This window comes from Camelus dromedarius, chromosome 29 (assembly GCF_036321535.1).
Source record: "Camelus dromedarius isolate mCamDro1 chromosome 29, mCamDro1.pat, whole genome shotgun sequence".
Lineage (NCBI taxonomy): Eukaryota > Metazoa > Chordata > Mammalia > Artiodactyla > Camelidae > Camelus > Camelus dromedarius.
The window spans coordinates 23,345,704-23,485,990 of record NC_087464.1 but is presented as its reverse complement, the minus strand read 5'-3'; the positions used below and the strand labels follow the sequence as shown (position 1 = coordinate 23,485,990).

The 140,287-nt window shown below is 48.6% G+C and overlaps 5 protein-coding genes and 2 non-coding genes across 15 annotated transcripts in view; 4 read left to right on the top strand and 3 right to left on the bottom strand.

Moving 5' to 3' along the window:
- The window catches only part of ARID3B (AT-rich interaction domain 3B), a 48,036-nt gene extending 11,194 nt beyond the window's left edge, over positions 1-36,842 (top strand). The window contains exons 3-9 of one of the 4 annotated variants that reach the window (XM_031440839.2): positions 16,381-16,452; positions 16,659-16,731; positions 28,653-28,836; positions 30,059-30,336; positions 30,454-30,708; positions 32,176-32,274; positions 34,294-36,842. In XM_031440839.2, coding sequence (XP_031296699.2) covers positions 16,381-16,452; positions 16,659-16,731; positions 28,653-28,836; positions 30,059-30,336; positions 30,454-30,708; positions 32,176-32,274; positions 34,294-34,457 — 1,125 coding nt within the window. In that variant the 3' untranslated portion in view covers positions 34,458-36,842. Of the gene's footprint in view, positions 1-16,380; positions 16,453-16,658; positions 16,732-28,652; positions 28,837-30,058; positions 30,709-32,172; positions 32,275-34,293 lie in introns of all 4 variants that reach the window. The other 3 variants (XM_031440838.2, XM_064480703.1, XM_064480702.1) reach the window with 3 other exon arrangements.
- Positions 36,843-49,843: 13,001 nt separating this feature from the next.
- CLK3 (CDC like kinase 3) lies at positions 49,844-63,960 on the top strand. Of its 2 annotated transcripts, none has more exons than XM_031440836.1 (13): positions 49,844-50,116; positions 53,535-53,686; positions 54,347-54,563; positions 56,415-56,511; positions 56,784-56,850; positions 59,148-59,264; positions 59,912-60,078; positions 61,320-61,414; positions 61,507-61,636; positions 61,888-61,970; positions 62,477-62,556; positions 62,813-62,903; positions 63,548-63,960. In XM_031440836.1, the coding sequence occupies exons 2-13, from the start codon at positions 53,535-53,537 to the stop codon at positions 63,722-63,724; spliced, it is 1,473 nt and encodes a 490-aa protein (XP_031296696.1). In that variant the 5' UTR covers positions 49,844-50,116; the 3' UTR covers positions 63,725-63,960. The 2 variants fall into 2 exon arrangements, with proteins under 2 accessions (XP_031296696.1, XP_031296695.2); XM_031440835.2 differs by having other exon boundaries at positions 50,092-50,163.
- A 467-nt stretch (positions 63,961-64,427) lies between these two features.
- Positions 64,428-103,838, bottom strand: EDC3 (enhancer of mRNA decapping 3). Of its 3 annotated transcripts, none has more exons than XM_031440837.2 (7): positions 103,819-103,838; positions 99,475-99,685; positions 95,576-95,895; positions 86,396-86,731; positions 73,270-73,423; positions 69,397-69,614; positions 64,428-66,842 (listed from the first exon to the last, which is right to left on the bottom strand). In XM_031440837.2, exons 2-7 carry the CDS (start codon positions 99,636-99,638, stop codon positions 66,508-66,510), a joined length of 1,527 nt encoding a protein of 508 aa, XP_031296697.1. In that variant the 5' UTR covers positions 99,639-99,685; positions 103,819-103,838; the 3' UTR covers positions 64,428-66,507. The 3 variants fall into 3 exon arrangements, with proteins under 3 accessions (XP_031296697.1, XP_010976187.2, XP_064336771.1); XM_010977885.3 differs by having other exon boundaries at positions 103,718-103,837; XM_064480701.1 differs by lacking the exon at positions 103,819-103,838 and adding an exon at positions 103,197-103,216.
- On the bottom strand, positions 68,676-68,747 carry TRNAA-GGC (transfer RNA alanine (anticodon GGC)). Its single transcript has one exon. It is a non-coding gene; the product is annotated as a tRNA-Ala (tRNA).
- On the top strand, positions 97,316-97,403 carry LOC116149446 (small nucleolar RNA SNORD35). Its single transcript, XR_004133058.1, has one exon. It is a non-coding gene; the product is annotated as a small nucleolar RNA SNORD35 (small nucleolar RNA).
- A 6,003-nt stretch (positions 103,839-109,841) lies between the features above and the next one.
- LOC105087262 (cytochrome P450 1A1) lies at positions 109,842-116,717 on the bottom strand. 2 transcript variants are annotated; one of them, XM_010977884.3, is made up of 7 exons: positions 116,606-116,717; positions 113,343-114,207; positions 112,658-112,784; positions 112,480-112,569; positions 112,258-112,381; positions 112,022-112,108; positions 109,842-111,855 (listed from the first exon to the last, which is right to left on the bottom strand). In XM_010977884.3, the coding sequence occupies exons 2-7, from the start codon at positions 114,177-114,179 to the stop codon at positions 111,570-111,572; spliced, it is 1,551 nt and encodes a 516-aa protein (XP_010976186.1). In that variant the 5' UTR covers positions 114,180-114,207; positions 116,606-116,717; the 3' UTR covers positions 109,842-111,569. The 2 variants fall into 2 exon arrangements, with proteins under 2 accessions (XP_010976186.1, XP_031296692.1); XM_031440832.2 differs by having other exon boundaries at positions 113,343-114,204; positions 116,606-116,665.
- A 14,203-nt stretch (positions 116,718-130,920) lies between these two features.
- Positions 130,921-136,685, top strand: LOC105087261 (cytochrome P450 1A2). Of its 2 annotated transcripts, none has more exons than XM_031440830.2 (7): positions 130,921-130,998; positions 131,929-132,768; positions 133,351-133,471; positions 133,939-134,028; positions 134,299-134,422; positions 135,251-135,337; positions 136,027-136,685. In XM_031440830.2, the coding sequence occupies exons 2-7, from the start codon at positions 131,938-131,940 to the stop codon at positions 136,322-136,324; spliced, it is 1,551 nt and encodes a 516-aa protein (XP_031296690.2). In that variant the 5' UTR covers positions 130,921-130,998; positions 131,929-131,937; the 3' UTR covers positions 136,325-136,685. The 2 variants fall into 2 exon arrangements, with proteins under 2 accessions (XP_031296690.2, XP_031296691.2); XM_031440831.2 differs by having other exon boundaries at positions 130,940-130,998; positions 131,901-132,768; positions 136,027-136,324.
- Positions 136,686-140,287: the final 3,602 nt, after the last annotated feature.

The window sequence follows — 140,287 nt, the reverse complement described above, 5'->3', positions numbered from 1 at the left end:
ATTAGTAGCTTATAATTAAGCTCTAACCATTGCTAGAGAACAGGTATGCTGTCAGTTTTCTGGAATTTGTTGTGATATCCTGTGTTGGCCTTGTGGACAACCAGTTTCTATAAATTCTCCATGTGTGCTTGGAAAGAATGTATATTCTCTATTTGATAGAAATGGGATTGCTTAGCTGTCTGTTGGGTCAAGCTTATTGTGTTATTCAGGTCTTCCTTATCCTTACTAAGTTTGGTTTGTGTGATCACTTTCAGAGAGAGGTGAATTAAAATATTCCAGGGTAAGACTGGCTTTCTTTTGATTAATATTAGTGCATTTTTTCCCCTTATACATTCCAATCTTTATATCTTGAGGCCACATATAAAAGACCTATAATCTCTCTTTTTTATTAGGTTAATTTAATCCATGTCGTTATTAGGACTGATGATACACTTGGACCTATTTCTGCCCTCTAGCTTTGGGTTTCGGTTTAACCCTACTTTTTCTTTGCTTCTTGTTTTCTCTTTTCCTGTATTTTGTTAGTTTGATTGAATTTTCTTTAGTCAATCTTTTTCTCCTTTACTGGTTTAAAAGTTACGCTTTCTGTTTATATTCTTTTATTGGTTACTTTAAGATTTTAACTTTCAGTCTTGACTTTTTACACTACTTTCAAAGAATGTTAGGACCTTAGAGAGTCTAGTTTTAGCTTCTACCTCTCCACTTCCATCTTCTAGTTTATTGTGGCCAGTATTCTAATTTGTTTTAACTCCACGCCCAAATTAGATGGGTTTTTTTTTTCCTTCCAGTCAATATTTATTTAAATTTCTCAACAGGTTTATCCATTTCTTTCCTCACCATTCCTTCTTATATCCCATTCTTTCCCTTTGGGCCCAATCTTCCTTCCTTAGTAACCCTTTTAGCAGAGAACTCATTCTTGGCATGTCTGGGAAAAAAAATTTAACGTATGTCTTTATCTTGCCTTATTCTTGTTCATGGCTTTAGATTCTAGATTGACCATTATTTGCCTTGACACTGGCGGATGTGATTCCATTGTCTCCTAGCAACTGTTTAGCTGTTGAGAAGTCTTTTGTCAGTCTAATTGTCATCATTATGAACCTTTTTCCTCTCTTACAGCTTTAAAATTTTTCTGATTCTGCTATTTTGCACTTGCGTTAGTGTTCTAGGTTTGCACTTACTGTATTTATCCCGCTTAGTCTTCAGTCTGCTCCTTCAACCTGATTTTTGTCTTTTTTGCTTTTTTCTTTGCTGCTATTTTTTACTACTTAATTGTTCTAATAGATGTATTTGAACCTTCTCATTTAGTCTTCTATGTATCTTTTCTTTTATAATGTTATCCCTTTATGTTATTCCCCTGCATTCTGGAATATTTTTACATTCTATTTTCCAATTTCTAATTCTTCAGCTCTGTTTATTCTACTTAATAACTTTTTAAAATGTTTATCTTAATATTGTCTTTAATTTCTATACTTTTTTGACTTTTGAAGTTACAAACTTTTGGGTGTAAGATAGGCTACAAGAATGTTTTGTACAACATGGGGAATATAGCCAATATTTTATAAAAATTGTAAATGGAGTGTAACCTTTAAAAATTGTATAAAATTTTTTTATAAAAAAATGAGATCTTCCTAAACTGCTTAAAAAAAAAAACCTGACTCTTCTTACCATATGGTTTCTATTTCTTCCTTTAGCTCTTTGAACATCTTTAACTTTTTAAAAATCTTGTATTATGGAATTGTTAACATTTTTATTATGGACATCTCATACATACAAAAGAGAGAATGGTAATGAACCACCTGTGTCATTCACCCAGCTTTTAGCAATTACCAACATTCTGCCTTTCTTTAAGCATACTTATTTTAAAGATGCCTTTAGATTATTCTGTTATTACCTCTAATTCTTGGGATGCCAGTTCTCTTGTCCTGTTACACTACCATATGATGGTTTATTTCCTCTTGCAGTGGTTTGTTTTTATTTTTCAATATACACTCATTTTGAGTTGGGGTTTGTTTCCATGGGAGTCCCACGTGCTTTGGATTATGTAAACATTCCTAAGGGGAGTTTTGTTTTCTCCTCTGCTAGGATTCTACAAGTTTAGCTAGTTGCCATTGGTTTAGGGTATGCGAATTTGGAGTCTGCATCTGTGCCTAGTGAGAGCCTGGGTTTCCATTTCTTATGGACCCTCTTTTTCCATGAGGCCCGTAACAGATGGCAAGGTTCCTTGCTACTTCTCCGGGTTGGTGGGCAGTTTTTTAACCCCCAGTTCATAGAGGGTGGAAGCCTAGTCCTTCCTGGCGTCTGGCTTTACACATTTATCTCAGCTCCGGTTCCTGGCACCCTTCTCCCTTGGGGTGTTTAAGTCTCCAGTCCTCAGCCCTCAGCTGTTAAGAACTATATGCAAGTCCCTTCTTCCTTGAGTCCTTCAGCTTCGGTACCTGCTCACTGCTCTCTGATTCCTTCCTGTTTGTTTCTGGCACTGTGGACACTGCTTTCTTTCTTGGTTTCAAGCTTAGCTGTATGTGTAAGGGGGGTAGAGTGTTACATTTTATCTAGTGTATCTAGTGTTTCTAGTGAGGTTTTCTTTGGGCAGGGAGGGAGGTGGTAGAGTTGCTCCATTTCAGAGTATCCCCACTCGTGATTCTGTTTGCTGCTTTGTTTGTGTGTGTATGTTTGTGATTTATAATAGCTTGGACTTTTTTGCCTCTCCTATGCCAGGTATTTGCCATATTTCAGTGTGTGAAGCAGGCCCTGATATTAACCCCTTTACGTGTTTGTTTTAGTTTATCGATGAGGAAAGAAGGGAGAAGCAGGCTGCCTGTAGGCTCACAGCTAGGAAGCTGTGCTGTGAACATGGGCGGTCTGCCTTCGCCGCCCTGTGTCTCTTCCTGGGCTCCCTCTGTTCCAGAGAGAGCAGAGCAAAGATAATCTTTCCTCAGTGCTTTCATTTCTCTAAAAGTAACTTTATTTCTTCTGATTGTCAAATTCTGACTCACTTTAGAAAATGTAAAAATCTGTAAAGGTGAAAATGTAATCACCACAACCACGTAACTTAGATGTAATTAAACATTTTCTTATATTTCCTTTGTGTGTTTTTTAATGCCCATTACAGGCATATTTTTTGATTTGTATACAATTTTATGCCTACCTTCTATCACCTAACAAACCATGAGCAAGTTTTATCATTAAAATTTATTTTAAAGTGTTGTTTTAAAATAGTTTAATTTTTAAAAAACATATTGCAGAAGTTATATTGACTCAAATGATTTTACAAATGCAGAAATACATGAACTAAAAGTCAGACTGGCTTTCCAGGTCATTGTTGTTAACAGTTTGCTCTTTACCTTTTCAGAGCTTGTTTTCTTCACAAATACGTTTGCTTGTTTGTAACAAAAATAGGAGTTCTATAGCTTACTTTTTTACCCAGTATTATGGCTGTCTTCTCATGTGTGTTTATAAAGATCTATTTATTAATGTTTTTAACATCACATCTCAAAATTATGTAAGTAATGTGAATAGATGCTCATGAAAAGTTGAAACAATATAGGAAAATACAGAGAAAAAATTAACAGTTTAAAAAAGCGTGTCTTGTTGCCTACCCTTCCGGCTCCCATCCCAGAGGAGGCCACAGTTAGGCAGGAATCAGCTTCTACGGCTGTTTCTGTGTATTTAGCCACTTAGCGCATAGTCACAGAGTAGACGAGAGTGTGTGTGCTCAGGATAAATACAGGCTGTCTTTGCAGATGCTGTTCAGCCCTTTACCACTGTGTCTGTATTTTCGTGGTAGATTGTTCTAGAAGTTGAATTTGCTGTATCAGAGGGTATAGGTATGTTACTATCTTTTCATATGTTTATTTGCCTTTTGCGTTTGTTCTGTGACTTACTCTGCCTGTACGCTTTGCCTGTTTTTCTTTCTTTTTTTAACTGTAAAAAACAGTTGAGATTTACTGTCCTGACCAATTTTTAAGTGTATAGTACATATTATTAACTGTAAGCACCATGTCGTACAGAAGATCTTTAGAGCTTTTTCATTTTACGTGACCAAGACTTACTGCACCCACTGAACAGCAGCTCATTTCCCCTCCCCCCGACCCCTGGCAACCACCATTCTACTTTTTGCTTCAATGAGTTTAACTACTCTAGTTACGGCATATAAATGGAATCATGCAGTATTTGTCCTTCCGTGAGTGGTTTATTTATTTTATTTACATTTATTTAAATTTTTATTGCAGTGTTTCCATTATTTAGCATGGTACCCTCCAGGTACATCTGTGTTATCACATGTTGCAGGATTTCCTTTTTTTAATGACTGAATAATATTGCACAGAGTGTGTTAACCACATCTTCTTTATCCATCCATCCACTGATAGACACTTAGGTTGATTCTATATCTTGGTTATTGTGAATAATGCTGCAGTGAATGTGAGATTACAGATGTCTTTTCAAGATCTTGACTCCAGTTCTTTTGATTCAATACCCAGAATGGGACTACATCAAAGTAAAGAGTTTCTGCACAGTAAAGGAAACAATTAACAGAGTAAAAATGGCAACCTAGAGAATGGGAGAATACACTTGCAAACCATACATTTGATGAGGGATTCATATCCAAAAGACATAAGGAACTCCTACAACTTGACAGCTAAATAAATAAATAAATAAATAAATAAATAAATAAATAAATAAAAAAAAAATAGCCGAATTAAAAAATGGGCAAAAGATTTGAATAGCTGCTTCTCCAGAGAAGACGTAAATGGCCAGTACTTACATGAAAAGATGCTGAACATCACTAGTCATCAGGGAAATGTTGCCTGTGCTTTTGATGTCATATCGAAGAAATCATTGCCAAGACTGATGCCATGAAACACTCATCCTGTATTTTCTTCCAGGAGCTTTACAGTTTCAGGTCTTATGTCTGTAAGTCTTTAATCATTTTGACTTGATTTGTATGTATGGTGAAATGGGATCCATTTTCATTCTTCGTATGTGGATATCCAGTTTTCCCAACACCATTTGTTGAAGAGACTGTCCTTTCCCCAGTATGTATTTTTGGCATTCTGTCAAAGATGAGTTAACCATATGTGTGTGGGTTTATTTCTAGGCTTTGTATTCTGTTCCATTGGTCTATATGTCTGTCTTTATGCCAGTACCTTACTGTTTTGATTACTGTAGCTTTGTAATATTTTGAAATTAGGAGGTCTGAGGCCTCAGCTTTGTTCTTCTTTCTCAAGATTGTTTTAACTATTTGGGGGTCCTTTGTGGTTCCATATGAATTTTAGAGTTTGTTTTGTTTTGTTTTTTTTCTATTTCGGTTAAAAAATGCTGTTGGGATTTTGATAGGGATTGTATTGAATCTGTAGATCACTTTGGGTAGCATGGACATTCTAACCGTGTTAAGTCTTCCAGTCCATGAACATGAGATGTCTTTCCATTTATCTCTGTCTTCTCTGTTTTCTCTCAGTAGTGGTTTATGGTTTTTAGTCTCCATATGGTTTTTATCTCCTTGGTTAGATTTATTCCTGAGTATTTTATTCTATTTGATGCTATTGTAAATGGGATTGTTTTTCTTAATTTCCTTCTCATATTGTTTTTTGTTAATGTACGGAAACAACTGATTTTCGTATGTTGAGTTTGTATCCTGCAACTTTCTGGAATTCATGTATTAGTTCTAATGGTTTTGTGTGTCTGTGTGTATAATCTTTAGAGTTTTCTACATACAAGAGCATATCATCTGCAAACAGATAATTTTCCTTTTCTCTTTCCAGTTTGGATGTCTTTTCTTTTTCTTGCCTGATTGCTCTAGCTAGGGATTCCAGTATTGTATTAAATAGAAGTGATAGGAGTAGGCATCCTTGCCTTTTTCCTATCTTAGAGGAAGAGCTTTTAGTTTTTCACTGTTAAGTATGTTAGCTGCAGACTTTTCATATATGACCTTTAAAATGTTGAAGTAGTTTTCTTCTATTGCTAGTTTGCTGAGTATTTTTATCATGGGAGGATGTTAAATTTTGTCAAATGCATTTTCTGCATCTGTTGAGATAATCATGTGATTTTTATCCTTTGCTCTGTTGAATGTAGTGTAGCGCTTTGATTGATTTTTGTGTGTTGAATCATCCTTGCATCCCAGGGATCAGTCCTACTTGTCATGGTATATGATCCTTTTAATCTGCTCTTGAATGTGGTTTGCTAGTAGTTTATTAAGGATTTTACGTATATATTCATCAGGTAGTTTTCTTGAAATGGCTTTTTCTGGGTTTGGTATCAGGATAATGCTGGCTTCATAAGATGAATTTAGAAATATTTCCTCCTCTTCAATTTTTGGGAAGAGTTTGGGAAGGGTTGGTGTTAATTTGTCTTTAAATGTTTGGTAGAATTCACTTGTAAAGCATCTAGTCCTGGGCTTTTCTTTGTTGTGAGGGTTTTGATTACTGATTCAGTCTCCTTATTAGTTATAAATCTGTTCAGATTTTCTGTTTCTTCATGATTCAGTCTTGGTAGGTTGTAAGTTTCTAGGAATTTATCCATTTTTTCTAGGTTATCCAGTTAGCTTGCATGTAACTAGTCAGAGCTGTCTCTTATAACCCTTTTTGTTTCTGTGGCATTGTTGTAATGTTTTCTCTTTCACTTCTGAATTATTTTTCTCTTTTTTTCCTTCTTTGTTTAGCTAAAGGTTTTTCAATTTTGTGAATCTTTTCAAAAAACCAACTTAGTTTCGTTGATGCTTTTCTATTCTCTTTTTTGTTTATTTTTGCTCTAATCTTTATTATTTCCTTCTTTCTGCTAACTTTAGGCTTAGTTTGTTCTTCTTTTTCTAGTGCCTTGACGTATAGAGTTAAGTTGTTTATTTGACATCTTTTTTCTTTTTTAATGTATATGTGTTTATTACCAGTATAAACCTCTCTCCTGATACTGCCTTTGCTGCATCCCACGGGTTTTGGTGTGTTGTGTTTTTGTTGCCTTTACCTGTTTTTCTATGCTGTTGTCTTTCTTATTGATCTGTAGTAGCTCTTGTGCATAGCTCTTTGTCTTTATGTTTCAAATATTGTTTAAGTTGTTGGTCTTTCATCTTAATTTGTAGCTCTTTCATCAGGCAGTATAAAATTTTGATGTGGCTAAATCTATTGATCTTTCCCTTTATGGTTTCAGTCATACTTAAAAAGGCCATCCCCTCTGCAGGATTACAAAAAATGTATATTGTTATTATTATTTTATGGTTGTATTTTTATATGTAGATCGTTACTCCATCTAGAATTAATGGGAAGGATGTGAAGTAGGGATCAAACTCTTAAAAAGCAGTGTTAAATGGCTGCACGATGTTCTGTCACATGGATGGCACATTCATATGTTGCCTGTTCCCTTATGGTCACACATATAGGCTGTTTCTAATTTTTTGCTTTTATAAATAAAATTGTACTGTATTTCTAGTTGCTTCCTTAGGGTAGATTCATAGAACAGAATTACAAGATCAGAAGGAAACTAAGAAAGTAAGGCTGTCACAAGCAGGGACTTGAAGGTGCACTGTCTGCATCTGATTGTCAACTCCACTCTTGGGTCACTTTGCAGCTTCTTCAAGTCACTTCCTTATGCCTTAATTTTTCTCATCTGAAAAAATGAGGGTAATAATAGTACCCACCTCAGAGCATTGTGCTGAGGTTTAAATGTTTAATACACATAAAACACTGGAACTGGGCACATAGTAAATGCCCGATTATTATGTTACTGCTGCTGCTGCTGTTTTTATTGTGATGGGCATTTTAAGGCAGGTGACTTTCAGAAAAGGTCATGCCATTTTTATATTTCGCTATGGGAATATAGGAGATCCCATTGCCCCAACCCTTGTTATCATTGAATATTATCATTTTTTTAAAGCTTTGCTAAGTTTAGGTACGAATAACAGGCTCCTTTTTTGCTGAATCGTGGGGTGGGGGTGGGAGGATGCGCACTCTTTTATCCTCTTGAACCTTAAAATTAAACTGCTTTCTTTAGAAAATGGCTTATATTGCCTTCTAGGTTCCTTTTATGGAGTTGTATTTTAGCACTCAAAGCCCACCTCTGCTTTTAAGTATGTGATTTTCCTCCCAAATTCATCACTTAGGCTGCAGTGACTCTCAGAAGTTTGTTCTTGTAGCTTATTCTTCAGGTGCTGACATTCATTTGAGCCCTTACCATCTGCCAGGCCCTGTGCCAGGTACACAGGCCTCACAGAGGAGTAAGTTGCTGTCCACATTCAAGACACTCAGCCTGGGGCACGGGGACAGGGCGGGGCAGCTGGCATCAGAGTTGGAGCGTGTACAGCATAGTGCCACCCCCAGGCTGGGGGTGTGGGGTTGGAAGCAGGCCTAGAGAAGCTCTCAAAACTGTAAACAGGGCTGGCTTTTAATACGAAGTGCAACTGTGTTCTGCCTGAGGGGACTTGCTCTGTGGAACCTCAAACTTGACTTTTTTCTTTTTCACTTTATAAAATAATTCATCATGGCATTTTTTAATGCATTCTTCCTATGCATTTAAAATATGTAGTTTGAAGAAAAGAAATTTTATGAAACTTTCCTGAAGCACTGACGTTGGGCGGGCTTCCCAACCTCGGGTCTTGGTCTCCCCTCCTGTCAGAGAGGGTCGGGTGAGAGCTTCTTGCGTTCGGCTCTCCAGCGCTGAGCCCCCCGAGCTGTGTGCTGTGAAGGGCTGTCAGCAGCCATTACGGAGGTTCAGGTGGTAGGTAGCTCACGGCGGAATACGCAGTACTATCAGCTCAAATTCCGGAGGGACAGGGGGCTGGGCCTTTCCTCAGTGGCGCTGAGGCTTAGACTTGGCCGGGCCAGTTCACTCTGTGGCATAGAGGTGTCCTCATCACCAACAGTGCGTTTTAGTTTTTCTTCCTCCTTTTGTAGGAACACCTCATTTCTGGGCAGTCTTCTTGGTTATTTCTTGAAGTGACTGTGTGCCTAGATGGAAAAGTAGGATTGCCACCTCTTCCTCCACCCCCACCCCCACCCTTTCTCCGTTCCTGCTTTATCAGAAAAGGGCCCCTTGGCTCTTTTTCCAAGCCACCGAGTTTGAATTGATCTTTGTTGCCAGTAAGAGATAGGGAGGTGCTTTCGGGTTCCTGCTAAAGTTACCTGACAGCGGAAGGTGTGCATCTGATAATTATAACTCTAGTGCTTCCAAGGCCTGAGCGGTTGAGCTAAGAGCAGTAATCCTGATCTTATCAGGAGGGTTTTGTAGTCCAACAGTGTTGGTTATAACAGTATCTGTTTTACTTCCTGGGGCTCCTCTCTCCTCTTAGGATTTGCTTATAATCCTGCCCATTACCCCCTTGTGCATGTCTCATTACCTCCTGGGATCAGTTAAAACTGGTGGGAAGGCAATGATGTTTTTCTTTTCTTCCTCCCAGGATCTGGGATTTGGACTTTTAACGTCACAGCATCATCAGCCCGTCCAGCAGTAGTCACAAGCGTGGCACAGGTAGCACCTACGGAGCCACAGGGCTGACTCAGGAAAAGATAGTTTACAGCTTATTTAAAAAATAGCAACAATACTAACAACAGCAAGATTCATCCTGAAGACTTTTGTTACATTTTGTATTTCAGAGTTATTAACTAGGATCCATGAGCTTGGGATCAGCCCTTTGAAGTTTAGTGATTTAACTAATGACTACTTTTGAGGTCAGGTCCTAGGAATTTGCCCAGATATGAGCCTTAGGTGGAATTCAGAATCTATTAGGTTATGGAGCATAGACAGAAGGAAAACATGACTGTTCTGTGTCTTCAGAGAACACTCAAGAATCTCTATAAAAGTTGTAGCGTCTGTGATGGTGTTCTAAGGACGGTAGTTTCTTAGAGGTTTCAGAATATGGGGAGCTCAAGTGAAGAGTCAGTAGCTTAGCTTCTGTGCTTTAAATCTGAAGGAAAGGGTTAACTCTTGCCTTGGGGAGGAGTGAGGAATGGGAACTAAAATTGCTTTGGACATCTGAGCTGTGCTTTAATAAGATATTCCAGGTGGTCAAGGAGTAATCCTAAAATAGCCTAGATACTTAATTGCTTTTAAAGTCAGGCGCTTCTGTCTCTGGGGAGGTACAGCTCTAAGGAATGCAGTGCTGGCTCCTAAGATCTTAGAGGCGTGGTCTGGCTTGGCCTTTTTTTTTTCCCCCAAATCCCAGTAAAAAGAGAGGCCCAAGGTAGCTTTCTTGGGTCAGGAGACGCTGGTTAGATGTCTCCCTTTCTCCTCACTACAAGTTTGGCGATGAGCCTCTGGCTCCTGCTGCTGCCAGCTGCCATACCTGGCTTCCTCCAGGGCTGTGGGATTGGTCTTGGCAACCACCCATACACCCCAGAGACAGTGATCTCTCTTCATTAGTGCTCAAAGGCTTCCTGCTTGATCCCCTACCTAATGTCTCTCCATTTCCATCAGAACCTACCTTTCTCACTATAAGATTCAGATTCATCCTTCTCTCTCTTTCATCCCCTCATTCCAGATCCAGTTGATTCTCTGACTTAGGAGCTCTGACATTTCTCCCTGGTTCTACTGCTTCTCCCCCGCCCCCACCCGCCGCACCCCCGCCTCTACCCAGATTCTCAGTGTGAGCTACTGCATAGCTGGCCAGCCCCAGTGCTGGCTTTCCCTCTCAAGTCTTCACTACTGTTTACAGAAGTAATATATTGACATTGTAAATCATTACTGAGGAACATGAACAATGTATTTTATTAGAAGAATAGTCATACTCCTCTCTTACTTGAAAGACTAAATATTGTGACAGTGTCAGTTCACTAAATTATTCTATAATTTCGGTGCAATCTCAATTTTCTTTGTTGATGGAGAGAGAGGTGGGGAGAGCAAGTGATCCATCTTGACAAGTGATTCAAATGTTAATTTAGAAAAAAATAAACAGTTTTTTATGATTGTCTCCCTCCCCGTTAGACTGTAACCTCCAGGAAGTCAGAGGCTCTTACCTCTCTTCTTTTTTCCTTGGAACGTTTCGCAGTATCAGTATCAGGTATATCCTAGTGATCAAATACCTGTATGTGAATCAATAAAATGAAAACATTGAAAAGTGAAAATCCTCTGTAATTCCAGTCTGATTAGGTGTCTACATACATTTGTGTGTGTATGTTATATTTTTTCAACAAAAAAGGGCCATTAAAATCATCCAAAATACTGATTTAATCACTTTTTTTTTTGGTTCACAGAACACCCACTGCCTCCCCCCTTCACGGTTCAGAGTTTAAATTTCCTTCTGGTATTCAAGGCATTTCACAGCCTGTTTCCACCTTAACTATTCAGACTTGCATCCTCCCTGCCAAAACATGCCTTGTTTATCCCCCACTTCATGCTCATTGAGACTGTAAATCTCTCAGCCCATTCTTCTAGGCCCCCTTCATCTCCACCTGTGAGCTGCCTCCTTTCTTCCACCTCCTGGGCACTTTGTGTTTTGGTACTTTGGCTTGCTCTGCTTGTTAAATGCAGTTTGTGTCTACCACGGAGTTGTGGTAGTGGGCACCACGTCTCTTGTCCCTCTCAGCATTCTCAGCAAGTTGCTTAGTGCTCTGCCTGGGGTGGTTCTCAGGAAGTCAGCGCTGGATGAATTTGTCATAGGCTCTTTGCTTCTCAGGACAGAATTGGCCCCCGGGGGCCCTCTCATCCGGGCCTCTGTCATGTTGGATTCCACACTGTGACATCCCAGATAGATGGTCTTCTACGAGCGAGAAGATGCCAGCCTCCTGAGAAGGCCCACTCCATTGTTGGGCAGTTCTGATGGTTAGGAAAGTCCTAATCGACCTGAAATCCCCCTGCTGATTTCTGCCCAGTGAAGACTTCTGTCTTCTGGGGCTTTAGAGAGAAAAGGAGAGGAAATAAAAAGACAGCACTGCTTCCTCTTCTGCAAGGCAGCCTTGTAGATTTTCAAGGATAATGAATCCATTTCCCCTTTTCGATCTTCCACGGTTGAGGTGTTGAGGAAGCACTACTTACACTTTGAGTAACAGTCAAATTAGACTTTGGTTGTTTTTTTGAAGGCCTTTTATGTGCATGTTGGGGTGCTAGGGCCGTATTCTTCTGGTCCCCTCAGAGACATAACCCACCTGTATCTTTCTCTACTGAGAGGAAGGCAGGGGCTCCTCTTACCCAAGGTGCTCTGTTTTGGAGGTAGTGGAAAAGGTTAGCAATTCTTGCTCCAGAGGCCCCAGATAAGTCTCCTGGGCTGGCACTGTGTGAGGGCTGGTTTTCTGTTTGCCTGCACCTCCTGGATGAGTCGAAGCCAATGAGAAGAATCAGGGAGGAGGAGAAGCTCCCATTCACAGGCGCCTCCTGAGGCCAAGACGTGGCCTTGTGGGCACTCTGTGCACACAGGGCTTTCTTCTGCTTTCCTTCCCTCTCCCCCTTCGTGATGCCCCCACCCAGACCACTTTGTACTGTTCTTTCAATCCACGAGGCAGCATGGTGTGACAGAGCCAGGCAGGCCCAGGTTTCAGCACTGGTGCTGCCACTTAGAAGCTCTGAGACCATGGGCAGATAAGTAACTTGCTCTTTGAGCCATTGTTTTCCCGTCTCCAAATAACCACCTCAACATTGTACAATTAAGTGAGAAATGCGTGGGGAGCTCTGGCCCGGTCCTTGCTACGCAGATGCATAAACACTAGCTTCCTGCGCCCCTTTCTCCTTCCCCTGACCTTCTTTCACTACCAATTTTGAGAGATTTAAAGGCAAAATACTCTGTGGCCCCCTTGGGGAGAATGAGCTGACTGTGGATATAGTAGCCAAAGCTAATCTTGGGTGGGTATTTGGGAGCAAACTGTCAGTTTCCTGTGAGCTCCTGGTGAGATCAAAGTGGTTAAAGGGGCTTCTCAAGTAGGAGAGGCTGAGAAGGTTGTAAATGGCAGTTAGTGGCCGCTCTGCCTACTGTCTCTCGTGCACATTTCTGGGCTGTTGAGCACTGCTGCCTGCTACCCGCAGGGAACAAAGCCCGTAGACTTGTATGTGGCAACCCTTCAACTGAAATGCTTTTCTCGGGGACCCCTCTTGACCCCTGAACTGTTGAGTTGGCTCTTTTGGGGTGTGTTTTCCCCATACCTGCCACTACTGCTCCCTACTTTTCTCCATCACTACAGTCTCAGTCAGCCACACTCAACATTCAAGAAAAAAATCATTTCTGGGCTGGTAACTCTCCAGCAGTCATGCCCACACCCTGTTGATAGGCCAAGAAACTTCCTGCACAGAAACTTGAAGTGCGTAAGTGAGCTGTAGTTTTACAGCAGTTGATTCGAGTTAAGAACCAAGAGAATAATTGCTGAAGCCTATAATCTTCCCAGTGAAAGGAGGAGGGGAGAACAGAGGCGTCATGGGGCTGGGGGTCCCATGGGGAAGCCCATCCCTGTCTTTCAGCAGACATGTCAGTGCTTTTTATGTGCTGGGGGCTGGGGATACCCTGTCATGATGCTTACAGACTGGGGACAGAGACAGAACACAAGGTGACACAGCCCAGAGGAGAAAGACGCTGGTGGGCATAGGCAGGAGGCTTCCTGGAGGAAACGGCATTCCAGCTGGACTGTGGTTCAGGGCGGGCAGGGCTCCGGAATTACTCTCACCTCAGCCAGAAAATCCTGTGAAGCTGGGTCGAAGTTTAACTGCCCCGAGACAAAGTAATGCAAAGAGAGTGGACATTTCCCCGTCAGCCCCAGTGAATGTTTTAAACTAAGTAATGACCCAATCTTGCCTTGAACAGAAGAAAACACCTTCATTCACGGACAACTCTTTTCCTGTGTTTTCTTTAAGTCATAACTGACATTCTTATCTGTGGAATGGGTCCAACAGTGGGATTACTGAAAAACTGTAGTGTCTTGTTTGCATCCTGTTCTGACAAGTGTCCTGTCTTGTGTGGTCACTGAGCTAGGGCCATTCCAGGCTAAAATCCCATCTTTAAGCAGATTTTTAATCTGAGTGTTTCAAACTTAGTGGGCTGTGGCGAGTGCACTATCTGACCACTGTCCCTGTGCTGTAGTTTGTAGCTGGTGAGAGCAAAGGGGTCATGACAGCCCCCACTCCCATCCTACGAGGAGGCGTTCTCCTCTGTTCCCCTCTGTTCCCGGAGCCTCGCACCCAGGTGTTTATTTTCACACGTAGTCACACCCTGGTGGCACTGGCCTGCTTGTTTTTACACTTCTCTCCTGCTGTGGAAAGCCCTGTCTGAGATTCTAGGTTGTGGATTCTGTCCTCCCCACCCAACTGAGTGTTAAATAGTTTCTGAGTGAGCATTCAGAGCGCCTGGATGTTACCGTGATTTGTAAAACACAGTGTTTTCATCTCTCTTGGCGACCAATAGAGAAAAAAATCGAGTTGGGAACTGAGCTGCCTCAGTAAACAGCTGACATAACAGAAGCAGCAATGATCCCCCGTTAAATGTCTTTCAGCCAATAGGGGCTCCTGGGTAATTGACTTTCCAGCAGGAATTACTGGCTCAAATGAAATCACTGGGCATTAGGGTGACCTGCTACAGCCTTTGAAAGGGGACTGTAACTCTGTCTGGTTTTGCTGACCTGACAGGCATAATTCATCTTGATTATTCATTGTGCTAGTTGCCACCAGATTTCTGTTGACTGTAATTACAACATGGGGATGGGTTTTAGCTTTTTTTTTTTTTTTTTTTAAAGATAGTGTTCCTTCTGCTTGGCTGTTGGCCTCCCTGAGCTGAAGGTGCTGTGGGAAGATTTCTGCAGCATCTGCCTGGGGAGACGATGAGCACACAGTCAGATAGCATTTCCTGAGCACTTCCTTACACAAGTCTCTTACTAGATAAGCAGGGAAACAACTTGATGTAGCCTGTTTCATGTCAACTGACAGGGTGCCACTTCTTAGTTATACTTCCGTGTGTGCTAAATCGCTGCTCTCAGAAAGTGGGTCTATATCTCAGAGCCAGCTTTGTGTGGGGGAAGCAAAGTGTGGTCCCAAAATATAACTGAATAATACCTCCTGCTTTCAGGCAAACTTTAACTAAAAGGGGCAGTGGGAGAGAATGGAATTAGCCCAGGCTTTCATTTTATTGACACAGTTTTACGAGATCCCTGTGCAGTCCAAAGAATGTCCTCCCGAGAAACCTCTGCTCCCTAACCCCTGATATTCCTCCCCAGCCACTTACACACCCCAGCCAGCTGGGAGGCACATGCGTGTGCTCGTGCATGTGGGTGCGCCTGTGGTCCTGGGGGAGAAATGAGAGAGTGATCGGCTCAGTGTGTCCAGTCCATCCACTGGGTCCTCCCCTGACCGGTGGGGCAGGGTGAACGGGTGACGTCTGCTCTGGCATGTCATCCTCCCCACTAGCAGAGGGCTTTGTGGGCTGTCCTGTATGACACATGTTTCTGTATGTTTTCGGAAGAGGTGCTTCACTGGTTCACATAACTAGTTCATGCCTTTTCACAATGATTATAGTTCATTAAGCATTCACTGGGGCCTGGTAAGTATCAGGCAGTGTGCTTGCACTGGAGGTACAGAGATGAATGATACACTTGGCTCCCGAGGAGCTTACGGTACATGGGGATGACAGATAATTCTATGAGATTGTAAGCTTGAGATGTGCAGAGAGTACTTCCAGAGTACTTATGCAGCCAGGTGTGAAGGGAAGGCTTCCCACAGAAGATGGTGCCTGATATGAGGAGTAAGAGTTACCCGACTGAATGAAGGTAGGAAGTAGATTTCAAGAACATAACACAGAAGCGTATTTGCACTTCCTCCAGTTCAGTTGAATGGTGTTAGTTTAACCTAATCAATTAAATTAGATTTTTATTATTTCTCTAATGAAAAGGAACTCCACCCTAGTGGCAGAGTCTCTGTACCTTGGGAATAATCTCAGGCCCTGGTGCCCTCGTATCACTAGGTAGTTCTGATCACTAGAGGTGGAGCTTCTAGTGGTGAAGCTTGGCTGGGACAGCACAAGATCTTTGAGATCTTTGAGGTGTTTTTCCTGCTCCCTCTATCTTCCACTTAGAATGCCGTGTGGGAAGCCAGGCGAGGTATCTTCACAACATACCGTATAATATACAACAAACACACCATAAAACATACGAACATATGCCATACAGAATCTGAAGAAAAACGGTACATCTCAGAGTGATGGCTTCCGGAAGATCAGCTAGGGATGAGCAGTTCTCAGAAAACTGGGCCTTTGTGTCCTCCTCCTCCTCCAGGATCAGGTATAAGTACCACCCACCCACCTCCAGCAGACAGAGATGATTCTTCCACCTGACTCGCTCTGGTTCTGGAACCATAATTGAAAGAATAAAAGCAAGATGTGGCAGAGGGAGCCAGGAGAGCATGGTTGCTAAGGATCTTCATCTGCACCCTGAATGACTGCCTTGCCCGCTTTCACTCTGTCCTACTCTCTTCTGAACTCTGTGCTTTGTTCCCCTTTAGAATGGTGGTTTGGCCTGGAGTGATGATGCGGATGGAGGCCGGGGAAGAGAGATCTCTCGAGATTTTGCCAAGGTCTGTAACGTTCCCTTTGTGATAATGAAAGGGGCAGTTCTGCAGTGGGTTGTTGTATCTGATCCCCAAGGAATAAGGAGAGGAGTGGCCTATGAGACTCATTTGTAGTCACTCCGATGGCTGTGTATCTCTGGTATAGGACTTCCTGCATAAGATGTAATTTTTCACTGTGCTTTTTTTTTCCCCTGGGGGGATCGGGATTGCAGCTATATGAACTGGATGGTGATCCGGAAAGGAAAGAGTTCCTGGACGACCTCTTCGTCTTTATGCAGAAGAGGGGTGAGTGTGCAGTCTAGTCATCATTTCAATTCAGTGAATGTTTATTGAGTGCCTCCTGTGTGCCGACCACTGTTAGCCACCTTCCCTACAGAGTACCAGCATCTTAGCCCAGGAGGACAAGAGCCTTCTGGTCCGGGACTTAGCCAAGTAACTGACAACCAGATTGAAGAGGGCGGAGAGGGCCTGGGTAGACAATGAATGGAGTGATCATCCAGATTTGGTCCTGCTTTATTTTTGTCACTCTTCTTCTGATTAATTGCTCTCTGGAGTCATTTCAAATTCAAATCTACTTTTTTCTTAGCCTTATAGCAGCCCTGGACATCACCTAAACTAGTATGTGGGGCTTCCTGTTGGTGCACCCAGCCTTATAAAGGCTTAGAATGAAAGAATCGAAGACTTCAGGATTTGTTGGGAGGGTCTGAAACGATCCATGGAAAGGAAAGGCTAACTCTCTTTTTCTTACCCATTGGCTCTTTGATTTTGGCATCCGCTGGCTTGGTTGGTGTGCTCTGCAGTGTAAATGTAGGGTACATGGACACCTGCTTTACAGTGCACTTTCTCACTTCTCTGTCCCTCTCTCCTTCTCACTCCCCATTCCACCCACCCCCAACCATCTCCACTTTGGACCATGGAGTGTCTTGAGCCCAGTGACTCAACTTCCTGACTCTATGTCCTGTCATAGCAGTGGGTTTACCAACCGGGTCAGCCCTCAGAAAGCACAGCCAGAACCCCAGCCTCTCTAGGAGATGATCCTCAGCAACCTGTGTAGCTCCTCCTCCATCACCCTCAGGACCAGCAGCCTCCCTGGGACCCTGCCTGATCATGCATCCCTTAGATTTTGTGTTAGCTCCTTTATTTGAGACCTGGGAATGAAATCCTCCTTTTTTACCTAGTCTGAGCTATAATGACAGCCCCCAACAACTAAATATTGAGTTAACTCCTCTCCCTCCCCTCCGCTCCCCACATCGGTCTGATCCATCCCTCCATCCCCCTCCTTCCCCTTCGTTTACCTGCCAAAGCCTTATTGCCTTCTTAGTAGCATGCCTGTTACTGCTGGTTTGCTTACAAAGGCAGTCGAAAGTTTTGAGTCTCAATTTCCCCCATCTCCAAGCCTATCAAAGCAGTCTGAGCAGCTCTAATTAGTTTACTCCTCCAACTGTTATCTGGAGCTGCATGCGTCAGTAAAAAACCAGAATATAATCCTGAAAGATAATGTGACTGGCAGCAACGAAACTCCCTGGTTACCCTGAGAGAGAGAAATCCACTTAATGCTTCGGTCTCCCCTTCCAATTACCTTTTAATTATTTACAAGCTCCGCAAGCCCAGCTGGTGCAGCCCGGGAGCCAGACTCGTCTCAGAGGGGCTGCCCTAGCAATGCGGATTGTAATCCGAGGTGTGGCTCTGCTGCTTCCTTTCTGCTTTATTGCTTTTCTCCTTTCCCAGAAGGATTTTTAAAGGAAAATAAGAGTTATATCCGCCTATCCAAGAGTGAAGGTCGGTAATTGTTTGTTTACTACTGTATGTCCCCACTAGACTAGGAGCTCCTTGAGGACAGCCACTTTGTCATTTCTCCATGTCCCCAGTACTAACACGGGGCCAGGCAGGGAGGGGCTCAGGACGCGTTTGCTGTATGAGCACTCCTGTTGGTTTTCCTGCCTCAGCTGCCTGACACGGGGAGGCAAGCTGCCCCCACCCCCACCCCCACCGCCTCCCCAGCTGCCCTGGAACTGGAGGTCAGCAGTGGGGAGCGTTGTGTGCTAAGTGTCTTGCTGCTCTGCAGCACTGGGGGCCCGCCAGGCTGCCATCCAGTCTGTTCCGGGGTGAACCCAGAGCAGGAGTAAGTGACTTTCTTTGATCATGTCAGTTTATGATTATTCAGGCCTTGGATCCATCTTTTTTCTGTCTCCAGCACTTATGTTAGGTATTTCACTATTTGCTGGCATCGCCAAACAGAAGGGCAACAGTCAAGTCAGTTTTGCTCCTTGTTAATTGCTCTAACAGGCTTCTCAGCCTCAGCATATTGACTTTTGGGACTGGATAGTCCTTTGTTGAGGTGGGGGGTGCGCCCCCCTGTCTTAACAACCAAAAATGTCTTCAGATATTATGAATGTTTCCTGGGGGACAAAATTGCCCCCCATTGAGAACCGCTGCCACAGAAGGATGGGAAAGATGAAAATCAAAACTTTCCTCTGCGGAGAAACTCTTCAGGAAAATCATCTTACCTCCACTCAGGTAGCAGTGCCTGAGGGCAGCAGGGCCTGTGTCAGATAATAGGGTGAGTGCCCCGTCTGTGGCTGAGTGCCAAAGGAGTGGGTGCTGGGGCCCCACCATGGGCCAGAGTGCAGGTAAGGCCTCAGAGGAGCCGTACACACAGCCGAGCACAGTGGAGGTGATGGGAGTGGGGGCGGAAATGCGGTGGCCTGCGTGGTGTGCGTGGCCCAGGCAGGGCTAGAAGAACCCTTGTCTGTGGCCTGGATGAATCAGCTGGCACCAGACTGTGAAGAGTGGTACTTGGCCAGGCATTAGCACTCCAGTCTATGACATAGCCAGGTTGTTGAAGTTAACACATAGGAGTATCATCAGAGCCAGGCTTATTTGTCACTCCCAAATTGAAGTGTCTGGGGCACTCAGGAGCCCGATCCTGTTAGCTAGCTGGGTCCAAGCAGAGGCCTCATGGACCCCAGCGGCACGTCAGTGACTCATCTTCCAGAGCTATTATGAAGGATAAGCAGTAGATTTCAAAGGAGCCACTGAAAGTGGCCTGAGTCTGAAAGGCCCGGTGACGCCCACCTGGGCCGTGAGTGGTCGGGCAGCTCTGACGCAGCAGGCCACAGTGCAGAGGAAGTGGGCCAGGCTCCGGGGAGGCAGCGCGCAGCAGGCGGCCCCAAGTGACCACAGCTGCAGGTGATAAAACGGCTGTCCGGTGGGAGAGGGGCCAGGCCTAACTGCTTTGTGCTGGGTCTCTCTGGCTGTTAACATGTTTAGGTGAATTGACTGCAGCAGATGGGCCTTTCAGCTCCGGCACCTTGATTTCTAGGCCAGACCGGGTGCCTTGCACCCTCGTGACCCCTCCCCCACCAGCAGAGCAACTACCCCCAGAAGGCGCCTGAGCAGAGGCCAGGCAGTGCCCGGTCTGGCTCCCTGTGTCCTGCCTGCCTTGGAAACGGCCACTGCAGCCTGTCAGGAGGCATGCAGAGGGGGAAGAGCCCTGGACGGAGGACGGTGAAGCCAGGGCTAACATCTCCCCCTTCACAATCCTGAGCAAATCCTTCCTCTTCCGGGGACTGTAGTTTCCTTATCTATAAAATGAGAGGGTTCAGTTAGGTTAGAGTCAATCTGGAAGGTTCTTCCCAGTTCTCTGTTCTGTATTAAGCGTCCACCATTGTGTCTGTTGAGCTACTGACAGATAATGAGTCTCCCTTGACCAAATATAGAAGGAAAGGCCCTTGAGCAATTTTCTATCAAAATAGTTGTATAAAAACTACACCAAGGACCCCCCAAAACCAAATGCTTCTCTCCTTTCCTTGATGTATTTCCTCTTTTGCTGGCTGAAGCCAAATTGAATTAAACAAGTTGCCTTTGATTCTGCTTCCTCCCCAAATGTTTCCCTAGGAAAGATGGGTTAGATTTCAGGGCTCTGAGACCCTTTCTGCTCACTTTTTGCCACGTGCACCCACGTGTGTGGGTGTGTATATAACACACACATTTATTTCCAAAAATAAATCCAAATAGTTGTAAATAAAATTCTCTGGCTAATTTAACTCACTGTGGGTGGTTTCTGAGGTATCTTTCTCTGGTAGATTTTCCAGGCAGAGAGGTTGGGGTGGGGAAATCTCCTAAGGGAAGGCTTATAAACCATTCCATTCTTCCTTCATCAGGGAGGAAGAGAGCTTGTTCTCTTGTTCCCCAGGCGGTGAAACAGAAGTGTGGTTTCATCAAAGAGAAGGAAGATGATTTTGCTGTTAATTTTATTATTATTATCTCGTGTACTTTATAGAACCTTTCAGTCCATTATCTGATCTGCTGCTCCCCAAGGCTCCAGCGCTGTGAGGTAGAGAGGGCAGAGGTTATCATGTTAGCGGGGAAGAATCAGCCTCCAGGCTAAGTGACTCACCGGAGGCCTCTGGCAGAGCTGATTTAGCACTTGGTCTCCTAAGCCCCAGGCCAGGGCTCTTTCCCTCTCCTGCACTGACTGCCCTTGAGAGGCTTGGCTCCATCACTTCCCGTTGGGGAGCGGACAAACCTCGTCTCTCCTCCAGCCTTCTGAGTCCCACGGCGTGTGTGGCCCACCTCCACAGGCCAGTGTCCTGTAGGGTCTTGACAACTCTAGCTGAGTAACATGGGGTAGAACTCTTCATGCAGGAAGTCTTCGTCTCAGGGAAGGGCAGATGGGACAGTTCACAGAGGCTGCCATCTGTCGAGGCAAGATGGGTGGGAGTGGGGACACAGGAGACAGAAGCCCTCACAGCAGCATCTTAGTAGCACGCACCCAGAGCGCCCACGAGCAAGGCTGTCCCCTCCAGCCCCTGCCCCAGCTCTGCACACTAGGCTAAGGACCTGCTTGGTGCCTTGAAGACAAGTTTGTCAAGATCTCGCTGGAGAACTCCCCTCCCTCCCCCACTGGTTCTGTTCAAGGCTGCAAACTGACCTTGGTTTTCCCAAATGGATTGTTGGATCTGTTTTTGATGTGTATATACAAAGAATTTACTGTGGGAAAAAGGCTTGGTCTGCCTCAAAGTGCAGTTTGAGTGTTTTTCCTTCTGTTGTGTGCTTATCTATCCATCTCAGGGAAGGAAATGTTCCTGACATATATTGCTTTGCCTTTTGGTGGAGGGTGTTTCTTGTATATTATTTGTATCTGTACCTTGGACACTCTTCCTGATAAACTGAAATATGTTTGTCAGATAAAATAGGCTTTGGGGTTTCATTTTCTAACTTTATCCCCAAATGAAAGTCCAAAATGCAAATCTTTGTCTTGGGATTATCCCTTTGTTTTTGGCTAGATCTTTTTTTCTCCCCAGGTGATCTAACCACTGTTCAAATACGGGGGGTTTTCCCCCCAACTTTTAATAGTCATTTAAATACTCTATAACTACCCATTTATCCATAATAATGGAAAGGGATCCTGGTTTTTGAAAGCCATGATTAATTTGAATAGCTCACTTTTGTCTTTAAATTCAGCCTCTTCCTCTTCAAAATCCTTTATTGGTACTTCCAGCACTTGGTAAAATTGGTTTGATAGTTTTGCATCCTTTGTTCTAAAGTGAGCCAGTATTCAGTAAATCGGCCAAGGCTTGCTGTAGGAAAAGTTGGAAGGGAGAGTTTGACCCACTTACCCTGTGTGGAAATCTGTTGGGTCTGGAGAGGCTAGGGACATGGATCGGCAGTGGAAGCTCAAGACAGGCGTGCAGTGCCCAGGCCGGAAGGCCCTTGAGTTGTTGCATCTCTCCCCAGCCAGCCTTCCACCCCCATTCCTGGAGACACCAGACAGGTGTGTTGATCAGCAGCAGGTGAAGCAGAGAAGACCTGACAACCCACATCCTAACTCCTTGGCCAGCTTCTCTGAATACAGTTTTTATGGAAGGAGATAGCACAGCTATAACCATAATTTTATTGTTGGCCACAGGAGAATACAGCACTGCACGTACTGTTGAACTTCACCTAAAGCAATTCATCTGAGCTAGAGTGTCAAGAAGGTAATGGGTTTAAGATCAGCCTCTCTGGCTGTGGTGCCTACAGAGCTCGCACGCATTGCTGAGGGGAATATAAATGGGCATAACCACTGGGAATCTGTTTGGCAGTGTTTACTCAAGCTAAACATAGGCCAAGCCCATTACCCAGCAGTTCCACTGCTGGTGGAGCCCCCAGAGAAATGAGAGCTTATGTTCCTGAGGGGCACAAGTGAGAACAGTTACAGCAGCGCCGTTCATTATAGCCAAAAGCTGGAACGAACTCCCGTGCCCGTCAGCTCTAGAATGGATAGCCCAGTGGTGGTGTAGTCCTGCACTGGATACCACCCAGCAGCGGCAGAGCTGAGTTCCTGCTGGACGCAGCTGGGGTGACTCTCCCAGACCTAATGTCGAACAAAAGAAGCCAGAAACAGAAGAATATATACTATGTGCTTCCACGGATGTCAGGTTCAAGAAAGTCACCTTGGTGGTACGTGTCAGGAGAATGCGTACCTTCTGGGAGGGGAGGGATGGGGGATGGATACTGATGGGGAAGAGGCACAGGAGGGTTCTCTGGGGTGCTGGAAATGTTCTGTGTTTTGATCTGAGAAATAGTTACACTCGAGTATAGAGAAGTAAAGCTCTGGAGGGCTGTATATTTAAGATGAGTGCGCTAGACTCCACGTCAGTTGGACCCCTCAGTGGGAAATGGGGCAGAGGGCTGGGGGATATGTGGCAGCGCAGTGCAGCGCAGTGCTAGGGGGTTTGTGCGTCCTTGCCTCTGTCCTGTCTTGGGGAGCAGTCGACCGCACTCCGCCAGACCCAGCTGCTCAGTTTCCCGGTGGGAGGCGTTTTCTCCGTGAACAAGTCGGGGGTGGGGGGTGGGAATCATGAGTCGTTTCTCTGCTTGTTGCTGGGGAGCAGGACTAGAGCAGGACAAGCATTAATGTGCAGAGGAGTGAGCAGGAGTCTTCCCTGCCTGTCTGCTTGCACTTAGCATGGGTCTTCACTCTCCTCGGCGTCCTGGTCGGCTGCCCAGCTCTCTTGACAGGCTATGGAAATGATTAATGATCTTTTCAAAGCCAGGAAAAAGCAGTGAGGGTCCCTGGCAGGGCCACACCCTGGGTCCTGGGCCCCCACTCCTGACCAGTAGGCAGGAAGGCAGCCATGCATCTCTGTCTGGGGTCCCTGCCCCCGATTGCTTCTGGTCTTCACTGGAATGTGCCCGCTCTCTGTGGTGGGAAGGAAATGGCCCTGCCCCCAGCACTCCTGCCATCTCCCATCTTTGTCTCTAGTGCCAGAGGAGACTCCTCACTCTGCCTCCCCCCCAACTCTGCCCTGTCTCCGCAGTCTCAGGAGCGCCAGGTGCTAGGGAGCAGTTTTTGTTTGGCTCCATCTGCATTGCCAGCTCCTGCTCACAGCTTGGCCTGCTAGTGTCGGTGCGCAGTGGCAGCCCCACCACCAAGGGTTAAAGCCCCAGGAGCCCTCGCAGCTTCACTGAGTCCAGGGCCCTCATAAAAGCCTTTTCCGCATCGTCCCTTGGGCTGCCTCAGGCTCCCTGGCTGAAATCTGATAAGGGGCCTCTTTGTTGGAACTGTCAGTCTCCTTTATTGAGGAGGGAACTGGAGACCAGCGGCATTTCTTGGGGTACAGATAAGGCCCTGGATTCCTGTCAGAGGGAGCATGATTAATTACTCTCAATCCTAGCTCCTGCTTTGATAGCAGTGACTGACAGTCCACAGGCTTCCCCATCAGGTGCCCCTGTCCCCTCTGGGAGGCATGATGGAGGCAGAGATTCAGCCTCCTGCAGGGCCAGCACTGGTGACCCACAAAGAGCTCCCTGCAGTGGTTGCTGGCCTCCTTCCTGGTTCTCTGCAGGTTGCTTTTGCCGTTATTGTGGGCAGAGGACTGTCCCCTCTCAGGTGAAGAACCTTTTTAGAGGAGATGTAATCCAGCCCAGAGAGCAGGTCAGAGTCTCCCCCCTTTCCCACAGTTGCTTATGGACTTGAATTTAATTCACACACGGGTCCTTCATAGAAGATCCCAAACCATCCATCTCAGGGTCACTTAGCACCTTTATTCTGTAATTCAAGCAAGCTTCTATAACCAGGTCGCCTCCCTTTGGTAATAATCATGACTATCAACTTTTAAGTTTTTATTCACAGATTCATAGGGCTTTAGAACTGGAAGTCATCGAGTCCAAATTCCTCGTTTCAGACAGACAGGAAAACTGGGGCCTGAGTATGTTGTTCCCCACCCCCCAGTATAATGTGCTGGTTCTCTTACTTGTTCAGGCAAGGAGACTCAGTGAAAAGGCCTTCTCCTCTTCTCTTCGTAGTTGAGTCTCCTTGGGACAAGGGAGATGGCCACCAGGCCACTAAGCGCAGAGCGGACTGCAGAGACAGACCAGCCTGAGCACCCTGCCTCTCTCTCAGTTGTTGAAAGAATACAAAGCCAGGGCAGGTTTTGCATCTAGATTGTCTGGATACCGTGAGAAAACCATCTAGAACTGGCTCACAGAGCGGCCTGGGCTTTGTTTCTGTTGGTACTGAGGGAGCTTCTTTTAGCAGTTTCATGGAGGGCCAGCCTCGTCCCCCTAACCCACTGACCCCTGGAACCACGCCCCAGGGGCCTGGGTGAAGGGAAGCATGACCCCACGTGCCCAGAGTGGGGCTGGGCCACAGAGCAGGACCACGGGAGCCACCACTGGAGTTCCAGTGCACCGCTAGCCTGAGGTTTCTCTCCAGAGGTGCTGGGAAGAGGTCACTTTTGGGACTTGAAATGCCGCTTTGCTCCTTCCTTATCTTCTCAGGTCCTCCGTCTACCTGTTTCCTTCTGCCCTGAGCAGTTCTCAGCATAACAGTCACTCCGTGTGACTGTAAAAAGGAGAATTTTTGATGAAATTTCTACCTCTGATATTGTAGTCTTTCAAATAAGCCATCTCAAATGACCAGACCTTTAGTCCAGTGACTACCCAGAGTGCATCTGTAATTCCTCTCTGGGGCAGTTTGAGCCACACTAGAGAATCTGTCATGGTTTATGGCCACGCCTCATCTTCACACAGAGTCAGTGTGAACAGCCTGGTCACTTCATCCTGTTCTCCTGGCTTGCCTCCATCAGTGACCATTTCTAAAAGTACATGCACCCTTTACATTTGAAGATTTACAACCCTTGGAGAGATTCAGATGAAAATAGGGCAAACTCTGAAGGCTGTTCACAAATGGAGGCTTAAAACCATGTGGCAGCTGCTTTCTGAGGTGACTGTTCTGAGGGACAGCACTGCCTCGGCCGGGCCAGCCCTGCTTGGTGGTCACTCAGCCGGCCTGCTCTGTGCATGTCACACACTCAGCCGCCTTCCCCTCTCTAACACCCGTTTCCCCTTCTCTTTGGCCGCACTGAATGAAGTCATGGCTTCTTTACCTGCTCAAAATCCCCAGCTCTCCATCCGTTCTTGTGCTGCTGGCCCTCTTATTGGACTTACAGGACTCAGACCCAAAGGGCTTGACCATATTGGGCCTCAGCTCCCCAGTCTGTTTAACAAGACCGTGACCCTAATGAGCCTGCTGGGGCCTGAGAGAAGAGGGTGACTTCAGTTCGGGGCTGTCAGCGTTAGACACGTAGAGCTAGCGGTGGACCCGGCAGGCGCACCGCAGGCCTGAGGGAAGTGCGTCTAATATTGCCAGTTGGGTTACCACAGAGTTGGTTGCTTTGAAGCAACTCTGAGAAGCAGGGTTTTTTAAAGTCTGCTTGGTAATTTAATTCAATAAACACTGCAATATTCAAGACATGGTGAAGGAAAAACAATCCCTGCCTTCATGGCGCTTCCAGTCTCCCCGGGATCCCAGACGAACACACGTGAAGCAAGTAGGTTGTAATTATTTGCCAGACTTGTGGGGTTATAGTAGGAATTCTGAGAGAGAAGAATCCACATGAACTGAGGTACTTGGGAAATCCTCCATGGAGGGAGTGACCTTTGAAGGCCAGTGTGGCGAGGATTTGGGCACAAAGCAGAAAGTGGAGAAAGGAGCTTGGTTGGGGTGAGGGTGGGAAGACCCAGCTCACTGGAGTGAGGGTGAGCTTTTGGTACATGCTTGAAGCACGTCACGTGCCCTTCTAGGGAGGGTTCTGGAACCCGAGTCATGGGATTGAACGTGCCCGGTAGGATGGGCCGGTGCTGACCCTTTGCAGGTCTTTAAACAAGGAAGCGAGTAATGTGGTGAAGTAGTGTTTTCATCAGGTTGTCTGGCAGCGGCGTGAGGGTTGAGCGCATGGATGCGAGGCTGCTGCAGGCATCGATCGGGGAGCCAGCGAGAGCCTGGCCCGGGGTGGTGGCTGCGGGCCAGAGAGAAGGATAGCTTTGAGAGTCCTCAGAGGAGGAATCTGTGAGCCTCCTGATAGCCTAAAGGTTGGGGAGAGAGGAGAGAGGAGGAGCCAGTGCTGACCTCAGAGAATGATGGTGTTGGGGGAAGAAGAGGAAGTGATGGAATGAGGGAGCTCACCTAAGGGATGAGGTGAGCTCGTGTCTGCATCTCACCTGGGAGGGAACAGGTCACCTGTGCAAAGATCTCCTGGAAGCTTCAGGAAATGAGAGCTTCAGGGTCCTGTGTGAGGGGACCTTGGGAGTGGTCCTCCCAGAATCTCCAGGTGATGCCATGAGGGTGTGACCTCGCCAAGGCCAGGAGTGTGCTCGGGCAGACAGGCCTCCAGAAGGAGGTAGGCCTTAGCTAGGAGACCAGTTCTGCCCCATGAGACTCATCTCTGACAGGAGTAGTCTGCCGTCCAGAACCGCACCGGGAGAAAATTGATCGGCACGCAGGCTCTGTGTCTGGGAGCACACCAGAAGTCCTCTGATATTTTGCCTATGAGTCTTTCAGTCTAACTCTATGGCCCCTCTATCCTTGACCGTCCAAAGACCAACCAGTTAAGACAAAGGTCTTCAAGACCTCTCGCTCCCTCCACGCTTAGAAAAGAGGTCCCGCCACAGCAGTGCCATGTGTTCAGGGCTCATAAACGGGGACCCTTCACTGCACTCTGGCTTGAATTATCCTCTAAAAGAGTTGGTGTGGCCAGCATTCCAGGGCTGAGAAGAAAATGCCATTCCTTGAGGGGAAAGAAGCAGGAGGACCTGAAACAAACAGCCGTTCTCTAGTCAAGCTGGCCCAGCGTCCACCAGGCAGTCAGCGAGACCTCAGTGAGACCGGGGCGGGGGGCGGGGGCAGGGGGCAAGGCAGAGGAGGAGCAGCTTGTGTACAGTAAAAGGACTTGCCATCAAAAGGCAACAAGTCTCATACCCTGCCCCGGACGGTGACCCTTCCCACTGGAATTCTCCCCTCTGACCTCCAGATCATTAATCCCGAGGCTGCCAAATGACAGTCATCCATCACGCCTCCTGACGAGCATTCCGGCTGCCTGTGAAAGGAGCCCGGCCCCGCCCTCTCTGCCGTCCCCTGGTGCTCATTAGTGGGCCTTCCTGCTCGGTGCCAGGTTTCCTAATCAAGCCCCTGGCTCCTCTCACTTCCCTTTGGGGCCAGTGAGCGGAAGCGGCTCTGACCCTCCCTCTTTCAGAGGCCAGGGAGGGGGTGGAGTGATTAGTGGGGAGAGAATTGTTGAGTGGCTTTTCATCCCCCGGGAGACCTGTGTATCCAGCAGATCCTTTGACACAGCGGGGACACAGCAGAGAAAAAACCATTTCTCCATCCTGCAGCAGGAGAGGAGACAAGGAGAAAGCAGTATGCAAATAAAAAGACAGTTACAAACTGCACCGAGAGCTGCAAAAGAGTAGCCCAGAGATCTATCCAGGTGGATGATGGGGCAGGACCTCCCTTGTCTAGGGAGTCAGGGAAGGACTTCCCTGAGGAGGCAGCTGAATAGCTTCTAAAGGCTCCAGAGGACTGCCAGCCACCAGATCATTAGGAAAGAATCTGGAATCGTACTGCCAGCAAAACAATTGTAATAATCATAATCTCTGAAGTAATCTAGTCTGGCCCTCTTATTTACAGATGGGAAAAAGACCCAGAGAGGCTATATGTTTTACCCAAGGCCACACAGCCTGTGATTGGACCTGTTCATCCCAAAGAAAACTGGCAACTAGTCTGAAAGGTCCCAGGCTTTGGGATTTCAAGTCAAATTATACTGCTAAGCAGATTTATGAACATATTTCCAGCTCAGCAAAGGTGGGCATCCACAGATGTCTTTTCTTCTCTGCTTGATGATGACACAACCCTCTGTTTTTCTCTCTCTGCACAATCACAGGGACCCCCATCAACCGAATCCCCATCATGGCCAAGCAGATCCTGGACCTGTATATGCTGTATAAGTTGGTGACAGAGAAGGGGGGCCTCGTAGAGATCATCAACAAAAAGATATGGAGGGAGATCACCAAAGGCCTGAACCTGCCCACGTCCATCACCAGTGCCGCCTTCACCCTGAGGACCCAGTGAGTGGCTAGGGCCCTGGGGAAAGGAAGCCGAGGCTGGAGAAAGGGGATGTTTTAACCTAGAGGAGAGGAAGGAAGGAAATTCCACTGTACAGTGAGCAAGATGGGCGGAATTCCCGGAAGAGCCAGGAGCTTTCTCAGACGAATCCCTCACTGGACCTAAATAATCCTGAGAGCTGCCCTTTCCTGAGCATCTCCTATGTGCTGCTGCTTCACATCCTGTTTCATTCAAACCTCACCATCAACTCCATAAAGTAGGCATTATCCTTGCTTTCCAGATAACAAAAACGAAGTCTCAGACGTTAAATCGTCTGGTCAAAGCCATGCCAGCTAGTAAGTGGTCGAGCTGAGATCCACACTTGGGCTTCTGTCTCTGAAATCCACACTCTTACCAGGACATCGTCTCCCACACAGTACCCCCACCCTAAGCCTGGCCCTTCCCACCCACCACTCAGCTTGCCCAGCAACCACGGACCCGGAGGAAGGCAGGCAGTCAGGCCCCTCTGGGACTGGTAACCTATTCTTGTAACCATTTGAGTTAATTACCAGGGTGAGAGAAGCAGTGAGAGCAAGAGTGACATTGGAGGATGAGGACAGAGGGGAAGATGTTCTTTCGGAACTGTGGGCATCACTCTGTGAAGAGTGCGGCAGGAGCAGCTCCCTGTGGGTTAGGTGGCAGGTTCAGGCTTGTTGAAAAGTAGAGGGTTTTATCTGTTGGAGCAGAAACTGGAGACAGAGGGACAGCCAGCATAGCAGTTCTTCTCCCAAGGTTCTTGGGTCGAGAGTTGCTTTGTGGGGCATCTGACGCAAAGAGGAGCAGCTCTCCGAAGTGCGCAGAGTGGGAAGAAGAGCTCCTGTGAGACAGCCTGACTCCGAACCATGAGGAGATTGAGGAGCCAGAAAGACATCGTAAAACGGGCCTCCTTTCTCGCAGGGTCCTGGGGCGCCGTGCAAACATGAAACATTAGCGAAGATGTTTATTCCTCTTCACGAACGATGCCTCCAGTTTGAGCCATGTTTAGAACTGGGCCACAGTCAGAGGGCCTGGCAAGGTGTCCAGCCTTGCAGAGTTTCCTCTTCGGCCAAGTGCACCAGGCTGTGATCCGACAGGACAGAGCCTGCTCCGCACAGGCCGCTTCTAGAGACCTACTGACTTAAGCTGGGCCGTCCTGGTGCCGTGATTTAGATGGCTCTCCTTACCTCCTTCCTCCCTTCCCTTCAGGTACATGAAGTATCTCTATGCCTACGAGTGCGAGAAGAAGGCCTTGAGCTCCCCGGCTGAGCTCCAGGCAGCCATCGACGGCAACCGGAGGGAGGGCCGGAGGCCCAGCTACAGCTCCTCCCTCTTCGGCTACTCGCCCGCTGCTGCCTCTGCTGCTGCCGGGGCCCCTGCTCTCCTCTCTCCACCCAAGATCCGCTTCCCTATCCTTGGGCTGGGCTCCGGCAGTGGCACCAATGCCAGCGGCCCTCGGATATCCCCAGCAGCCACTCTCAGGAAAGGTCTGCAGGGCCCTTGGGAGGAGGGAGGGCAGGGAGGAAGGGCACCAAGTTCCCCAGGTCGAAGACACAAGTGGGAGGATGGATTATGGTTGGGTCCAGCCCTGGTGCCTTTGTCAGGTGATGGAGTCCCAGTGACAACCGTGCCCGTGCCAAATCGCCTGGCTGTGCCCGTTACCTTGGCTGGCCAGCAGGCCGGTACCCGGACGGCCACACTGGAGCATCTGCGGGAGCGGCTGGAGTCAGGGGAGCCCCCTGAGAAGAAGGCGTCCAGGCTGTCGGAGGAGGAGCAGCGCCTGGTGCAGCAGGCCTTCCAGCGCAACCTCCTCAGCATGGCGCGCCAGCTGCCCATGAAGATCAGGATCAACGGCAGGGGTGAGCGCCAGCCCCGCACCAGCCCCCAGCTCTGTTTGAGGGCCTGTTCACATTCCGGGGGCATCCAGGTCCCTAGAAGGGTCTAGAGAGCCACCTGGGGCTTCAGTAACCACAGAGATCTCAGTTCACCAAGCAAGGGCCATTTTCCAGGGGACCAGAAGTGGCCTCAGGTGGTGCCCTGTTCTCTAGCAGAAAGGAAAGGCAGTTGTTCAAGGAGGAGGAGCCAGGGACCTCCAGGGACAGCTGCAGTGTCTTCCCTGTCCCTTCTGTCTTTTGACCCATCTCAGTTAAAGGGGTCGCCCTTCAACCCAGGAGCTCACCATCTGGGAGGAAGACGTTGCCTCCTTTCTCGAGGCTCAGTGAGGGGCCAGAGCCGCCTCAGGCCAGGCTACCATTGACCCTCAGAAGAGCGAGAAGGAGGAAATACAAGTTTGGCAGCATAACTGACATCTTTCCTTTCCCCTCCTCATTTTTCAGGTGCCCCACCTTCTTGGCCCCTAAACCACACACTCTGGGTCCCTTGTTCCCCTTTCTCCCCTTTCCCCCTCACACACATTTTCTTTGCCATTCTTGCCCTTGACTCTGCCTGAGAACAAACATGAGCAGGCTGTGTTGGGAAGAATCAGGTGTGAAAGGAGCTGTGTGTACTCCCAGACAGCTCCTCCCTGTCCCCTGTTCCCCTGGGCGAGGAGCCGAAGGGAGCCAGAGGTAACGGCCCAGACAGCAGGGCTCTGCTCTGTCACCCATTCAGGCCAGGTGCCCCTGGTCCTGCACAAGCCAGAGGCTAATAGATGAGGCAGCCCGTCTGGAAGAATTCTTGGCTCTCAGTGTGAGAAAGGATAATTAAAAGGTCTAGAGTGAGCCAGGCAGAGGCCCTGTGAGCCAGCGCCTGCAGCCTTCTATGAATCCCAGGTGCTCCAGTTGTGATGGAGTGCCCTTCTCCTTGAGGACCTCCCAGCCCTGTTAAGGGGAAGAGGAGGCAAGGTGAGTCCTCAGAGTCAGGGACTGGGTCTTACTGATCTCCAGTCCCCCTCCCATCCACCACCACCAATCTGATGGATAGTGGATGCGCAGGGTTTGCTGGGTCTTACTGATCTCCAGTCCCCCTCCCATCCACCACCACCAAACTGATGGATAGTGGATGCGCAGGGTTTGCTGAATCGTGTTGAAAGCATCCGTGCACAGCCGGCAGCCGAGGTCAGCCTCCTTGCCTGTGTGATCCCTCTTCTCTGAGAGTAGAGGGAGTTGGCAAAGTGAAGTCGTTCAGTGGAGAAAGCAAGCAGTAGGACGTTGGCCGGCCTGATTCTCCTTCAAGACTTAGCTCAAGAGAAGGTTATACAGATACCTTCTAATGCTGGGAGGCCTCAGTCTGCTGTGGCCAGGCCGGGAGGGTGGGAGAGCCTCAGAGAGGACAGCAGAAGTCCTGGAAGGCTTGACGGGGCCTGCTGTCTCCCTTGTCCCCAGCAGAAGACAGAGCAGAGGCCTCGGCCACAGCACTGAACCTGACCACAGGCAGCATCGGGAGCATCAACATGTCTGTGGACATCGACGGCACCACCTATGCAGGTGAGGCTCTCAATGAGCTGAGGGAGGTGGCACCGTGGCAGCCAGCCTCAGTGCAGCTCCTCGCAGGGCCCCCTTGTCCACTCCCCCCCATCTGTACACCTTCCCGGGCGCGGCTTCCTTTTGTGTAGTCTCAAGGTTCTAAAGCAGTTCCTCTGAACGAGGAGAGGCTGAGGATTGCTAACAGGGTGACAGATCCCCCTCCACCTTTGTCAGAGTGATTGATAACAGACCGTTCGTCTAACCCTTTTAACCATCAGTTGGATCATTAATTGAAAAAGTCGTTTAATGTGAAGAATCACAATCAGCTTTATCCATGCCTTCACATGGTATCACACATGAAGTCAGCACCACTAATTTCTAATGCATGAGTCTCCTTTCTTTGACTGGGGTTCAGCTCTTCTCTTCCTACACCTTGTCTGTCATGGGCCAAGGACGGAGACACAGGCAAAGGAGTCTGAGTGCAGCAGAAGCAGCCTGTGTTTTTATGACTTTTTCCCCCAGGCTTTTACAGTTATCTTTCCCTAAATCTGATCTAAAAAACAGCTGCTTGTTAGTTGGTTCGTTGGTTCGTTTAGCACCTCCACCAAGTCTTTCCAAGGTGTTCAACTTAGTTTTCATAGAAACAGCAATCCTTTCCCACTCCCATTCTGTTGGTTTAGGGGTGAGTTTAGGAACCCAGCTGACTCATGTTCAGTGCAGCTTGATAAGTGGGGGCCACAGAGCCTGGCACTGGCCACCTGTCCTACAGAGGGGACAGGGAGGTGGCCAGTGGGGAGGGCTTAGAGCTGCACCTTCCATCAACACCAGGGGCATTTCCGTGGGGCATGCTTTTTCTCTCCCGGCGCTCCTATTCTGGGGGCTGGTGTCCTGGTGGCCTGGGGCCTCGTGCTCTGAATCTCCAGGCCACCTGCAGGGGCCATCAGGGTTGGGGCTAGGGAAGGGACCAAGTTCCTGGAAGCACCCCGCAGAGAAGCAGGGATGCCCAGGTGCCTGCCAGTCACAACAGAGTTGGTGCTTCCGAGGCCACATTCAGTGGTCTCTGCCTAACCCAGACCCTGGCAGAGACAGGGCGAGCCAATGGGTAGGGCCCAGGTGTCCTTTGCCTTCTGGTGGTGCCCTGGTGGTCTTGGAGATGTGGGGGCTGGGAGTGGTCTGTGGGGAGAGCAGGGAAGGGGGTGATCAATGCCTGGATCTCCATCTCCTCTCGCCCTTCTCCTTCAGCATGGGGAGCAGTCTGAAGAGTGCAGGCTCCCCCCACCTCACCTGCCTCCGTCCTGTCCCACCAGTGCCTTTTCTCAGCAGCTGTGTGGTCACCAGTCCAGGGCCCTGGAAGTCGTTCCTGAGAGCCAGCCCCCCGGGCCTGTTGCCCCCAGAGCTGAGCAGATGCCCCTGCTCCACTGTCTCCTCCCCTGCACCCCCGCCGCGGCCCCGGTTCAGCCTCTCTCCTTCCAGCCCCACATAGTGTTCACATGTTGCAGGGTGGTCCTCCCCTTCTTAAAACTTTCAGGGGCTTTATGATCCCTACAGGGTAAGACCTCAGCTGCCTAGAGGCATGCTGGCCTCGGTTACCTCGCCCTCAAGCTCTTCAGCCTCATGGGCCGCAGACCTGGCCTCCAGCATCAGTGGGTCACTCTGTGTCAGCCTCCAGCATGCCTGCCACCTCTCTCTGCTCTGTCTATGGTCCCTCAGATACCCTCTGCCTGCCGCACCATCTCCTTCTCTAAATTTGGCCACTTTTTGTAGAAGTCCGGGCATGCTCCCCCTGGAGCCTTTCCTGACCCACTTTCCCTGCCCTCTAAAACCTTTTTGTTCCCACAATAGCCTAGGTACACTCCACTTAGAGCCTTTGTGACATTTCAGCAAAATAACTCTGTCCCCCTCACCAGCCTATCAGGCAGGGCGGCGTCCAGCATGGAGCCTTGCACAGAGTTAGGCGGCGGTAAATACAGTGCAGTGAGCTGAGCCCACCCCTTCTCTCCCCATCTGCTCACACTGGCTTCTCCCCTCCTCCGCCCCCAGGTGTGCTGTTTGCCCAGAAGCCTGTGGTCCACCTCATCACAGCATCCGCTCCCCAGAGCATCAGCAGCAGCACCAGCAGCAGCGGCAGTTCTCACTGCTCTCCAAGTCCTACCTCATCCCGGGGCACCCCCAGTGCAGAGCCCTCCACCAGCTGGTCCCACTGAGGGCAGGACCCAGCTTCTCACTCCCCACTCTCCCACCGAGAGATGGGATGCACAGCATTTACCTCATCTCACGGAGACCACGTCAAACCCCATTTGGCCAGATGTTGAGAGTTTGGACGTGTCCGTCTGTCCAGGCTGCATTCAGGTCCTGCTGTACTCTAGGGACAGGGGGAGGCTGGAGGGGCCTGAACAGGGCAGCGTTGTTCAATCAGGGATTGTCCTGGAGAACTGGGCGGGGTCTGTGGGCGTCCAGCTTCCTCTAGGGCTCCCAGGCCACCTCCCATCCCGGGCACAGTGTATTGACAATCTGTAAGCTGACACAGGGCTGGAGGCCCTCCACATCCCTTCCCCTTTAATTTATTTTCCTTCCCCTGCCTTTGGCCGTGACCTCAGGGTCACTGGTCTCTTCCCCTGCTCAGTCCCCCAGTCTTTAACTCCCATGTGGGGCTGCTAGGAGCCAAGAGCATGCCTTCATGGTTCTAATCTGCTGAGCATGGGATGGGGTCCTCCCACTCCCAGCCCACTTTGCCTACCATGAGTGGTTCCTGGGGTGTAGGTCCCTCTGATTCAAGTCTTGGAGCAGTCCTCAGGGCCCCATATCCCCCTTTTAATGGTCCCAGGAAAGGGCTCGTGAGGGCAGTCCTCAGGACCCAGGGCCTGCTGGACATTGCCAAGGGAGAGGCAGAGCTGCAGGGGCTGCCCGGTCAGGCCCTGGCACCCTCTTCACTGACCCTTTTCTGACCCTCCCAGACCTCACGCCCCACTCAGCCGGGTTTGCCAGCTCTCCCAGGAACAGCCCACTTGTCCCTTGGGCCCCCCTTCTCATGGGGCCATCTCAGCCCCAGCATCCCCAAACCTGCCAATGTCAGGTTCATTGAAATACCTCAGATTTGTAATTGTTGATGTTTGATTCTTCAGGAAGTATTTGCATCTCTGAAATCTTTTTTATATGTGTTTGCTGACTTTTGTTTTTTTTACTTTAAAATTTTTATTGTTGTTATTGTAGCACCAAAGAAACGAAAGCCGATCACCCCCAAAGCCGAGCAAATGATTTGGTACCCCAGCCCCTCCGGCCCTTCCCCATGACCCCAGCGAGGGGGCAGGGGAGGCCGCAGGAGAGATGACTCAGGGATTGCAGTGGCAGGATGAGGTGGAACGGAGAGGCTGGCTCTCGCACAGGCTGGGTCCTGAAACCACACTGGTTCTCAAGATGGCCCTTGACCCATTTCTGGCCAGAAGTGGGGCAGTCCCACATCCCTATGCCCAGCTCAGCAGAGTGGGGCCAGGGCATCTCCCTCTCACTCAGCATTCCCTCCTCAGGACAGGTGCGGGCTCGTCAGAGCTCGAGCTGTCCCAGAAGGTGAGGAGATGCTGAGAGAGCTCTGGGGTGGAGCAGGCTGCCCCTGTGTTGTAAAGAAGAGGGGTTCTCACACAGGGCCCACCTCTCAGTCGAGGCAGCCCTGCAGTGCTCAGTAGAACCCCCCACCCACCATGAGGCCGGTGGGCTGCGGCGGCGGCAGCCCACAGTGGCACAAGCCCACTCGTGGCTGACGTTCATCCCTGTCTAGGAAAGGAAGGGAAAGGGAAATCAAAAGATTGAGCACAAAACAGATACCTCAGCCCAGTGAACTGCAGCTTTGCTGGACTGCATCTTCTCTCTCCCCTCCCCCACACCCCGCACGCGCACGCGGACACACACACACACACACACACACACACACACACACAGAGCCCCATCCAGTGGGGGCTGCCCCTCCCCTGGCCTCGGAAGCCTTCCTACCTTACCCACCAGGCCAGTGCAGGGCTTGGGCAGAGAAGGGTGTCTGGGGTCTGTGCCAGGGAGGAGCCCAGTCGGCTGGCACTGGGCCCACCTGAAGGCATCACAGACATTTGGCCAGTGTGTCTTTCTCAGGGGTTTGGTCATGAAGGATGGACTTTAACCACCCAGAGGACGCAAGGACGGCGCACTGTTTCTTCCTGGTCATTGGGTCCTCTTCCTTTCCCCAAGCAGATTGCCCAGCTTTACCCTCCCAGGGAGCCCTCAGAGCCTTCAGGGCCAACAGCCGGGTCTCAGCCTGAAAGCCCAAGGGTGGGAGAGCCTGCAGGCGCCCCCAGAATGGGGCCCTGGGCCAAGAGAAGCTTTCCCTGATGGTGCAGCCCTGAGACCACATGGCAGCCGTTGGCCAGGGCTGCTCTGTCCCCTCCCTCTCCCCATCTTACTTGTACTCTAACCAGGAAAAATGTGATAGCACATGGGTAGCCTAGGCAGTGGATAAATACCTCAGACGTCCTCTTGCAGCAAGTGTCTGTATATGTTGTGGTTATTTTCTATCTTACATGTTCTCGAATGTTTATATTTCAATAAACCTCTACCTCTTCACACAAGTGGGTCTTGCGGGCACTTGTAATGACTGTTTCATTGGACTGTATTAGGGAAGAGGTGAAGGCCTTCAGAGAAAAAGGGGGTGAGTTAAATTGCTCCTCTGATCCCCTGATTTTTCCTGAACTTTCTCTCCACTGCTCATCCATCCTTTCCCCAAAGCACTTAACTCTCATCCTGTCTTCTGTATTAGCTGGGCACCTTTGACATTGCCTGATCACCAAAACTGGCTCCCCAGGTGTTACGCCAGGGTCCTTGCAGGCACAAGGCCAGAGGTTCACTCCATTAGCAAGCCCTCTTTGCGCTCCTACTGAAGTCTCACATTCCCATCTGGGAGGCTCACACAATTACCTAGACAAAAACTGAGTCTGTAGAATATAGAGTGACTGGGACCAGTGGGCAGATAAATGCTGGAGCAGCTCACTAAGGAATCTCTGGAAGGCTTCCCAGAGGCTGTGACATTTCAGCTAGAAGAATGAGATTGCCAACTGGACATGTGAGGAGGAGCATTCCAGCAGAGGAACTGATAGGTATGGAAACTTGGTGGTATCAAAGGACCTGGCACTGGGGGACTGTGGGTAGTGCCTAGCGGTGGAGGAGGTGATTGGAAAAAAGTGTGGCTGGGGCCGGGATGGATCCCAGGCTAAGGGATTTGGGCACCATCCTCTGAGCATCAGGGCACTGCTGGCATGTTTTAAGGAGGACATAGGCTTAGAAAGAGGCTTTTCTAGAAGGGTGATCTGGAGCCAGCAGTCATGGCACAAACTTTAGTCTTACAATACCAGGTCTTGGGGAGGATGGGGAGCAATGGGAACTCTCACAGGTTGCTTGGATAAAGTCGAAATTAGTCTAACTCTGGAAAACACTTTGGCATTACCTAGTGACATGCACATGCCCTGGGGTCCAACAGTTCTGCTCCCAGATTTGCACCCCAAAGGAACTCTCCACATGTGCGCAGGACACATGACGGCTCTGGTGGTAATACGTGGCTGTGAAACTACCAATGACTGAACACTGGTGTGTGCCAGGTGCTGTTTAAGTTCTTTGCGTGAATTAACTCATTTGATCCTCTACACATTTATAAGGTGGAACTATTATCCACATTTAACAAATGAGGAAACGGGCACAGAGAGGTCGAGTAACCAACGTGAGGTCCAAGATCTGTGAGAAGGGCACAGGGTTCTCAGTGGCTACAAAGTCTAGAGTCTGTACCCTAACCCGAGCGCTGAGCACACAGTATCTCGTTTAAGAGTCCAGCCACAGACCTGTGAGGCAGTGACCTTATTCATTTTACAGATGAAGAAACGAGCAGAAATGCGCATATCTGGTGAATGGCAGGGCTAGGGATGTACTCTAACGCAGCTGCCCTTACCTCTCCCGCGTGTGCCTACTTTCAGTGAGGGCAGCGGGGACCCAGAGCAGTGACGAGAGGGAGGATGGTGTGGGTGTCTGATTATCCCACGTCTCGGCTCTGCTTCGGGACTTCACCTGACGCCCCAGCTGGAGCTGCGTTCCTGGCCACGCGCCGCGGCCTCCCCCACCTCATTGGCCAGGATGGGGCACGTGCCCTCCGCCCAGCCAATGGGGCGAGGGGGCGGAGCGACTGGGGCGGACTTGGGACCGCACGGCGCCGGGAGGAAAGCCCCCGCGCAGAGCGCGCCTCCGCCTGCGTCCCTGTGAAGCGGAGTGCAGGTCACTGCCTGGAAAAAAGAGGGGAGTTGGTGGCTTGAGCCTTTTGAAAGAGAAGGTTTGTAATCACCCCCGGAACGAAGTCGAGGAGGAAACCACCAAAAAAGCAGGACTGGGAAGAGTGCGGGGTCCCGCTGCGCTTGAAGAGAGTGAGGTACCCGCCCCGGCAGCAGCTGGGAGACAGGGACACACAAGGATGCCAAGGGGCGGGGGAGTGGCCCTCTGCTAGGGATACAAACTGAGAGTAAGCCGGTGGAGAGGTGATGCCTGGCTTCCAGGGAGGGCCTTCGTTCAGGGCAGGAGGGCCGCCTTCTAACTTCTAACACCCCCAAATCAGGGGTGGGGGTGTTTCCCTGGCGAGGGACCCCAACTACTCAGGCTCACGTGAGCAGAAAGAAGGGACACTTACTCTCCGACTCCTGGGTGTGTGGAGGAGCCCGAGGGGAGCAGGGCCTGGAGCAGACCTCAGGAAGGTCTGGAACCCAGAAGCACTGCCCGTGGAAGGTATTTCTCTTTTCCTGAGCCACAGAGCAAGGTGAGATGACCATCCCAAAGGTCAAGTTTGTATCTTCTCCATGCAAGAGATGCCCTGGACTGAACCAAAACCTCTCCATCCCAATTCCACTTTCTGGGAATTGCTGGCTGTCACTGAAATCCAGCTTTTTCCACAGAAAAAAATAAGGCAGTTGACAGCTCCCCCATTTTATGTGTCCAGTCTTCAGCTCTGGAAAAATTACTCTTGTCTCAAGTCCGGTGATCCCAGGAAGGGGCCCATTGGTTCAGAGGGTTCAGTATCCAGTGCTGAATCAATCAGTTAAGAACTTGGCAGTCCCCACAGCAGCCATGTGGATGGCAGTGGGACAGAGTATATTCTGCAAAGGACGATGCCGGGGAAACAGCCCTTCACCCTGCCATAGAAACCCCCGCTCCAAAACCTGGCTTCACTTAAGGCAGTAGATAGAGGGAATGTTCAGTGACACCGTTGACTCTGGGGGCATGTAGCCCAGCTCACAGAGCTCTGTAGGGGAGGGAACCACACAGCAGAGGGAGGGAAGTTCAGAAAAACAAAAATGGCCGGATGACCTCAAGGAGGATGTCAACCCTAAGCTGGCCTGGCCTATGGCCATTGAAGGTGGTCATGCTGTCAAGCTCAGAATAGGCAGTCTGAAATGAGAAACCACCTTTCTGCGACAGGTTAGGGAAACAGGGCGTTTAGCTGCTGTTTTGCTGTGTAACCTATGGCAAATTACTGGCCTTCTCTGGGCAGTTTCTTGTCTGTGAAATGGAGACTGTAAAGTGACATGAAGCACAAGTAGATGAGAACTCACTTTGAGAAGTCTAAAGTCCAGTGCCCAAGGCCTTCACCAGTAAGACACAGGGTCCCTAGTCATCACCCTGCTGGCACTGGGGCAGTCAGTGAGCCAACGAAGCCCCACAAGGATGCCAGCATCCCCACTGGCCACTATCTGCCCAGCTCTACTCCTAGCCACAGGGTCCTCCCTGGGAAAGGACCAGGTGGCCTCATCCACTGAGAGTCAGGAACCTTTTGCCAACATGAGCATTTTAGGCCTCGTGGCAGGTGGGGGACAAGGACAGCCTCTGACTGCAGCTACCTATAATAGGCCTCAGGCCCTAAGAACACCTTGGCCTTGGGGGCTAAAGGCATAGCCACAGGGGCCTCCCCTCTCCTCAGAAGTCCTTGGTTCTCTGAGGCCTGTCAGTCCAGGGGTGGACTGGGGCTGACCTTATTCTCTTGTGCTGCAAAGTGAGACTATGAAGCTGTTCCCTGGTGGCTCGGGACCTCAATCTCCACACCGCCTTTGTTCCCCAGCCTGTGCACTGCCCCTGGCTGCCAGTTTTTCTCAGATGCTCCTCTCTTCTGTGGTTCCAGGGCTGTGGCTGAGATCTGGGAGCAGATGGAGGAGAAGCTGATCTCCACAAGTGGCACAGAGGCAGGGCAGGGGCCAGGTATGGGGTGGCTCCAGCTCTGGGCAGGGAAGGGGGGAACCAGCTGAGGAATCCAGAACCAGCAAAGACCCACGCTGGAAGGGCCCTTTGAGCCTGTTTCCCCTCCAACTTGCAGATGGGGAGACAAAGGCAGAGAGAGAAGGTGGGTCTGGGTCTCACAGGGAGGCAGGGGTCACTCCCACTGCCCCTCTAGAGGATCCCCAACTTTCAGGGGTTGAGAGGTGGCTGGCGGTTCCTGTCTTCCTGGTGCTGGAATCCTTGATGCTCACAGCTGCATCAGCTTCTGTTCCCTGAGGACACAGTTTCAGCCTGAGGGTGCACTGACGGATCTGACCCCTTCCCTTGGGGTTCCCAGAGAGCAGCTGAGGCAAAGGACGGGAGCCCCCACCCATCAAGCTCCTCCATGCAGGGTCATAAAGAAGAGGCTGTTGGTCAGAGTGAAACAGTATCCAAGCATAGACAGTATTCAGGCTCCAGGCCCTGGAATGTGCTACACTGTGTATCACTGATGGTGGCACTTTATATCAAACTGTTTCCTGAACTTAGTAAGAAGTGAAAACAATTCCTTGTTTGTGGAACATTTGGATAAATAGACTTTGCGACTAAAGCACCACAAGTAGTTGGCCTTGGGCACACCCCTTTGGTTTTATGTCTTTGATACTGACTCACCCAAATTGGACCCCAGGGGTCAGGAGGCTCAGGGGGACTGGAAACAGGCACTGTGCAGCATGCACTGTCCCGTGTAATCCTCCCTTTGTCCTTTGAGCTAGGTACTGTCAGTATCCCCATTTTGCAGATGAGGAAACTGATGCTTAGAGAAGTCAGACTTGCTATTGCTCAGTGAGCTGGTTGGTGGTAGAGCTGACCTGAGCCCAGGACTTCTAGGCTCTGAAGGCCACTCTCCTTCAATCTGTGAGCCCAGGCCCAGGAACCCAGACGTCCCAACTCCCCGTGCCCCCAGAGCCCACCTAGCCACACCCCTCCTGCCTCTTCCCCTGAATCTCCCTCTTCAGAGAGAAGGCAGATGGGGAGACATATCAGGCCCCAGGCCCAGCAATGTCCCCCCAGGGAATGAGAGGGCTCTCTTGGCAGCATGTCCCCAAATGCCCCGTGCCACCTGCCCCCAATCCTCAGGGGAAGAGGAGGAGCTGTGGGGCCTGATGAGCATCTCTGTGAGGGAAGACGTTTCTCTCTAAGAGCCCTTCACACCCAGGTACCCTGGGGCTGGAGCAAAGGAAAGTGGGGTAGTGGTGGTGAGAGCCTGAGAGGGACTTGACTCTGGGGAGGGAAAGCCAGTGGCCATGCTGTGATCAGGGATTGGGCAGGGGAGACTGGGTCCTTCCCTCGCCACACGGGCCTGGCAGAGGCCAGCGGTGGGGGCAGTGCTGAGCACCTGGTTCTGGGCGCCTTCTAGGGCCAGCTGCTGAGCGTCCAGCTCTGAGTCCCGAGCTTTCAGCACGTCCCAGACTTTCTCACACTTAGCCCGCATCTGGGTTAGCTCGGAGCCCACCTGCAGGGAAGTCTGGGAATGGGGGTGGGGGGTTGCTGGCTCCTGTCTTGGTCTGGTGCTTCCCCAAGGACATCGCCCCACTCCATTCTCACAGGGGCCTGCCTGGGAATACACCTTGACCCAGAGAAGGGACAGATGGCTGTCAGGTGCTGGGGGAGGCTGATGGAACAGCACTGAGAGGGAGGAGCAAGATGGCCTCTTTCTTCCCTGCCAGACTGACAGGTGACTAAAAATTTTCCCTAAATCCAAAAATATTGGTGGGTGACCCTCCCTCAGTGTTCCTTGTATGACTAATACCATCCAGTCCGAGAGCCTCCTGAGGGCAGGTTCACATCTCCAAAGCCCCCTCCGTCTCCAGATCCTCCCCTGTCTCCCTGCACTGTCCATTTATGGGCAGATGGGCTTCCTGAGTCCAAAAGGCCCCATACCCTGGCCCTGAGCCCCCAGGTGATACAGGGACCAGGGCAGGGAGTTTACGCATCATACAGACTGGGAAGCTGAGACCCCATGAGAGGAAGGGGCTGGTGACTCTGGCAGAGCCTGGACCATCTGCTTTTTTGCACTAGGTCCCTGGTACCAGGCTGGGGGAAGACTTTAGGGTCATCTGACCCCAGGTGGTCCCCACCTCACCCCACCCCAGTGAGCCCTCCTCAGCTTCCATTATGCCCTTCCCCTCTTCAGGCACATTAACTCATAAATCATGCTTGATGATTATGTGCTCCCAAACCAGAAACTTTCAGGGCCAGGGAGTGATCTGCTTGGACTCTGGTTCTCCTGTGTATGGAAGAGGGCCAGACCTGTAGTAGCTGCTTAGTAAATGCTAATGAATGAGTGGAGACTGATGGAGCTCAAGGAGGAAGAGGCAGAAGGGAAGGAAGTGTAAGATAAAGTCAGGGAGGATCCTAAGAAGCCGGAAGAGACTCACTGGCAGGTAGCAGGAAAGACTGGGTGGTAGGGAAGAGAATGGGGAGGAGGAGGCTGTGGGTGGGGAGGGAAAGGGGTGGACAGAGTGTAGGCGCCTGGGGAAGCCAGGCCCCATTCGGCCTCTGGAGTCCCTGCAGTTCTTCCTCTTTAAATTTCAGGGCAGCTGCCACCTGTACTCGGATGCCTTCTCATGAAGCCTGGGATGTGATTCCTCCTGCTCCAGGCTCTTTCCAGTGGGGCACTGGTGCCTCCTGGAGCTGAAGTGTGCTAGTAGAAATGGGGTGGTCTAGGCACAGCATGGACCTCAGATCACCCACACCTTGTTTTCACCCATTTTCAATGATTCCTGTCCAAGTTGCATGGATGTCCTCACCACATCCTGATAGCTGGGCTGGGGACTGGGACAGAGATGCCTCCTTCATGGTTCCCTGCACACACACAACCCTCTGTCCTGAGCAGTTCCTCTCCCAAGCATCCCAGTGAGCCCAGCAGCTAAGGTTATCTCACCTCCCCAGCCTGGCCCTGGGCCAGCAGGAGGGGCTCAGCCATGTGTAGGGGAGACAGGACTTGCTGAAGCGGATAGATTTCCCACATGCTCCCGTACAGGAGCCATTGTAACAGCCAGGAGTGTTGATTCCTGGGGAAGAGAGTCTGCCTTTGGCCATGTGACTTAGGGTTTGGGGCTCTGGGCCTTTCCCCTCAATATCTGTGACAGAGGCTGGCCCACCTCCTGCCCACAGGCCATCTCACCCAGTGTGAGAACAGGACCCCCACTCCAGCCGGGCCTAGACACTGAGAGGTGGGCCCCAGCAGCCACTTGCCAGGCCTCCTGGCCCAGGGCCGCCCCCAGCACTGCTACCTGCACCGACTGCTCCCCAAGCAACCGAACACTCTCTGCCTCCAGGGCCTGCACGCAGCGCTCCAGCTCCAGCTTCTCTCCTTGTAACTGCTGCAGCTGCTCCAGGCAGGCCCCAAGCCACTGGTCACTCTGACCCAGCTCTTCCAAGAGTCTCTTGTTCACCTGTGAAGACCCTCATTCCACCCAGAGTCATGGCTTAGCCTCAGGGCCGTGGGGCTCACCTGACTGAGATCTATCTGCTCAAGCTAGCCCACAGGCCTTTACCGACGCAGCCCCCTCCTCCCAGCGTTCCTGACCTCCGCATCCTCTGAGACTCAACCCTTCCAGGAGGCCTCTGACCACCCAGCCCACAGGGGCTCCTCCAACTCCAGACCAAATGATTTACGTCTGGACAGTACCTGGGTGTCCACCAGCAGAGGGTGCTGTTTCAGTGGAGTCCCTCAGAATCCTGCAAGGACGAGGGCCCAGGCTCACCTGCTGCTCTGCCCTCCCAGCACAGAAAAGCACAGCCTGGCTCAGTTCATGCCCTGTGTTCCCTGCAGGGCTGAGCCTGCCAGCTGTCTTGACCCACCTGGGTGAGCATCAGCGGCCGCTCCCACAGGTGGGTTGTATCCTGAGCCTGTGCAGGGTTCTCAGCTGCCCCCATCAAGACTCTGTCTGAGCCCTGAAGTGCCTGGGTCCCGATGCCATCCCATCTCTGCTTCTCAGCATCTCCTGCAGCTACGCTCAGTCCCGGGGGCGCCTCCCAGTCTCCAACCACAGTGTTATGACCCTGAACAAGTTCTTCCCTACCCTCTGGGCTGTTTTCCCATCTGAAGCAGAAGAGGAGCCAGTTGGGTGATCACAAGCTCTTTCCAAATGTTAGGGAGAGAAGCATCCCCTCTGGGCTGAACAGAAGCCCCTGCACTGCCCTCCTTCCCTGGCTGCTGCTCCAAGACTGATGACCCGGATGAAGTACAGGGCAGGGCTGGACACGGGCCCTGCCATGCACCCACTTGGAGGAGGGCTCTGGTCATCCCTACTCCAGGGGTCCTCAGGCTGGGCTCCAGCTCAAGGGGCTGTCGGTTCATCTTGTCGAAAAACCACTGGGCCTTTTCCACTTCTATCTGCAGTAGCAGGGTACTGGGGGCAGAAGAGACTGTCTGCCCATCCTCTGCCACTCCACTCCTCCCCCACTCCTGGCACCCTCACTTGTCTTCCATGTCCTGTCCTGGTCTGGCCTCCTCCACTCCTTCTGTCCCTAGGATCCCCATAGTTGGTGCCTCTCCTGCTCCAGGCAGGCCAGGGAGCAGTCCACCTACTTGGGGGAGGGCTAGAGGCAGCATGAGCCCCTGGAGTGGGCAGGACCAGCCTCAACACATGCATCCCCCACCCTGGGAAGGGCAGTGTCTGCAACCCCTGATAAAGCAGGCTGACTCCACGAGCTTCACCTGAGCTCCCTGCTTCACCAGCTGTGATAAGCCCAGCTAGGGGCCCAGCATAGACCTGTGCCCTGACTTGTACACATGGGACTGTGCCTCAAGGCTCTGGGGAGCTGCCCAGCTGTTATCACTACAGCTTCCAGATGTACAACCCTTCACCTCCAGCTGGACCTGAGACATATCACCTCTCCAGCCCAGCTCCTGATGGCTTTGGCGCTCCAGCAAGAGTACAGGGGATGCTGCTGTGGAATGCTAGAGAGTGGCAGGCGTGTCAACTGGGTCCCCAGCCTGGTAGGGAATAATGGCTCTAGGAGGGTCAGCTATGGACTGAGACCCCCAGGTCACTAAAGGCTGAGGTATCCAGGCCATCATAGGGTGGTACTGTCCATACCCTCACTTGTGGCAGGGATGCTGGGTACCTCCCGTAGGAGCCTCAGTTTGCATAGCCCTCTCTTCCTCCCTGGGGATAGAAGCTTCACCAGGGGTGGCTGGGCTTCTAAGGAAACTCTTCTATCCACTGAGCTAAAACTAGCCACCTCCTTCCCTCTGACTCTTGAGGGGAGGGGGAGGCTACAGGTTCTCTGGCCCTTTCTTTGCTTCTGTCCACAGTTCCCAGCCACACCAGGTAATGCACCACACACCTCCAGAGGTGCCATTCACAGAGATGACACTTTCAACATGGCAGCCCTGTTGGGGAATCAATTCCCGTCTGTCTCCCTTGGATGCCCCAGACCCCGACAAGACTTCTTCCTGAGAACATGATACCAGACGTGGGCACCAGCCCTGAGCATTCTGGAGTTTTCAGCCTAGTAAGGGGAACTTGCTAGCTCAGAGGACCACCCTGGGGCTGTGAACAAGCAAGGAAGACTGGGGAAGAGGATCAGCGCCTGACTTTCTGCTTCAGAGCCAGCAGCTCTCATCAGGCCCTGTCGATTCCCAGCCTGCGTTCCCTCCCATTTCTGCAGCACCTGTGCTTGCTTGGATGGGGCCTCCAGTGCCACCCAGAGGTGGCCAGCCAGCTTGGCCCACTGCCACCTGCTCTCAGCCAGCCACACCCCCTGGTCTTTCTCTGACCACCTCCAGGCCTGCTCAGGGGTCCTATCTGAGCACCTGCCAGGGAAAAAGGAGCCAGGCTTTGGCCTGAGCCCCAAGGACTGCTGTGCCCATCTTCCCTACACCCATCTGCATCCTTCAGTGGGCCTCAGTGAGCAGGCACAGTCCAGTGGCCAGAGGTGACAGGAGTGCTGGGGAGAGCAGGCAGGTCCAGGCATCAGGTCCATGGGGCTCTGCCTCAGTGGGTCCTGAGAGCAGGACAGAGGGGAGACCCTGGAGTTGGGGCACACCTGCCCTCCCAGAGCACCAGCCCCTCCTCAGATGTAGAAACCGAGGCCCTGGGGCCAAGTGTGCATTTAAACCCTTTAACTCCAACCTTTGGTACAAGATTCTCCCTGGGGATTCAGATCTCAAATAAGCACCAGCCCCAACCTCACTAAACAGTTCTCAGTTCGAACAGTTTCCATGATCTGTGGGTGCTGACTCTGTCCCGGCCACTTGCTGAACAACGGGTTCATTTGATCCTCCCAGGTTTGGGGTGGGGGCCTGAAGCTCGGAGGGGAAGTCAGTTGCCCTGGGTCATGCAGGTAGTCAGTCCACTATGAACTAGGCCATGTTCCTCCACCCCTGCTGCTCTCCTTCCCAGTATGGGAGTCTAGAAACGGCAAGAGTCAGGGGAAAATTTTGGGGGGACACTGTATTTTACTGTATGTGGGGAGTCAGAAGCCCTCAGATTAAGTCACTGTTCCAGTACCTCTCTGGCTTTCATAGCTTCAGCTGTAAGATGGGGGCCCTGAGCCATAACTGACTTGCCCACTCCTCGCATTCCCTGACGCATTCCCTGCTCAGGTTTATACCACCATGCACCAGGCCCTCTACCTTCCACACACCTTGACTCTCTCCTTTCTCCTGACTCCAGGCTCAGGTTCCTGAGCTCCCTGCTGAGCTGTCTCCCCAGCATTTCACCACCACACAAGGCGTCTCCAAAATGGAACACGAGGACTGGGCCCGGCCCCCACCTCCCACGCCCTGGCACGGCACCCCCAGGTCCACTCTGCCTAGATGCTCTGTCTTTCCCATTTAGAGGCAGGGGCTCTCTACGGGCAGCCCCAAGCCCCTACTGAGAACCTGAGCTTTCCTGACTTGGCTGGGGCTGGGTGCTCATGGTCTGCTGGAGTGGGAGTGGCACAGGCCAGGCTGTTGAGCTTTCAAAGCCAGCACAGAGGAAAACACAGCCACCGAGTCCTATGGGAGCATGAGGAAGGGAACCTGATCGTCCCTTGGGGGTCCCAGGAAGCCTTTCCAGAGAGGTGACCCTGGGGCTAAGTTCTGAAGGTGAATTATCCACCGCTGGAAAAGGCAAAGATAGATGTGGGAGACAGAAGAGAGCAAGGCCAGCAGGACGAAGAGGGGATCAGAGAAGCTGGGACCTAGAGGGGGAGGTGAGCGGAGCCAGGAGCCCAGGGGGGCAAAAGGGAAATCAAAGGCAACAAGAGTTGCTGTGGGGCTCAGGTGGCTGGTGGCAGGTGTAGGGCAGGGACATTTCCTTGTCCTCAACCCACACAGAAAAGAGTTGGCAGGCACATGGCTTGAGGCCTGGACAAAGAGCTTGGGCCTGATGGGCAGAGAGCATGGAGCAAACCTCCTCTGAATGTGGCCCCTGATCTCTCCAGCTACCAGTTGCCAAGGTCTCAGCCAACCAGCACTGGAGGGCTGAGGGAGGTGAGGTGGGATGAGTTGGGGATGGGGGAATTACTTCACTGTTTCCAAGTGGCTCATACTCTGTCTCTCTTCTAGGTGTGAATTCTTTTAGGAACAAAAAGACAAAGAATGAGGCTCTAATGGAAGAATTTCAGGCAGGATAGCTGCTGAACTACAGTTTTTAGAGAGGGAGCCAGGAGATGGCTCCTGTTCTACTACCGAAAAAGAGTGCTCTGCCTCTTTACTGGGAGGAAAGGACTTCTGGGTTCTCGGTGGTGGGAGGGCTGGTGGGAAGACAAGCCCGACTTACCTCCTCAGAGCTTAGCACTCAGGGCAGGGCTGGGGACAGGAGCCCCTCTGAGCCCCTCTGAGCTCCTCTGCCCTCAGCTACCCAAGCCATCCTGGCTTCCAGGAGCCATGGAAACCGCGGGCAACACGAAGTGGTAGGAGGAAGAGGAGACACCGGAGTCCTCTCACCTCGTCTTACTGGATGAAACCCTTGGATGAAACCTGGCTGATGTGGCCGCAGCCCAGGCAAGAACGGCAACTCAGAATCTCCGACCCTTGAGGCAGGATCCTAAAGGGGCGGGATCTAGGGGCGGGGACAGCTGGGCTCTCGATCACTAACTGTATACTAGAAGCGGCTCCTGAATTTCTATGTTGGGGGACAAGTGCATTGGTTGGAAGGGGACTGGGACCGGTCCTGAGGCTGCAATAGTGTAGCAAGCATCCTGTTTTTACTTTGCTTCGGCTGTTTACTTCCGGTGAGGGTGGCGGAACTAACGGAGATTTTGAGGGACACTAAGCACCCGCTGCAGCCACGCCGTCAGACCCTGGGTTAAGAGAGTCAGAGAGTAAAGACTGGAGAGACCGCCGCCACTCTGGGGGCGGCTCCGCTCCTACCGCGCCTGGGGGGCGGGAGGCGGGAGGCGGTGCCTCGCGCCGGGGGCGTGCCCAGCCCTTGCTGGGGCGGGGCGGGGCGGGGCGGGGCGGGGCGGGGCCGGGGAAACCCTGGCCGCCCCGGCGGCGCGGTCGGGAGGTGGGGCGGGGTCTGGAGGGATGCTGGGTCCCTCCCGCTCCCGCCCTGGCGTGGCGTGGGGGCAATTAGAGGTCGCTCCGGCTCGCGTTGCTGAGTGACGCCAGCGAGAGCCCGGGGGCGGGGAGTGCAAGCTTACAAGCCGTGAGGTCTCCCAAAGGACCTGACCTCGGTTTCCTCATCTAGCAAACAGCCTCGTTATCCCGCCCTGATCAAGCGCGGGACAGTAGGTGGACGGGGCTTCGGTGAGCCTACGCTCGCGGCCCGGGCAAAGGGGTCGCCGAGTGACTCCAGGGAGAAATGGCAGCGGCGTCTGTCTGCGGCGGGCCGCAGGGCTTCTCTGTGGCGGGGGTTTATGAACTAAGAAACAGTGCTGGTCCGCTCACTGCCGTGCTCCACGGCTGCTGAAAGAAAACGAGACCTCCCCTTTCCCCTAGACCCCGTCCCTCCAGAGGGCCCACCGACAGGACTCTACGGTGTCTTCCCAGACTGCTGTGCACGCGCACCGGAGCGTGCCGCCATGGCTTTAAAGACCCCCCCCCACACACACACACACAGAGGAAGGTCTCATTTGCTTCTGTCACATAGCTGGGAGTGGGGACCGCCTCCCGAACCTCGGCGCACAGACCTCCGCTGTTTTTAGCGCCCTCCGGGGCCCCGGGGCCGGGCGGGTTCTCAGGGTCTGCCCAGATTTCACTGAGGCGACTGCGAAACAATGCCCTCCTCCCGGCGCGCAGGAAGGGACGGGCGATCACGGGCGGGGTCGAGGCTCCACCTCTTGGCTCCCGGCGCCCGTCAGCCGGGGACTGAGCTTTCGTCGCGTCTTTGGGGCCTACGTGCGTCGCGACACGGCGGTGGGGCGGGCCGCGGCCGGAGACATCCCCTCGGCCCTCCGGGAGCCGCGGCTGCCACACTGACCCCGGCTGAGAAGGCGGGTCCTCCAGAACCTTCGAGTCGCGGGCTAGAGCGGCGAAGCCGCGGAGCTGGGTCGATCTCCGGCTGGCGAAGGCTGCGTCACGCGAGGGGCGGGGCCGCCACGGGCGGAGGCCGGAGCCGGAAGCGGAAGAGGCTTTCGGAGCGGGGAGTGGGGCCTAGCCGCAGCCGGAGCCTGGGAGACGGTGAGTGTGGGGCCCGGGCCCGCGTCGGTGGCGGTGGCGGTGGTGGGGTGAGTCGGCGGGGCAGGCGCTCTGGTGTGGGTCCCCGGGCTCCCGTTTCGGTCTCTGCCTACTCCCTTTGGTTTTCTTCTCGGCGCATCTCAGGCCGCGGCCCCAACCTCTCACCCCTGACCCGCCGCTTCTCCCCCAGGGGGCGGTCATCGCAGACCCCGACCTCTCGATCCTGCGTGTCGGAGTCCGAGGCTAAGAGGCCTCTGAGGCCCTGCACCTGCCCGCGGAATAGGGTCGGGGTCCTACCTGGGATAGCCTGGAGGGGCTTTCAGACCCCCCTCCCCTTCCCCTGGTTGAGGCTTGGTCCGCAGACGACTTCTCCCCGAGCGTCTTGGAATTTGATTCCGGCTCCGGCTGGCCTTCCCCCTGCTCCTCCCTCCCCCAAGGTCTTCCCTAGCTTCTACTGGCGGCGGTTACGGGGGACGGGGCTCTGAGATCTCTGGGACCCGAGGCGTCAGGAAGGAAGGGTGAGCGAGGGCCGCAGGCCCCCCGCATATTTTGTTGTAATGGTGGAGCCGCTCCAGCCCGGGGGAGGGGCTAGGCCAAGCTGACATTCTGCTTCACGGTCCGGGAGTCTCTGTGCTTTAGTTCCGGGAGCGGGTGTCGTGGTGTGGAGCTGGGGTGGGAATCGCATGAGCCAGGCCCCCGTCGAGGCGGAGTTGGCGGCCTTCCAGCTTCCCACCTCCATGCCCTTGAAAAGGAGGAGCGTTTCTCTTGGTGGTGGCGGCTTGCAAGGTGGCAGGTTTGAGGTTGCAGTGGTGGGGCAGCGTCAGCCAAAAATAACCATGCAGCGCTGGGGTGGCTGGGATTCCGGAGGACAGCCGCTGACCTGGCTGGCTGCTCTTCTTGTCAACCCGGTTCTCTGGCCAGGAACAGCGGATGAGAAGACGGATAGGCCTGTGCTCCGAGAAAAGCTGGCATCCTCAGCCTGGTTTCCTTCACATTACCTTTTTCTTCATTGTGTAGAGCAGAGCCTTGCAGAGCACAATTGTGGCCCTTAACTTTTAACAACCCGTTTGCAGGGGTCTCAGAGAATCGGAGATAATTGACGAGAAATGGGCGCTAGAACCCTAACTGGGAAGATAACGAGGGGCATCTGGTATTCCCAATATTCCACCTGCCTAGAATGTGTTAAGGGAGAGATAATCTCCTCTATGATTGCCTTGTATGTGATATTTTACAGTTCTTATGCTTGTCATCTTCTCTGCCAAGTTGGCTGGGAGGTGGTGTCATCTGCATTTTCCAGGTATAGTAACCAAGGTCTAGAGTGACTTGTATAAGGTCACGAGGTCAGTAAGTGGCAGCAGTGGGATTTGGTTCAGTTTTCTACCTAGAGCTCTCTCCCTCCTGGTCCCTTGAAAGGGATTTCTAAAATATCCGTAATGCCCTTAAGGCATTTAACACCCACAGAGGTGTTACCTGAAACCTAATTTTTGATGTTAATGAAAAGCTGTGTTCAGTCCAGACCTGTGCTAGGCATCTGACCTCAAGGCAGGTACTAGGCATATTACTTAAAGGAGTGAAATAATTTCCCCCTTACAGAACCGTGTAAGAGATTACTATCCCCTTGCTGCAAGAAGCAGCTGAAGATTAGAGTTGTTTAGTAACTGGCCTAAAGGCACACAGCTAGAAGTGGCAGTGCCAGGATTCAAATTGACATCGGACTCTGACGCTGTGCTCTTTTCACTAACATTAGCATGTGTGTACATAAGAATCTTCCAGGTCGCAGGAGGGAGTCTTTGGCCTGGTGCTGACTAGACTGTGTCTTCCAGCTCTGGTGCTTTGCCTGGTGAGGATGGGCAGGGCCTTTGCCCCAGCTAGTGGAGCATCTTCTGTGTCACTTAGTGAGATGTGAGATACTGCCTTTGTTCCATAGCTCGGGCACCTGACCCAGCGTAATTGCAGGGAGACAATGAAACATTAGTCAGCTGACCACCAGAACAGAACAGCAGTCTAAGTTCTTGAGGAGCTGTTACAAGTATTTATTGCCAAGGATTGCTGGGGCCTGAACTTCCAGGTAGACAGCAGAGGACATCTGCTGGGGGGAAATTGAGGACATTGACTTTACCAGGATCATGGAGAAGCTCCCAGGGGTTTTGTCAAATATGCTTCCCTGCCCTACTCCTCTAAGGAGAGCCATTCCATCCTGCTTTCCTCCAGACACACCCTTCTCATGAGATGGGGCAGCCTCAGTGGATTTGTCCAAAATGTGCTTGATCAGGCACGCCCAGGACTGACCACCATTGGAGGTTGGCTATGGCCAAGTGAAGGGTTGGTCTGGTCATGGTCTCTGGCCCAGCCATTCCATGGAGGCAGTGTCAGGGTTTGGGGTGCGGAGGGGAACAGGGAGCTGGCCTGATTTAGCTGTCTTTCTCGTCTGGTGACTGATCCGACTTGGCAATTTCCTGGGGTGGATATAAGTCCCCACTGAAGTAGGGATAGTGAGGCCTGCCTCCCCAAGCCACAGACTGCCAGACAGCCAGCCTTCTGGTTGTTCCGGAGATGGGCACAGGAGAAGGTGCTGGAGCAGGGGGTCTGGAAGAGTAGACAGTAGTGTCCTGCTGGATAGAGCTGAGGCCCTGCCCAGCATGGCACTGGTGGCAGGTCGTCTGAGGGCACTAAATAGGCCTCGGGCAGGAAACTTGGATGCTCTGAGGACCCTGACATCTTCACTGATGCTGAGACAACGTATAGACCAGCAAGGCTGTAAAGACCCCTGTGTCTGGCCAGACCCTCGGGTCAGCTAGGGAATGTGTGTAGGACCCTCTGCACCTCTTTCCCCAAGGGCTGGCCTTCTTGTTTCTGCCTGTGGTTCCTCACACTGACTTGTGGTCCTTGCTCCCTGGAGTGGGGTCCAGTTCAGGGCCTCAATCAGGCAACTTAGCCCCTCAAACTCAAGGACTTTCACCCCGCTTTTGTGGGTTGGCTCCCTGCCAGCAGCCTTTTGACTCTGGCCTCTGGCTTGACAGCAGGCCTTCATAGGACCCCACAGACAGGGAGGAAGGAATTAAGCAAAGGAGGCTTCCCCTTCTCCTTGGCCTTGGTCTCCTGTGATGGTTCTTACCCCCACACACACCCGCTCCGCATTCTGCCTCAGCACCTGTCCTGGCTCTCCTGGTTCCCTTAGTGCTCAGGCCACCAGGCCAACGATGCTGTGCTGGGGAGGCAGCTGTTTGTTTGTTCACTGGTGGAGAAGGGTGTTACCCATTGTCTGCTGTTTGACCAATGTGACCTCAGAGTTCTTCTTCACTTCATAAACCCTTGGGAGGGGCTGCCCCCAAACAGAACAATGGGCCTCTTCAGGAGCACTTAGGCTGCCAGCTGTGACTGGCGGTGTGTTTAGCAGAGCTTTCTATTTCTTGTGGCCTAGATGCATCACTGTAAGCGATACCGCTCCCCTGAGCCAGACCCGTACCTGAGCTACCGCTGGAAGAGGAGGAGGTCTTATAGTCGGGAGCACGAAGGGAGACTGCGATACCCGTCTCGAAGGGAGCCTCCACCCCGGCGATCTCGGTCCAGAAGGTGAGAGGGAACTAGGTGGGAAGAAAGGATGCCTTCCCACGTCTGGACCAGGAAGACAGTCTGGCAGCCCTGGGCCCCTGCAGGTGCCCCTCTGCCCGGCTGCGCCTAGACCACTCGCTGCCTCGTCCTCTCCAGGCTCCTCCCGTCCCTTCCCCTGCATTCCCTGGCCTCAGGGTTGGATACCATCCTTACTGCCCCTTCTTTCTCTGTCCTTGACTCTTCCTTTTCCTGACACATCCCCCTGCTTTCTAAAAGGCTGGCATCTCCCCTGCTAACCTCAGAGCCTTTCTCATTGAGGATTAGGAACATAGCCACAGACCTTTCCAGAGGTTTGTCCCTGGTCTTTTCTCAGCCCCCAGCCTGAAATTACAGTCTCCGCAGCCCACAGAGAGCCCCGGGGTGGTAGGTCCTCCAGGCCCTCCACCACGCTCACACCCCAGTGCTCTGCCTCCTGTGGCAGCGAAGGGGACGAGCTTCCGGAGGGTGGACTTCACATTGCCACCCACCCCCCGCCCCTAGTCTGGGTGCCTCTGCTCCAACAGGTTACCCTTGTGAGCCCTTTACAGGGGCCCCACCGCATGCCTCTTGCCTGGTGGCAGGAACCGGGTTGGTGTGAGGAATGGCCCTGACTGCCCAGTGTCCCTGTCCCTGTCTTGGCAGCCATGACCGCCTGCCCTACCAGAGGAGATACCGGGAGCCCCGGGACAGCGACGCATACCGATACGAAGAGCGGAGCCCGTCCTTCGGAGAGGACTGCTATGGATCCTCCCGTTCCCATCACCGTCGGCGGTCACGGGAGAGGGAGCCGTACCGGACCCGCAAGCACGCCCACCACTGTCACAAACGCCGCACCAGGTCTTGTAGCAGCGCCTCCTCGGTGAGTGGTGGCCAGAGTGTATTGGCTGGGGCTTAAAGGCCTCATCTCTTTCTAGCCTTCTCTCAGGCTGGCTGGTCTGGGTGAGTACCGCCAGCTCTGCGCACGCGAGTTCGGTGTGCGTGCATGTGTGTGTGTGTGTGTGTGTTTGGTCCAGGTGCAGGGCTGAGCAGGGGGCCTGGCTCCTTTATCTTCTGGCCCATGGGCAGTGGCAACTGTAGGGGCTCTGGCTCCGGCGCTGGCTGGCCCCTGGCCTGTCTGTCTCCACGCTGCTTCAGGCACAGGCCGCGTGATGCAAGTGGCCAGGGACACTTCTTCAGAATCATTAATAAGGTTGCTGGTGTGTGGTCTGGAGCCATGTGGCCTGGTCCTTCCCACTCAGATCGGCCCCCACACACAGCTGAGCACTCTGACTGGTGTGGACTGCAGCCACTTCTGCAGTCTCACCTCCACACCCCTCCCCAAAGGCCCAGAGGCTGGAGCGCCCATGGGCTGGGGAGGGCCGGCTGTCATTCAACTCAGACTGGGAGCTCCCCTCTTACCTCCAGTCAGGCCCTCTTCAGCCTAGCCTCTTCACGTGAGGGGCAGTGAAGGCGAGGGGGACGAGCTGCCTGTGTGATGAGGCATGTGAAGAAATGGCAGAAAGGCCCACAGCTCCAGGCGTTGCCCACTTGCGGGCCACATGCCCAGAGCAGGGCCTGGCAGCATTCTTAGCGTGGAGGGTCGTATAGCTCTCTGCGGAGACGGAGCCCACCTGCGCTCAGGCCTCTGGGGAGAAACGCCGGCTGTGTATCTCTGAGGGTATATACTGTCTTCTCTTCTCCCCAACCCGCTTCCCTCCTGCCCTTGCTCCCGGCCGTGAGGCCCCTGAGGAGTAGTGGAGGGGGCCAGGCATCTTCTCTGCCCAGCTTTCCTGTGACTTCTTTGAGTGGCCGTGGGTTGAGGGTTGACTGTGGGCGCCCGGCGTGGCCTGGTGGCCTCTCTGCACGCTGCCACAGGATGGTGGTGCAGGTATGTGGCTCTGCTGCTTCTCTCTTTGGTGCCCTCTGTTGTCATGAGGCTCGGGAGGAGCCTGGCCTGTGAGTAGCGTAGGTGCCAAGGCCAGGGCAGGAGCTGGCTTGGGGCCTGCACAGGCCATCGTGGTGGTAGGCCTGGAGGTCAACCGGCACAGAGGATCCGGGGCTCCCTCCCTGCTCGAGGCTGGTGGCACAAGGGCCGCTGACGAAAGGCCGTTTCTGGTGGTGATGTTCATTCTGGCCACAGGTGCCGTCTAGGGGCAGGTGGCAGCTGTTGGGCCTGTGCAGGGCTGCGTGGGCGAACAGAGGCAGGCAGGGGCAGGCTGGGCGTTCTGCAGCTGAAGCCAGAGTGGCCTCTGACCACTCTGGGTGATCGGACCCAGGCTGGGCCAGCCGTCTTCTTGCGCCGTTCTCTCTGCGTCTTCACCCTGGCCGCACTAGCACGGGGGGGCCGGGGAGGGGGAGACTTGGCGGAGGAGGGAGTCTGGGCTGTGACTCTCCACACGGCCCAGCCCCTCAGCGGCAGAGGCTGATCGTCTTCCTGAGCATTTGCGGCGCCCTTCTCTTAGATAATGTCCGAGTTTTCTTTACATACCTGTAGCTGTTTTTACTTTTCTGTTTTTGAAGTCAGTTTGTGTCTTGACGTGTCCCTTGCAATATCCCTATCGTTATATATGCTGTGTGCCTTATGAAATGCTGGGATCTGGAAAATCCAACCAACCAACCCACCGGCTCCTCACCGTCTCCACCTCTGCCTTTGACTGACACCTCAATCTGTCAATCGGAACCGCCTACCATGCGATTGGTCGGATGGCGTTTCGGGGGGCGGTGCATGCAGAGAAGCCAACAGAGCAGTAAGCGCAGCAGCCGGAGTGTGGAAGATGACAAGGAGGGCCACCTGGTGTGCCGGATCGGCGATTGGCTCCAAGAGCGATGTACAGCCACCTTTCGTAAAACTTTACCTCTCTACTTTCTACCCCCTTGTTAGACGAGACCTCTCCTGCCCGGAGGGGCCTCTAATGCGCGTGGCGCCTTAGTGGGGCCACCAGTAATTGCCTGAATGACACAGACACTAGCAACTTCTGTTTTAAGAGTGTAGCAGTGAGAGAGAAACTTTTGTTTTTGAGAATTTGAATGCTGTGAACTTGCAGGAGCTGCCGACCCTCTGTCCTCCAGACCCTCATGCCCTGTTTCTTTTCTCTCCTAGATGAGATCGTGGGGAACCTGGGTGAAGGCACCTTTGGCAAGGTGGTGGAGTGCTTGGACCATGCCAGGTGAGCCATCTTCCTGGGAAGAGATGGCCTGAGGTTCTTGAAGGTGATGGCAGAGCTTAACCTTTTCCTTTTTGAAAGGTAGCACCGAAGCAGGGTTCTAACCTGTGCATGTTGGGGTTTTGCTGACCCCCTGAAATAGAAATTCCTGGGGTTCCTGAGGCATGTGCAATCCCTTCCCAAGAACTGTGGTCAGTGACTGGTGCTGCCCCAGTTTCCCCATTTCCTCAGGGCTGTGGTGGTGAATATCAGAACCGGGCAAGGCCCTGGCTCGCCCGTGGTCTGGACCCGTGTCCTGTGATCTCTTTCAGGGTCTGGGCCTGGCAGGGCGTTGAGAGTAGTACTGAGCCTGTCCCAAGCATGAGCCCCCACCCTCCGGAGGTCTGCCTGGGGGGCTGTCCCAGGTGAAAGAAACAAGAGCCTGGGCTTTCTCAGCAAGCAGGCTGCTGCCTTCTCCAGTGTGGCTAGGCGGTGGGCCCCTTTGAGTGTGCTCAGGGAGAGCAGGGGGGTACACCTGTGTGTGCTGGGGTGGTGCTGGGGGTACCTTGCTCCCTTCCAGTCTGAATGGTGAAATACTTTTTTGTCCCTTTGCCATTCCTCAAGACCAGAACCCTGGCCCCCTCTACCTTAGGCTGGGAAGCCAGCTCCTGCGAGCGCACCACCTTCCTGCCTTCCCGGCCCTCTCGCTAGTTGGGTACTTTGGCTGTGAAGTGCTCGTGTCCTCGCTGTCTCACTTGAGCCGCGTGCTGCCTGTATGTGACTCTCGTGTTATTTTAGAGATGAAGAAACTTGCTCAGGGTTTGTATCCCCCAGCTGTTGAATGGCAGAGCCAGGTACCACCCTACTTGGTGCTCCCACGTTCAGGGGCTGCTTGGAAAGGACAGTGAGACCCAGAAGTCCAGTTAGCCATGTGGCCCCAATTTAAGGCAGTGATTATTACTGAGGAAGTCTCCCTGGGCCCACAGTTCCCATTTAAACGCCCTTCATATCCAGTGTGGCCTGAGGTTAGGGCTGGGACCAGTGGCCATGGGACATGTAGATTACACTGTGACCAGAGAGAGATGTGGCAGATCTGAGAGCTGGGGATTATCTTATCTGGGCTGTGCCACTTTGAGTAGCTTGGCAGGAAGTGAACCTTTGAAGTCACTAATAGGTAAACACAGGGTTGAGGGGACCCTTAGGGGTTCTAGAGGGGGTCAGCTGGTGGGCTTGTTGTCAGGAGGCAGAATGCAGCTCAGCAGAAGGAAGGGCCATCCCGCCCTGGCAGTGGCTGTGTGGAAGCGGTGCTTTCCCCGCGTCAAGGGTTGGAATGCCACTGAGGGATCCTGTTCTAGGAGGCGGTTGTAGTGGCTTTTCCTCCGAAGTCCTTTCCTGCCCTGAAAATCTGGGGAAATGGAATAGGGAAAGAAAAACAGGGTACTTGCTAGAAGATTCCTCTGCTGTGGGGCCTGGGAACCTCTCCACAGGCACCGAAGCCAGCTTCCCAGAGGCCTTAAGACCACACCCTTGTGGGCCAGGGCTTGTCACTCCAGTTCTCCCCCTGGCACCTGTGCTCTGGCTGTCCCTTCCTGACAGCATTGGACCTGGCAGCCTAACCTCAGCAGGTTTCCTTCTCTGCCGGCATCCTGCAAGTGGCCTCCCGGGGGTGGGGCTGGGGATAAGGGTGGAAGGTAGACAGCAGGAATTATTAAAATCCTCACTGGACACTGAACAAGGCTTCCTGGCATTTCAGTGGTCTCTGATAAATGCTGTGGCTAGTGGGCAGGCAGGTGGGGCCGGGGAGTCAGGAGTAGTGAAGGGAGCAGCCCTGGGCCTCCCAGTGAGAGGAACCTACTGCTGGCACCCTCAACCCCTTGCCAGGCTTTCACGCCATCCTGGAAGCCCCACCCAAGGGGGAGCTGTTTGCCCAGACTTGTAGGTGTGCTCAGGAAGGTTAGGAGGTGCTGCAGGAGGGTTCTGGGTGGGATGGCCTGGCCAGGGGCAGGACCCAGTGAGCTCTGGGCCTGGCGCTGTCGCACGCAAGGCCTCCACTCCTCTGCCCACTCCCTGCTGGGAGTCGACAACCTGAGATCATAAAAAGCCTAAGGTTGGCACGGGTGCCAAGAGCAGCTTGCTGTCAGGACAGTAGAGGTCTGGTGTTGTACGAGGCAGGCTGGGCATCAAGTGTCTGCTTTCTTCGGGGCAGGCCCTGTTCCTGGAGTCCTGAGCAGTGTCTGCCTGGGGCTGCGGGGCCGGGATGGAGGGTTGGGGAAGGGCCTCGCAGCTTCTCACAGGAACTTTGCTTCCTGCCTCCGTCCCAGAGGGAAGTCTCAGGTTGCCCTGAAGATCATCCGCAATGTGGGCAAGTACCGGGAGGCCGCCCGGCTGGAGATCAACGTGCTCAAAAAGATTAAGGAGAAGGACAAAGAGAACAAGTTGTGAGTGCTGGCGTGGAATGGGAGGGAAGCTTCCAGGGGGACAGTGTCCACTCCAGCCCCCACTGCCTGAACCCCCTGGTGCTGAGCAGTACCCTTTGACCTGGCTGGCACCATGCCTTCTCCCTGCACCGAGCCCAGGGAGTTTGGCGATGAGTCTTGCTTCAGGGAGCCTTTGGGTTTCAGTCCAGCCTTCACCACAACCAGCTCTGTGTTCTGAGGGCGGCCTCCTAGCCCTGCATTTGTGAACTGGGAGCCTCACTGGGCTGTGGTGGGCATTAGACAAGATACAAGCCTGAAGCTGTTTGGGGTTCTCGTGTAGTCAGAGCTGTCCAAAGGAGAACTGCCTGTGGCACAGATGCTGAACAGTTCCTCTTCTGCAAGCACTGTGCTGAGCCCTGCAGACTCAGGAAGCTCAGCTGGGAGCTGAAAGAAGCAACACTAGTTCTGTGGAGTGTACTGGAATTACTCCATCTTTTTCTCTGAGATGCAGGGATTATGCCCACAGTTCTGTCTTCACGTGTACTGGTCTCCTGGTGTGTGACCCAGTGGCCTGGGAGGGAATGGGGACTGGCTTCACCCGAGGGGGAGGGCTGGGGCAGCTAGCCCCCAGCATGGAGCCTGAGCCCCGCCCCGTCCTTGACCTCCAGCCTGTGCGTCCTGATGTCTGACTGGTTCAACTTCCACGGTCACATGTGCATCGCCTTTGAGCTTCTGGGCAAGAATACCTTTGAGTTCCTGAAGGAGAATAACTTCCAGCCTTACCCCCTACCACATGTCCGGCACATGGCCTACCAGCTCTGCCACGCCCTTAGATGTAAGTTTCCGCCCTCAAAAGGAGCATGGGGCATCCATGTATCTGCAGCAAAGTCACCTGGTGGTCTCGCTCTCCCCAATTCGCTCCAGCGTATTGCTAACTGTTCTGCTGGGCCCGAGACACCAGGACCCCTTTGGCTGAAAAGCCTTCAGGTAGGAATCTGTGAGGATGGAGAGTCCTCTCCAGGGACCTCCTGAGCTGGCCTCTGCCCCAGGCACTCGGTAGGGGGCGGGAAGAGCTGCTGTAGAGTTAGGCCAGCTACCCTCCCTGCACAGGATGACAAGGCTGAAGACTGACCTGGTAGACCCCACCCACAGGTCCTGTCCACCACAGGTCCTGTCCACACGGACACCCTCTGTCTCACCATCACTTTCCATCTGTCTGCCAACCTTTTAAGAACTTATCTGGTGGTGCCTGTGTGGTCTGCAGTGGTTGGAACAGGTCAGAAAGGCTCCTCGGAGAGGAGGTGAATAGACTCAGAGCTAGACTGCAGGGTCTGCATAGATGGACGGGACAGGGGAGAGCATTCCAAGCAAGGTGAGCTGCTCAGTGATGCCCAGAGCCTGGCAAGTGCTGAAACTCACTCTGGTCAAGAGAGGGTCTATGTTAGGAGAGATGGGCCACACCAATGTGAGGGTCTTGAGTGCCAGATGGGAAAAGTGACAAGTGGCAGGGTACCACCTCAGTGGGAGTGGGACAGAGTTTGGAAGAAAAAGCCAGACTCCTCCTCCCACCACCGCTGAGGGCTGGGGTGAGGAGAGGCGGGGCTGGCTTCATGGCTGTGCTTCATAGGTGGCCCTGTGCTCGGTTTAATGCTTTGCTGCTGCCATCTTGAGAGTTGTACTAACTTGAATAAGGGGACCTACATTTCCATTTTGCCCTGGGCCTCACAAATTATGTAGCTGGTGCTGGGGAGAGGGTGAAGCTTTGGTGAGAGACAGGCTGAGGAGGTCTGGTCCCCCGCATACAGGTGGAGGGAGGTTTTCTAAATGAAAGAAGTCTCCCTCAGCCCCTCTTCTCAAGTATCAGAACCCTCCGAGGCCCTGAGCACAGAGAACTCCTGAGAGGGAAGCCAGCACAGAGGCAGTCCAACCTGTACGCATGGCCCGCTCCTGAGGTTAGGGGCTCAGGGGCTCGGGCAGGCTGGCTCTGGAGGAGGGGTCTGGCCCAGCGCTGGCGAGCGGGCCAGAGAGGAAGCCCAAGTGCTCAGTGTTTGCTTCCCTCCTCTCCTGCTTCGCCAGTTCTACACGAGAACCAGCTGACCCACACAGACTTAAAGCCAGAGAACATCCTGTTTGTGAATTCTGAGTTTGAAACCCTCTACAATGAGCACAAGGTATTGTTGGGGGAAACAGGGAGGCCCTGCTCCAGGAGTGGGCTACCCACCAGGACGGACTCCTGACCTGGCTCTCTCTCCTTGCCCTTCAGAGCTGTGAGGAGAAGTCGGTGAAGAACACCAGCATCCGAGTGGCTGACTTTGGCAGTGCTACCTTTGACCATGAACATCACACGACTATCGTGGCCACCCGTCACTATCGCCCACCTGAGGTGATTCTTGGTGAGTGTATAGTTCCCAATCCTGATAAAGCGGGCAGTCGTTGGGAGAGTACGAACAGAGGGAGTGAGGGGCCTGTCTGCCACCTGGGGCCAATGTTAGGAGTCACGGTAGCTGTTGACTTGGCTTTTCCAAGAAAGGGGCCTCTACTGGATTCTGGGCAAGAGTCTTGCCAGCCAGTGTGGTAGCTGCCCTGTGACCTCTAGGCTGGGAGCTCAGTGCTGAATCTCAGCCTCTCCCATCTTGACTTTCAGAGCTGGGCTGGGCACAGCCCTGTGATGTCTGGAGTATTGGCTGCATTCTCTTTGAGTACTACCGGGGCTTCACACTCTTCCAGGTAAGGCCTCTCCCACATCGCCCCACTGCCCTGGAAGGCCTTCCACCACCCACTAGTCAGCTTTGTGACCCGTCCGCATGTTGTGAGACTGACTCCTGAGGGTTGTAGGGGAAGCAAGAGATCAGCCTTGTTGGGATAGTCAGGGACTCCTGCCATCAGCCATCAAGGATGGAAGGCTGGGGTGGGAGGAGTGAGCCTTCCAGGCAAGGGGCACAGCATGGGTGAGAGCATGGAGATGGGCTGGGGCAGGGCATCTTCTGGGGATAGAGAGAGGAATGTAAGCAAAAAGGAGGTGTGCAGTCATGGGGTCCACCTGACCCTAAGACCAGGCTGCCTCATCCCTGGCCCCAGGCTGCCCCCAGGTCAGAAAGGCTGGGACTGATGTTCCATTGGTGGATTTGCATCTCCTGGGGCAGGCAGGGCACTTGCCCATCTTTGTCCCTTATTTTCCAAGGAGGCTGAGGCTGGCACTGACCCCTGCTTGCTCTATCCCTAACCTTCCACAGACCCATGAAAACCGAGAGCATTTGGTGATGATGGAGAAGATCCTAGGGCCCATCCCATCACACATGATCCACCGCACTAGGTAAGGAGCCCTGGTAGCTCCCTTCAGGGCCGGCCTTGGTGCCTTTCTTATCTTGGCCGTGGGTCAGCAAGCTACTAGGTCGCCTTTGCAGGATAGCCCATGGCTCCTCCAGGCTTACAGCAGCCTTCCCTGTGCCCCACTCCAAGTGACGTGGCAGCCTGTTGCCCAGAATCCCTGTCTGGCTCTGCTGCCATTCCCCAGGCAGCTGCCATCTTTCCCACCTAGAGCTGACCCCTTCCCATCCTTCCATTTTCAGGAAGCAGAAGTATTTCTACAAAGGGGGCCTGGTTTGGGATGAGAACAGCTCTGACGGCCGGTATGTGAAGGAGAACTGCAAGCCTCTGAAGGTCAGTTTCTGGCCCCCCAGCTCAGCTCAGGCCAAGGAGGCCCCAGACACTGGGCAGACACAGAGAGAGACAGGCCAGGCAGCTCTCCGGCTCTATGGGAGGCTGCAGCCGTGGCTGCTGGGTGCTGGCAGTGGGGCTCCTTGCAGACCGCCCCAGAGGGGCCCTTAGCCCTCCCACCCCACATGGGGTGGCTGTGAGTGTAACTGGGGACACCAGAAGAGCCAGAGCTGTCAGAGACCCTGCCACTTCCTGCCTCATCTCCTCTCAATTTTAGGAAGAACTAGGCAGGACTGAATTGAGGGGGAGGGAAGACCTAGGCATGGCCAGGAAGCCTCTGTCAGCTGCATTTGGTGCTTGGACAAGTGAATTTTGCAGAGGTGATTTCTAGCCACCTGTCAGGACTTTATATGTGGGGGCAGAGGCACCAAACCAGTGAGACACTCAGTAGCCTGATAAGCTGAGAGCAAACATTACTCTAAGCATGAAAAGACAAGACCTTCTCATTATCCAGGAGGGCAGAAGTAGTCCTCCAGGGAGGCATCACTGCCTCCTCAACTGTGTAGCAAGGCTTCCTGGACAAGGGGACCTGCTGTGGCTTCCCATGACCCTGCCATCACACTGAGGCCCCTTGTGTCCCTGAGCAGAGTTACATGCTCCAGGACTCCCTGGAGCACGTGCAGCTGTTTGACCTGATGAGGAGGATGTTAGAATTTGACCCTGCCCAGCGCATCACACTGGCGGAGGCCCTGCTGCACCCCTTCTTTGCTGGCCTCACCCCCGAGGAGCGGTCCTTCCACACCAGCCGCAACCCAAGCAGATGACAGGTGCAGGCCACCGCACCAGGAGACGGAGAGTGGGACTGGGCTGCCCAGGCCCCTTTTCTCCAACCTCTACCACCGGCCTCAGGGCCAGAGCCACCCAATGAACAGTGCAATGTGAAGGAAGGCAGGAACCTGCAGGGGAGGAGACTTGATGCCCAGCTGTCAGAAAGCACAGATTTGACCCAAGCTATTTATATGTTGTAAAGTTAAAATAAAGTGTTTCTTACTGTTTGTAATCCCTGGTACCAGTGTGTCCGTCTGCAGGCTCCTTGCCTTCTCCCTTCCCTACCTTATTAATAAAGTCTTTCTTAGCAGTTCAGCTTGTGGAGAGCTAAGTGTGGACGGGGCCAGGCACAGAAGGGCTAGCCATGAAGACAAGCAGCTCGGGTGTCCCATGAGGCGGCAGGTCTGAATAGCCCTAAAAGGCACCCGGGCCCTGCCCCGCCCCTTCCCCCTCCGTTGCCCCCTGCACCTCTCAGCCCCAAGGAATCTAGGGGGAATGGCCTGCTGCAGTTAGCCAGGCAGCACTTGCTATCTTTCCGGCCTTGTCACTCGCTGGGACTGGTTGCTGTTGGGCTGTACGTGCCCAATAGCTCTAGTTTACTGAAGGCTGTTGAGCGTGAGAGAATCAAGGCAGGCTCCTAGGGCTGGCGAGGCAGCACCTCTCCTCGGCCTACAGAGCAATTTACCACAGAGCACAGGACTCCGTCATTCAGCTTTATTTTAGTGCTGGTTTTTGGTTCCCCAAGAGCTGCATGAGTGATAGTCTTGGCCACCTAACTGGGGCCCCTTGGGGATTGGGCACTGTGGGCAGGATGCCTCTAGGGAGAGCTAAAGATAGAGGAATCATGCTTATCTTTACTACCACTGGAGAAGGCCCAGGCTGAGGGCAGGAAGAGGCTCCAGTGCCACCTGGGAAGAGGGAGAGGCTTGGGCATCAACTCCCAGTGGCCCCTCAACAAGGCCGTTACCTCCAGGGCCACTGTGACTTACTGGAGCGGGCAGTCTTCTACGTCATTTTTCACTGTACCCAATCAGGGGGCCTAACTGCATCAACAGGCAGCCAGAACCTGTTTAAATGGTTGCTTACCAGAATGTCTGTAATCCAGCACTGCTCCTCAGATTACGGCCCTGCCTCTAAAGAGAGGGCCCCATTTTTGGAGCTTCTTGGCCCTGAGAATGAGCAGAGGCTCAGGAAGGATACACAGCGCAGGATTCACAGTTACTGGCCTTCTTCCCCTGCTGGAAACAATTTTACATTTGAAGGAAGGAGGATGGGAGGAAGAGAGGGACCAGCCCTCTCTGCCCTGCCTCATCTGTTCCTGGCTATGCTCCTGTAAGAAAAGTGGTAAGTAGCCTGAAACCCATGTTATCAGGGCCTACCCTGTGTCCATGATTCTTGGCAAGCCCTTCCACTCACCCCCTTAACAGACTGGGTGAGCACAGAGCAGAAGGAAGCCTAGCGCCCTGAAAAAGGCTTTAAAGCACAAGCCTTTTGTAAGGGCCCCTCCCAGGAACTCTAGGGCACGGTTACCAGCCTCCCGGGCCCAGGCCTGCAAGCGTTCTGGGGCTCTGCCTTAGGATCCGAGCAGCAGTGTTCCTAAAGCTGAGCCCCACCAGCTAGCTCATCCAGAACTAGCCTCATTTTGGCAACCTTGAGACAGGGAGCTGGCCCCGAGCCTACTTATCTAGAGAGGACAATCATAAAGGGTTCAAGGCCCAGGTACTGTGAAAGCCAGGGTGGAGCCCTACTCTGGGATCACAGCTGCAGAGGACCATTTCAGGGGAAGGGCAGAAGAAAATGGGGCTATGTGTGTGCCCGCAAGGAGGTGAGGGGGAGTGGTGGCCTAGGACAGAAGCACCAGGGAGCCTCTTCTGGCTCAGCACCAGGCTCCCCCAGGGGCCTCCCCAATACTGAACAATAAACCTGCACCCTGAGGGTCTGGCCCGACTAGGCAAAGGCTCAGCCCCCAGCTAGAGAGTATGGGGTTGGGGGGCACTGCTGGCAAGGTGGGCACTGTGGTTCTGTCGTAACATAACCTTACACTACCTGTGCTGAAGACAACAAAAAAAACCAAAAAATCCCAATATAGTAAAACCATTCTGATTCCACCCCCCTTCCCTGCCTCTCAGAGCAATGGAGTGGAAAGGAGGAAGGACTCTAGGGAGAAAAAAAAAAAAAAACCCAGCATAAAACCTGGATCAGCTCGGGACAAAGGGTCAAAAGCCCCCAAATGAACTTGTGGGGCTCAGGGAAGGCCTCAAAGCCCTCACATTGAATGGAGAGCGCAAGTCTGCCCTCTAGTGGACAGCACGGCGCAGCCAGTTCCACATGATCAGAGGAAGGGCTGCCTGGCTGCGGGGAAGCAGGGGAGGCAAAGCCACAAGCTCTGGAACAGCGAGCACAGGCCTCCAGACAGGACTGCCCCACCCCTTGAGGTGCTCGCCCAGGCCCAGTGGCCGTAAACCTGAAACACAGTCAGAGCTGCCTAAGTCTGTAAACAAAGCCCCACCTGGCCACGCAGGGGGCAGGGTGTAGAGATGCCTGGAGCCACGGTGCACACTCAGCCTGCCACCCGCCCTGCACACCCAGTGGGAAAGCCTTCCCTGGCTAAGGGCAGGTGACAGGTCAGTTTTAAATATGATCTGTTCTCTCATAGAACAAACCCAAAAGAAAAAATTTTAACAAGGTCCATGAAGCTTCAAATCCTTAAGGCGTTCGTTGTCAAGTTCAGTGTCAGGAGCAGCAGGGGACTGCAGGGTCCAGCCTGCCCAGAGCCCCTCTAGGCAGAGTGCAGTGGGATGACAAACTTGCACCCAAAGGGTGAGTGGTAGTTGATGCCCACCTCCTGGAATACCTGCTGAGGAATGCCGATGTCGCACAAGTAGACGCGGCCCGCGTGCTCCCCCAGAGGCAGAGGCAGGCCCAGAGCCAGTGACCACTTGGCATCAATGCCCTGTTCTACTTCATGCACAGGAGGGTCTATGCTGAGTACTGGTGCCCGGTTCTGGTTGGCCCATGCCACAGCTGCCTTGTACCAGGGCTGATCTCGCAGGAAGGCGTTCTCAGGGCAATCCAGGCAGTTGATCACCAGGTCCACGGGGCTAGTGGGCAGATCTGCAGGTGGAAAGAGTGTCATCTGAAAACCCCTATAAAGTAGAAAGCAGCCCAGGCTGGGACTAGAATCTAGGTGGCCCCAAGTATGTCTTGTTCAGACACCACTCCAGTGCCCCTCCAGAGGGCAGCCTTTTCAAAGCGGGGCTGGGACTCAGGCCTGGGAAGTTCCAAGGCCTGGCTGAGCTGAGTTCCAAGACCAAGGGCATGTCAGCTCAATGGACCACTGTCTTCATGGAGCTCCTAGGCTCCAAGCACTATCCTGCTGGGTGTGCAGAGCTTCTTGGGACATTCAAGGCCATTGACTCGGCTGCACATCTGACTAACTCCCTGGTAAATTATGAGCTTTGGGAAGGTGGGCTCTATTGCCAAGTCAGCCCTCACGGGGAGGCTGTGCCCAGGACCCAGGAGAAATGGGCTGATGCCATTTGCTGATGGGCAAGAGCATGCTCACTCACTCTACCCCAGGCTGGCCTTCCTGGCCCCTTTCACTATCTCATGGAAATGGGTCCTTCTTCAGACAAACCTTCAGAATGGGGAAGGAACTGACTACTTCTCCCAGGTCTTTATAAAGGCTTCTCTGCTCTAACCAGGCCTCTGAGACAGTATAAGAACAGACATCTCAAAAAGTATGTATGTGTTGACCAGCCTAAGAAGTTAAACTCAGAACAGCAGAAATCAGACCAAACTCAAGAGTAGTATCCTCAGACCTGCCTCCTGGAGCAGTTGGGATGGGAAGGCTTTTGGGCAGCCAGACGAAGAACTGCCTGGAAAAGGGCATCATGTTATACATCTCAAGAGAGGGAGCCCACATACCAGAACCCCTTCCCAGGTACCAGCCTAAAGTAACACTATTTCTCAATTAGAGACTCATGGTTTCCTTACTCAGAAGGGGCCCCTGTGGGCAGGAGGGTGGTGTTCCTGTGGGCCCTGAGGATCTCAAGAGTGGGAGTGGCATCTTATCTTCTGCATGCCCACAGGAGTCTGCAGGTAGAAGACTGAGGTTCTGGCCCAGGTCTGGCCCCAATTTGCCATGTGATCCCTGGCAAGGCCCTTTCTTTGGGCCATATTGGCTCTCTCCACTTCAAACTCCACTGTTCTCACTTAATCCCACTCTAATCAAACTCTGCCCCACCACTCCACTTAAAACTGTCAGGATCATGAGGGGCTTCCACACTGCTAAATCCACTAGTCAAGTCTCAGTCTGCATTTGAACTTAACCTAGAATGGCTTGCTGATACAGCTGATCACACCTTCCTCTCTTTACTTGCCTTTCAGGTACCAGACCCCGGTTTTTCGTCTCTTTCACTGACCACTCTTTCCCTGTCTCCTTAGCTGGTCTCTCAAGTTCCTGACTTCTGTACTAAGAACTCAGTCTAACAACATCTCTATCTACTCCCTCTTCCTAGGAGGTACCTTGTCCAGGCTCATTATGGTTTTAAATACCACCCACATACTTGTAACTCCAGACTGGATCTCTTCACTTAACTCCAGATTCATCTATATCAACATTTCCACCTGTATATCCAACAGGCATCTCTAAGCTTCTGTTCTTTTCCCCAAAACCTCCCCCACAACTCTTCCCACCTCAGTGATGATACCGTCCTTCATCCTTCCAGTTACTCAGGCCAAACACCTTGGAGTTATTCTTAATCATTCTCTTTCTCTCATCCTCTACAGCCAATCTGTAGACTCTTATCTTCAAAACTGATTCAGAGACTAATCACCTTTTACCACTTCTACCATTACCATGCTGTCTTAGCCACCATTTCTCTCCAATTTATCACAACAGCCTCTTTGGTTGGGGGAGGGGTATTGGTTATTTATTTATTTAAATGAAGGTACTGGGGACTGAACCCAGGGCCTCATGCATGCCAAGCACGCACTCTACCACTGAGCTATACCCTCCCCCACAATAGCCTCTTACTACCTCTCCTTAGTAAACCTACAGTCTACTCTCAAATCAGACTCATAATGATCATTTGGAAGCTGAGTGGGACTGTACCTTTCTTGCACTTATTCCTCCAGTGACTCTCCATCTCACCCAGAGTAAAAGTTCAAACCTTTACTGTGATCCACAGGCCCCTTAAGACCAGACCCTGCAACGTCTAAGTCTGCTACCCCTACCCAACCCCCCAGCATTCTCTATCTCCCTTCCCTGCTTGTCTCCGTAACACGTGCTATTATCTGACCTGCCAGAAATGTTACTGACATGTTGTTTGTCCTAACCAGAATGTTCAGCTCCACAGAAGCATGGATTTAAAAAAACCCAAAAAACTATCTCCATGTCCCCAGTGTCAGGAACAGTGCCTATTATGTAAATATCTGTGAAATGAACAAACGGACCCCCAGCTCTCCAACTGAGTAGCGGGAGAGGAGGATTGTGAAGGGACAGGGAGTAGGCGAGTTGATTTCGTTACACACTAAACTCCTCACAAGCACAGCACTCTTTACACTCATGGTGCTTTTCCACCCATCACCACTGGGCGGCACCGACAGACCACGAAACCACCAAGGAGGGAGGAGGCCTCAGCCCTGCCCTGAGCAAAGTGCTCACCTTTGAGGCTAGACACTTGTTGCCCTTGGGTCTTGCTGAAGAGAGAGAGCTCGTTGGTGATGGATTCCAGCATCTTCACAAAGTTGGGCAGGAAGAGGATGACCTGGACATCATGGTTGGCTAGGTGCCTTCCACAGCTGATACCCTGAGCCCCCTTCACGTGGGGCCCACAGAGCAGGGCCACTGTAGGCCTCTGGTGAACATTTTTGGGATTCAACCTGGAACAGAAGGTAAAGAAGCATCATCAGACACAGGCTTGCCAAAACCCTTGAGCCATTACCAGACAAGTGCCTCTCGGCACCTGTTGCCCTCAGAGTTCTTGATGGTGCCAGGTTCCAGAGGGGGACAAAATCCACTGCAGGCCAGGTCTACAGGTAGCATTCCCATTGCCCCACACCCCAGTGTCACTTCATCTGCTGGATCCTTTCACTGGGTAGTTCACCCAGATCTTGTTCCACATAACACTGTTGCCAGAACATTGCTTTCTGACCAAGAACACTTAACTGTTCTCACTGCGAGACCTATTAGGGCCAAACTCTACTTATCAAAGAGGCTTTTCCACCTTGGCAGCCTTCTCTGCTCTTCTTCCTCACATGCCTGCACCAATGGAGCAAGACCAGTCTCATCATTCTCTCCTGCACTTGTAAGGTTCTTTCTTGCTTCTGCTCAAGCGATTTCCCCTGCCCAGAAAGCCTTTCACTTGTGAAGCTCTGACCTACCTTTTCTTTGAGATTCAGCTCCAGGCTTACCTCTTCTAGGATTACTCTGGCTCAACTCCTAAGCTCACAACAAGTACCAAAAGAGGACAGTTCTAAATCATCCTCCATCAGCTGCCAGTCCAAGTTCTCTTTACTGAGCTGCCAGTAAGCTAATAAGGACAATGTTGCAGATACTAATAGTACCTATTTCACAGGATGCTGGGTGCATTAACGGATGTGAAGGACCTAGAACAGGAATCGACACACAGGAAGAGTACTCAGCCGACACTGGCATTGTCACAGTGCTGCTCACAGAGGACGCAACAGGCCAGGGCTTCCCAGCCTCCTAGGCTGGTAGCTGCCATGGACACCCACTTCCTAACGAAGGCACTTCCAGCTTCTTCCCAAAGCTGAGACCCCTCTGGCCTCAGAGAAGGCACAAGTAAGCAAGTTTGGAAAAATCGCCCTAGAACTGTGCCCCACTCACAGGCAGCGCAGCCTGCCCCCCAGGGCAGGAAGAGATAGGGAGATGAACAGCAAGAAAGAAGCTTAGGTCCCTGCTTAAAGGTGGAGGAGTGACAGTCACTTACTGGTTTCCCAAGGGAGGAAGATGACAGATGCTGTCAAGCCAAAGAGGAAAGCCCCACCCTCCAAATAAATTTAGGGGAATTTGGTAAGTACTCTACATATAAATAAACCAAGCCATTCATTTCCCCCACCATATTTGCATCTTAAGGAAATATGATGAGTACTTCTCCACTCACACAGATACTGCAGAGCTCTGGCACTGACTCACACGTGTCTGTTCCCTAAACGACTCTTCCTCTCACAGGGTCATCCCCCAACAGATGACTCAAAGCAGACCCCAGAACCCACATACCCAACAGCAGGGGTCAGAGCACAGGCCCTGGAAGCACACCTATCGGGACTGGAGCCCCGGCTCCACCAGGTACCAGCAGTGTCGCAGGGGCAACTCTTTCCATTCTCTGAGCCTTAGCTTGTTCATCTTAAAACCAGGGTTACAATTTACCTTCGAGGTGAAGCTCTGAGGATCAAATTAAATGCTGTTGCGAAAGCACGGTAAAAAAAATGCACGGCACCTGATGTACATGAACCGACCACTATGGAATCTTTCTCAAAGGAAAACCAGCAGCTGCTGCAGAGGGCAGCACAGGGCCCTTCTGAGAGGTCAGACTCTGAGAGAACAGCAGGGCAGAAGGACACCCAAGAAGCTGACTCGAGAGGAATGTGACTTGGTGAGGACATTCAGATCCTGCTCCAAAACTGTTTTGGGGAAGCCACTCAGTGGTCTCAAATACTCCCAGGAAGAGCTTATTCCAAGAGCTGCCCCAGTGGCTGCTCTGGGAGGAGGTACAGCAGTCACCAGACCCCAAGGCCAGATCTTCCTTCAGAGGAAAGCTGGCACTACTGTCTCCTCTGAGGTCTCCACTGGCTCTTTCCTCGCACAGGAGAGGCCAGGGATCCAGCAGGGTTGGGAAGCAAGGGACAAGGAGGGATGAACACAACTCTATAGAGCGAGGGGAGCGGAGAAGCAAAGAGGGGAAACCTCACAGCCAGCTTGGGAACCTTCAGATGCCACTCACCTACTGGGTGCCAACGTCCTCCTGTCACCTCTGATTCTGCTTGACCTCTCAGCACCACCACTGCTGACCACCCCTTTACTCCTCAAACACCACTTCTTTGTTTCTTAAACACTACCATCCTGGTTCTCTTACCTCTCTGGCTTTAAACTTTCTTAGCCATTTTGGAAAGCTCCTCATCTCTTAACTATGCTTTAATGCTGATGCCCCCCGAATTCGACCCTAGGCCCTTCCCTCCCCTTGCATCCTCTCCCTGGGGGAGCACATCTGTCCTTACACCACACGAGCTGATGACGTCCAGATCTCCATCTTCTGCTCCGATCTTTTTCTAGACGTCAGATCCAGATTGCTAATGGTCTATCTGAGTATCTTACTGGCCTCCTAAACTCAACATATCCAAAACAAAATCCACCATCTCCCTTGGATGTGCTCTTCTTCCCACAGTCCTTATCACAGTGAATGCCATCACCATCCAACCAGGGGTGTCCATGCTAGAAAGCTTTCAGTCCAGTGATCGCCGACACTCCAACTTCTATCACCTCCCATATCCATTCAATTATCCTGCCCAGTTGATTTTACTTTTTTAAAAATCCCCCATCCATCCACTGCTCTGAGCCCTAATTCCCAGCTGGGGGCCACCATCATCTGGCTGCTGGCTCAGTTTTCTGTTACAGTTTTCTAATTGGTCTCACAACTTCCAGTCTTGCCTCCATTCAACCTACTCAGCCAAAGTCATCTTTTTAAGACACAAGACTAACCATGTTACAGCTCTTCTGAAATGCCTTCAGTGGCTCCCTATCACTCAGCTGTACCAAAGCCCTACTTTCTAGCCACACAAAATGACTTACAGATCCCCACCACTTCCACCGGCTCTCAGTTCTCTCTGCCCTTGGCACATGCTGCTCCCTAGACCTAGACTACTCTTCCCCATTGCTGCCTGCCCCTGGGTCTCCCCCTTGCTCTGTGTGACTCAGCTCGGATGCCCCTGCTCTAAGAAGGTGACTGGCTTCTCCAGCCTGGAGTAGAAATGTGGTTTCTGTTTCCTTTACCATAGCACTGCACTTTCTGGAGACCTCACGAGGCTACTGGAGGGCAGGAGCAGCATTTTACTATTGTTTATATCCCTAGCCCTAGCATAAGGCCTGGCACGTGGTATCAATAAATGTCCACAAAAAAATTAAGCACTGCTCCTGATACATCAGTCCAAGTGGAAAGGTACCAAAGTCCAGCTCTCGCACCCAGTTGTCAGGGTAGTCCTAGAAGTTCTCAGGTACGGGACTCAGAACTGATCTTTATCTCAGCCCCTTTGAGTGAATGATGAGTTCCAAAGGCTGGGTCTCCAGAGATTCTTAGAAGGCAGGCCTCTGGTAGTCAGCAGGAGTCTCAGAGCCAGCTGTTACCAGAAAGGAGAGGTCAAAGGGTGCTTTGCTGAGAAGAATGAGGACTTCCAGGAGATGGGTGAGAGGCACAAACAAAAATCTTGTAGCATTCAGGAAAGTGACTCCATAGAGATACTCACATCAGAGGAGCAGCATCACTCCACACTCAGCCCCCATCAATCAGGAGGCATTTACCTGTTGGGTCCTCCAAGCAGGGTCAGGGCCATCTGACTGGCACACACGCCTGTCATCTCCAGCCTCCGCTCCAGGGTCAAGCCATGCTTCTCAGCCACAGACAACAGCTTTTTATGCAGCTCATAGGAAACACTTGGGACAACCAGGCCAGAGTCTGCAGTTCAGAAGGTGAGGAGAAAGGGATAGTGATTAAAGTGATTACAGGAAACCCAGTCCACAAATGGGTGTACTTGATCTGTGAAAGCCAAGACTTTAAGGCTGATCCTCCCCAACCCACCCACCTAACCTAGGACCAAGGCATGCTCTGCAGCTCTCCAGAGCTCAGGCAGTGGATGGGGAACTGGGTAACAACTTGTTCAGGTTCCCACAGAGCAGGGGCGAACTTAAGCTCTCTCAGGAGTTTTAGCTTTACACCATGGAGGCCAAATCCACCAAGATGCATTCAGTACTACCAAGAAAAGGCTGCAATCTACCAACCACACTAGGGTAAAACATGCTTTTCTCAAAGAAGGGGAAATGCCATCCCTGACAGTGGGGTTTTCCTCATAAGCAGACCCCTTATCCTTCCCTCAAAATAGAACAGATGCCGGCCGACCCTCCTGAGCCTCTGGTCCCAGCTGCTCAACTTCAAGGCAGAATGACTTGTTCACCCATCTGCTTCCCACATCCTCTTCCTCCCACTCTCCTCTACCAGGCCCCTCCTTTTGGCTGAAGAAGTTCAACTAGCAACTTGTCTTCTCAAATAATTTGTCATTTTCTCCCCATTTGGTGTAAATGTAACCCAATACTCATACCACAGGGAAAGAGTACGTGGAACCTAACCTATGGCTTGCTTTAAGCTACTCAGAAGAATTTTGAACATTTTGTTCACCACAAATAAAGAGAGCTCTATAAAGGTTAGGGAGACTCAGAGTCATCGAAAGTACACCCTGGGAAGTACTGGGTTTTACAAGGCCAAAGTCTGCAGCAGCCGGTACACGAGAAGGAGACTACAATATTACATGCATCAGTGCCAAGAGGCCATTTCAGGGCCCAGGATGCCCGGACACGAAAGAAACAGCAAAGTCAAAACCTATGGTCTGTAATGGGCAGCTTTTGCCTTGACGACCATGGCCAGCTTACAAATGCTAAAGCCACTGCGCTGGCCCCAAAAGAGCAAATTCTTTGCCAAAGAGCCCCATTTGGCCTCACTGGCTGACCAAGAAATACAGATTCCAATCAGCAAGTCATCATGCAACTGCATGTAACTAGTTTTGGCTGGCTGGATCACAGGCCTTTTCAGATCCTGTGTCTCATCTACAGTGGACTGTAAACTCCTCAAAGTAGGGAAATAAGCCTTTTACTTCCTCAGCCCCCACCTAAGCTATATTGTCTCAGCTACATTTATTTATCAACAGAGGCAAGTTCTCATCAGGTACTCAAATACATAAATGATACAAACCTAGTGTGCTGTTTCTGGTGTGGCCTGACTCTAAGGCAGAGGTTTTCAGAAAGTTCATCATCCCACTGATTCCAGAGCCCTGTGAAGAAAAACTTCTCTTCCTCACTGACTATTTCAGGAGAAATTTCCTGAGGTTCTATCAGGTGTCTAGTCCTGCTTACATGGATTCTTAAAACCAACCACACAGAATTAGGCTGTGGTTGTACATTTTAACAGGAATCCAAGCAAAAAGATGGAGCCACCAAGTACCCAGGAGGTCTGTAGCCTATCAAGGGAAGGCAAATAATAACTTAATGTACTAATGTAATAAAATAAAAACCATCTACATGTCAAAATGAACACTATCCTGCTGGTTAATGAAGCCCCTCCACCTGTCTGAGTCCCACTCCCGCCTAGGGCAGAGCCAACAAACAGGGCCACCAGAGCTCGCTTGTCTCTCCTCTCACTCTTTCTGAAACATCAACGTCCCAGATGCCAATGCTGGAGGCTGTAGCCTGACCTTGCATTTTTTATGACCTGCTCCAGACATGCGCATAATATCAGAACTAATTAGGAACCACTGATAGTGTGAAAAGGCTGAATGAGTTCTCAGGAATCCTAAGCCACCAACAACACTAAACCTGTCAGACAAGTCACGCACCTGCTCGCTTCAAAAACCCTCTTTGCCTGCAGAGTCACGCGAGGGAGAGCTGTCCCTCAAGCCTGTGCATTTCTTCACCTATTTATTCCCTTTCTGCTGAATCTGAAACAGGTCAGGGCAGTGGGTCTTGGGCCTGCCACCCCACAAATCAAACTTTCTTTCCGTGCCTAGGTCCTGTACTGTGCGCACAGGCACCCGCTCCGTTTCTGAGGGCTCTCCAGGGGGCAGGCTGAGCATCTTCTGCTGCCTTTCTCTTCACAGTCCCTAGGAGTACAAACTCACGGTACAGGCAGAGGAGAGCTTACCCTGTCCTGGCTGGCTGGCTGGTGCAGCTGGAAATTATGTGTTTATTACATCTCCCTGACTTGTGTTGGTGGGAAAGGGCCCTGCAGATGAACTGGCACGTTTTGCAGCCCAGGGAAAGACAGGGCCAGGAATTCCTCCTGCTCAGTCTGCCAGTTGCAGGGTCTAGGACTCCACTGCACTGCTTCTCTGGAAGGAACATGCAAGCACCACAAAATGTTGCTTTTCAACATTTACACACAAAGTCCAACCAGTCAGACAGGCTTATCAGAAACAGGCAGAGGGAATAAAATAAACTTCAAAGGAAGAGAACCAAGAACATAGCGTGTAAATTGCAAACAATAACATCGCCAAATCCTGAACATGGGCCAAGCCTAATTATGTTTGGGTTGGAAAGTGGATCTTTATTGTTTGGAAACCAAGGCAGTAAAATCAGTTGGTAGGGCTTCTCTTAATATTAATATGTATTTTACAGCTGTCAGTGAAACAAGAGAGAGAGAATCACAGGCAGTTTGTGACTAGAAGAGCACCTCCTGGGATCTGACTAACCTTAGGGTATCACGGAAAACAGCTTAAGCACACCCAATGCAGGCCAGGAGAGAAGGCGCCTCCTCCCCACACAACTCAATCGACAGCCTGAGGCCAAGGCCATGGTCCCTCGCAGCTCAGACAGCACACATGCAGCTGCAGCCTGCCCCTTCTTCATGTCTGTGTCAGTTTCTCACTGTTTGCTCCCATACGTACCATCTCGGGCCTTTCTCTCCTTTATGGACTCACACGCATGCTCTCACACCCTCCATCCCACCTGCCCACCCTCAGACAGCACCACACCCCAGCCTGCTCCAGCAGCACACATACATCCCTCCCTGTCCCTCAAACTCCCCAGCAGTTCTGCTGTGCAATGAGGCTCCCACAACAAAGTGTCACCTCCAACCTAAACTCCGCCCTCACACTGACATGGCCTTTCACTTGGAAAGACTGCACATGTCCCATGTCTTATCAGTGAGGATCACAGCTCATTAACAGGCATGGAGATTTCTTCAGAACTATGAGCTCTGGTTCCGTTCTGTGGTGTCGCACAGCTGGGTGGCAGTATCACTCCACTTCTTTTCTGGACTATAAAACCACTGGTAAGTTCATACCCTCGGCCTCCATAACCTTGTATTAAAGCTACCACAAAACACAATCGAGTCTATCTTTGAAAGAAGAAAGTGTTACAAGAAACCTAAATACTCCTAACACTTTTTTTTTAATTAATAAAAGATTGGGGGGGGATTAGATTTATTTATATATTTTCAGAGGAGGTACTGGGGATTGAACCAGGACCTCATGCATGCCAAGCATGAGCTCTACCACTTGAGCTATACCCTCCCTGCTCCTAATACTCTTTATTAGGGGCCACAAGGCCTCCCATGATCTGGCCCCTGTATACATCACCCCATTTACCCTGGACCTCAACCCACAACACACTCCAGGCATCTTGGCTGCCTTTTGGTTCCTAAGTACTCCAGGCTCCGTCCGGCCCCAGGAAGCACACCCCTCACAGGCTTTCCCTCTTCTGGCACTCTCTTCTCTCTTCCCATGCTCCCCACACCACACACGGCTGGTTCCTCATTCTTCAGGTCTCAGTTTAAATATCTGTCTCAGCACGCTGCTTGCTTCCCTCATTGTACTTAATACAATTTATAAATAACTCCTTTTGCTTTTTGGACTATCAACTTCCCTAGACTGCAAGCTCCATGAGGGCAGTAACAGTGTCTATCTTGTTCACTGCTGTACCCTCTTCTCCACTGTGCCTTCAGTGCTGGAACACTGCCTGGTGGTGGGGCTACATAAACATATGTTGAATTAGTGACTGAGCAGGAAGGAAACCTGTGTATAACAGCCTCGGGGCATTTCACTCTGCAGCTTTGCAAGAGCCCAGCTATAACCAAAGGTAAGTGTGGATAAGCTGTTTCTGACTTTCTCCACTTCTTCCTTGTCCCGTTAATAACTAGACCACCCTCCTATCTACACTGGACCTCATACCTTCAGGTTAAAGCTCTATTAGAACAAGCTTTGGACTCCAGAAGTAAAGGGCTTTCTGACAAGATTATTCATTAATTACAAAGGGGAAAAGTATCTTTACAAAGAAAAAAAATCTGGTGGACAACTTATCAACACCTTGTCACCTTATCAAGCGATCAAATAAGCCTCAGTAACGGGACAAACTGACATTGTGTACGCTATGATGTGATGCCTTGAGAGAGACAAAAATGTTTAACGTGAATCATATCAAAAGGAAGCAATCAGTAAATCAAAACTAAGGGGTATTCTGCAAATCAACTGGCCTAGACACTTGAATGTCAATACTGCAAAAGGCAACAAAAGTTGTGGGAACTGTCCTGAAAGAAAGAAATGAAAGAAACATGACAGCTAAATGTAACATGCAATGGCTGATTAAAAACATAGCTATACATTGTTTACAACAGCCAAAACTTGGAAGCAACCTAAATGTCCATCAACAAATGAATGGATAAAGAAGTAACACACACACACACACACACACACACACACACACACACACACACACACAGGAATATTACTCAGCCATAAAAATGAAACATTGCCATCTGCAGCAACACAGGAGGACCTAGAGATTATCATATTAAGTAACTCAGAGAAAGACAAATATATAATATCACTTATATGTGGAATTTTTAAAAAATGATACAAATGAACTTATTTACAAAACAGAAACAGACTCAAAGACATAGAAAACAAATTTACCGTTACCAAAGGGGAAGGGGGGGGCGGATAAATTAGGAGTTTAGAATTAACAGATACACACTACTATACATAAAATAGATAAACAAGAAGGACCTACTATATAGCACAGGGATCTATATTCAGTATCTTGTAATAACATATAATGGAAAAGAATCTGAAAAAGCATATGTATACATATATATACATGTATATATAACTGAATCACTTCACTGTACACTTGAAACTAACACAATATTGTAAATCAACTATACTTCAACAACAACAAAATACAGCTATAAACGACATGATTGGGACAATTGGAAACTTTTGCATATGGGCTGTATATTAGGCAATACCCTTGTATTAATTTTAAATTTCCTGAGAGCAATCCTGTTTTGTGGTTGTATCGAGCAGCATCCTACTAAATATGTATGGAAATATTTAGGGGTGAAATCAATGAATGCAAGTAAATGTCAAATTTTTCAGGTGTGTGTGTGTATACATATTATATAAAGTAAATGTGGCAGAACGTTAACTGATGAATCTAAATGAAGGGTGTATAGTTGTTTATTATACTATTCTAGCAACTTTTCTGAAAGTTTGAAATTTTTTCAATACAAAAAGTTGGGGAGAAAAAAAAAGAGTTAAATGTCTCCAAATATAATAAAAAATGTTTGCAGAGTAATAATACATTAAGCCAGTGGTGGGGTGGGGAGTGGCAGGAAATAGAATAAATAAAGAGAATATGAAAACAAACCCTGTTCACAGTCTTACAACCTAGCTAGAAACAAAAAATATATATATGTGCACATATCAGAGAATACAAAACTAACTGTTATCCTGAGCACAAGTACAAAGTATGAATTTCAAACCAGGAGCTGCAGGTAGTGTCAAATGCTCAATCTGAACTATGCCTTGAAAGACAGGCAGGACTATAGTCACAAGAATAGAAGAGACAGTGCACCCCAGGGTGGGGAGGAGCCATGAACAAAGTTCCAGAGGCTGGAATGAGTGTGACATGACCAGATGAAAACTTCCCTGCCTGGGGCCCAGAGGCTGATGCGAAAGCTAGCTTAGAGCAGTGGGCAGGACCAGACTTCAGAAGGCACTGAAAGCCAAATTGCTTTATTCAGGATGAAGCTGACAGGGCTAGAAAATGAGGGCAGAAAAGCCATGTAGAACTGATTTCCAGGGACAAAGGGAACCTGTGGAGGAGCACAAAAAAACTAAAAGGATATGACAATTTCAAGAATGACACTGAAGAAAGAAGAGGATATGGAACCAGAATAAATACTGAGGATAAAGGAAAACTCTTTGTCAGGACTGCTGCAGAAGGAAATACTATGTCTGTTATTAAACTAGAAAAATTCTTCCTGGTCATGAATTTTTTTTTAAGTCCAGTTGATTTACAATGTTGTCAGTTTCAGGTATAAAGCAAAGTCAAAGTTACACACACATATATATACATTCTTTTTCAGATTCTTTTCCATTATAGGTTATTATAAAACACTGAATATAGACCTACCTATACACAGTAGGTCCTTGCTGATTTAGTCATGAGTTTTTATGAGAAGGAAGAGGCAAAGATAGCCACAAAGTTTCATGCTGTACACTTAAAGAATGGTGAATGCACCGAAAGAAACAGGAATGTTAAAGGCCTCAAGGATATTGGGGTTGTGGTGGTGGTGGTGAATGACTGACTTAGCTCTGATATGCTGAATCTAAGGAGGATGCTGGATACATTGGAATCAAACTCCTTCCTTGCTGTGGCTGGATACCTGCTGCTCTGAAATGGCAAGCGGCACATCAGCAAAGAAGTCACATTCGCAGAGACCAACTCAGTTTCTAAAATGACCAACTAGCACCTTCATTAAAACTCAGGTGTCAGGCCATGATGTGCTAGGCTCCAGATCCCTGGGCCCTTAGTCTGCATTTAAACTCTTAAAACTCTGGCAACAAGTGGCCATGAGACCTTTTCCAGTAGGAAGACTTTAGGAAGCACTGGGGGAAGAGTCTAAACCAAGACACCTGTTGTAACAGTACTGCTCTGAAACCTCATGAGACTGCCAATGACCACAACCAAGCCCTCCGGGCCAATGACAAGTGTCCACCTGATTATCCAAGCCCAGAAACTCTGAAGGATTCCACATTAAAAGGACTGACCAGTCGGTCCACTCCTGGCACTGGAGAAACTGTTAGAACCTGAGGTTTCCAAAATCAACCAAGTAACTGTCAAAGAAGTCTGCCTGCAGACACGTAATTTCAGAAACTAGGCTCGTTAGCTCTGCTCAGTGAAAAGCTGTGGTGGCACTTGGTGCAGGAGCACAGGTGTTGGGACTGCAGGTTTTCTGGTCCAGGACACCTCCTAGAATTTACCTCCTCCTGTCTGCCCTGTGACTCTCTTAAGGTAAGAAAAGCAGAAGAGATGCTCCCTAGGAATGGCATCCCTGTAGCACATGGTTTAATCTGTAAACACAGCAAGGGGAATGAGGGGTAAGGGAAATCAAGGCAGGAACCCACGTGGGCTGGGTCCACTGCAGCAGACACCTGAGTCTCTGGGTGGGAAGGATTCTCATCAGGAGTCCATCAGCCGCTGAAGGTGGTCTTCACTACCCTCAGGTAAAATTCTTCAATGGTGACTTCTAAACTCAAAGATTTTTCCTTTCTGAATTCCTTTTGAACACATAAATCCAGAACAGATTTCCTGATTACCTATTCTTCAGGAAATAAAAACACTGCTAGTCTTAAAAGCATGAGGATGCTTCTTGAGGGACTCTTGGTGACAAGAAGCAGAGAAAGGCAGCCAGGGCTCAGAGGCAGAAATGGGAAGACAACTGCCAGCCTGGAATGGCGAAAGCCAAGCTTGTCCTGAGAGCAAGATACATCCCCACTGAACCTCAAAGACTTAGCTAGCCAAGGTGGGACGAGTAAAGAGGCCAGCCACAAAGCAGCAGGAGAAACCCAACTATGGCTTCAGCAGCTGCTCCCCTTCAGAGTAAGGATTAGAACTGCTTTTAATGAGAGAACCGAGTGTGGGTAAGTGGTGCTGAACTCAGGGGGCTCAGACCGGAGGGTCTCACTCAAACTTTGACATAATCCTTTTGCAAGACAGTGAACAGTAACTACTGCAGATCATCCTCATACACTTGCTGCTCCCCAAATCTCAGCAGACACACAGTATGGAGGCAAAGGGACATCCTTCAGGCAAAGTAGATGGGACAACTGTGGAAATTCAGTGCCTGCACCAGCAGCGCCTCCTTCTGCTGCCTCCCATCAGACTTTCATAAACTTGAAGACAAATGGCAGAAGTTAAATAAGAACTCTACCCAAAAGAAAGGGCTCTTGAATAAACATACTGGAGAAGAATTTATTAGAAGCCAGGGAATGATGACTTCTAGACACTTTAAAAGACATTCCTGGTGAAAGGTTTACCAGAACACTTAACTCCAGCAAAATGGGGTAACAGTGCAACCTCACAGAGATGCTATGAAAATCAACTGAGATAAACACACGAGGTGCTTAGAAGGGTGCCCAGGACATACCAAATACCCGGTGAACACCTGATATTCTAACGCTGATTACAATGCTCCTTCTCCTGAACCAGGCCCCTACCCTTCCCTTTTTGCTACCTCTAAATCTTGCACACATTCCTAGTTTGTTTACACATCCGGTTACCCTATAAGCTAAGGCCCCTGAGGTGATGGACAATGATTTACTGAGAGTATCTAGAACAGTGCCTGGCACAGTGCAAAAATTCTGCAAACACTGATGCTTTGAAATAACCTTCCTGAGGCAGCCTCTGCAATTCACATTAAAGTCAAACAGTGACTGGGGGGGAGGGCATAGCTCAGTGGTAGAGCACATGCTCAGCATGCACAAGGTCCTGGGGTCAATCCCCAGCACCCTCCTCTAAAAATAAATAAACCTAATTACCTCCTCCCCTCAAATAAAAAAAATCAAAGTGATTGAATAATAATTATAAGCTGGTATTGCAATAGCTGCTTTTCCACATGCTCTCATTTAATTGACAAGTATCACCCCACTTTACAGACAAGGAAACAGGCTTGTTAGCCCCCATGTGAAGACGTAATTCAATCCTCTGACTCTACAGAAGCCTCCTCATTGAAGCTTTAATAATTTTTTTCCAGATAATCATTGTAAATCAATTTTTCGAAGCCTTTAATACTTAATAGCTCCATCTGTGTGGCAACTGTACTATTTGCTTTCTCTGGGCTCAACCACAAAACAACGCAGGAGGAAAAGTACAAAACCATGGAGACTTGGCCCATTACAAACTCCTGCAATCTCATCACAACTAGACGCTCACTGCCAGTCCTCTTGCCCCACAGTTTCAATGTCTTTGAATCCTCTTGTTCACTCAACTTTTCCACTTGTTTTCAATCATCAAATCCTATCAAATCCCCCTTTGTCACCTCTCTCACAACCTTGTCTTCCTTTGGACCTTCCAGTCAGAGGTCCAAACCCCTAGCACATTAGTTCTGTCAAAAGCCTAATTTATCTTCCTGCTCTGGTCTCTCCTTTAATTCTACTCTGAGTTCTATCATGAGACCAGTCTTCCTAAAGACTAACAAGTCTTCTTAAGAGAGATTTTGGATCATGTCATTGCTCCCTATGGTCATAAATGGCACACAGGCCCTCTGAGCTCCCATCCAAAGCTTTTTAAAATTCCTGCTACTCCCCTCTCTCCCACAAATCCCTGCCCTGCCCAAACCAGCCAAAGGCCAATCTCCTCCACGGCCCTTTACTCACACTATTCACCAGCACCTGCCCAGCCCACCCATGGATATTCCTCCTCTTCCTCTCTGGTGGAACCCTGCCCATGCTTCAAGGCTTCTGTCCTGCCCACTTTGCGAAGCCTTCCCTGATCAGCCCAGCCTTCAGGACCTCTCCTGCCTCTCAACACCCAGCACACTTAACGTCCACACTTTCTCTGGACTCCAGGCATATACTGGTATCTTCCCATTTTCTAGTACATTTTAGTAACTTGAATGCAAGGACTCTAAGACTTAACAAGTCTAGAGTGACTTAATGTGCAATGTTTTGACTGACCCAGTCTTAAATATTACTTTCAGAATACTGTGAGTGTTGAGCAAAGCTTACCACTCCCCTCATCAGTGTTCTTCGGGGACCTCTCACCTCTGAACAGAGAGTGCTCACAGGCAGCTGGCATTTTATAGCCAAACTTATAGAACACACATGTGACCACTGGATACCATTACTGAGCAGGGCAGCTCATGCTGGAGGAATGTCTGACAATCTGCTGGAGACAGCAGCACCATTAAAGGACCCAAAGGGGCTTTCCAGAGAGAAAGGATTTGGGTTAGACAAAGAGCTAAATTTAGTTGCTTCCTGAATGTGTTTTCCCAATACACCTTTTATAACACTGCCCCCTCCGCCCCGACACACACACTGCTGGCAGAGTACTACCAAGAGGAACAGAGAACACCGGCTTAGAAACTGCTGACGCCACTCAGCATGCGGTTAGTGTGCAGGACCCCAGGAGCGAGCCGTCAGAATCCTGAAACCCAAGCCCAAGCCATTACCATGTGGGTAGTGAACATGTTGTTCTTTTGCTACTCTGGGAATGAGTAGAAAACAAGGTATTTGGGGTTCTAGGACACCACAAGGCTAGACTGAGGAGCTAGCCAAGCCACTCCCTACAACTGCTGACCTAAGCTGGTCTATTTCTGAGGGAATCCTAAAGAAAAAAGACTATGTAGTCTATTTGCCATGAAACTGCCCGTCTTCTACTGTATTCTTCTTTCTCTTTACTTATCCACATTCAGAAAAGGAAAGGAGATGTGACAGATAAGGTTTTCTGGGCCTCAATGTCCTAAATGTATAAAAATGAGAAAATTAAACCAGGGGATCAAGTAACCTATCACTAATATCTTATAGTCCTAGGTGGTCTCCTCACATATTCCGGACAGTCTGCCTTATTCTGATACTAACATTTGGATAGTAGATCCAACTGGAAAAGTGTCCCTAGCCTGGAGCCACCTGAATAGCACTCAGTAAAAACCTGCTCTGAGGCCTGTGCCTCGGAGCCTGAGCAGAGTTAAAGTCCCCCGGAGGAGGAGCTGCTCAGCAAGAGACCAGCTTGCATGCTCTGTCTCCAGTACAGGCCCTGCTTGGCAAAAGGACTTCATTTCCACTCCTTACCACTGCTGAGAACAAGGAGAAGAACAAGATGGCATGAGGCTGTAGGGCTGCTTGCCCCCTCACTGTCAGGCACCAGTGAAATGCAACTGGTTGCTACATACCACAAGTCGCCGCACCTGAGTTCTTGGCCAAGGTCCAGTGCATGTGCTTTGTAGCATGCCTGCTAATGGCAATTCTGGAAAAATAGTTTCATACGAGAGAATTTTTACTTCCATCATTAAATTAAATGAGGTGTGAAGATCAAGTTGGGGAGGTGGAGTGTGTAGCAGGATGAAAATTCCCACCTCTCCCACTGTCTACTTCAGCAAACGCTTTCTTAGACTCTTTGCAATCTGAGAATCTTTCCTGATTCTCACTGTTACTCTCTCCCTTTTAGCCACTTCACTCCAGGAAGCCTATAACCGCCCCTCCCAAGCTCAGGAATTTCAGGGAAATCACATTCTGCGTGACTCAACCACCTCAACTTCCAGAGAGCTACCAGGAGAGGCAGCTTATTTTGCTACTGAGGGCAGTGAAAAGAGAGCAGTCAGAGGTGGATGGGTGGCAGGATCTAAGTGCACTACCAGACCTGCTGGATGATAGCTGCCTTTGAAAAGCTTAAAACCTGGCCATTTAAATAAAGTCTGATTCTGAGCCAGGCTGTTTGCCTTAACATGGGTGGTAAAAACCAGCAGAGTTCAGCAAATCACACTGTCAGTGTCACTTAAGGAAACTACCTTATTAGTAAAGAGGCATGCCTGCCAGAGTCTGACAGTGAAAGATGGAAATAACTTAGTAGTCTTTCTTAGCCTGACAATCTGCTTATTTTTTTCATATGGAAGCTTTACACTCAGCAAAACCAAATACAACAGAGCCCTACTCTTGTCTAGAAAAATGCCATGCCACAGCTCTGATTTTCCCCCAAATGTAATTAAGCTGTCTCCATAAATCTTCCTGTAACTGCTACTAGCATTCAAGATTTATAATCTCTATATTCAAAACTTCAAATCAAAATGATTACTCAGTTCCTTCTCTACTTATTAAAATTATTATGATTCCCCTTTTAGTTCTTAGGATTATTTAATAACAATGGTTTCAATCTGTCTTTCAAGAAACCCAGTTAATAAGTTTGGGGGGAAGGGACAGAGATAGGAATGAGGTAGACCACCTCTTCCACAGCTGCCTCAAATGCCACGTTTGAAGAAAAGATTCCACTGCTACAAAAAAAGAAACATCGCGGAAGTAACAGAACAGGCTATCATATACAGTGACCCAGATAACTACCAAGACACTACTCTGTCACATGAGCATTATGACTAGCCAACCCTCAATGACCAGAGCTAGCAGGAGATAAGGACAGTGTAGTAAAAATGTGATGTATTGAAACTCTGTAATTTTAGTCAATGGTTTCAACTACCCATCTCTGACTATCTGTTACCGCAGCAAACAACTAGTGAAACAGAGGTGAACTTCTGGTAAAATGAACAGGCAGTAACAGGGAAGCCAAAGTGAAAACAGATCTGACTGTGTGAATCTAGGCAGCTGGCCTCCAGGCCTTCAATTGTAAATCACAGCATACTTAATAAACAGCAGACCAGATCCTGCCACGCGCGGGATATAAATGGACATGTAGAAAAATCAGCCACCACCTCCAACCCAGTGGTAGGTAGGATGTTGTATCAGCCACAGACTCCAAGAGACAATATAATGGGCCAACCACCACGCTGCCTGAGTTAATTCCTACTGCCAAGACTCTGACTCACAATCTAGGACATTCTGTTTCAAGTCTAAAAGGAAGGGAAGAGCAGCCAGTGGGATGTGGGGTGACTCACCTGTGCAGAACTCCTTGCTCACACTGTGGGGCACTGTGATCCGCCGGTAGACAATGGGCTCTGACTCCAGGATGTTCTCATCGTGGCGGTACCGAGCAGGCCGCTCATTTGGGATGCCCCGGGAACGGGTACCACTTCTCCTCTCATAGGTATCAATCTCCTCAAACACAGCTGCCTTGTCAAAAAGGGCCAGGTTCCCTTCGAAATCAAAATCTGTGTCTGGGATCTCCTCAATGTCATCCCCGAAGCACTCGTCGTCTTTATTCTTCATCTGGCCATTCTTTAAGCCACTTTTCTTTGGAGTTGCCTGATTTGGGTGCCTGCTACTAGATGACCCTGGAGGAAAAACAGGTACTAAAGTCAGTGTGTACACAGAAAGTGCTCAGGGGAAATGCAAAACGCACTGGCCCTTTATGGAGAGTGTTCTAGGAATCAATGTGAACATGGTATGGTTAAGCTATTCCTAAATCATATCAAGTAGCACAAACTGCCACAAATCTCATGCAATAATAGATTTCATATATTATCCAAGTAATAGTAAATATGAAATAAGCAGTATTCCTGCAAATCTTAAGTTCTGCCCTTCATAAGGAAATTGGTAACGACCAAGGTTTTTTTTGACAACTGACTATCAAAACAGTGGAAGGGTAAGAACGCAGCTGTCTCTTCTGAATGTCCAGTACTTGTTTAGGAGAGAAATTCCCCCAGAGTAAAAGAAAGCCAGCTCCTCACACCTGAAGTTCGTAAGAAGATACTACTCAAGTGGCTCTTAATTCTATGTTTACCAAGCAAGCAATCTTCTGATTTTTAACTTGCTCTCAGGTTACACCCCAGCAGGAGGGAATCCCTGGTTTAGACAGAGTCCAGATCTTGAGCCAGATACACAACTACCACTATAAGCGGCTATATTTGACTTATAGCCCTGTTTTAAGATCTTTTGGTAAATGTGATCTCTTTTCTCAAAATTTTCTCTTCTGGGTAAGCAATTTCTGAACTATCAAATAATGACATGGACCATACTGACCTAATCCTATTTTACCAGAAGTTTAGCTCTGTTTCACTAGTTCTTTGCCACATCAAGATGCATATCAAAACCAGAGCAGTCAGTCACTGTCTCTGATACTCCATTTGGCCACCACACATCAGTCAACTATTCCTCTAGCAGCCAAGGCAGAAGACCCCACATAATTCTCCAAACTCTCCCTCCCCAGAGAATCCTGAACTAAGTTTATAGTTTGAGCCCCATCTGATCACCCTGAAAGGGTGGATCAGGTGACTGGTGTGCCAAACTGAACTTCCAACATAGTCTAAATAAACATAATGTACTTCCTTTTGAGAGACTGAGCTCCTTGACTGCTGAAAATACTCAAGCGGAGGTTAGGATGATCATGAGCAAATCCCCTAGCGTGCATCACCCCAGCTACGCTGCTCTCTTTCCACAGCAACTCCCCTCTGTCCAGTGGACCATGTGTCAGGAGACCTAGGATCTAGCTGCAGTTCTGTCATCAACATGTTGTATCACCTTGTACCTATCATCCAACTTCTCAATTTCGTTGTGTATGAAATGCTCAGTGGATCCCCAGCAGGGTTTAGAGCACACAGCAGGCAGTCAAATATTTGTTTAACGAATTAACATCAGCAAGATCAATTACAATAATCATTCAGAAAGACGTGTACTATGAAAATATAGCTCATGTCCAAGTTTTCCTAATGCCAAATATTGGTATGGAAAAGGGCTCTGCTGGCAGTAAAGATGAGATTTAGGCCTCTGAAAAACAACCTAGGGCTGACCAAAACTATGAAGGAGGGGAAGAGTTGGCTAAGCTACCATAGATAGCTCAGATTATGAACCACTCAGAAGCCTGTCAAAGTCTGGGTTAAGTTCTAGTTCCAATAATTTGATAAAAACATTCAGTGATAGCATGCTGTGTGCCACAGCTAGGTGCTAGGAACATAGCATGCAACCAAGACACGCTACTCAAAAAGGAAGGAGGAGAGATATATAATCAAATCATTAAAATACAATGTAGTAAGAATTATAACAGAAGTTTACATAAAGTGCTATAGAAACATGGATGAAAAAGCTGGAGAGCAAGCATGAAAACACAACATCAGGATAACACCATTAGCAATATATGTAAGCAAGGGAAGAACCAGAGAAAAAATCCAGTTTGCAAGATTATCAATGCACTGCCTCAATATTAAGTCAAAGCATCCTATTAGGAAATAGGTTTCTGGCCCAGTGGTCTCCCTCCAGTGGGTATGTGCATGCCCAGGAGCATAAAGGATGCAGGGAGAAGATACTGATAACAGAAAGAAATGAAGCTTTATGAGTTTAATGTACAGATGGAAGCTGGCACCATTATGGGGGTTCATGTCACCCAATCACTGCCAGTATTTGAGATATGAGAAATGAGAGATGTGCTGTAACAAGAAGTGTGTCCATGCAAGTGGATTTACATCATAATTTAAAAATTGTGGTAAAATATACATACACACAATTTATCTTTTAAATCATTTTAAGTGTACAGTTCAGTGGCATTAAGTACATTCACATTGCTGTGCAACTGTACACAATTTTAACTACTAAAGCATACCCACATCAAGTAAGTGGCTTAAAGATTCCTATGAACAAGCCATGTATTACAGATAATACCAACAATGCAATAATAAGTGAACAAGAGAACACCTCCCCTATTCCTCCTACATAGGCCTTCTTAAACCAGAATGAGGTTTTCTAAAATTAATCTAATCAGATCTAAGAAGACGGTCTCCCAAATTAAAAAGTAATAAAGATTATTCAAGGAAGAATCCATACAAACTATCACTGATTAACCTTCACCCAAATGTATACTCTACATCACAGCCCTGGGGCCATATTCAGCCCGAACCCTGCCTGTTTCTGTAAATAAAGCTTTCCTGGAACACAATCACACGCACTTGTCTACATACCGTCTAAGGCTGCCTTTGTGCTATGACACAAAGTCAGATGTTTGAGACAGAGACCGTACAGCCTGCAAACCCTGAAACACTTACCACCTGACTCTTTACAGGAGTTTTTTCACCATGACCTACGTCATGCCTCTCAGAGGTGTTCCTCCCAGCTATGACTGACATTAAACTTTTCTAAATTTTTAATTAACTGAACCTGGGGCCAGTTCTTTGCATCTGTTTCATTCAAAGTGTTAAGTGTGTCACTTAATAAACTATTGCCTTTCAGCTCCACAATCACCCTTTGTGATGCCAGGCTAGAACTCTACAAACTACATTTTTCCTTCTTTAGCTGGCTTCCTGTTAGGGTCTACCACCAGTAGTAGGTAGTAGGTACCTGAAGAGACGGGAAGGAAGGAGGAAGGAGATGGGGCTTTCTCCTTGTCTGCTCACTACTCACACCAGCATTGCACTGGCACACATAGACAGAACCAGCTCTGCCGAAAGAGGGGCAGAACCACATCATTCAGACCTGTCACCCAATACTATGCCTGGTCCATCATAAGTATGTAAATCTCCACTGAATTAAGAAATCAAAACAGCCATATCAAAAAATAAAACAAATAAAACCCCCAAATAAATAACAAGAGTCTAAAGAAGTTACAAAAGAAAAGGCAACTTGAGGATTAACTGTGAGAAGAAAATGAAGCCATCAAAAAACTAGGCCAAACAGCTACAAAAACAATAAAAAGATTGTGGTTTCCAGGGGTTTGGGGAGAGGGAGGGAGGGAGGAATGAATAGATGGAGCACAAGGGATTTTTAGGGCAATGAAATTATTCTGTATACTATAGTGGTGGCTATATGTCCTCACGCATTTGTCAAAATCCATAGAATTGACAACACCAAGAGTGAACCCTAATGTAAACTATGGACTTTGGTTGATAATAACGAGTCCATGTTGGTTCATCGATTGTACCAACTATGCCACACTGATGAGGGATGTTGAGGGGAGGGGAGTATATATGTGTGGGTGGGGAGAGTTATGTGGGAACTCCCTATTTTCTGCTCAGTTCTGTTGTGAAGCTGAAACTGCTCTAAAAGAATAAAGTCTATTAAAAAAAACCCAGTAAGAACCCAAAAAACAACAAAACTATGCCAAGTGTGTTGCGTGACTGAAAAGGACAGGAAGATGAAGTTGTCAACAATAATACAAGAGGGAATATGAGGCAAGAGATACAGAGGAAAGGAGTTTAGTCCCGTCCAGTGTGAACTGACAATGAACAATCCTGGACCTAGCACAGTGACAGATGGAGACAAGCAATTAACTCATGGGAGAGAAGACACGGGAAAAGCAGCAAGATGGGAAATCATTTTTGGCTCAGCCACAGACTCTATAAACATCACTTACAACCAAACCCAGAGTTATGACTTTAGAAAGTATCAGGTATTTGTCTTTTTCCCCCCTTAACCAAGGCACCGCGGACTGAACCCAGGAGCTGGCGCTAACCAAGTACGTCCTCTACCACTGAGCTATACCTATACCCCCGACTCCCAGTATCAGGCATTTTCCTTTTTTTTAAAATTCATTTTGTACCTTTATTGTTAATGTTGGCATTACAATTTTAAAACAATTTTGTACATACTATGAAATAAAACAAATGAGTAAATCTGTTAACATTTTTATGAATCAAGATTTTCAGTATAAAAAAATAGGTACAAATATAAGAGAAAACAGCTATGAAAAACACTGTAATAGTCTATGTTACATTAATTGTTATGTAGTTTTTTTTTTTTTAAACAGATGGCCATTGTCCTAAGAGGCAGTTTCTGGAAACCTAACATTTGATCATTTTAGGAATCCAAGATTTTTAATGATGCCATTTTATCTTTCCGACAACAACTTTATTTTCCTCTGGGTTTTATTTCCAATGATTTTTCTTTTCTTTCTTTTTTTAAAAACACCTTTATTATGGTATGATTCCGGTAAGCCACACATATTTCAGATATACAATTTGATGAATTCTGATAGATGTATACACCAACGAAACCACCACCACAATTAAGATAGCTAACAGGTATTTTTCTCATGCTCCCTCTGAATACAGATGTTCCATTCATTCATTTGACAAATGAATGAGCACTAAGGACCAGCTATGTTCCAAATACTATCAGGAAAGCAGAGAGTGAAAAAAATTTTGAAGAGGAAATACTGACATCACAGGTCAGCAAGAACAGAAAGGAGAATATAAAATAAATGAAAGGCAGGCTAACATGCTCAGTTGTCTCTTATTCTTCCCTTTCCTCATATTTTAATATAAACATTGGGAAGTCCTGGCTGAATATGCTGCCTCAATACTTGGCTTACTCAGCCCAAAGGGCCTGGCTCTGTATTAACCTGGCCCTTGGCCACTGGAAGAGAAAAGCACTTCCCTTGGAAAAGATAAACAACACTCCCAGATTTCTCTACCTTTTAATTACAAGGGCCAAGTGTATGTTAAGACTGGAGGCTGGCCGCCTTCCTGTGCCATTTTGCTGCCAGCCTTTGGCACAGAGGGCCTTTGGCCAGGATAACATATAACAAATCCATTGTTGTGTAACCCTCAGTGTCACTTATTTATTGGTTTTTGTCACACACATATTGTAAAGGGCAACTCTGTCCTGCACTTAGCACGCTAAAGGGCACCTGAGGGTCAAATGACAAATGTTTTAGTGCCAGACTCACATAATGCCAGCTATGTGAGGAGGTGCCTGAGAGTATCTGGGACCTTCTTTTCAACTCCCAAATTCTAGAGCCTGGCAGTCAGTCAACCTCTTGGGCACCAGGGTTTCTAAGCCTGCTGGATATATGACGCACGTCCAAGGAGGTTAAGAAGTCACATCAGGACCTCAGTAGGACCAGAAAAACTTAGCAAAAAATAACTTTCTGACCTCAGACAGTGGGATCACTGTTACACAGAACAGATCATACACAGGCGTTTGCTTGGCAGGCCTCCAGTGGTTTCCCTCTGCTCCCTGGACTGATGTTCCATTCATTTGACAACTACTCTGAGTGGTCGGTTCAGTGACCAAGGTCACAGAAACTAGTCTTTATAACCACCCTCCCAACCCCCCAACATAAAAGAGATTAAAATCTGCTTGTGCTGATCTCTCATCAACGTCGGATTAGGTAACTAAAACCAACAAATCCCTCAGCAACCTATAACTAACCTTGAAAGAACAATTAAAAGCCAGAATTGAAGACAGATTCTATTCCTACAGTTTTATCAATCTACTAGTCTCCGTACCAATGTACATATACCAAAGAAAATTTGATTTATAGATCTCTAACGAGAAAAATAATCTCCATGTCTTCATTCACCAAAAAACATTAAAAATCTACATTACCACCATGGTCGGAAGAAACCAATCTACTTCTTTGGAATCCTTAATGTGCTACATAAAAGTCAATTTCCAGCAGACCTTTCTACTCATCTCAAAGGGTTCACTGATCAGATAAAAGTAAATGGAACTCTGCTCCTTATCACAAACCAATCCTGAGCCACATCTCATCATCAAATTCCCAGGCCACAGACATGTCCACACAAATTTGGATTCAGAAGAAATTCTCAGAAAGAGAATCCAACATTTTATTGCCCATGATCTTTTTACCAGTAGTTGTTGAGGGGTGGTGGTCATGGAGGGAAAAGGGAAAGGACAGAATAGGTGAAATACGGGGGAATCTGATTAGTGCTGTAATGATAGATACAGATACTATGTATTTGTTAAAACCCCCAGAACTTTAGAGCACAAAGAGTGAGCCTTAATGTATGGATGTTAAAAAAAACAAAACAAAAAACCACTGAGGAGGTTGCAGGATCCCAAAATGGAATGCAGAATGCAATGAAACAATCCATTACAAACATATGAAACAAATCAATTAAGGGTTTGGGGGTCTGGGTTAGAGTTAGTAATTCTGATACTGTTACTGGAACAGAATTATTTAAGTCAATGGACGGCAGATAGTATGGATTTCTCACTGTCCGGGTAAGAGGCTACAGATAAGAAGACAGCTGGAATGATCCACGTGGTAATGGATTAGAGGTAATGGAACTGGAGACATCAGTATGAACTCATATTTAGCTTAATATAGTAATGAAGGTTACATGTAGAAATATTTTTAGACATGTGTATACACACTGGTGAAGTATACACATATACATTCTCTTGCTCCGTCAGCTGAAAGGGCGACACCCAGTAGCAATGAGGAGACCTAGCACCTAGATGGTGATTTGTATTACCATTCCCTAATAAAAGGAAACAGGGCTCCTTGGAGACACGGCTGATTCTAGGGCTGGGACAGGAAATGTAGGAGCATCTTGCAGTGCCAGAAAGTAAAGCAGTACTGGGGGGAAAAAAAATCACCCACAGTGACGGTGGCATGTCAAAGGGATACAGTAGCCACCTGAAAGCTTCCAGTGGCCAAAACTGAAACTATTTGAATACCAAAACAAAGCAGTAATGAATTATAACCCAAAGTATAAAGTAAATACTTACAAGTTCATAGTGACAAAAATAAATGCCTGAATAAATAAATAAATGGCAAAGAGACAAATCTCTGGTGCAAAAGAATTCCAACTAATTCATGTAGATTCTCTGCATATCTCTCCACCCCTGAGGTGTGGGCCACACATAGTGACTCCATTCCAAAGAGCACAGTAAGGAAAGGGCGGAAAAAGGGAACTTTACAGAGGAGAAATCTGACATACACTACCTCGGTTAGGCAATCAAGGTCAACATCAAAACTCATAAACCATGTTGAGAATATATACTCTTGATATGATGTGATGAAAAAATGACACTTTACTTCTGTGGTCTTCCTTCCAAAAACACATACCCCAGGCTAATAATGAGAAAAACATCAAATACCAACTGAGAAATATTCTACAAAATATCTGACCAGTATTCATCAAAACTGTCTAGGTCATCAAAAACAATAAAAGTCTGAGACAAGAGGAGACATGACTACTAAGTGCAATGTAGTATGCTGGATGAGAGCCATGAAAAGCACATTAGGTAAAAACTAAGGCAATCTGAATAAAATAGTTTGGTTAATGTATCAACATTGGCTCATTAAAAGTAACAAATGTACCATAGTAAGGTAAGCTGTTAACAAAAGGGAGAAAGTGCCTAGGAAAAAATCATCTACAAATCGCTAATGAAGATTATCACCAAGTGCGTAAGACTATAAAGTGCTTGAATATTTGACTTTTAACAAGTCAATTTTGGTAAAGAAAAAAAGTGTTTTCTTTTGTTTTTTTTTTTTTAAGAGAGAATAAAGGAAAGCAGAGTAGGTTAAAGTCTAAATTTAAAAAGTCATTTCCTATGCAAGCATTCCACAGTTCTTCAAAGGGTACAGAAGAACTAACAATTCACCTTCAGTTTCAGGTCCTCAGCCATTGTCAATTCAGTTATTTAAGAAACTGAAGGAAAGTGCCTTGCAATAATTTTTTTTTAATTTTCAAAATTTCAATAGTTTATTCACAGAATCAGGCATTTCTAAAACTTAAAAATGCTGACCCCTGAAAATTCTAGTGAATCTGTTACAATTCATTATAGTAACATTATTCTAGTAAAAATGTTAAAGAGCATACCTGATTCTAGAGAATTAACTATGGTTCTACAATGAGCAAACAGCTTTCAACAATTTGTTAGCACCAAACAAAACTGGGCTTCAACACACACAAGCGTATGCTCTCCTTGATGTGTCAGCAGGAACAGTGAATACAGCAAATTTAAAACTGTCAATCCATCAGAAACAACAATATCACAGAGGTGTCCAGGCCCATCCCTTCCTCTCCTCTGAGGATGGGAGTCAAATCACATGAAGAAAACTTATTCAAGAATCCCCTAGAACAGCGTGAATGCAGATTCAATTCAAGGATCACTACTACCACCAGTCACCAGATTAAAAACATTACTTTTGTCTCTAGGTAGATCGCTGACTTTTTTTGAAGTACGGTAAGTGGCAAGAGAGGGCTGGGAGCTGGTGTGAGCCTCTTAACAGCTCATTTCCTTTCCCTTAATATCTTGAGGAAATAGCTCCGGAATAAAAGAACCATGCTATATTTTTGTGAAGCTCTACCAGCATCCTTTTTTATTACTGTAATAAAAGATTTATTTAAAGAACATCAAAGGATAAGAGCTTATAATAGACATGAAGTAAGTTAAGAAGAAACAGATTAAGAAGAAATTAACTTGATCCAACTTACAAGAGTTGTGCCGGCGACGGAAACTTTTGGATTGACTCAAGGATTCCACGTGCCTGTCCACATAGCTCTTTGAGCACTGTTGCTGCTGAGGAGAAACGGCAACTTCTTGGCTCTTCACATCTGTCCTCTTAGGGATGTTCTGAGGGGCACTGCTGGAAGAGGCTGGCTTCTTGGCCAACTTGCCCGTGCCATTCTGATTGACGCCTGCTTGGCACCCAACACCAGAGGGGCCCAATTCTGTCTGATGAAGGTCTCCAAAATGTTGGTTTTCTCCAGGACCTGGTATCTCCAGAATTTTTAATTCTGTAATGTCACCTGCCCTGAAATACACAAAAAAGTCCAAGTCTCAAAACTATAATGATGATAACAGTGATGAAACTGGTATCAATAGCTACCAGCTACACCTTTGCGGGCTGCATTTCAAGGAAAGGTGGCAGAAAAGTCAAAGACAAGGCTCAGTCACCACCATTCAACTGACACAGCACTGGCTTTTAAAGAAACCTATGGTTTATCACAAAACTATCATTAACATCTTGCATGTCTAAAATGCTTAATGGCTTTTTTTCATTCACTCACTCACTTGCTCATTCAATAGGTATGTACAGAGTTCTTACTATATGGTAAGCTGTACACTAGGAGTCGGGTATATGGAGATGAAAAGCAATACATGCCCATAAGGAACTCACAGCCTGGTCAGCAGAAAATTCAAGTAGGTAATCAAAAGTGTTAAATACTATGACAGAGGTGGGCATGGGGCACTAGAGCACCCCAAAGCAAAACATATGTTAGCTTGGCAGAAATGGATGAAGCACGTAAGCTAAGTCTTCTTGGGGAGGGAAAGTGAGAGTTGGCAAAAAAGAGTATGATAGGGAGAGGGGCATCTCAGGCCAAGGCTGAGATTGAGAAAATATGGCCCATTTGTGGAAATGCAAATGTTACAATGCTACTAAAGGGAAGGATGCTTGTAGAGGGCCATCAGGAGGCAAGGCTGTGGAGGAAGTCAGGGACCAGATAATAATCACACTGGATTTTCCTGGTGGCTGTAGGGAGGTGGAGAACCTAGAGGTAGGAGCACCAGTTAGGAGATGAGGCAAGAAACAACAGGGCGAGTGATGATGCAAAGGGAAAGGGGAGGATCGAACCAAAAAACATTTGAAATCCACAGAATTTGGTGACTAACCGAACATGAGGTTCAAGAGAAAGAAGAATTTATGATTCCTAAGTTTCTAACTTGGGTGAAAGGTGTCATTCATCACTAATTAAGGGTAGACCTTTGGAGGAAGGAATCTGCAGGTAATATTATGAGCTCAGCTTTGAAAATCTTAAATTTAGGTTATCTTGTGGGATATCCCCCTGAAAATAACCAGTAGACAATTAAAGTATATGGAACTCAGATGACAGGTCTCAATTAAAGATCTGGGGTTTCATGAATGTGCAAGGAAGTACACAAGAGATTGCCTAGAGAGACTACAGACCAAGAAAAGAATCAAAGACACAACTTTGACTAAACCAATCTTAAAAAGTGAGTAGAAGAAAAGGAACCTGGAGTGGAGGGAAAGGTGTATAAGGGATTGGAGGAATTCATGGAAGGAAAACCCCAAAGGGGTGACAAAGAAACTAAAAGAAGAGGTCATTCCAACAGCTGAGGAACATTCGAATACGGTAAGATTAGAATTGAGGCACCGCCACTGAATTTGGCAATCAGGGCATCTACAAACTTGGCAGAAGTTAGTTCAGCAAGGCAGATGATGGAGGTTTTCTCACGGTGGTCTGCGGATGCCACTGTGGGCAGTGCTCAAAGCGCCAATGGCTCAGCTAATGCCAGGGGTAGGGGGGATAAAAAGGCCAGTTCAGCAAGATGGTAAAGTTAGAAAAGAGACAATGGTGGAGCAGGGAGAGACTAGAGAATTAGGTCACAAAGGGAATGAAAGAATACAGCTGACCCTTGAACAACATGGGTTTGAACTGTGCAGGTCCCCTTATACACAGATTTTTTTCCCCACTAAACACACACTACAGTACAATATGCTCCACAGCTGGCTGAACCCACAGACACAGAACTGTGGATACGGATGGCTAACTGTAAAGTTACACACAGATTTTCGATGGCACAGGCAGTTGGAGCTCTACCATCCTTGCTGTTCAAGAGTCAACCATATTTTGCTCTGAAAAGAATTGTAAGTATAAAGAGAAGGTGAATGAAAGGGCAATACACAGTGGCAAATGCAAGGTGTGCGTATGTGGAGGCGGAGTGTTTTTACTACGGGAGAGGCCTGGGAATGTTACAGTGCAAAGACAAAAAGAGACAGTATAAAGGTTGAAAGTGAAGACACAGAAAAAATGAAATAGGGTCCCAAAGGAGATAAAAAAAAAACAGCACATAAAGTATACATGATAAGGTCAGTCCTGAACACAAAAGTATCTCTTCCATGGATTCTGCAGAGGAACCAAGAAATAAGAATGGATACACAGGGAACCCTCCTACATTGCTGGTGGAAATGTAAATTGCTGCAGCCACTATGGAGAACAGTATGGAAGTTCCTTAAAAAACTGAAAATAGACTTACCATATGATCCAGCAACCTCACCCCTGGGCATGTATCTGGAGAAAACTCTAATTTGAAAAGAGATATGCACCCCAATGTTCACAGCAGCACTATTTACAATAGCCAAGACATGGAGGTAACCTAAATGTCCATCAACAGATGAATGGATAAAGAAGATGTGGTATATATATTCAGAATGGAATATTATTTAGCCACAAAAAAGAATAAAATAATACCAGTTGCAGCAACATGGATGGACCTAGAGATTATTATATTAAAATAAAGTAAGTCAGAGAGAGAAAGACAAATATCATAAGACATCACTTTGTGGAATCTAAAAAAAAATTTTAAATGATACAAATGAACTTATTTACAAACCAGAAATAGGACTCACAGACACAGAAAACAAACCATGGTTACCAAAGAGGAAAGGGGGGGGAGGAGGTATAAATTAGAAGTTTGGGATTAACATATACATACAACTGTATATAAAATAAACAACAAAGACCCACTGTATAGCACAGGGAACTATATTCAATATCTTGTAATAACCTAAAATGGAAAAAAATCTGAAAAAGAATATATATAACTAAATCATTTTGTTGTACACCTAAAACTAACACAATACTGTAAATCAACTATATTTCAACAAATTTTATAAAAAGTTAAAAAAGTAAGATTTTATGGTACATGGGGGGAAAAACAAGAATAGATACACATACAGAAAAGGTTATGTGTGCATGTGGTTTACAAAGTCAAGGAAGCTCTTGTCCAAGTCTTTTTTTTTTTTTAACCTAAGAAAGGGAGGTTGTTTGTCAAACCTGTGAAAAGAGGGATGTGAAGACAACATCTAAGCTTGAGATCTGTCGGCAAACACTAGAAAAGAAAAGAAAAATACACTCCCGTGCCTAAGGACTTTAGCTACTGGCTACAGTGTGCCTCTAGAGATAAACTATAATACAAATCTACAAAGAGAGAGAGTTATGCAGGGTGGAAAAATCAATAAAGACCTTAGATGTAAGAAAGCAGAAATAATATAAAACTGAAAAAGAAAACCAGAAACCATAAAAGAAAATAGATTATTCTGAATTTGATGCATTTAAATATAATATTGCATGCCTAATAGATAACAAAAATATTTCACAAACCCTGAATCATCAGCTGAAAGCTAATTATGACACAAAGTCTCTGCTGCAACAGCAGCAAGACTGTAAGGTCTAAGATGGCAAAATCTCACCCCCGACAAGGCTCTACTCAAAAACAGCCCTATGCAAGAGAATATCGGCAATGAGACCTGCGTTCAAGCTCCACAGACCAACAGATCGGATTTGGAAGGATCAGTCGGGATACCAACCTGAAGGTGACTTCTGGCACAAGGCACTTCACCCCATTGTGGAAAGGCCGGGTGAGAGAAATGGTCTGGCTGACCTGATCCACTGCTGACACTCTTCCCTGATAGACACCCAAGCTATCTCCACAGTTGATGGACACAATACTGCCCAGCCAATCCGTAGCCATGTTTCAGATGTGAGACCACCGTGGAGAGAAGGAACCAAGCAGTGTACCTTGAGAAACAGACAAATCTTTAATTAAATTCAGCAAATATATCAAGTTCTGTACCAGGTGTTGCTTAATAATACATATCCTATCACATCCTTAACTGAGGCAATAAAGCATAAAAAAAAAAACTTTTTTTTCCATAGGAGTAAGCATATTAATGATAAGCAATATTATACATATATATATAAAGACCTTATAATTGCTTTAAACCACATGTACTGGATAAAGATAATATTTGCCTAGACATCATTTCACACAAGCTATAATCTATTTATAATGTAAATAAGAAATAATATATTTTTTTAAATGTTGATAATGTCAGCATAGTTTTATTTCAGACTAACCATCTTGCAGATGACAATGAAAAATGCTGGGCAAAATTTTTTTTTAAAACGCTGTTCTATAATGAAGGCATTATAGAACACTACACCTAACAACTCCAGAATATACATTCTTTTCAAGTCCACGTGGAATGTTCACCAACATACGGTGGGCCTTAAACTAGTATCAATTCATTTCAAAGGGCTGAAATCAGACAGAGTATACTTTTGTCCACAACAGAATTAAATTTTAAGTTGATGATAAGATATTTCAAATATTCCCCAAAACCTGGAAATTAAGCAAAACATTTCTAAATAACTTACGAGTCAAAGAAGAAATCAAAAGGGAAGTTAGAAAACAGTCCAAACTCTATGAAAATAGAACACAGCAACATTTGTGGGATGCACTTAAAATAGTGCCTGAAGGGAAATTTATACATTTGTATATTTCTAATATAAATACTGAATCTGTCAAGAGAATGAGAAGAAAACCATTTGCTGAAAGTATTTGCAAAAGACGTATCTGATAAAGGTCTGTTATCCAAAGTATGTAAAGAACTCTTAAATTCAACAAGTGAACAATCTGATTTTAAAATGGGCAAAATATCAGAACAGACAACTCACCAAAGATTTACAGATGGCAAATAAGTATATGAAAAATTGCTCCATATCATATGTCATTAGGGAAATGCAAATTAAAATAACAATGATGCCTACTAGAATGGCCAAAACCCAAAATACTGACATCATCAAATGCTGGTAAGAATGCAGACCAACAGGAATTCTTACTCACTGCTGTTAAGAATGCAAAATGGTATAGTCACTTTGGAAGACAGTTTGGCAGTTTCTTACAACACTAAATATACTCTTAACCATATGGTCTAGCAATCACACTCAAATTTACCCAAATGAGTTGAAGATTTATGTCCACACAAAAACCTAAGCATGGATGTTTATAACCGCTTTATCTATAACTGCCAAAATTGGAAGCAACCAACAATGGCCTTCAGTAAGTGAATGGATAAATAAATTGTAGTATATCTAGACAATGAAATATTACTTAGCGCTAAAAAGAAATAAGCTATCAAGCCATGAAAAGACATGGAGGAAACTTAAATGGATACTACTAAGCAAAAGAAGCAAGTATGAAAAGGCTACATACTGTATCATTCCAACTACATTGCATTCTGGAGAAGGCAAAATTATGGAGACAATAAAAATAGCAGTACTTGTCAGGAGTTGGGAGGGAGGGATAAACAGGCAGAGCACAGGATAGTGAAACTATTTTATATAGCTGGATATATAATGGTGGATACATGTCATTATACATTTGTCAAAACCCACAGAATGTAAAACATGAAGAGTGAACCCTAATGTAAACTACGGACTTTGGGTAACAATAATGTGTCAATATATATTCAACTGTAACAAACATAACACTGTGGTGTAAGATGTTGACAGTGTGGGAGGCTATGTGTGTAGGGGGCAGAGGGTATATGGGAACTTTGTATTTTGTGCTCAATTTTGCTGTGACCCTAAAACTGCTCCAAAAGACAAAGTTTACTTATAAGAAAAATAAATGAATCTTTAATCTAAAAACCTTCCCACAAAGAAAACTCCAGTCCTGGATGGCTTTAACCAGTGAATATTATCAAACATGTAAGTAAGAAATAAGGCAAATCTTATACAAACTTTCAGAAAATAAAGGGGACTAAAATACTTCCCAACTTGTCCAATAAGGCCTTCAATAACTCTGCTGTGAGAGCCTAACAAAGGCATTACAAGAAAAGAAAATCAATATCCTGTAAAAATAAAGACCAAAAATACTCAAGAAAATATTAACAAGTCAAATCTAGCAATATTATTTTCAAATATATGATGATTGTTTCACTGGTTACTCCTGGAATGCAAGGCTGGTTTGATATTTTAGAAATCAATGCATTTCACATTAACAAAATAAGAATTTCATGGTTTTTTTTAATCACACCAATAAATGCAAAAAATTACTGATACCAAAACCAGACAAAGACAGCACAAAACAAGCAAAAACAAAACAAAAAACCAAAACAACCCACTCCAACAACAGGATGTCCCTCATGAGTACAGAAATAAAACTCCTCATCAAAATATCAGCCAAATAATTCAGCAATACATAAAAAGAATTATATACCATAACTCTTTAGTTATGTTTAGTTCAAGGATACAATGATAGTTCAAAATTAGAAAATCAATATAATCTACTATATTTACAAGCTAAAAAAAAAAACCCACGATCATAGCAATGATGCAGGAAAAGCATTTGATAAAATGTAATACCTACCCATTAATGATAAAAAAAAAAACTCTCAAAAAACAATTTTTATCAATTTGATAAAGACAAGCTACAAAAAATCTACAGCTAACACGATACCTACTGGTGAAAGACTGAATGCTTTCCCCCTAGGAACAGGGACAAGGATGTCGACCCTCACCAACCTTATTCAACACAGCACTAAAAGTTCTTGCAATAAGACAAGAAAAGGTGATAAAAGGCACACAGATTGAGACACTTTGCTAGTCCCACAGCTCTATCCCCTCAAGAACGCTCCACCAAAAAATTACCAGCAATGAAAAACTTATGGGGGGAGGGGGGTATAGCTCAAGTTGTAGAGTGCATGCTTAACGTGCACAAGGTCCTAGGTTCAATCCCCAGTATCTCCTCTAAAAATAAATAAACCTAATTACCTCCCTCCCTACCTCAAAAAAAAAAAAATTAAAAAAGAAAATACATGTATTAATGTTAAAAAAAAAAGAAATTATGGTATCTGTAACCATCTCCATTTCGTAGAGAAACCAAAAAATAGGAATTCTGTGCTCAGTACACTTAATCTGCCATTCATTTAAAAAAAAAAAAAAGACTAGAATCCATCTGAGGTTTCCAGTTGAAATAATGACCTGCTCAGAGACAGTCACGTGTTTTGATGGGATTAAGACCTATATTTGACAGACCATAGAACAAAAACCATTTTATGTCTCAAGTCCCTCACCTGTAACCACAGGAGGGGATTGTTAGGGCTCCTTTTAGCTCCGAAATTGGGAGATTTATTGACAATCAACTGGCCAAGCAGGCGAAGACTATGCGTCTCACAAACTAAAACACCTGGACCATTCAACAAGCAATTACTGATCAATTCAATATCAAAGAAAGAGTACTAACCATAAGAAGCTCAGACTTACACACCAACGGCATTAAAGAATCAAGGGGAAGTCCCCAGGATTCCGCAGAAGCTGCGCCCTGGCAGGTATCATTAATTTCTCAACCACCTTTCTCTCTCAGACTCTAGCTCACCAGTCCTCCAGCTATCAGTCATGAATGTGGCACTCACACTCTTCCCTGCTACCCTACTCAATTGTGCAAAAGGAAACTGAGGCAGGGAGCAACGAGTGGGCGGGCTACCGCATCCATCAACAAGGCTAAACCCAGAGCCTAGGCCGCTGCTGCCTCACACCTCCCACAATTCCTCGACTATTTAGAATCCCGCTGCCCTCGGCCTCCCGCTTCAAGCCCTACCCCCGAGGCAAGCCCTAGTAATGGGTCCCCTGCGCACCCGACGCGGCCCCCAGCTCGTGCCTGCTCTCTCAAGGTCCGCAAGGCCTGGAACCCTGAAGTCTTAAAGGAAACCCTCCTGGCAAGCCCGTAAGCGCCCTCCCACGAGCGTCCACGAACCGGCCGCCTACCCTCGCTCCCGCCTCCACGCCCGCGCCTCCTCCGCACACCACACAGAGCTGGCCCCGCACCACCACAGGACCCAGAGACCGAGGGCCTCCCCCACACCCACCCCCACAGCGCGGCGGCCGCCGCCGGAAGCGCCCCGCGTCTCCACGCCACCGTCGTGAGGTCACTTCCGCCGCGACGCCTCGGGCCGGCCGTCAAAGGGCGGGGCGCCCGGGAAATTTGAGAGAACGCGGTGCCTTCCCGAACCGCGCCTGCGGAGCCGTTTTGCGTGCCCTGCCTACTTATATGGGGTGGAGTACAGGTTCGAGTTGGGGTCCAGGCCCTCCCCGGCCCAGGCGCCTGAGGATCTCCCCTCTCGCGCGCAGTCTTATTGAAGAGCTCCTGCTTCCTCCAGTCCCCCTTGCGGTAATCGCCGAACAAGAGCGCAAGACTTTGAGGAGGAGGGGGCGCCTGGTGACGTGGACTCCATCCTTGAACGGTTGCAGCTGTGGGATGCAATAAGTCAGCCCCCTTGATAGATTAAAGGAAACAAGAAATTCCCTTCGTGGTTGATCTTAAGGGTTTATCAACCTCAGCTCATTTTGTGCCTAGTTTCAGCCAATCTGTGCTTGACTGCGCTCCCCGACTCCCACTCTGAACATGGGAATTCCACTCTGCCTGAGGCATTTTAGAGTGTTGGTAGTCATGGAAGAAGCAGGCGATTAGAGCCAAGACTGAGTGTAATGAGGAATTTTAGAGTTTAAAGTTTGCAAGGTCATCTTGACGCCTGACACCTGGTTTGGGAGCCACTGCTTGGGCAGACCGCATAGAATAGGGCAGTGGCTCCAAATTTGGTTCTGCAAAATCGGTTGAAGAACTTAAATTTTTTTCTCTTTTCAGGAACTCTCCCCTCCTTCCTCCATCACTGGATATTCCGTCTTAGTAGGTCTAGAGGGGCTATGGTATCTATAATTTTAAAGGTTACTTCCAGTCAGTTCTTAGCACAACCCAGGTTTGAGAACCATTGGTGTATCAGACTCAGAGTTGAATCCTTGCTCTACCTTTTCTTTTTAATTATAATTATTATTATTATTACTGTTTTATAAATGAGCTGTGTAACTCTGGAGATACTAGCTAAAAAAGTTGCTGTGAAATTAAATTAAATAATATACACCTGAACATGGTTGATATTCCAAAAAAGGCGGTCAGTTCTCTCGTACCCCACTTTGGTTATGGTTCTATAGTCCACTTCAAACGATTTTTTTAAGCTCACAGGAGAATCAGTCTTCCATCTCGTGGTGGTTCTCTGCTGCAAGCACTGCTGTAGCCCCAGAGTTCATTTGGATGTCATGCCTACTCTTGCATCCCCATCACTTTGCACAGTGCCTGCCAAATAGTAGGAGCTAAAAATAAGTGTCTGTTGAATGAATGAAAGGATTGTCCTAAGACCCCCTACATAGACTCCCCAGAGCTCACACTGGGAAGCGCTAGTCATATCTGAAGTCAGTTGGTCAGTCATTAAACTTTGGAAAAAAGATCAACAACTGCTTTAATTCAACTAAATGAATTGCTCTGCGTAGAGAATTACGCTGTATTGTTTTTGAACTTTGACCTCCTGGAAGGATCAGTCATCCAGGCTTAAGATTTTTAATGCTTTTAAACACTATTGAGTTTCTCCAGGGGGAGGGTATAACTCGAGTGTTAGAGTGTATGCTTAGCATGCACAAGGTTCTGTGTTCAATCCCCAGTATCTCCTCTAAAAATAAATGAGTAAGCCTAGTTACATCCCCCCTCAAAAAGTTAATTTAAATTAAAAGAAAAAACACTGAGTTTTTCATTTGGCCTACAGAGAGTGGCAAATACATTCAGAATTGGAAAAGGGAATCACTGTTTTTTCTGAACTGTGTCTCCATTCTTCTTTCTCTAAGGGCTGGTCATCTGAGAATTTCAAAGATTCTCCCTGAGATGGGGATTGTTTCCCTTCTTGACCTGAGCACAAAAAAATTCACTCTCATTAAGTTCTTTCAGAAAACACAAACTAGTAGCCTCCTACTTGTTAAAACACATTCTAGGCCTCACTCTCAAGAAAGTCTTGTTCAGTAAGTCTGAGATAAGATTCAGGAATCTGTATTTTAAAAAGCTCCACAGGGAGTTCTGATGCTGGTGGCTAGAAGACCATGCTTTTGAAGCCACATCAAGATCCTTGTTTAGCATTAGATGGAAATGCCTCCTAGCACCACCACTCCTTCCACAAGCCTCCCACCACCACCCCACGTCCAGGGCACATACAGAAACTGACATGGCTCACTCCTCCAAAGCCTAATTTCTTTCTTTCCTTTCTTGCCTTTCTCCCTCTGCTCTGATGGCCCCTACCCTAATGCATATCCAGTTTTACACAAAAGGTATATTCTCTCAGCAGAGTCTAGAATTTGGGGTGTTCATTAATTGCACAACAAATTCAGATTAAATATTAGCATTTTACAGAATTAGGGAAGGAGGAAGGCATGCTGTAACATTGTTCCAAACATTTTGTCTTTGTAACAACCACCAGCTATACAGACTCTCTTTATGTGTTAAAATTGAACACTAGTTGGAACAAGAAATACACACCATATGCCTGGAAAATCTTGTGGTAAAAGATAGCAAAGAAGCTATCAAATACTACTAGGTTTTTGTTAAAAGAACTCATAAGCCAACTTGAAGAGGCTCCCACTGGTCAAAAGTAGGACAATTTGGGCATCAGTAAGAACAATAGAAATTCATCAAGTATATTAAGATCTATGTGTCACTAATGATAATTTTTAAAAACTGAATTGGAAACATACTTAACCATACTGCTGGTACTCCCACTCCTACTTATTTACTCAAGTGAAATTAAAATCTATATCCACATAAAAAAAAGTACATGAATGTATATGGCAGCTTTATTCATAATTGCCAAAAATTGGAAACAGCTTAAATGTCCTTCATCTGGGGAATGGATGAACAAGCTGTGATAGAGCCATACAAACAATAAAAATGAACAAATTAGTACATGCAACAAAATGAATCTCAAATGCATTATGCTAAATGAAAGCCAGACTCAAAAGGCTATACACTGTATAATTCCATTTGTATGACATTCTGGAAAAGACAAAACTATAGGTACAGAAAACAGGGTTTGCCTGAGGGTGGAGAATGGGAAGTTTGACTACCAAAGGAATGGGGATGGTGATAAAACTGAATGTCGATTGTATGCACTTGAGAAACTCATAGAATTGTACAACAAGAAGAATGAATTTTACCATATGCAATTTTGATTTTTTTAGATTGCAAGATTTTATCCTGCAGAGAATTATAAAATCTCATTTTCTCAGCTGTTTGTCAATTAATTGTACTTTTTTCAGCATAGAAAAAAATAAAACAATATAAAACCCAAAAAACCACAGTGTCACTGTTGAAGGATTCTAGAAACCAATGCATTATTTTGAAAAGTAATTAAGTGAAGGGAAGGAATCAGCATATAGCTTGCTTTCCTTATGCTATCTGTACCATGAAGTAACCAAACAAAAAGAGGAGGGGAAGTTTCTCCTTGAAAAAGTTTTCCAGCTAATAAATGAAGAAGAAATGACAGAATATAATTTTGCTACCTCTAATGAGCTAAAGGCTCTGGGGACTGAACATCAACGGTACTAACGTCACGGAAGAGAGAAAACCAGATGTTAATTGCCTCCGAATGGAAGAATATAACACTGTTTATGAAGTAAACTTGTCCCCCAAAAATCAAATCTGAAGCTGAACAAACCTCTAGATCCAACTACCAATTTACAGGAAATATACTGGACAAAGAAACATATTAAATGACCACATAAGAGATGCAAACAGCAAATCCCAGACAGTGAGAAATTCTACAGGAGAAACAACCTGGTTTTTTCAGCACATTTCAAAAGGGAACAAAAAAAGGGTAAACCGGTATAGTTTATATGAGCCTTAAAATACGATCGCAGTATGTGGATTTTGTTTGGATCCTGATTTTTTTTAAATACTTTGAGAAATGTTTTTGACATTTATTAAACAATTGGAAGTTCAGAAACCTTAGATATTTAATGATCATGAGGAATTACTAATTTTTAAGCATGGTCTTGATTCTTGAAAGTCCTTTCAGAAATACATACTGAAATATTTTCTGATGAAATCATATGACGTCTGCTTGAAAATAATATGAGGTTGTCAATGAGGAATTAGTGGAACATGCTTGACCATGGGTTGATGGTTGTTGGGCTGGATGATAGTATATTGGGATTTATTATGCTGTTACCCTGTCTACTTTTATGTACGTGCAAAAGTCACCATAATAAAAAAGTTTTCTTTAAGTAACAAATATTTCAACACAAGTCACTGAACAGTATCCAGCTTTACCAAGGCCAGTGTAGCCTTACTTGGTATATTAATATCTCTTAAATAATATTAGGTATGAAATGGTTAAGAACATCCAGAGCTATATAGCAGTCGAGAAGTTTCACATTTCTCTGAAAGGACAGCAGTGTTTGTTTATGGCACATATATGAGGCACCATGAGATAAAATTTAACAGTGATGTTTGCAGTGACAAATTGTAAGAGCAAATTGTAACCACAAATAACTACTATGGCTGTAAGGCGTAATTAGTAAGGAAAATTAGTAGAAGATCTCAACAAACCAAAAGTAGCCTTCCTGGTTTGATAAAATAGAGTTCATATCAAAAATGTAGGATAAATGCTTGATTCTTTGCCTTTGCTTTTCACTTTTTAAGACAATGAATTGTGAATTGGTACTTCTGAAGATGACCAACTAATTAAAACTATATATATGTGTGTGTGTGTGTATACATATATATATATACACATATATATATTTATGAATTCATGGATTCAAACATATTTGATGGGTTTTAATCAATGGCAATTATTATTATTAATATTTAAGTTGTACTGTCTTTGGCCTGTTGGAGCCTCTTCAGTTTGGCTCCTGAATGGCTTGATCCACTCCTGGTAGTGTTTGTGGCTTCTTTGCCACCTGGTACGAGCGACTGTTCTAGGCTCATCTTTTACGTTTTCTGCCCCAGATCTGTAACCAGCATTTCTCCAAGAAGCCCTGAATGGTAATCTAGGCATAAGGAATGCTCATTGCTATGAGTTGGTCATTGTTTCTAACACTTAGAATATATATATATATATATATATATATATATATATATATATATACACACACACACACCCATACACACACACACAATTATATATTATATGTACTATAACGTATAATACATATTATATACATATACAACATATATTTTTTAACTTAACCTTGTCTGTATTATGTGTATCTCCCTTTTTCCATACCAAAAATCCAGGTTCTCAAGGATACAGAGGATGATGAATTAGAATATTCTCATTATCAGTTACTCATTTGTTTTAACCCACATTACACTATAGTCTCAAAATACAAATACTAATATTACCATTGCCAATATGATTACTGAAAACAGTTACATAAATTGTTTTGCATATGCTGTCCCCATTCCTTCCCCTTTTTTTTTAGAACAAAGGCTGGCAAACTTTTTTTTTTACTGTTTTAACCACTTTAAATTGCATAATTCAGTGATTTTTAGTATACTCACAAATTTATACAACCAATCCCACTATCTAATTCCAGAATATTTCTACCACCCCTAAAAGAAGCCCTGTACCTTCCATTCCCCCTGTCCCCCATCCCCTGGTAACTCTCTGTCTCTTTGGATTTGCATGTTCTAGACACTCTATATAAATGGAAGCATGCAAGATACAGCCTTTTGTGTCTGCCTTCTTTCACTTAGCATGACGAGCTAACCCATATCATTTATTTTTTAAGTAAATATTTAGTTACTTTTGAAGTAAAAAAATAAGTCAATACAAGAATGATTGGGCACCAAATTCCTCATCCTCCTGAATAAACAGGGTTGCTCCAGCTGACTTCAGCTCATTCCTTGCAGTAGCCTGAAACCCTTGTTAAGCGGGAGCCATCTACCCCTGCACATTGCATGAATAGAATCTCCTGGCCACTGTAGATGCTTCAGGAAGAAAACTGGACTGGAGATCACAGCCTAAAATGCACCTCCCTCCAGCCCCTTTGCCAGAACAGCTCCTGGCTATGTGGATCCAGCCACTGCCCCTACTTGGCACCACAACTCTGCCATTCCTGATGAAGAGGGGTGACTTTAGTGTTGAAATCTGAACCACAGTCTGCTTATGGGGCCCAACAATCAAACATCTTGTTCTCCATCTGTGACCAGAGTCCATCTGTTGGACTTGAGCATCTAATGACCTGAGACCCAAGTGAGACTGCCTCTCATCCTTCACAGAGGGCCCAGCACAGATATCCCCAAGACCTAGTAACATTTCCCAGCACCCACTCACCTACCCACCCAGCCCACCCTGGCCCTGGGCCTCACCCTCCTGTGTACATCTATCCGGTAGAGCCCTGATCACAATGAATTGGATGATGTGTTAATGAGTCAGTTCCTCCAACCAGCTTGGGAGACTCTTGAAGGTATGGACTATGTTTTATTCACTTCATTCCCTCAGTGCCTGGTCCAGAGAATATTCTTCATCAATATGTGATCACTTAGAGAAGGAAGAAGGCAGTGAAGTGAGAGGGTCTTGTGCCCCCACCAGACTGTGAGCTGCCTGAGAGCAGAGGCTTCACCTCTTTACTGTCTCCTCCGCTTCCTCCTCCCACAGTAAAACCCAGCACAAGGTGGGCCTCAGAGAGGGCATGTAAATGAATGATGGCTTTGCTCAAGATTCAAAACATCTCCACCTATAGGACTTCTGGATAACATCTTTTTCTTCCTTTCCTTCTTTTTTTAATTGAAATACAGTCAGTTACAATGTGTCCATTTCTGGTGCACAGCACAATGTCCCTGCCATGCATATACATACATATATTCCTTTTCATATTCATTTTTATTAAAGGTTATTACAAGATATTGAATGTAGTTCCTTGTGCTATGAAGAAGTGGATCATATCTTTATTTAGCTCTGGCAGATGTTTCCTACACATTTCTGGATAGTTGGGTTAGAATTTTCTCCACTGTACTCTATAAACTGTTTTAAGCTCTTATATATAATAAATGCAAACATGCAAGAACAACACAGGCTAAAATAAAAAGCTCCTTGTATACAAACATTTTCAAAAGATGTTTTAACACAGGGCTTAGAGAAAGGAGACCCAGTAGAAGGTGACTGAATTACTACCCCCTCCCTCCTGACCTGGTCCCGGAGCCTGGATTTGGGCCCTCCTGCTCTCTACTCCTCTTAGACACAAGTTCCCGGCCCATCTTGGACAGGAATATGTAGCTTGCAAGGCCAGGAGGTAGCTCTGTTCCTGCCTGCAGAGAAGAAGGCCATCCCCAAGGCACAGTGTCCCAGGCCCCTGGGGTCAGGTTGTGCAGGCTTGTTTAAGTGGGGAGTATCCTGGATTGCTTCTCCCTCTCACTCTTGACAACTCCCAGTTATCAAAGAGATTGGACAGGCCTTGGTGTGACCTGCTGTAACCGTTTCTCAAGCTAGCTAGCTGCCGGGCCCCAGGGCTTCCAGAGAGCTTGTCAGAGGATTCCAGAGGACTGAGGACCCCCTAACCCTACCAGGTCTCCCAGCTCAAGCAAAGCTTCAGAAGGGTTCATCAGCTCCTGTGTGGCCCATGCTGTATCCACTGCCTGTGGGCAGCACACAGAGGGACAAGTTCAGGGTTGGGGGCAGGTATGATTCCTCAGGCTTGCACACAGCCCACACAGCAAAAATTCAGCCAGACAGTATCCATGACTTTCAAGCCAAAGCTTAGGCCCTCAGGGTCAGCTAGGCTGCAGGGGTCTCTGCTCCTAAGAGCGCATATGCACCTGGAAGTGCTCACAGCGGGCATGCTTCATGGTCAGCCCATAGATGGGGGTCATGTCCACCTTCACACCTGGGGTCACACTGAATTCCACCTGCTGCAGCAGGATGGCCAGGAAGAGAAAGACCTCCAGGCGGGCAATGGTCTCACCAATGCACTTCCGCTTGCCCATGCCGAAGAGAATCACCTTCTCACTCAGTGCCTTGTTGATGGTGCCATCAGGGGTAAGAAACCGTTCAGGTCGGAACTCAGATGGGTCATCCCACAGCTTCCTATAATCAAAGAGAGGCAGCTGAATTGGCAGCTTGGGGACTCAGAAGCATCAAGTGGGTTGATCCCTAGCCCAAAAGAATAGGATTTAGGCAAGTGGCCCAGGGATTAGCAGAGTGTGAGGCTCAGGAGAGGATAGAGCTCCCCCCACCCCCACTCTCAACTTACTGGTCATGATTGATCTGCCACTGGTTCACAAAGACACAACGCCCCTTGGGGATGTAAAAGCCATTCAGGCTTGTATCTCTTGTGGTGCTGGGGAGGGAGGAAGCTCAGTCAGGCTCAGGGCCGGCCACTAGGAGATCCCCCTGCCTCCCATATCATGTCCCTTCCAACACCCTGATTAGGTACATGGACTGGAGTAAGGCCCAGTATCAGATAGCAGTGGATCCATGGGGCCTCACCTGTGGGGGATGGTGAAGGGGACGAAGGAGGAGTGTCGGAAGGTCTCCAGGATGAAGGCCTCCAAGTAGGGCAGCTGAAGTCTGTCGGAGAGCCGAGGCCACCGCACCCTGCCAATCACTGTGTCTGCAGAACAGAACACAAAGGACCAGACAGGTGAAGGGGCCACTCAGACCTTGGCTGGGCCGCCTGCCTTGAGCACTCTAAAGGAAGCTACCACCTACCCAGCTCCTCCTGGACTTTTTTCTGCACATTGGGGCTTGTCACCAGGTACATGAGACTCCAGGAGATGGCAGTTGTGACAGTGTCAAACCCTAGCCAGAAGAGAACAGAGGGAGAAGTTAGGTGGCTGGTGGACCAGGGCAGCTGGGCACAGGAAGGACACAGTGGGGTAGCTCATACCAGCTCCAAAGAGGTCGAGGACGACATTAACTATCTGCTTATCCAGCAGCTTGATATTGGCATTCTCATCCAGCCTCTTGTCCTGACAGTGTTTGATCAGGCTGTCTGTGATGTCCCGGATGTGGCCCTGGGTAGGGAGGCCCACAGGTGAGTAAGATCCCAAACCTGGACCTGCCTCTCCATCTTGGCCTAGTCCCTCACCTAGTCCCTCACCATCCCTAGCACCTTCATTCAAGAGGTGACCGCCCCCACCCCTGAGGCTGCCATTCCAGCTTCTCTTGCCTCTCCAAAACTCTCTCCTGACTCAGAACACCAGCAGCCCCAACTCAAGGGACACCTGACACAGAGCCTGGTACCAGCACGTCTGGACGTGCTCTTTGCCCTTTTCTCTCCCCATGAGGCCAGAAGACCAACTCTCTAACTCATCCTGGTCCCCACAACAACTAGCCCGGGGTCCTGCACGGACTGGCTAGTCAGTGATTATTGCTGCCTGATGGAAAGACAAAAGGGCTGGTCAAGAAAAAGTTCTACTTCCCTGCCAAGGATGGAGTCTCCTTCATCACTGGCTTCAAAATCCCAGGGTGAAGGCCTGTGAAAGCCTGTCAAACTCCATGCCGCTCCAGTTATCTCTGACCTCCTGACCCTACCTGCTCCCTACCACCCACCGCCTCTCCCCAGCCTGTACCTCCTCAAACGTTTTATAGTGTTCCTTGACCAGCTTCTGCATGAAGATGTAAATCCTCTGATTCAGGTCCTTGTAGAGATCCAGGGCAGTGTTGGGCAGGTAACGGAGGATAGGGATAAAGTCGGCTGGGTTCCCAGAGGCAGCCACCTCCCCAAACTCGTTACCAAGGTTGACTAGGCTAAGCAGCTCTTGGTTGTCATGGTCATAGCGATGGCCAAAGCATATAGCACAGATGACATTGGCCACTGACACCACTACATACCTGTAGGGGTCAAAGTGCCCAGGCCCTGCCATCAGCTCCTGAAACTTAACGAGGAGGTACTCAGCCTCCTTGGTCACATGCTCCTCCAGGTAGCAGGAGGATGAGGAAGCCGGGTCGGAGGCGATGGAGAAACTCTTCAGAGCATTCTGGGCCAGGCGCCGGCGGGCAGCCCACACTGGTCCAGAATCTGGGTTGAAAGTCATGCTCTGCCCATCAGAGACCAGGGTGAAGCTGTAGAAGTCGGGCCGGCCCTTGAAATCGTCGCCCTGCCGCACCAGGGCCTGCCGGATGGTGTCCAGGCCGCTGAGCACCAGTACAGGCGTGCAGCCAATGCGGATCTGCAGCACGTCTCCATAGCGCTGGCTCAGCCGCGACAGGGCCACATGTGGGCTCTTCCCCAAGGTCAGCACGTGCCCGAGCAGGGGCCAGCCCCAGGGCCCTGGTGGACTCTTCAGGCCTTTGGGGACCCGAGACTGCCAGGCCCTGACCACCCAGAATATGAGGCAGAAGATGGCAGAGGCCAGGAGAAGCTCCGTGGCCGAGATGGGGATGGAGAGTCCAAACACAGAGAACATGATCAGCGTAGAGATTCCAAGGTGGCTGCTGAGAGATGGGACAGGAGGAAAAGATCAACACATCAGACGGGGGGATAGGAGAAGCCAATGTCCCAAAGTGTCAGCATGCTGGTCAAGGAAAGGGAAAACCTTATTCAGAGCTGCTCACTGAGTGCACTAAGGGTAGAGGGAAGGGGGAGAAGCTGTTTATTGAGCTGCCACGTGTGTCAAAAATTTCAGTCATTCTTTGTTCAGTCCTGGCCACAGCCTATGTGGTAGGCTGCAATGAGGCTCAGAGAAGGTAAGTAACTTAACTAAGGTCACAAAGCCAGGAAGTAAGTATAGGATCCAAATCCCAATCCAGTTTGCCTAATTCCAGAGCACCTTCTCTTAACTGTTGCACCAATCTAAATGTCAGTCTGTGATTTCCATAGGGCACCTGTACTATAATTCACTTCATATTTTTCTAAAATCAACTTTAAATCCACCCACTTAGCATCATTTCAAACAATAATATCTGTGTGAAAGTACAAGTTTGATCTTTTTTTCCCTTAACATATATTAAAATAAACAAATAATCAATGCGTATCGCCCAATTCCTCTGGAGTATGACCCACCAACTTGAGAGAACACGGCTGTTAGAACACTAGGGATCATCCACTCCTTCAGCCTCATTTCACATTTGGGGAAACTGATCTCCAGAGAGGGTACTCACTTGGCTAAAGTCACCCAGCACTCAGAGCCAGGACTCAGATCTCTTAAGGAAAGCTCTCTGGTAAGTCTCCAGCTCCTGCCATAGGTACCTCCCTTTGAATAGTGGTCAGATCAATTGATGAAAAGGAACTTTCCCAGAACCCTCAGTCCTCTGCTACTCAAACTCAGGATCTAGGAGATGCTGCCAGCCTCTGGGACAGGGTGAGGAGGGGACGGGGACTGCCGCCTTACTTACTGTCTAAGCCACATTGCCCTCAGTCTCAGCTCTTTGAGTTCAACTGACCCACAGTTCAAAGGCAGCAGGAGGCCAGCTAGATGGAGGCTGCCGGTCACAGAACTCCAGGCCAGGTTTTTACTGGGCTCAACTCTCAATGAATGAATAGTCTGGGCCTCCCTCATTTGCCAGTCATCAGAGAGCTGAGAATTAATGGAAGGCCCCCAAAGGCTGCAAGAAAACTCCAGACTGGAATCTCAGAAATTAGGAATGGGTCTGACTTATCAGAGGCTCAGACGATACTTTCTAGGTTTGGTCTAGAAAGGTGTGCGAATTCCTGGACTACTTTCTCCAAAGCATGAGGCTCTGACTGGGACATCTTCCTGGTGCCTTGGACTGGAGATCAGGACCCCCAGTGTTCCAGGCTCTACGGCATGGCCTTGGACTGGTCATTTTACCCTTCTGGGATCCAGTCACGTCACCTGAGAGAGGAAGGTGGGAATGTGATCTCTGATTCAGGGTGCCCAGCTGGATCTCAGAGAAGAGAAAACCCAGATCTGATCAGGGGAAACTCTCAGTCTGACTAGTGAGGTTTCCTCTCAGAAGAGCCACCCAAGATGGGCAGGTTGTATGGTTCCCACCTCCGCTACTATAGCCATCTGTCCAGGGAGGCTTCCTGGAGTTGCTGAACCCCAAGGCACACTTGACTCTCAGAGTGAACTGGGGAAGCTGGTAGGCCTTGGTGTGCCATGGTGTTCTCTTCTGCACACTGGGTGCCTTCAAAGACCTCTAGCCTTAGTAAGATGGTAGGAGGCCAAAAGACATGTGACTGCTGAGTTTTCAGGGACTGGTGGTCCAGCTTTCTGCAGCTGGCAGTCTCTCACACTGACTGCCTCCAGGCAGAGGGCAGAGAAGGCAGTCAGTGAAACAGGGAAGGCCCCTGGGCAGTGCCCAGGACTACCACTCAGATCAGTTTCCCTTGTTCCAGCCTGCAAATCTCACCCTGAACAAGTTAAGCCTTGGGAGGGTAGTGCCAGCCAGGGGTAGCTTTTAGATAAGGCAGGGTACAGCTGGTAAGAACCCAACCTGCCCTCTCCATCCACTCTGATCACCCAGGGAGAAACCTCCCTCCTCACACAGACTGAAGGAGAGCTGCACTTGCTCCCAGCTTCCCACACCTGCGTCCTCATTCCAGCCTCCCAGGTGGCCCTGATGGGGAAGCCCTTAGGCATTCAGGGAGTCAGTGGGGGATGGAGCTGGAGCCTGGGTCCTAGAGTCCTGAGAGGGGAGAATTTAAATCTAGAGTTTTGGTAATAGGTGTGGGACCTTGTGCAAGTCCTGCCTTTCCCCACACCCCCGGCCTCAGTTTCCCCACTTAGTGAGGGACTATCTCCTCACTAATGACACTTTTAGCCTCCTTTTTTGAGGTGCTAGACAGTGGCTACCTAGGAAGACTTGGAGGCATTAAAATTTCCTTTTTCGGGCAGGAAGAGACAAGCCAGAAATCCCCATCACTCACCTGCAGCTGTGAGAAGGTACAGAGCTGAGCTGAGAAGAATGGCCTCTGGAGCCAGGGACCCCAAAGAAGATCAGGGGAGGCTCCAAGGAACTGTCACCTTCAGGGTAGGGGAGAAGGCACTGCCACCTTTATAGGCGGCTTTTGCATGTGACCACGCCTCCTGGAGCCGGGGATGGGACAGAGGGAGGGGCAGCCTGGGGGTTGGGGGAGAATGGCGGCTCTAGGGTGAAGCGGGGAGGGGAGGGGGGGAAGACGCAGGGGAACAGGTAAGAAACCACTATGAGGACGCCTCATCCAAGTGCTGCACTCAAAAGACTGAGGGCTAGGGACACCTGGGACCCCCAAATCCAAGGTACCCCACGGATAGCACAGAGTCCAACTGAGGAGGGGTTGGGGGAGAAGTCCCAGGACAGCTCGAAGAGAGGGCATGGGAGGGCTCCATCCCCGGGCATGGAGATCCTTCACCCTCATTTTTGCACCCACCGAACACTAGGCGTGCAAGCGCTACCTCCTCCCTACTAGCGGGCCGGGGCCAGGCAGGCAGGGGCGGAGTTACCGGGTGATGACCTCCTAACCCGGGTTACTGAGTCCGGGCTCGCGTGAGAAGCGCTGCGACCCCAGCCCCGAGGTCACCGGGGCCGGAAGGCCAGAGGCGCCTAAAGGCTGGCCCCTTCCCCCAGAGCCCCCGGAGCCCGGGAGACCAGTCCGCGCTCCCTGACGCAGGGGCGGGAATGGATGGAGAACGTGCAGTCTCGCTGAGCGCGCACTAGCGGGGACACGCTGAGCCGCCTCTCGGGCCACTTTGGAATGCTTCAAACCAGGGGTACTGCCAGCCAGACCCACGGGCCCTCGAGGTTCCCTCTTGGCTCCTGGGGTTGTCAGCGCTTTGGCAGGCAGAGAAATCGGGCAGCAAGTGGGTATTCCGGTAGCCAAGGAAAGGGTGAGAGAGAGGCCCTCGGGCCTGGCAGGAGAGGGGGCCCAGAGGCCAAGGAGGGGGGCGCCCAGTGCAGGTGCCTCCGCAGGATAGCGTGCATATGCCTGGTACATGCCTCCAGGGGGCAGAGGTCAAGCGGCCCATCCCCGCCCCACCTGGTCGGGGGCGCGGTGCCCGGGAGTTGCGTGAGAAGGGCCCCGAGGCCCGCGCATCCACCCAGCCGCCCGACTCCCCGGCCCGGCTCGGGTCCCGGCACAGTCACGCGAAGGTGGGAGGGGAGTCGGGGCGGGGCTCTTAAAGGGCCAATCTCCAGCGGAGCGTGGGGGTAAAGGAGCAGCCGAAGCCTCGTGGGTGCGTGATTGGTTGGGGGGGGGGGGGGCGGTGCAAAGGGCCCAGGTTTGCGTGCGGAGCTGGGCTTTTGCAAGCAAGCGGGCGCCGGAATTGTGTCCGTAGTTTGGGTCCACGCCAGTGGCAGGACACGCAGCTTCAGCGCCGCCTGGGTCGCCTGGCCGGCTGCCTCCGACGGTGTCCCCGCCCCTGCCGAGCCCTCCCGATGTAGGATGTCCAGGGAGAAAAAGCAGTATTTGCGTGTCTAGCTCCGCGTGTCCCCATCTAACTACATTACCCTCCCTCCCCGCCTTGTTCCCCAGCCCTGCAAACAGCACCACCATCCGCTGGCCCAGGCCAGAAGACTGAGCCTCATCCCGCCTCTAACCTCCCGTTCCAGTCAGATGCCACCTCGTGCCCTGCACTAATAATTATTGCTCAGACGCCCACAATGTGCCAGACACGGCTGTGGACACTGGAGATTGATACAGAAGTGAACAAATTTGACAACCTCTTGCTCACTTGTAGCTTACATTGTGGGGCAAGAGCGGGTGCGCGGGAAGGGGAGAAAATGCAGAGAGAATCTCAGAAGATGAAAAGTGCTGTAGAGAAAAACAATGCAAAGAAAGGGTAAGAATCAGGTGGTGGCAGATTGCAATTCAAAATAGTCTGGTTGTGGAAGACCTCACTGAGCAAAGGACGCTTAGCCCAGGCAGGAGGGTGAAATCAAAATTTGAATTACTACGCTGTACACCAGAAACTAACTCAACTATACTTCAGGTTTTTGTAAAGTTTAATTAAAAAATAAAAAAGAATCAAAGTACACAGATGTCTGGAAGCAGCGTGCACCTGGCAGAGGGAAGAGCAAGTTCAAAGTTCCTGTACATGGTCCTTGAGGGAAGGAGCAGTACCAGGGGCACTGGAAATGTGCAGTGACTTGTGACTGGAAGGTTCTCCTGGAATTTAGTGCCCCCAGGGGATGGGACGCTCTTGGGGGTGCAGGAAGCATCCTGCTGAGAAACATGGGGCTTCCTTTGGGTGAGATAGAGACATTGTGGGGCCTGAGTCAAGGAAGATCACTGGCTACTGTGCCAAGACCAGACTAAAGAGGTAAAGGACACATTTCTTCACTTTCATGTCTGTCCAGCCCCACTACCACATCCTTATCCAGGCCCCCGTCTTTGGTCCCGAGAGTACTAACAGCCTCCAAGCCTGAGTACCACCCGCCTTTCACTCTCTCCAATTCCTTCTCCCCGCTGTGGCATCCAGAGTGGTCTTTTCAAAAATGGAAACTCTCCCTCCATCACCACCTTGCCCCTTCAGTAGCTCCCATCTGAACAGAAATCAGAATCTTTAGCAGAACCTACCAGGAATGCCCACCTCTACATCTAATCTCCCGTACTTTAAGTCTCAGTTAAAACATCACTTCCTCTGAGAAGACTTCCCGGATCCTTTCCACAGCAAGTTACATTTCTCCTGGTCTGTGTTTGTAGCACTTCTCCATGGCAATTCTCAAGACATTTGTCCCTTGCTAGGACCCCAACCCATACCTGTCACTCCTTCCTCCATGCCCTAACAGAGAAGCAACCTGTGGGAAACAGATCTAAGCCAAGTCCTTGCAAGATATTACTAACTGGTAAAGGAGTCAAATCCAGCTGTATTATGGATGGGCACATGACCAGGGTGATATTGAGCCCAAAGTGTTGGTGCTATAATGGTGGAATTTAGGCAACAGAACAAGCAGGAGACAAGGAAGGTATTGCTGGGTTTCCATTCTGTCCAGCATCCTTCCATTCATTTCACCTTTGCATCTCTGGCTCAGCCTGAGAAACTTTGTGGTACCCAAGAGAGGTCTGTCCTTCAATCCTAGTTGAGCTAGAGCCACAAAGAATGGAAAGAACTTGTGTGGAAGCCATGGCAAGGAAGTGGGGAACAAGGCACTTCCAGATCTTCCGCCCTGCTCTGTGGCCCAGTCTCTTCCTCGGCTCTGAGTCCCCACCAGTGCCCTAGGTCTAGAGACTCATGGCAGCCCCCTGATCAGGGCTGGAAGACCATCTGCCGGGGATCCTGACAAGGATTCAGAAAATCCCTTCTTTTGATAGAAAATACACTGCTTTTTTTCACATTCTCCAAGGGGCTCTTGATCCCCAAAAAATCATTAGTTAATTAAACCAATTTCTCTCCCACTTCTGAACTGGAGAAACTGATACCAGAAAGGAGAAGGCCCAAGGATGTAAGACAAATCAAAGCAGAGCCCAGAACTCTAGCCTCTTGCTTCCAGGCCAGGGCTCCTTCCAGGACAATGATTTATTGCTCCAGACTACCAGCAAAGTCCCTGGGGGCCAAAGGTAGACAGGGCTCAGCCCCCAGGTCAGGGCCCACTTCCCACACCTGCCCCCACCCCACCCCCATTCTCCTGGACAAGAATCTGCTGCCCTGGGGTTACAGGGAGGCACCACACTTCTCAGCACCAAGCCCTGTTTTGGGGGACAGCTTACAAGATGGAAGAGAGCCCTCAGGATCACTGGGAAGAGAAAGAAAAAGACAGGTGGGAGGTTAGAGGACCTTGGCCTGGAGCTGAACAGCCAATCCTGGGTCAAAGTTTGCATGCCTTTGCGTGAGAAGCTCTTTGGCTAGAATTCCCTAGCGATCGATACCAGGAGCACAGAGGCAGGGGGGCAGTGTGCTGGGGAGAGAACTCTGGGCTGGAGGGAGAGAGACAGCTGAGGGTCTTGGCCCTGCAGAGTGTTCCAGCCTAAAGTCTTCAGTCAGCACTGCCGAGGGCTATGTGGCGGGGGCAAGGGGAAACAGCAGGACCCACAACAAACCCTAGTCTACCCCACGGTGGAAGCAGGAACCACACCCAAATAGAGCCTATACTAAATCTGGAAATGCTGCAGGAGCTGTGAGCAGGCTGAGGCCCCGGGGGGACTAGAGGAGAGTCCTGGAGCATGAGGAGCACAGGGAGGACACCGCTGGCATGGGGAGGGGACACTAACTGAACGAAGCATGGGAGTGGGGGGCTGGGATAAGGCAGGCTGGGAAGAGTGGAGTCTGAATGGATGTGGAGAACTGGGACCCGTTCTCCAACATGTCCTCAGCCCACCCACGATCTGGGCCCTGAGCGCCTTCCCCTCTCCTACCTGTGCCCTGAGAGCCAGGGAGATTCAGTTTGCAGGAACCAGGGTTCCGACACGGCAGACCCTGGCTCCCTGGTTCTCGGACAATTCTTTCCCAGGATAGTCTTGGTCTAAGCCTGTTGTCTTGGTGTAACTATTAAAAGTGTCCTCTTTAACTCTCAAGAGTCTTAGCTTGGACAATAAATTATATGGTCACCTCAGTGACAGTGGACATGTGAGAGATTTTGTGTGCCCAGCATCCATCCTCTCTTCTTCTGGAAATACCACTCTGATTGTTCTTTGGGGACCATCTCACTGCTACTCTCAGCCCATAGGTTTGGTGGAGCTGACTCCACCTCAGGCTTCTAGGCTGGCACATGACTCTGGCCAAGCCAATGAGAGCCCTATGGGGGTTTTAGTACAATTATTGGAAAAGAGAGGTTCTCTGTCTGCCAGGGGTGGCTAAGCTGGTTAGAAAATAATGCTGGACCTACTAGTGGTCATTTTTCAAGAAAGCACATTTTTAGGGGAAAGCAGACCTGGGAGTTGAGGGGAGGGAGACAGGGAAGGAGTTGAAGATGCTGTGCACCTAGATCCAGTTATTCCTGAAGCCAGTGAAGTTCACCCTTAGAACGTCTGTTCCGTGACTCAGTAACATCACCACCTCCCTGTCTCCTCCTTTCCCTCCGCCTCCCTCTCATTCTCCTCCTTATCTTCGGCTTCTAGTCGGAGCTGGGTTTGGGGGCTTGCAACTGAACAAAAATTATAACCAAAACCTGCAGGTCGGAGAGACTTACCGAGCAGCTCTCTGAGTGATCAAACCTCCGCACATGCAGCAGGTCCAAGAAGGCCTGGGCAGAATCCTAAGTTACTCCTGTCTAAAGCTTCCCACTGGTCTGCCCCTGTGCCGACAATGCCACCATCAGCACCACTGTGGGAGGCTAGTTTTATCTCCGGAAGACCCCAAGATGGTGTTGCAGAGTTGTTGGCGGGTGAGTGCCTGGAGAGAACCCACGTGTGAGGCAAAACTCATCAGATGAGTCTGTGCCTCCTCACTGCGCTGGGCGCAGGGCTCACACCCAGAGGCTGGAGCTCCCTGGCTGGGGGGGCGCCCTGGGAAGGAAGGGGGCCCACGTGCTCTCCTAGATGAGAAAAAAAATCCATTCTTTCCCTAAGTTGAAGTTTTCAGAAGGAAGGTTTTGAAGACTCTCAGGGTAAACAGTCCTTACAATGGCCTGCAAGGGCCTTCCAGGTGTGGCCCCCACTACCTCCCTGACCTCCTTGCCTGTTAGCCCTCCTTCCCCTGGCCCACTCCTCTCCAGGTGCTGGAGCCACCTGAGGTTCTGAAGACATGCCAGGCAAGTCCCTCCCTAGGTCTGTCAGAGTCAGTCTCTGCAGGAAACAGAGGGCTCCCTCAAACTGAATCACTGAGAATTTAATACAGGGACCATTCACAGGGTTCAGATTTAGGGAAATCAACAGGGACTGCGGTCCCCCAGGGCTAGCAACAGCGAGGCCAGAAGTGGCGAGGGGCAGGAGCAGGACACAGAGCCCAGACAAGGTGTCTGTGGAGAGGCTACAGAGAAGAGCGTGGCCTTCGGGAGAGAGCTGCAGCTAGCAGGCAGAGACGCTACAGAGAGAGAGCCGAAATACTCTGACCTCACTCTATTCATGCCCTCTGATGTCCCTCTGGTACCTTCCATGGATTGAACCTAACTGGACACCAGAGAGCAGGGGGCCCATTTCAGCAGCCCATGGAAGTCAGGCCTCCAGGACTGAGGGTAGAGAAGGGTGGAGAGTGGTCTGGAGAGGCAAGTGGAGGACATCCAGCACTCTGCCTCAGGGCCTTTGCACTTGCTGTTCCCACCACCTGGAAATGCTTTCTTCCCAAATTCTCATGTCTTACTTCCCTGCGTTTCAGCTTTGCAATATGCCATCTTTGGTGATCCTGTGTATCCTACCCATAGTCTCTAACTCTCTTCTTGACTTGGTTTTTATTTGTAGCACGTACAAACTTCAAATATACTCTGCATTTTAATTATTTATGCTGGGTATGGTCTATATACCTCAACTAGAATGTAAGCTCCAGCAGAGGAGGGGCTTTTGTCTGTTGTAATCAATGGTTCACTAATAGCAAACTGGCACATTGTGAATGCTAAGTAAATATTTGTTAAATATAGGAACGGAAACATGTTAAACTCCCAAATAGGAAAATATGCCAGGTCTGAAATAGCAGAGGCCCGGTGAGATTCTGAGTCTTGGTAGGCAGGACACCAAGTCCAAGATGGTCAGCTGAATGGATCGCCACCCCCACCCAGTCCAGATCTTTTCTCAGCACCTGATAGGTGAGTGCTAGACATTTTGCTGCCAGAAAACAGGCGATCAGTCACAGTCATGGCTTAAGAAGCTAATCACAACCTGGCCCAGCTCAGGCATCCTGCCTTATGACACCCTCACTTTAGTCCAGGGTCAGTATCCAGGCTAGTCCTCGCTGCTGACCACGTGGCCTTGATCACCAGAAGTCCCAAACTCTTTCAGTTTCAAAGTCTCCCGGTTCCTCTCAACAGGTCACAGCTCCTTTCTCCACAATCAGGTTCCACCACAATAATCAGAGGAGAGCAAGTTCTGTAGCTGCTCTCAGCAGAGAGAGCACTGCAGGACTGGGACAAGAGAACCCCACAATTTTGACAATTTTGACAGGTGGGGAAGGGCTGCCAAGATGCAGACCCTGGGACACTGCGCAGAGAAGGTGGGGGTAGGGGTATCCCAGAGGTTCCCTGGATAGAAGGCAGTGGAGATAAGTGCAGACCTTCTTTTCCTTTTTTCTCTTCTTCCTTCAACAGCATCAAATACAATTAATTTAGACTCATATTAGATATCAGAATCTGACTAATTCTGCTCAGGTTGGCAGTTGCCTTAATTATTGAGGAAATATGTGCCAGGCCAATGAATTTTGAAAACAGCCTTACAGGGAAATGTTTGATCTACCGATGGACATGTTCGGCAGCTCAGAGGAATGTTCTGTTTCCAAGTTGGAGATGCCCTTTTGTATATAAACACAGAGGTTTGTTGATAATGAATGTTCTTTTCCTCTCATCAGAGCAGAGTCTTGGAGGATCCTGCTTTGTCAGTCAAGTGCTCCTAGACATGCTCTCCCAGTCTCTGCCAAGGAGGTGGCCTCATTCAGACCGATTGGTGCACAGCTTGTCTGTCCCACCAGCCAGTGATGGGCCACTCAGTCAATGGAAGAATCCTTTCCCAGCTGTTCGGCCCAGTATGGGCACTCAACAGCCATTCCTTCCACCTTGATTTTCCCTCCTTCTCAAGACCCTCCCCACCCCAGTTTTCTCCAGGTATCTTCCACCTTCCTTTCCAAAGCTCTGTGCTGTGGGGGGAGAATGACCCCAGGGAGTGGGTCCTGGCTGGCCTGGACCTGTCCTTTTGGCCCCAGTTGCCTTGCTGGTTGATTGGATTAAACATGGATCTGTGACATGATTCTGGCCAACATTACGTAGGAGAGATCTGGTGGGACCCGCTTTTAGGAAAGGTTCTTTCATTCTTTTTTTAAAAAATGTGGGGGTGGTAGGAAATTAGGTTTATTAATTTATTATTTTTGGTGGAGGTACCAGGGATTGAACCCAGGACCTCATGCATGCTAAGCATGCACTCTACCACTAAGGTATACTTTCCCCCAGTTTCCTCACTCTTAAAAGGCATACATAATAAGAGATTCACTCTTGTCCCTCTTGACATGTCTGGATGCCATGGCTGAAACTGCAGTAGCCATCTTGTGACCATCTTGGGGGCAAGTTTGATATTCCAAGGATAGTAAAGCAGAAATTTGCAAAGAACCACTTTATTATTCAGGGTCCTTGTAAGAAACAGGATCCATTCAAACTGGATCACTGAGGAAAGTTTAATAAGGGGACTATTTACAAAGGTGTGGGAAGGGTATAGAGAAACCAACACATGATGGTGTGGTACCATTAGACTAGTAACAGAGAGGAGCCCTTACTATTTGGGGCCTAATGGGGCAGAAGGAAGAATCTGTTTCTGGAATGCTGAGAGAGAGAGACTCTAAGGAAAAGAGAGCTGCCTGGCAGGAGCTGTGGCCTAGCATGGTGACTTTGCAGGGAGGGTCTGGAGAAAAAAATACCTCGATCTTACTCTCCTCCCACCCTCCCATCTCATGCCAAAACTTCCCACTGACTTAACCCAACAAGAAGCCAAGGATGGGGAACCCACTGACACAGTCTGCAGAGGTCAGTCTCTTAGGGCAGAGGAGCAGGGAAGTAGATGCAGAGGACAAAAAGGATTCTCAGTACAACCTGGGTCTGCAATCATCTCATTCCTCTGTTTGCTCACCTGTTGTCAGTCTCCTCCATGAAGGCAAAGTCTGTCTTATTCATTAAGTTTCCTCCTAGAAGAGTGGCTGGCAACATAATTGATGCTCAAAGAATATGGTTGCACATCCACTGTGTGACAGGCACTGTACTAAAAATTGAGTGAATAAGAACATACATTGCCTCGAGTTGTTCATATTATAGAGAGGGCAAATGAAACCAAAGCAATATGGCACCATGCTGTTTAAGCCATGAGAGTGCTATGCCCAAGGGAGGAGGATCTAAACCAGAGTGCAGGGCCAGGACACCCCAGAGGAGGTGGGCCTGGAGCTGAGTTTTGGAGGATTTGCTTTAATGGAGAGATGAGAATGCTTTGTTATATATGCATCATAGCACTGTAACGTAAGTCAATACAGCTAACGTGGAAGCCATGCATTTCTATGAGGGTTCCACGTTGGATGGGGCAGAGGTGGTTGGGAGGAGGGTAAGGTGTTCCAGGCAGAGGGAGCAGCATGTGTGAATGCACAGAGGCAGAAAACTAGAAGAATTCTAAGAGGTTCCTTCTGACTGGTGGGAAGGATGCATGAGAGGCAGGGAGCAGTGGGAAATGAGCGAGAGAAGTGAGGAGGAACTAGCTCACATGTTGAGATAAGGAGTTTGAATATGGTTTTGAATGTCAAAAAATTAGTACTGAGGGATTTTACATAGAGGTACAGCTTGCTCAGATTTGTAATTTCAGAAAATTCACCTGGGTGGCAGTGTGGAGCATGGATTGAAAAAATGGGGAGCTGGGGGGGGGGGGCTAGAACTGTGCCACTAGCTTACATGCAGCTACGTAAATTTAAAATTAAATAGAATGAAAAATTCAGTGTCTCAGTTGCACTAGCCACATTTCAAATGCTCAGTAGCCATATGTGGCTAGGGGCTACCCTACTGAATGGCACAAACATGGAACATTTGTATCATCGCAGAAAGTCCCACTGGACAATACTGGGTAGAGGCAGTGAGACCGAGTAGGAGGTTCCTGAAAAAGCCCAGGCAGGAAGAGGCACTGAGAGTCTTCTCCAGGCAGTGTTACAGTGATGGAGAGAAGAGGTCGGACTGAAGAGGGATTCAGGCAGTAGAATCTGGAGAGTTTGGTGAGAGGTGAATGAGAGAAGGAATTTTTACAGATTCCCGGGTTTCCGGCTGGGGTGATGACCTGGAGGGAAGGTGTTTGGGTACAGGGGTGACATCATCCATTTGGGCATGTTGAGGATGCAGTGGCAGGGGCCCTCTGGGTGGACATGTGCAGTGGGTGATTAGACGTCCAGAACTGAAGCTCCACATCCCCATCTAGTAGACTGGGAGACCCCCCAGCTTTAATTATTCACCCCTGCTTCCCACGGCACCTGTGTCCACCAGTGTCCTTCCTCTCTGCCAGGTCTGGGAACAGAAATGAATGGGACTCAACCTCTGTCCTTGAGGCACCCATAGTCTGGGTTAGGGTTTGGGTTTGGTGACAAGCCAGCCCAAAACTACAGCTCCTTGTGACCAGAGCCACGACAGAGGTGAGAATGGAATGATGAAGGGCACAGAGGAGGACTCGCCCCACAAGGAGCAGGGAAGGGGCTGCCAATTACTGCACTCTGACCACTGGCCAGGCTGATGAATATACTCTGAATAAACTTGTTGAGTGACCCAGGGGTGCCCATCCTCTGACCTTAACCTTAGCCACATCCCACATCCCTGTGCCCCGCTCCTCTGGACAGTGAACTCTGAATGTCTTCTCTCATGACAGCCCCCTGGTTTGCCCTCTTCCCTGCCGCACGCCCACTGAACTGCTTTTCCCCCACATTCTGGCTCCGGGAAAAATTACTTAACTGTAAGATGAGTAACAACTGTAAGATGAGGCCAATAATAGTACCCACCTCACAGTATTGTTATGAAGCTAAAATAGAGATGGTCAATATTAACAACAGTACACAAGTTGGGGCATAGTAGGTACTCAATAAATTTTAACTGTAAGGATTATTACTTGCAATTTCCATAAAACAAATGCAGGGAAATAACCAGCGATAGAAATGAAATCTATTAATGAAAAAATCCCATGCCCCAAAAAGTACACAGCATGATTTCATTGACATAAAAAACAAATACTGACAAGACTCATATGTACTGTTAGAAGCTGGGGTCATGGTTACCCTTGGGGAGGGCAGTGCCTAGGGTGCTGGTGACGTTCTGTCTTTTGATCTGAGGGCTGGCTATGTGGTTTTGGTAAGTCTGTAAAAAATTCGTTGAGCTGTACAGATTATCTGCACTTTTCTGCATGTATCTTAGAATTTAATAAAAAGTTTTAAGAAAATATTTAAAATAAAAAGATGTCTCTTGTTTGGAAGTTCGAATAATTTGTGTAGGTACGCCAGCCTCAAGGAGGGGAGCAGAACTCCCCACTCCTTGGGCGTGGGCTGTGCACAGTGACTTCCTTCCAAAGAGCATGGTATGGAAAGGGGGAAGAAGTAACATCACCATGGAGAAACTTGATAAACGCTACTTCAGCCAGCTGATCACCACCAACTTCAACCTTCCCGTCAGGTTGATATTATGCGCCCTTGATATGATGTGATAAAAATGGCACTTTATTTCTGTGGTCTTTCTAACAATAACTCATAATCCCAGCCTTACCATGAGAAAAACATCAGACAAATTTCAACAGTAGGACATCATAAAAAATACTTGACCAGGACTTCTGAAAACTGTCAAGGTCATCAAGAACAAAGATGGAATTACAACCAAGGCTTCCCTAAAGAAATATCCCCTGAAGGGATAAATTGGGAGTTTGAGATTAACGAGTATTAACTACTATATATAAAATAGATTAAAAAAGCAAATTTTTTCTGTATAGCACAGAGAACTATATTCAATATCTTGTAGCAACCTATAATGAAAAAGAATATGAAAATGAGTATATGTATGTATATGTAGGACTGAAACATATGCTGTACACCAGAAATTGACACATTGTAGCTGACTATACTTCAATTAAAAAATAAATTTAAGAAAAAAGAGAGCTATCCCCTAAGGAGATATGATGACTAAATGTAATACGGTGTCCTTCCTGACAGGACCCTGGAACAGAAAAGGACGTTAGGGTAAAAACTAAAGAAACCTGAATGAAGTACGACTTTAGCTAATTAGAGGGGGAGAGAGAGGGAGGGGAGAAGGGAGATAGGAAGGAAGGAAAAGAAGAGAGGGGGAGAGAGACAGAGAGAAAGAGTCAATTTTCTATAAAACTTACCCTAACCTCAAACCTTGACCTTTTTTATAGAGGGAGCTGAACCCAGTGGAGACACAAACAGAAAACAGCTTTCCTTTCCTCTCAGCCTCGGTCTCCAACATGCTCCGTGACTCTGTCAGATTCCTCCGCCTTGCCCTTTGACATCGTCACAGACTGATCCTACAGCCTTCTCACATTCAGGACTGAAAAGCCCAGTCCTATCTAAATAAAAATTTGTGTCTCATGTCCAGTTTCGGGTTTGTCCCCAGCCTCCTCGCAGATCCCACCTGTGGGAAGGGGAGAGGCGCAATCTGCTTCTGTACTCCCTTCTCAGCCACCCCACCCACCCCATCACCAGGGAGGGGACGGGGGCAGGGGGTGCTGGAAGAGGACCCAATCTATTTTTATTTGGGTGGTGCTTTTTATCTTCTCTCTGAGCTCAGAATGCCCTTGTGTGTAGCAGATGCTCCACTGCCAGCTTTTCATCGAGTGCCTTTGAGCCCCAACCTGTCTTCCACATCACACAGTTCCTAACATAGCTGCTGGACTCTCTGGCTGACCTCTTGCCTGCCCCCCAGCTTGTTCCTGCAGGGTACCCCCTGTAGCCTGTCACTGCTGGGGTCCCCTCCCCTCTGTAGTCAGGTCTCATCCATGCAGCTGAATGGAGTCTTGTTCCCTTCAGCACATCTGCCTGGCCCTCGGGAGACTCACATCCTGATGAGGTACGCAACTCGGACCGTGCGGGCTGCCCTCTGCCATCACAGGCTGCTCCACTCAGCCTCCGTGCCCACAAGCTTCTCCCAGACCCAGGGATACGTGTCAAGCAGGTGCACAGAGTGGTCTGGAGCACAACCTTCTAAAGGTTCAAGTCCTGGCTCTAACACACTGCTATGTGCCCTACAACAAATTACACAACTTCTTTGTGCCTCTATTACCCCATTGTAATGTGAGAATAGGATTACCTTCTATCCCATAGGATTACTGAGAATGGTTTTTGTTATGCGTATAAAGCTCTTATAACAACGTGGGGCCCAAGAGCATGGGGTGCTGTAAAGTGTGTGATAAATACGCAAATGCCGCAGTCTTCCTCTCCGTGTGGACTCACGGCTGGGGAGGTCCCTTCTTGCAGGGATCCCACTCTTAAGGTTTGGGTCTCCTGGAACTCCCTCCACTTGGCTTCATGCAACGGGGGAGGAGACAACCACCATGGGGCTCCTTACCGAGCAGCTGACCTCTGCCTCGGAGCTCCCTTTCATACATGACACACCCACTGCCTTCGTGTCGGTTACTGGGTAGCTGACACTTGTCCCATCTCCTCTCTCTCTCCTCTCTATGTAGATACACAGATAGACATACATTTTTAAACAGAACCATTTAAAAGTAAGTTGCTGAAGTCATGACACTTCACCCCCTAAACACTACAGCATTCACCTCCTAAGAATATTAATCTCCAAAGAGTATTTCCTAAAATATTCTCCCACTTAACCATGATACTATGCCCATAACCTAAGAAAATTAACGTTAATTCCATAATATCATCCAAGCTCCAGTCCTTGTTCATGTGCCTTCAGTTGTCCCAAAATGTCTTTTGTAGCTTTAAACAAATGTTTTTTTAAATCCAGTGTCCAATCAATGTTCACATACTGCATTTGTTTGTTATGTTTCTTTAGTCTCTTTGCTCTAGAAAAGGACCTTGCCTTTTTTTTTTCTTTAATGTCATTGACCATTTTGAAGAGTCCAAGCCAGCAGCCATGAAGAACAGCCACAGCATGGATTTTCTTCATTCATGTTTGCCGTCTCTTACCAGGAGGGAGGAGGGTGAGGGGCTCTTTCTTCAGAATATAGGGTCCCCGTCATCTCTCGTCTTCACGTTAAGGACTCAGGCTGGAATTCAGAGGCGGCTGGAACATGCCCATTCCCCGTCTGGTTTCACAGGGTGTTGGAGGGGTGTTACAGGGCACCATTCTGGAGGGGAGCAGTGAGTCCCCTCCCCCTGTTCAGCCTGGACTGAGTGCCCAGGCAGGGTCCTTCCTCATGGGCACAGTGGGAAAGAAGGCTGCACCAGCCCAGAGGACTTTCACTGCTAGCGCCCTGCCCTCCTGCCCTTGAGAGGAATAAGCACCCCCCTCCGCTGACTCTGGACCCTGAAAGGAGCTGGACATTCCTCCCCAGGGACATATCACCTGTCCCCAAAGAGCTGCCCCTGGGCCCTGGGTAGTAGGTGGAGCTGAGGGATCATGGCCCAAGGCCAAGGGCTAAGCCTTTCAACTTTTTTCGGTGACTTTGATATCATGTGACCAGGACAGCAGGGCCAGTCTGATAGGGGTGGCGTTTATAAAGGGGCTCCTCACCTGGAGCCAGAAGCTCTGTACTGGCCCCACAGTCCTGCTGATCTCAAGCATCTGCCTCTACAGGTATCTTTCTTGGGCCCATCTCAGTCCCTGGGGACCCCCATCATATGTCCTGGGAACCAGTGGAGATGGAGGACACTGGGTTAGGTGTAGGAGGCCTGAGTTCTAGTCCTTGCTGCCCAGCTCCAGACTTCAGTTTCTCCATTTTTAAATGAGCTTGGGGTGGGGTGTAGCTCAGTGGTAGAGCTCATGCTTAGCATGCGTGAAGTCCTGGGTTCAATCCCCAGTAGCTGCATTAAAATTTTTTTTAATTAAAAAAATTTAATGAGAAGCTTGGATTAGGTCACCTCTGAAGACCCTTAGTGTGATCAAAGTGGGGAGGTGGGTGGGACTCCCCACCTGGCACGAGGGCTTCAGCCAAAGCTCAGTCTCCAGCAAGACAGTGAGCAGATGGGGGCTTGTCTTTGGAGGAGGTGTCCCTCTTGGTCTTGATAAAGAATGCCCTTGAGGAGGGGGCATCACGAGCCATTTTCATCAGCCCTGGAACCTTGGTCCCCTCAGCGCTGTTGGGTTGGGGAGTAGCTCTGTGTTCCCTGGGTATGAGGGGGCATCAGCAGGAAGCCAGCCCTGCTGGGGAACCTTTGGCACAATCTCCAGCATACACCCTGCCCTGGGAGCTCACAAAGGTGTTTCCGCACTTTGAAATGGTAACTGCAGCCTCAGAGTTGGAAACTGAAGTGATGGGTGGAGGGGAGGGCCAGGACACTCAAGTTGGGAACCTCGAGGCTCCTTTCCAGCCCTCAGATTCTGTGATGCTTTAAGGGTGGGCTCCTGGGATGCAGGACCTGTGGTGGATGTAACTTAGTTTTCCTGGTGTCCAGCTGGAAGCCAAGCACAGAACAGTGCAAGTGTTTATTGACCAAGTAATTAAATGAATGAATGAATGCCTCCATCTTCTCCTTCAGTCTGGCTCCTCCTTCCTCTTCCCCATAGTTGGTACAGATGGCATTGTCCCAGCCTAGTCCCTTCTCGACCACAGAGCTTCTCCTGGCCTCTGCCATCTTCTGCCTCATATTCTGGGTGGTCAGGGCCTGGCAGTCTCGGGTCCCCAAAGGCCTGAAGAGTCCACCAGGGCCCTGGGGCTGGCCCCTGCTCGGGCACGTGCTGACCTTGGGGAAGAGCCCACATGTGGCCCTGTCGCGGCTGAGCCAGCGCTATGGAGACGTGCTGCAGATCCGCATTGGCTGCACGCCTGTACTGGTGCTCAGCGGCCTGGACACCATCCGGCAGGCCCTGGTGCGGCAGGGTGACGATTTCAAGGGCCGGCCCGACTTCTACAGCTTCACCCTGGTCTCTGATGGGCAGAGCATGACTTTCAACCCAGACTCTGGACCAGTGTGGGCTGCCCGCCGGCGCCTGGCCCAGAATGCTCTGAAGAGTTTCTCCATCGCCTCCGACCCGGCTTCCTCATCCTCCTGCTACCTGGAGGAGCACGTGACCAAGGAGGCTGAGGCCCTCCTCCGCAAGTTTCAGGAGCTGATGGCAGGCCCTGGGCACTTCGACCCCTACAATCACATAGTGGCATCAGTGGCCAACGTCATTGGTGCCATGTGCTTCGGCCAACACTTTCCCCAGAGCAGTGAAGAAATGCTCAGCCTTGTGAAGAGCAGCCATGATTTTGTGGAGATCGCTTCCTCTGGGAACCCCGTGGACTTCTTCCCCATCTTTAAATACCTGCCCAGCCCTGGTCTGCAAAGGTTCAAGGACTTCAACCAGAAGTTCCTGAAGTTCCTGCGGAAAACAGTCCAGGAGCACTATCAGGACTTTGACAAGGTGAGCCAGGGTGCAGGTGGTGTGGGGGCACCCTGGAGACTGAGTGTGGTCCCTCTTACCCCGCTTCAAGGTACCTATGCCGCTGGTGTGCAGCCAAGGCCTAGGAAGGCTCTGGGACACCTCAGACCTGCTGTGTCCCTTGGAGCCAATCCCTCTCCCTCTCTGGCCTCAGTTTCCTTATGCCTGTAGCCTTGCTGTCAGGGCTGCTCAAAGCCCCGGAGAGACAAGGCTGTGAATAGGGCCCTGGCAGCGCCCTGTGATGTGGGTGGTGTTATTATGCATGAGAAGGCTTTTGTTCTGCGGGAGCCTGAACCTGGACAGAGACTAATTCCCAGCTCAGGTGTCATTTTGCTTCCCTGTACCCACACCAACCTCCTTTGAAACTAGACCCCTGGGGTTATTGGGAGGAAGGTTCAGTGAGGCATGAAATGATTCTCTAAGCCCTACATAGAGCTGCTACCAGCTCCTGCTGTGAGCTCAGCCCCCTGCCCAGAGGCCAGCAGTAGTGCCAGATGGGATGGGGTACGGTCCAGCCTTACACCCCAGAAGTGCTGGGGTGCCCCTAAGCTTGTGCCCTCTCAGAACAGGGTCCAGGACATCGTAGGCGCCCTGTTCAAGCACAGCGAGGAGAACTCCGGAGCCAGTGGTGGCCTCATCCCCCACGAGAAGACTGTCAACCTTGTCAACGACATCTTTGGGGCCGGTAGGAGCCAGCCCCTTGCCTCTTAATCCCTCAGTGCCTGCTGTTCACCCACAACCTTGCCCAGCCCCCAGGTCCATTAGAAACTCACCAACCACATGCCAAATGGTGCAGGACACAGAGACCTGACCCAGACTCAGGGTCTGAGCCCAGGCTGTACCCCCAACTCCCAGTGAAAACTCAACCAAGTCTCTCCTCTGCGAGGCTTGCTTCCCATCCAAACAGTAAAGCCCTTTCTCGTCTGTAAGTCCAGCCCCTCATAATTGCAGGGGCTAATTATGAAACCAGGGACTCAGGCTGGTGTGGAGACCCAGCTTCTGCCCTCAGAAGACAGGGGGGATGTAAGAAGGTGGGGACAGCGGGGGAAAGGGGCAAAGAAAGACAATGCTTGGTACATACATGTACTCAGTAAATGCTGGCTTCTTGTTCCTATCTTCCTTTCTTCCTCACCTTGCCCCCCTGCTACCCAGGGTTTGACACGATCACGACAGCCATCTCCTGGAGCCTTATGTACCTCGTGACAAATCCTGAGATACAGAGGAAGATCCAGAAGGAGCTGGGTATGTGGTATCCCCCAGTCCTCTGGCAGAGAGAAGCCTTGGGGTCCCGGGTCATTTGTTCAGTCTAAATATAGGTGCTAAGTGCCTACTAAGTACAGTCTGGGCATGCAATGGTGCCCGCCCTTCCTAGAAGATGCTGGGGGTCAGTGGGTGTCAGATCTGTAACAGACATAGTGCCACATAGAGTGACACCTGGTGTAACAGGGAACACAGATGCCTTGGAGCAGTCAGAACGGTCCCTAAGCCTGGTCTGTCCTCTGTGCTCTGCAGACACAGTGGTTGGCAGGGTGCGGCGGCCCCGGTTCTCTGACAGGCCCCAGCTGCCCTACTTGGAGGCCGTCATCCTGGAGACCTTCCGACACTCCTCCTTCGTCCCCTTCACCATCCCCCACAGGTGAGATCTGCCTATTCCCTCCTCCCACCTCTGAAGTCCGCCATGTTTTCTCCTTCCAGCTCCTCAGCCCTGGCCCTGGTCAGACCTTGGCATCTCCTTCCTGGCCAGGACACTGGGTTCTCCACAGACCCTCAGCCTCTACTCTGTCCCCATCCAGTCCAAATATGATCCAACTACCTAGCTCTCAGGAGAAACTCACACTCCTGACCTCAGCTCTCATTCACCTCTGCTCACATTCCCTCCCCGCAAGGACAGCCTGGACAGGGTGTCCTCACCATCCCTCACAAGCACAATCCAGCCAGCCTCCAGCTGCGCTTATGCTGGACCTTCTACTTGGAATGCCTTCTGGCCACCAGAATGCTATCCTATCCTATCCTGACACAAACTTACCCTCCCCTAGAAGCCTTTCTTGGCTCATCCAGCTGGCACAGCTTCCTTCTCTGATATCTTATATGGACTTACAGCCATTTGCCCTTGATCGTGTCCTGGGATTTTAACAACGTCGAGAGAGTTAGTGAACACTTACTTCTGCCCATATGTGGGTCTAGTTATTCCCAGCCAGGCTGAGAACTCCCCAGGACTGGCCCAGATGGCCTGCTTCATGGGCACAGCTGAGCACAAACAGAAGTTTAGTAAACATTTGTGGAAGGTGAAGGGGACTTCCCCGAGGAAGGGGAAGTCTCATTTCACCCCTTCCCAGCTCCTGACGCTCCCTCCCAGGGCAGGGTGTGGAGACTATGGTGGGCAGGCTATTGGGGTGGGATGGGGGTAGGAGCAAGAAGCTCCCAGAGACACACCCCTGGGCCTGACAGAGCCCTCTTCCCTCAGCACGACAAGGGACACGACGCTGAATGGCTTCTACATCCCCAAGGAACGCTGCGTCTTTGTAAACCAGTGGCAGGTCAATCATGACCAGTGAGTACAAGTCCCCCACTGAAAAATGTGTGAAGTTCAGCAGTCAGGAAGGCTACCTGTCCAGCTAAGAACTGGTTATATAACAAAGTAATGGTGCCTCAGTTGCATACAGCCTGCTCTAAGAGACAAAAGGTAGGTCCACATTTCTCAAACTTTAGTGCATTGACCAGAGGCTGGACAGATTGTGGTGCCCCGTCCCCCAGGATTCCACTTTGGTAGGGAAGCTGGAGTATCGTTAAGTGATTCTGGTGTGAATGGCCTAGGGATTTCTCCTTGGAAAATCCCGCTTTAGTCTCTAGATAGGGGGGTCATGAAATTTAGTATCCAAACTGGGGTACCTCTGAATGTGAAGAGGGAGGCTGTCAATAATTACCCCAAAACAATAAGCATAAAACAGGATGGACTGTTGATCCCCCTTGTATATTGAGTAGGATAGAGACAAGCATGTGTTCCTTCTTTTAATTTCTTTAAGTTAAAGCAGTATTTATTTAAAATAACAAATTAATATTAAAAAGCACTATTTTCAAGGCTAGTTGTTTTAGGGAGAGGTATGTAATAAAAATAAGCATCAAAATACAGTTTGGCCCCTTTGCCCACCCTGCTTTCTTTGCCCTAGCTCTATTCTAACACTGAAGTTGCCCCCCAGGCCTTTCCCCCTAGAGATCCTATCTTCTCCATTCCTCTTGCAGGAAGCTGTGGGGGGATCCATCTGAATTCCGGCCGGAGCGATTCCTCACTGCCTACGGCACTGCCATCAACAAGACCCTGAGTGAGAAAGTGATACTCTTCAGCATGGGCAAGCGCCGGTGCATAGGGGAGGTGCTGGCCAAGTGGGAGATCTTCCTCTTCCTGGCCATCTTGCTGCAGCAGCTGGAGTTCAGCGTGCCACCAGGCGTGAAAGTGGACCTAACCCCCATCTACGGGCTGACCATGAAGCACGCCCGCTGCAAGCATGTCCAGGCACGGCTACGCTTCTCTATCAAGTGATGAGTTTGCTGTCATTCTGAGGCAGATGGAAAGGTGGAGGTCACTGAGGAACCCTTGTTTCTTTCTTTCTTTCCTTTTTACTAACAGCCTTATAGAGATATAATTCATATACATATAATTCACCTCCTTAAAGAATACAACCCAATGGCTTTTAGTATGTTCACAGAGTTGTGCTTCCACACCGCAATCAATTTTAGAACTTTCTTATCACCCAAAAGAGAAACCGATGCCCATTAGTGGTCATTCCCATTTCCCCGTAACCCACCGTCCCTATTCCCACCAGCCCTAGGCAACTACTAATCTGCTTTCTGTCTGTTTAGATTTGCCTGCTCTGGATATTTAATAAAAATGCAATTATACAATAAGTGGTCTTTTGTGACTGGCTTCTTCACTTAACATAATGTTTTCAAGGTTCATCTGTGTAGCAGCCTGCATCAGTAAGCCCTGGTTTCTTGAGTCCTGAAACTAGACCCAAGTCTGTTTTCTCAGTTATTGAGGGGTACATCTCTCACTGCTCTCTCTTCTCTCCTGTCCTGTATGATCCAAGTCTTGGAACACTTGAAGGGAACAGGGAGAGGGGGACTCAGCCTTGTGGGCCAAACCCAGATGGGTGACGGGGGATGTCTCACGTCCAGTCCTCAAAAGGTAGAGAATATCTGCCTTCTCCCAATGTCTGATTTGTTCATCCACAGCTAGGGAAGGATAAGCTCCCCAGAAGTGCTTGAGTTACCTGCAAAAGGCCTGGTTTGCTTCAAAGGGGACTATCAAAAGAGTGAAAAGATAAGCCACAGAATGTGAGAAAATATTTGTGATTCATATATCTGATAAGGGATTAATATCCAAAACATACAAAGAACTCCTACAACTCAACAACAAAAAACCAAACAGCTTAATTCAAAAATGGGCAAAAGAATGGAGATTTTCATTTTGTAATATACAGAATTATCAAATCACTATGTTGTGTACCCATAACTAACATAGTATTGTAGATCAATTACACTTCAAAAAACAAACAAACAAATTTCATAGAAAAAGAGGTCAGGCTGTTTACTAGAGGTGGGGGTTGAAGGGAGGGGGATTTGAATGAAAGCGGTCAAAAGGCACAAATTTCCAGTTATAAGATAAATAAATAAGGACTGCAATGTACAATGTGATTAATATAATTAACAATGTTGTATGATAAGTTGCTAAGAGAGGAAATCCTAAGAGGTCTAATCACAAGAAAAAAAATTTTTCCTATTTCTTTAATTTTGTATCTGTATGAGATGATGGATGTTCACTAAACTTATTGTGATAACCATTTCATGATGCATGGAAGTCAAATTACTATGCTATGTACCTTAAAATTATACAGTGCTGTATGTCAACTATATATCAGCAAAACTGGAAGAAAACAAACAAACAAACATGGGCGAAAGGCTTGGACAGATAGTTCTCTAAAGAAGATATTCAAATGGACAAGCACATGAAAAAACACTCAACATTGTTAGTTATTAGGGAAATGCAAATCAAAACTACAATGAGGTATCATTCACACATACCAGAATAGCTGTAATAATAATAAAAAAAAAAACTAGACTGCTATGAATATAAGTTACTACATGTAAGCCTTATGGTAACCACAAAGCAAAAACCTATAGCAAACACACGAAAAAAATAGAGGAAGGAATTCAAGCATACCACTACAGACAATTAACAAATCACAAAGAAAGACAGCAAGGGAAGAAAGGAACAGAAGAATTACAAAATAGCCACAGAACAATTAACAAAATGGCAATAAGTCCCTACTTATCAATAATTACTTTAAATGTAAATAAACTAAATTCTCCAATCATAAGACATAGAGTTGTTGAACACATTAAAAAAAACAAGACCTATCTATATGCTGCCTACAAGAGATTTCACTTCAGATGTAAGGAAACATAGTCTGAAAGTGAAGGGATGGAGAAATGACATTCCATGCAATATAAACCAAAAGAAAGCCGGAGTGGCTATACCTTGTCAGACAAAACAGACTGACAACTTCAAAGACTGTAAAAAGAGACAAATGTCATTACATAATGATCAAAGGGTCAATCCAACAAAGAATATAATGTTCATAAATATTTATGCACCCAACAAAGGAGCACCTAAATATATACAGCAAATATTAACAGACCTAAAGAGAGAAATAAACAGCAACACAATAATAGTAGGGAACTTTAATACCCCACTTTTATCAGTGGTTAGGTCATCAGACAGAAGACCAATAAGGAAACACTGGCTTAAACAACATATTAGACCAGATAGACTTAACAGATATATAAAGAACATTTCATCCAAAAACAACAGAATACACACTCTTCTCAAATGTTCGTGGAACATGCTTCAGGATACAACACATATTAAGTGACCCAAAAAAGTCTTAATAAATTTAAGATAAATTAAAGAGATAAATTAAAATGGGACTACAACATACCAAAACTTATGACGTACAGCAAATACAGTTCTAAAAGAGAGGTTCGGCAGGGAGGGCAGAGCTCCAGTGGTAGAGTTCATGCTTAGCATGCACATGGTCCTGGGTTCAAACAAATGAAAAAGAGGTTCATAGTAATAAAAGCCTATCTCAAAAAGAAGAAAAATCTCACAAAAATACAACTTACCTTTACACCTCAAAGGAATAGAAAAAGAAAAACAAAAAGCCCCAAAGCTAGCAGACGTAAGCAAATAACAAAGATCAGAGTGGAAAACAATGAAATATAATATAACAGGAAAAAATCAATGAAACTAAGAGCTGATTCTTTGAACAAATAAATAAAATTAACAAACCTTTCACTAGATTCACCAAGAAAAAAAATAAAGGACTGAAATAAATAAAATCAGAAATGAAAGAGGAGACATTACAACTGATCCCACAGAAATATGAAGTATCACAAAAAAGACTACTATGAACAATTAGATGCAGACAAATTGGATAACCTAGAATAAATGGATAAATTTCTAGAAAAATACAACCAACTAAGACTGAAACATGAAGAAAACAGAAAATCTGAACAGAATAATTACTAGTAAGGAGATTGAGTCAGCAATAAGAATTTCCCAACAAACAAAAGTCCAGGACCAGACAGCTTCACTGGTGAATTCTACCAAATATTTAAAGAAGAATTAATACCAATCTTTCTCAAACTCTTCCAAAAAATTGAATAGGAAAGAACACTTCTAAGTTCAGTTTACGAGACTAACATTACCCTGATACCAAAACCAGATGAAGACCCAAGAAGAAAAGAAAATTACAGGCTAATCTCTCTGATGAATATAGATGCAGAGATCCTCAATAAAATATTAGCAAACAGAATTCAACAATACATTAAAAGGATCTACATCATGATCAAGTAGGATTTATTCCAGAGATGCAAGGATGGTTAATCACAAAGCAAATCAATCAATATAATACACTACATTTACAAAATGAAGGATTAAAATCATACAATAATCTCAACAGAAAGAAAAAGCATTTGACAAAATTCAACATCCACTTATGATTTAAAAAAAAACTCTCAACAAGGTGCATATGGAGGAAATGCACCTCAACATAATAAAGGGCATGTATGATAAGCTTACAGCTAACATCACACTCAAAGGTGAAAGCTAAGAGCTTCCTTCTAAGATCAGGATCAAGACAAGGATGCCCACTCTCACTGCTTTTGCTCAACATACTATTGGAAGTCCTAGCCAGAGCATTTAGGCAAGAAAAAGAAAGAAAAGGCATTCAAATTGGAAAGGAGGAAGTAAAACTGTCACTAAAAGCAGATAACATAGAAAACCCTAAAGACTCCACCAAAAAACTGTTAGAAATCATAAACAAATTCAATTAAGTTTCAGGATACAAACTCCGTATACAAATATCTGTTGCACTTCTGTACATCAATAATGAACTATCAGACACAACATTGTAAACTAATCATACTTCAGTAAAAAAAATTA

Bases quoted from the DNA above. Each gene is read 5' to 3' on its own strand.
- CLK3 (XM_031440836.1), top strand. From the start codon at position 53,535: ATGCATCACTGTAAGCGATACCGCTCCCCTGAGCCAGACCCGTACCTG. The intron at 53,687-54,346 runs GTGAGAGGGAAC...CTGTCTTGGCAG, and splicing joins CGGCGATCTCGGTCCAGAAG to CCATGACCGCCTGCCCTACC. The intron at 56,512-56,783 runs GTACAGCCACCT...TTTCTCTCCTAG, and splicing joins CGATTGGCTCCAAGAGCGAT to ATGAGATCGTGGGGAACCTG.
- EDC3 (XM_031440837.2), bottom strand. From the start codon at position 99,638: ATGGCTACGGATTGGCTGGGCAGTATTGTGTCCATCAACTGTGGAGAT. The intron at 73,424-86,395 runs GTGAGTCACCCC...TCTGAACTGCAG, and splicing joins GAGCAAGGAGTTCTGCACAG to ACTCTGGCCTGGTTGTCCCA. The intron at 66,843-69,396 runs GTGAGCACTTTG...TTCCACCTGCAG, and splicing joins ACAAGTGTCTAGCCTCAAAG to ATCTGCCCACTAGCCCCGTG.
- LOC105087262 (XM_010977884.3), bottom strand. From the start codon at position 114,179: ATGTTCTCTGTGTTTGGACTCTCCATCCCCATCTCGGCCACGGAGCTT. The intron at 112,382-112,479 runs GTAGGTGGTAGC...TCTGTTCTGCAG, and splicing joins AAAAGTCCAGGAGGAGCTGG to ACACAGTGATTGGCAGGGTG. The intron at 111,856-112,021 runs GTAAGTTGAGAG...CTTTGATTATAG, and splicing joins TGGCAGATCAATCATGACCA to GAAGCTGTGGGATGACCCAT.
- LOC105087261 (XM_031440830.2), top strand. From the start codon at position 131,938: ATGGCATTGTCCCAGCCTAGTCCCTTCTCGACCACAGAGCTTCTCCTG. The intron at 133,472-133,938 runs GTAGGAGCCAGC...CCTGCTACCCAG, and splicing joins CAACGACATCTTTGGGGCCG to GGTTTGACACGATCACGACA. The intron at 134,029-134,298 runs GTATGTGGTATC...TGTGCTCTGCAG, and splicing joins GAAGATCCAGAAGGAGCTGG to ACACAGTGGTTGGCAGGGTG.